We start from the raw sequence: 144179 nt of genomic DNA on the forward strand, positions 1-144179 counted from the left end.
GTTCTCATCCCTTGAGGTCTTATGAGCACACACTTTGGCCATTGGACATGCAAGAAATGCTGAAGGGAACCAGAAGCAGCATTTTCTCTAGGAGAGAAGTATGTCATCATGCTGGCAAGTCAGAGAGTTGCAAGATTGGTCTCTTCTCTGCATACAGAATGATGACACTTTTGCTGTGAATGGACAAGTGCTTATTGCATATATAAAGATTGTTCCTTGTAGGGAAATATCTTTGTGAGGTGCTCCAGTTGATGGGCATGCAGCACCAAAGCCTGGACTGTTTGATGCAAGGGATTTCTATGACCAGGCGACCTTGTTCAAGAAATAGCCATTCAGTGGTATGGCTTTGCTAAAACAGCTTAATATCAATGTTGTCAGGGCAGTTATACATGAAGGTCAACACCCCTTTAACAACAGTAAAGACTCAGAAGCTGCTAATTAGAAAAAAAAACAAAAAACTTTCTTTATTAACAAGTCTAAAGGAAAAAAAAAAAAAAAAAAAAGACACCAATAACAAATGTTCTATCAGTCTTTGTGCAACAAATCATCTTACTTCTGACAGATCACATTGCGAACTATGGATCAATCCTCACAACCAGCTCATTGAACAGTCTTGAAGAAAATATTTAGGCCGGAGAACCATTAGATAGGCATGAAGACCAAATTCTCCATCCACACGAAGTGTCACAAAACTGACACCAATGTCCTATCACAGAGTATTGCTCAGTTATCCACTTCCTCATCTTCTATCACTTCGTCCTCTTCCATCTTTTCCTCCTCATCTTCATTGTCATCCTCTCTGCTTTTGTCCTCCTCTCCGTCTGCTTTCTTATCTTTGTCCTTCTTCTTCAACTCTGAGGCTTCTTTCTTTTCCTTCTGTTCCCGCCTGTAAGCTGCAGAAAAAGTAGACATTACTCATTTTTAGCTCGATGTGATTAAAGCAGAACTTCAGTCTGTCAATCAACATTAACTATTTTTAATCTTTATTGCTGCTAGCATTAGTAAATAGATAGGAAAGTATATCATGTTTACTTGATTCAAACTTTTTTCTTCATTTACTTTCTGGTTGCCATGCCTAGGCAAGTGATGACATACATCCCAGGAGTCTTCAAGAGGGGTTTTCTCAGTGAAGCACAATCTCCTGCCTACATGCCTGAGCTAAGGGCAGATGGATTCCAGGAAATGAATGCTACATGCATCATCTGCCCTCACTCAAGATGGCCATGGCCAAAAATGCTAGGGGTGCTTTTCTAAGTGATTTCTCAGCAAATAAAGCATGGAGACATGGATGGATAAATGGATGGGGGAGTTTGCTTTGAATATTAACCACTTCCCATCCGGCCCATGTATATAAACGGCCAGATGGGAGCAGTGCAGGGGTGGGTGGCCATTTATAAACATCCTCCCCGCTCCCTGGGAGCACGTAGCACCACGATCCAGTGCCCGCTGTGTCCTCCGGACACAACGGAACACCAATCGTTGTACGGGACCTCTGTGTGAGGTCCCGATCATGTGATCACCGATTGGCCAATCAGTGGTCACATGAAGAGTAGTAAGCAAGATGTCACTTCTGACATCATTGCTTACTATGTGTGAAATCTGTGAATGATCACATGGTACAAGGCTATTCACAACAACCTTGTGCCATGTGACAAGCTGTGACCAATCACAGCTCACAGTGTTTCTCAATGGCTGCAAGAACGCAGAAAGACAGAAGGAGAAATGGATTGCTTTTACACCTATAAAGGCTATCAGTGTACAAAAAAAAAAAAAAATCTTCACCTCCCCCCACATGTAGTACAGTACTGTCACTGATAGGGAGACAGTATGTAAAAAAAGACCCCAAAATAATAATATAAAAAAAAAAATTAAAAAAAATGTTAAGAACTATAATTTTTGGTTATATACTAATTTGGGTTATTACTAAAAAGATAACTAAATACATTTTGGCCAATATTTATGAAGAAAGATTATTTGCAAAATTTTATAAGAAAATCATTTTTCAAAATTTTTGGACATTTTCATTTATATAGCAAAAAAATAAAAATTCCAGTGGTGAATACCACCAAAATAAAGTTTATCTCTCAAAAAAATTCTAAAAAATTCATATGGGTACAGTGTTGCATGACCGCGCAATTGTCATTCAAAGTGTGACAGCAATGAAAGCTGAAAACTGGCCTGGACAGGAAGGGGGTGAAAGTGTCCAGACTTGACATGGTTAAAAACAAATGAAATAGCATTTTTAGTTTGCGATGCTCAGGTGCAGCACAGTTCCACTATAAATTACCATCTTACATCCTTTCTGACACAGCCATAGCCATGAATCTGGATGCATTGTGTTGCAGTATCCCCCACAAGAGGGGGCTTAGAGAGAAACAGGCCAGTCAACACGGGCACAAAACTATTATGGTTTATAGCTTCTCAAACACATTTTAACAGGAAATGTATTTACATTTGGGGGCTCCCACTTCTTTCAGATGCAGGGAGTTGTGATGGGGACACAATGCGCCCGGCCATATGCTAACCTGTACCTGTGGAGAGGGAATGCTCCAAGGTCATGAATGAAGGAATTCTGGTGTGGCATAGGTACATTAATGACATGTTTTCTATCTGGACGGCTTTTGGATGAACTTGAGGAATTTGTTGTGAAACTTAAAATAAATCTATTAACACATTATTGTGTTCACGTGATATTCCTGGCGCCATGGCTGCAGCCATCAGCCATAACCCCAGTAATTTTCAGCCAGCAATTCCCTAACTTGTAAAAGTGATCTGCCACTGGATCACGTTTACAAGCAGCGGCACTCTCCTGCCACGCTCTGGTGCACGTACCTTGTTTTCCACGTTCCCCGTCGCAAGAGGGAACCCGGAATCCGACAGTTGTGGCCACTTACAATGGAGGTGATATCCCCGATCATCTCAGGACAGGGGTCTTCAAACGTTCTAAACAAAGGGCCAGTTTACAGTCATTCTGATGTTAGGGGGGCTGGACTTTGCCCAGTGGGAGTAAATAATGTTCTAGCTTTGCTATTAGGGGGAGGAATAGTGCCCGACTGTTGGTGTCAATAGGAGTAAACAAGGTCCTATCTTTGCTATTAGGGGGAGGAATGAATAGTACCCGATCGTTGGTGTCAGTAAAAGGAATTATGTCTCCTAGATTGTAAGCTCCAAGGAGCAGGGCCCTCTAATCTCTTTTGTATTGAACTGTATTGTGGCTGTATCATCTCCCACTATAATGTAAAGCACTGAGCAAACCGTTGGTGCTATATAAATCCTGTATAATAATAATGTCCCATTGTTGGTGTCAGTGGGAGGAATCATGCTCAACTGTTGGTGTCAGAGACAGAAATAAGGCCACAAGGACCGGATAAAGGCAAGCAAAAGGGCCACAGTTTGAAGACCACTAGTCTAGCAAACCGGAAGCGATGAGCCTTTAGTCACTTCAGGTTAGGAGAAAATGTAAATAGAACTTTTTTTTCTGGAAAGCATGAGATCAATGGTTTTTTTTTATCTCATGCTTTCAAGGGTAGAAGAAGAGATCTGCGGTTCTATAGACTCCGGATGTCTCCATAAAGAGGACCGGTCATGCTTTACTGCTGTCACAAGAGATGTTTACTCTTCTTGTGACAGCAATAAAAGTGAAAAAAGGCAAATGCATACATAGGTCACGCACACATATGTAAACGGTGTTCACCCCACACATGAGGTACTGTCGTGAACATTATAGCGAGAGTGACATGTTGGGTATCCATTTACTTGGAGTAACATCTTTTATATTTTACCAAAATTGGGTTATACATAGTGTTTTTTTGGATTAAAACTCATTAAAAAAGTGTATTTTTTTTTAAATTGCATTAAAAAAAAAACGCGCAAATAGCATGTGACATAAATTGCAATGACCACCGTTTTGTTCTCTAGGACTTCTGCAAAAAAAACTTGGGGGTTCCAAGTAGTTTTCAGCATAAAATACAGATTTTTACTGATTTTTTTCTGACACAAAAAGAGTCAGTAGAGGCCTGGTCTTCAAGCGGTTAAAGGAAAGAGAAAGCAGGTCACACATCACACAAAGTATCCCACATAGCCAGTATCTTCACATACTGTACGAGAAATTGTACTAAAGATTTGGATTTTGAATGCCAATCTAAAGCTCAGAGTGAAGGGTTATTGGCAAGAGGGTGCAGCAAAAACTGCCTGAAAACCATGACATGTTTAGCGTAAATACAAAGAAACAGGATCACACAATAAAAGGGATTACAAGGTACTCAATACCACAGCCTGTGTACAATCTTGCAGAGCTATTGGTACCCATCATTGGTTTTATCTATGATAGACTGGTACATAGTCACTATAAAGTGAGGGATTCAGGCTTTCATGAAAGCACCTCCAAATAATAATAGAAGGAAGGGTGATCAGGTTACCTAATGGAAACAGATTCTACCCAAAGCATTAAGTCACTTATGAGACACCGGTAATAATATATCTAGTGCTATGCACTGGTGGAGCCATGACTTTTACATAATTAAGTTTGAATAAAAATTAAAGTATTTATGAAACTATGTAGTTTTCATTGTAGCATCTAAAAAGTCCCCTAAAAAATTATTTGTGTGTTGTGATTCCTAAAATTTGAAGTAATTAACCTCAAGGCTGTGGATAAAGGGGTACCACCAGTCCTCCTGTACAGGGCCCCAGGACAGAAGAAAACCCAGGCACTGTATAGCTCTCTCTGCAGTTCTCCTCATCTCCAGCTTGCTGGATTTTAGCTGCTGCAGAGAGACATAAAGGGGATCGGTTCCAGTCATTAACCCCCCACCGTACTCATCACCCTCCATGTGCACCATACATTTCCCCCTGCTGCCCAGGCCCCCTTGTGCGCCACCAACCCCGCAGTGCTGCCAGCTTTCCTCCTCTCCTCCCCACCAGCAGCTGTAAGCTCACAATAGGATCTTTTTCTAAATGAAGTGATCGGTACCAATCCTTCAATGTGTTCATTCATAACTAAAGCATAGAAAACTTTTTTTTTGGGGGCTGTCAGGCAGGTTGTATAGGGCCCCGTGGTTTCCAACAGCAGCCTTGATCCAAATGATCTAAAAAGGTGCAGAGGACTATGAGCAGAAAAGCCATAGCTTTTCAAGACACAGGCCACTAGAATGGTAAGTATATGCAGTCTTCTATATGCAGATGTGTTTTCATACAAATGACAATGAAAGGGTCACTTTAAAGGGTTACTAAACCCACAACAGCAACATCAGTCTGTATATGCAGTAAAGCATGCTTGTTATACTCACTGTGGAACCTAAGGGGGTAATTCTCTGCATTGTTTAAAAAAGCTGTTTGATCTTGACTTCTCTGATCCTCCCCTTCTTCCAGTGTCCCCCCCACTTATCTCCTGATAAGACATATCGTATGGAGTCCCTCTGTATATGCTCAGTTTGGTGTGTATTACTAGAGAGGTTGTTTTTTTTCTTGGTAGAGTGCATGTGATCAGCACAGGGCCAATCAGCGCTGTCCAGACAGAGGTCAGGGGTTCTACATTCTCCTAGAGAAAAATAAAAACTTTTCCTACAAGCTTTAATATGTGCTCTGCTGGACACTGATAGAAGTCATAAGATTGCTATATACTGCTGATGAGAAAAGGTATTTAGAAGTTTATATCTACTAATATAATTGCACTTCCATGTTCTGTGTACTGTGGGAGACCAGATATAGTGAATGCCGAGTTTAGTAACACTTAAGGCTTTTTAAAAGAAACTGTCCTGTCACGCTTTCAAAAAAAATGTCACGTATGCTTGAAAATCTCCAATTAAAACAAAGCTCTTACCTTCTAGAGCCTCTTTCAGGGGACCCAGAAACCGCTGGAACTCCATCTCTTCCATAGCCGACATTACATCAGACACATTCAGCGTTTTCCTCTTCTGCTTCATTGCAAAACTGTTGGCGCTAAAAAAGGTATGGCGTTAATGTATCAGAGGGCTCATCATGTACTCCCTTTATCACGTTGATCATTGTGAAAGCAGCCAATCAATTCACTAGAGGTCCTGGTAACTTATTTTGTCACCACAACATGGCTGCCTCTACCAGATCTAGACAAAAGGAGCATTAGTACAGGACAGATTTGACACAACCGCGGAAGAGAACCTGCATGGTATTAAAAGTGGGGCCCATTACCCTGGCAGCCCAAACTGCATCCATAAAACTTCATAGAGGTTTGTTTCATTTAATCTGCTAATGCAGGTTTTTTGAACAGCAAATTTCCTTTGCTTGGAGGGGACAGGGAGCAGATTCATAGACAAATTATATGTAAAAACATTTCAACTCAAGTTGTAGAAATAGATGATCAGCAGTTTGTTTGCATCAAGCAGAGGACTCAAATGATCTCTGATCTCACCTTGTACAGATTGTCATAGCAGACATCACTCACAGTTGTGATCACCATTATCTGATTTGAAACCCAGGAAGAATTACAAGAAAATTCCCCAATTCTTTTTGTCTAAAACACACAAAATGCCTCCCCCTAAAATACAACATCATTAGCTCGGTAGACACTTACCAGGATGTTGCATAAAGGACAAAGACACTGGCTGCCCGTGAGATTGCACTGCGCGCTTCTTTAGATACATTTACTCCTTCTGGTAACTGCAAAAAAAAAAAAAAAAAAACACAAAAAAAGACCATCACCTACTTGTATTGGACAGGTGTAAGGGAGCTTTATATAGACACTGTCAATTTGCTCTACATGGGTAGTGGTAATGCTTACTTAACCACTTGCCTACAGGGCACTTATACCCCCATCCTTCCCAGGCCAGTTTTCAGCACTTTGAATGACAATTGTGCGGTCATGCAACATTGTACCCAAATGAAATTTTTATCATTATTTTGAGAAAGATAGAGCTTTCTTTTGGTGGTATTTAATCACCTCTTGGTTTTTATTTTTTGCTAAACAAACCAAAAAACTGAAATCTTTGAAAAAAAATAAAATAAAAAGATGTTTGTTTTTTTTCTTAGTTTTTGTTCTAAAATTTTGTAAATAAGTGATTTTTCTCCTTCACTGATGTGCGCTAATGAGGCTGCAGTGATGGGCACTGATAGGCTGCACTGATGGGCATTGACAGGCATCACTGATGGGCACTGATAGGCTGCACTGATGAGGAGGCACTAGTAGATGGCACTGATGAGGAGGCACTGATGGGCATTGACAGGCATCACTGATGGGCACTGAAAGGCAGCACTCATATATGGCATTGACAGACGGAACTGATAGGCGGCACTGAAAGGCAGCTCAGATGGGTACCGATATGTGGCATTGATGTGCACTGGTAGACACTGATAGGTGGCATTGATGAGGCACTGATGGGCACTGGCAGGTGGCATTGATGAGCACTGACAGCTGGCATTGATGGGCAGTGACAGGTGGCACTGCTGGGGCTACACTGATCATCAGGGCACACTGATCAACAGTGCACTGATGATCAGTGAACATGTCCCCTCCGAAGAATGGCAATTACCGGCTCTCCTCTCTTCTCAAGCGGTCAGCGGGACAGCTGGTGAGAAGAGAAATGCCGATAAGCGGCATTTCCCTTTTTGCACGTGATCAGCTGTGATTGGACACAGCTGATCACATGACCGAGCCAACATCTTCGGCTCTTTCTGTTGATCGGTGATCCGCTGTGTCCAAGGGACACAGCGCACCACCGAGTGCTGCGCACATGCGGTTAGAGTGGGCGGACGTCATAGGACATCCTCCCAGAACAAGAGAACCGCCTTGCGCCCGTCATTACCTTATATGGCGGGAGGGAGGCAGTTAAGAGATCATTCACACGGGCAGAGAGGTCTGTACAGTATGCAAGAGCCATTTGTTTATGTGTCTGAAGTTGTGTGCAGGCAGCCTGTGTTGGTCAATGGAGTTTACAGGCGTGCAGGGATGGGTTCACAGCCTCTAATGCAGTCAGTGGGCTTCTGGGGCTATGTGCCCATCCCTGCACATCTACCAAACTTGGATGTGCAGGTGAGTCTGTACAGCTGCTGCGTCTCCACTGATTAACACAGGCTGCCTGCATGCAGTTCCAGACTGCTCTAGATGCATGAACAATGGCTCTTGCACAGTGTACAGGCCTTTATACCTGTGCGAATGAGCCCCAAAGAAAAAAATAAAAATAAATAGTATAAAAGGTAAGCACTCCCTTTGTCATCAATGTGACACATTAACTACTGATATACAGCGGATATAGAAAAGAACCCCCCCCCCTTTAAAATTACCACATCTTGTTGCTTTGCAGCCTGAAATGAAGACAGACACAGTTTTTGTTTTATCCAGCTGTATTTACTCAGTGCAACTTATGACATCCAAGTGAAAGATATAACACCAACATGTTAGAAAAACAAAATTCAAAAATCATGACTCAGTTGGAAAAAGAATCACCCCCCCCCCCTCCTAAAAATGAAATGTAAACTCAGTCAGGTGTAGCTAATCACTTTCTCAATGGCACACAAAGCCATTTTACCTGCAACTGTGATCAGCTGTGGTCATTTTGATTAACTCAGCATGAAAAGAGCTTTACTGGAGCATTTCAGTCCCTGAAACTGAAGCAAACAATCAACTATGAGTGGCAAGGCATTGTCAAAAGATCTCCGGGATAAAGTTGTGGACAGGCACAAGTCAGGAGGTGGATCCCAAAAAATGTCAAAGGCTTTATCAATACCTAGAAGCACATGAAGTCTACTATTAAGAAGTGGAAGGTATTTGATTTGGTACAGCACAGACCCTCCCTGGACCAGGACGTCGCTCTAAACTGGATGAAAGAGCCAGGAGGAAACTGGTCAGAGGCTACCAAGAGGTCTACAGCAACTCTGAAGCAGCTGCAGGAATTTATGACAAAGAGTGGTCAACTGTGTACCTGTGACAACGATATCACACATTATCTACAAATGTGACTTGTATGGGAGGGTTGCAAGAAAAAAAAGCCATTTCCTGAAAAAGGCCACATGCAGTAATGACTAAGCTTTGCCAAAATGCACCTTGAAGATTCTGAGGCCACATGGAAAAAGGTGTTCTGGACAGACTAAAATGTACTTATTTGTCCTCAACACGAAACAATATGTCTGGTGGAAATCCAATACAGCTCATCAACCAAATAACACCATTCCTACAGTAAAGCATGGAGGTGGTAATATCCTGTTATGGGGGAGTTTCTCCGCAGCAGGGACTGGAGCACTTGTCAGGATAAAAGAAAAATGGATGGGGAAAAATATCGTCACATTCTGGAGGAAAATCTGTTGCCCTCTGCCAGAAAGTTGTCAATGGGAAGAAGGTTTACCTTCCAACATGACAATGAGAGATCAGAGAACTTCCGCTTCCGATCACCTAGGCGGTTGGAGCAGAAGTGGGAGCGGGTACCTGTCAAAATCAGGTACCCTCTGCCCCCCCCTCCTCCCCGAAAGCTCATTTTCACAAACAGGAGTGGGGGAGGCCTTAAAGCAGATCTTCCCCTTTTGGGTGAAGCTTTGCTTTAAATAAAAGCACAAGAAAAATTGTGTCCATCTGTTCAAATATGAAAAACAAAAACAAAAAAACAAAACAAAAAACAAAACACACACACACACACGAAGAACAATTTTCATGAGGATGAATGTTTTTCACTTGACTACTTGGAGGGGAGAACAGGATTTGCAATCACTGGTTAATGTCTCAACCTAAACTAGGGATTAGTCAGGCCTCCTATGAGGTTTTTTCTATTTATTTATTGCAGTCTGCATCCTCAAAGGAGATTTACTCCCTATATTTGACCCAATCATCATTTTCAATAGGAGAGAAACATTAAAAAAAACATTCTATTCTTTGCATATGCCTGTATGCCTGTATACACAGAGTACAGCCAATCATGTCTATGGGCCACCGTATGCTGCAGCTTTCCAGGCAGGTGAAATACACACGAATTTATGTTACACAGGCTCAGGCGCCCATGTGTAGGAAGTTTTTTTACTTTTTCCAAAGGGGGAATTTTCCTTCATTCTATCCCAGAGACAAAACAAGTAGAAAGTATTTATTCACTCCCTTGTTATCTCTCACCTTGACACAGGCTACCCCCTGCAGTCTATCATGAATGCTGTTGCCAGTCTCATCCACCTTACCAATCGCTCAGTGTCCGCTGCCCCTTCTCTGCCAATCCATCCACTGGCTTACATTTTCGCAATAAATAAAATTCAAAATACTAAACAACATGCAAAGCCATCCACAATTCTGCCCCAAACTACACCACCAATCTTGTCTCAAATATATCACCAAAACCATCCTCTCCACTCCTCCCAAGACCTCCTGCTCTCTAGCTCTCGTCACCTTCTGCCATGCTACTCTCCAGGACTTCTCCAGAGCCTCTCCCATCTCTTGGAACTCTCTATCCCAATCTGTCCAACTATCTCCGACTCTGTCCACTTTTAGAAATTCCCTGAAAACTCATCTCTTCAGGGAAGCCTTTACCTAACAACTGAACTTTTAATTCTCCCATCAGCTCATCTCTCACTGTTATTACCATTTCTACCACTTGCCTCACCCTATTAGAGCATAAGCTCTCATGAACTGTTGGAGCAACATAAATCCTGCAGAACAATAACTCTCCTCTTAACCAGTTGTTCCCACGGGGAGAGTTCTCCTCCATTTTGTTCCTGGTGACAACCATAAACTTTTATTTTTTTTGCGTACGCTATACGAGTGTTTACATGAGCACCATTGTATGGCTGAAGGCAGCTGTATGCAGCACCTGGGCTTTCCAGGCAGGAAAATAGGCTGGAATTTACCATACACAGGTTTAGGTGCCTGCATGCAGGAGGTCCTAAGAATATCGTTTAACCACTTGCTGACCTGCTCAGAGTAAATGTACTGTGAGTGGGCAGCAGGTGCAGGAACAGCAACGTACATGCACATTGCCGACTTTCTTCCAGGTTTGGGGGAGTTTGTCAGCAGGTTTTAGCTGAAGTCTAATGTCCAATCGCATTACAGAGTTCTGTGTTTACAAACACACAGAACTCTGTATAAACAGAACAGCAATCTCACCGTTTCTTCTCCCTGAAAAGCAGGGAGTTGATAACAGCCAGATCTGTGAGTAAAAGCAGCACACATTACACAATGTTAGGCACACAGTTAACCCCCTGGTTTCCCCTTGATATTAACCCCCTTTCCAGCTAGTGTCACTAGTACAGCATACAGTATTATATCTGATTACTGTATTGGTATTGTTAGCAATGACAGTGTCAGTTAGTGTCCCTCCCAGTCAGTGTCTATTAGTGCCACACTATAAGTCACTGATCATCATCATTACTAGTATAGCATCTATAGCTGCGTAAATTCCAGTATATACACACCATAGTTTGTAGACACTATAAAACTTTCACAAAACCAGTTAATATGCACTTATTGATTTTTTTACCCATGACTTGTAGCAGAATACATTTTGGCCTAAATTTACAAAGAAGATAGATTTTTATTGGATGTTTTTTAACCACTTCACCACGCTATAGCCGAAAGATAGCTACAGAGCAGCTCTATTGCTCTGGGAGGGCGTCCATGAACATCCTCCCGGAAGTACACCCCGTGACGTGATTCCATAATGCTCTGTGATCAGTCTCTTTTGGACACAGCTGATTACAGATCGCGGTAAAGGGCCAATCACAGCAGTCCTTTACTATGTGATCAGCTGTGTCCATTCACAGCTCGTTACAATGGAAACATGCTTGCCAGTTATCGACAGTACTTTCCTCACCTGCTGTCACAGGGTGAGGAGAGGAGAGCCAGTAACTGGCAAATGTGAAAGGGGTATTGATTATCAGTGCTGCCCCGTCAGCTCACATTAAAGGAAAAAAAATTACTTATTTCCAAAATTTTGGGTCTATTTTCGTTTGTTTAGCAACACATAAAAAGCCCAGTGTTGATTAAATACCACCACAAGAAAGATCCATTTGTGTGGAAAAAATGATAAAACTTTCATTCAAGTACAGTGTTGCATGACTGTGCAATTGTCATTCAACATGTGACAGCGCTGAAAGCGCTCAGCCGACCTCAAAATCTGCACCCCCGGCCTCACCACCCCTGCCCCACTCCTGGTCAGGAATGGGGTGAAAGTGCCTGGTATTGAAGTGGATAATAAAGTAAAGATATTTTTTTTTTTTGTTTATATAATAAAAAACCCAGTGGTGTTCAAATACCACCAAAAAAAGCTCTATTTGTGTGAAAAAATCATATAACATTTCATTTGGGTGCAGTGTTGCATGACCAAGCAATTGCCAGTAACTGTAGTACAGTTCTGAATAGCAAAAAAATGCCCTGGTCATGCAGGCGGTAAATCTTTCCAGAGGGCAAGCAGTTAAAGTGGTTCTAAAGGCTCAATGTTTTTGACCTTCATGTATTCTATGCATGAAGGTAAAAAAAATTTCTGTGTGCAGCGGCCCCCCAGCCCCCCCCCCCCAATCCTTACCTGAGCGCCCTCTGATCCAGCTATGTTCTTGACAGCCTCTGCTGTCTGAGGACTCTTCCTCTTCATTGGCTGAGACGGCAGCTTTCAATTACAGCCAGGTGAGCCGATGAGGAGTGAGTGAGGGGGATGGGGACAGTAGTGGCTCTATGTGTCTTATAAACACAGAGCAGTGGCTCGGGAATCAGCACGCAGCAGTGCCCCCAGGGCAAGCAGCTTTCTCTGGGGGCACTGCTTGAGGGGGAGGAGCTAGGTGCGCCAGCCTGAAAAGAAGAGGATCAGAGCTGCTCTGTGCAAAATCACTGCACAGAGCCGGTAAATTTAGACATGTTTGCTATTTTTAAAAAATGAAAAACGAAGCTTTAGCATTACTTTGACAACGTGAATTAGTGAGCAACCAACAGCAACAGCCTCTACTGCTGATATGTTGGACTCATATGGAGTGCAATCTTTCTCCAGGACACTATAACAATGCATACACCCCATAATTACAAAATAAAAAGACTTCTTACCGCCTCTTTAATAATCCTGGTGACAACAGCATTGGGTAAATTGAGATCCTCTGGTCTCTCTGCCATCTTGACCAGCTACAGAAGAGAAAGGAAAGGATTAGCAATTCTGCAGACACAAAGATAATCAAGTCACCTATACCACAAATAAAGGGATCATCTCCACCCTCTGCCTTCCATACTTTGAGTCTTTTCTCAGGCAAGTCAAAAGTTCTTCTCTGCAGGACTGTTCTTGTTTAATGACTCAAGACCCATCTCCAGCCAAAATGTATTACTTTATTTTGGATGGAGTATAGGAAGGTTAGAGCCTCAGTCAAGCTTTGGACCCAGAGTCAGCTTATGGCGGGGCATTGCCTGCTGTCAGCTGTTGTGGCAGAGCTGCTCCAGGGTTTAAAAGGATCCCGACCATATTGTCGGGATCTACCCTGCCCACATGGAAGAAAAGTACCGTATTTTTCGCTCCATAAGACGCACTTTTTTTCCCCCAAAAAAGGGGGGAAAATGTCAGTGCGTCTTATGGAGCGAATATAGAGCGGCCGGTCCGGTATTTCCACCGCCGCCGTGTCAGAATACCGGGCCGGCCGCTCAGCTCTGCAATGGGACCTTACCTGTCCCTCTATCCAGCGGCGCGCTGTCTTCCCGGCTTCTGTAGTGTGCGTGACAGCCGGGTCCCAAGTGCGCATGCGGAAGAAGCAGTGCTCTTTGTGAATGGTAAGGCGGTACCTGGGACACATGACAGATCCCAGAAGCCGCCGGACCAATCACAAAGCGCAGCGCTTCTCGCGCATGTGCACTGGGCATCCGGCTGTCCGACGAGCGCCCACACTACAGAAGCCGAGAAGACAGCGCGCGGCTGGATAGAGGAACAGGTAAGATTAAAAAAAAAACTCTGCGGAAGTAAGAGCAGGTACCTGTCAAATTCAGGTACCCGCTCCCCCTCCCTCCCCAAAGGTCAGCAGTCATCTTCTGTACTGTCCGCAGTCTCTGGTCATCTCCTGTACTGTGTCCGCAGTCTCTGGTCATCCCTGTACTGTCCGCAGTCTCTGGTCATCCCTGTACTGTCCGCAGTCTCTGGTCATCTCCTGTACTGTGTCTGCAGTCCATTAGTTCAGAATTTTTTTTTTCCTGTTTTCTGCCTCTAAAACCTAGGGTGCGTCTTATGGAGCGAAAAATACGGTATATTTGAAAAAATATTCTTCCCAAATATATTGCCATATATTTGAAATACTACAATTTTGGCCGTATTCAATATATTTCAAAATATATTCCTATATATATATATATATATATATATATATATATATATATAGATATATATAGATATATATATATATCATGTTGAAATGCGTTTTTTATATATTACAAAATATCTAAAAAATTATTTTAAAAATATGTATTTTTTAAAATATATTCTTCAAATATTTTCAACATAAAAAAGTCATTTTAACATATATTTTTACATATATTTGTAAATGCATTCCAAAAATGTAGATTAAATGTATTTTTAAAGACATACAATATATTTGAAAATGTATTTTTAACTAGTTGCTGACCGCAGATAGCCGAATGACAGCTGCACTGCGGCCGGCCAGTTCTGGGAGGGTGTCATATGATGTCCTCCCAGAACGCGCTCCTCTGCGTGCCCCCGGAGGCACGCACCCTGCAATCTCCGTGATCGCTGTGTCCTATGGACACAGCTGATCATGTGATGTGGTAAGAGGCCAATCACAGTGGCCTTTTACCATGTGATCAGCCATGTCCAATGACACGCTGATCACTGGGAAATGCAATTGCAGGTTCTCGGCTGCACTTTCCTCACACTGTCAGAGCGTGAGGAAAGTACTGCCGAGAACCGGCAGTTGTCAGAGCAGGGATCAGCACCGATCATCAGGGCACTGATGATCAGTGCCCTGATGATTGGTGCCCAGAAGTGCCACCCACCAGTGCCCAGCAGTGAAGCCTCATCAATGCACATCAGTGAAGGAGAAAAACTACCTGTTTGCAAAATTTTATAATAGAAACAAAGAATTTTTTTTTTCAAATTCTTTTTTTGTTTATACCAGAAAAAGTAAAACACCCAGCGGCGAGTAAATGCCACTAAAAGAAAGCTCTATTTGTGAGAAAAAAAATTATAAAAATTTCATATGGGTATAATGTTGCATGACTGCGCAACTGTCATTCAAAGTGCAACAGTGCTGAAAATTGGCCTGGTAAGGAAGGGGGTACGTCAAATAAAAATAGTATAGTAATAAAAGTGAGCGCTCTAAGATAAGCAGCTGAACACTCAAGGAAACCAAATAAAACCATGTCATAAACATGTAATAAAAAGTGCAGCGCTAAACAATAAAAATATTATTAATAATGTCCCCAATAATCAAGGCATATATCAGTGACAGTCTATATAGTGACGACAATGTGGTATAATGATCCAATCCAGTGGCAGTGCTCCCAGTGATAAGGTAAGAATTACGCACTCACCAGAAGCGTAATTCAACACGGATCTCCTTCACAGATAAAAGGTCCGGACTGGAACTCAGAGAGCCATATCTGAGTGAGCTGTGGATGAAAGTTTGCATTGCACAAGAGAGGAAAAGGCATCTGTACCCACCTATCCCTTAAAGGGACCTCTGGCCAGCTGGATCGTTCTACACCTCTGAGGGCTCATAACCTTACCACCCTGAGGGAGAATCACCCTGAGTTCCAGTCCGGACCTTTATCTGTGAAGGAGATCCGTGTTGATTTACACATTGCGTAATTGAATTACACTTCTGGTGAGTGCGTAGTTCTTACCTTATCACTGGGAGCACCGCCACTGGCTTGGATCATTATACCACATTGTCTTCACTATATAGACTGTCACTGATATATGCCTTGATTATTGGGGACATTACACCCTGTTCCAAATTATTATGCAAATTATATTTAAGTGTCACAAAGATTAAATATTCTGTTTTTCAGTTTAACTCATGGATGGCATTGTGTGTCAGGGCTCTTTTGATCACTGAAAACAATCTCGGACACCTATGATAATTAGATTGGCCAGTGAGCCCAATTTAAGGAAAAACTACTAAAAGAGGTTGTTCCACATTATTTAGCAGAGCACCATTTTCAAGCAATATGGGGAAGAAAAATGATCTCTCTGCTGTCGAAAAGAGTGAAATAGTTCAATGCCTTGGACGAGGTATGAAAACATTAGATATTTTACGAAAACGTAAGCATGATCATCGCACTATTAAGAGATTTGTGGCTGATTCAGAGCACAGACGGGTTTGTGCAGATAAAGGCACATTGAGGAAGATTTCTGCCAGATCCATGCATCAGATCAAGAGAGCAGCTGCTAAAATACCATTACATAGCAGCAAACAGATATTTGAAGCTGCTGGTACCTCTGGAGTCCCACGGACATCAAGGTGTAGAGTCCTCCAGAGTCTTGCAACTGTGCATAAACCTTCTATTCGGCCACCACTAACCAATACTCACAAGCAGAAACGGCTGCATTGGGCAGAAAAATACATGAAGACTAATTTTCAAACAGTCCTGTTCACTGATGAGTGCCGTGCAACCCTGAATGGTACAGATGGATGGAGTAGTGGATGGTTGGTGGACGGCCACCCTGTTCCAACAAAGCTGCGACATCAGCAAGGTGGTGGTGGAGTCATGTTTTGGGCCGGAGTAGTGGGAACAGAGCTGGTCTGCCCCTTTAGGGTCCCCAAAGGTGTAAAGATGACCTCTGCAAAGTATGTGGAGTTTATGACTGACCACTTTCTTCCCTGGTACAGAAGGAAGAACTATGCTTTCCGTAATAAAATCATCTTCATGCATGACAATGCACCATCTCATGCTGCAAAGAATACCTCTGCATCAATGGATGTTATGGGGATAAAAGGAGAGAAAGTCATGGTGGGGCCTCCATCCTCCCCTGACCTCAATCCTATTGAGAACCTTTGGAGCATCCTCAAGCAAAAGATCTATGAGGGTGGGAGGCAGTTTACATCCAAACAGCAGCTCTGGGAGGCTATTCTGACATCTTGCAAACAAATTCAAGCAGAAACTGTCCAAAAACTCACAAGTTCAATGGATGCAAGACTCGTGAAGCTTCTATCAAATAAGGGGTCCTATGTTACAATGTAATGTGACCTGTTCAAATGTTTAAAAAGTTCAAAACGTTGTTAAAAGTTTGACTGAACTAGCTTTTGATTAGAGTAAATATGCTGCAAACACAACAAATGACAATTTTCAGTTCTTTACAACCTATAAAGTGTTTTGAAACTTACTGTGCGTAATAATTTGGAACAGTGCATTGGAAGTGTTTTATGTTTAACAAAAATCCTGTTATCATTAGGAGGTTTGTTCAATAAAATGTGAATTGTACTCTTAATAGTTGATAACATGAGAATTATGCTGACTGTTATTTACATCAATTATTTAGGTACATGAGAAAAATATCATTTGCATAATAATTGGGAACAGAGTGCATTTATCATATTTTTATTGTTCAGCGCTGCACTTTTTTATTACAAGGAAGGGGGTATAAGTGCCCGGTAGGCAAGTGGTTACAAATATTTTTCATGTATTTTGTAATAAAAATGCATTTCAACATACAGTATGTAATACATATAGAATACGGACAAAATTGTAGTATTTCATACATATGTCAATAAATTTAGGAAGAATAATTTTTTAAATATATTTTTTTTCTATGTGGGTGCTGCCTGATTGACAGCTGGCCTTGCCTCTCAGCAGAGAGCCTGAGCCAGCTACTTCCACCCCCTCTCCAACCTGGTGCTCCAGTGAGTTCACAGTTCTCAGACTTTTTCACCTATTTTAACAGGCAAGTCTGCAGCATTATCAGTGATGCTGCAGCTGTCCCATGTCTGTTTAGAGCTGATTTGAGAGAGCTGCAGCACTGAACCGAATCCTCTATTATTATTATACAAATAGTAATAATAATAGAGGTGTGTATAAATGTTTGTTTTTTAACCACTTTCCCTCCAGAGGATTTATCCCCCTTCCTGACCAGAATATTTTTTTGCGATATGGCGTGTTACTTAACCTGGCAATTGCGCGGTCATGCAATGCTGTACATAAATGAAATTTGCCATTTTTTCCTACAAATAGAGCTTTCTTTTGGTGGTATTTGATCACCTGTTTTTTATTTTTTAGGCTATAAACAAAAAAAAAACAATAATTTTGGAAAAAAAAAAACAATATTTTGGACTTTTTGCTATAAAACATATCCAATAAAATTTATAAAAAAAAAAAATCAAATTTCGTCATAAGGCGACTTTCACACTGATTCCCAGCAACTATGCATTTGTGATGTTTTTTTTTTTTTTTTTACAAGGCACGTGGTTGCATCTTTGTCACGTTTCCCATTGCTTTCACAGAAGACGTGCTTTTTTTTTTTTTTTTAGTTACTGCTAAAGATATTTAGAAAACGCACCAGCCCTGTAATGGATCAGTGTGAAGAGGTCCATAGGAATACATGGTCATTTTCCTTCCGCTTTTTTTTAATGCAAAAACGGAAGACAAACGGCTCAGTGTGAAAGCAGCCGAAAACGTATTGTTACTTGGCATCACAGGATGAGGTGCCCCTTTATTAAGAATAGTGCCATATCATGTATGGATACACCTAGGGGGAGATTCACTAAAACTGTCACACTCAGAATTTGGTGCAGCTGTGCATGGTAGCCAATCAGCTTCTAGCTTCATCTTGCTAAGTTAAGCTTTGCCCATAAAACCTGGAAGCTGATTGGTTTCTATGCAGAGCTGCACCACATTGTGCACCATGCAGTTTTAGGACCCCTTCCCTGTGAGGGTGCACTGTGCCTGATACAGGATATGACTCTATTATTATCCCGAGAAGAATATATCGCCGTCTATTGGGTACCAGCTAACACATCCATACCCTCCAATACTTTCCAATCACCGATCACCAGGCTGCCAGCTTCCCACTTCCCGCCAGGAGTCCAGACTTCCACCATGTACCACGTGCTCTCCGTCTCCCGCCCCTTCAAGGTCTTTGCGTTCCACCGCTCAGCCGCCATCTCCCAGCCTTGCGTTCCACTGCTCGTCCGCCCATTACACGTGGGCGAGCGCAGCCAATCGGCTCAGGGAGATCGTGTAGGGCGGGACAGACGCGGGTGGGAGGCGGAAAAGCGTTCAATGTTGTCATGGCGACCTGTGCTGGGTAAGTGTGTTGAAGTTTAATCTAGGGTGCTCCATGGGAGAAGTGACAGAAACCCTTCAATTCAGGGCATGCGGAATATTCAGCCTTGCTTTATTCCTGCTTTACTGAATTTATTGGAGGCAGGAGCTCTATGTGGGGTTTCTGACAGTTACTGACCTGTCAACTACACACCCCTGTGTGAGCAAAGCATGTCAAACAACAATCCTCCTTAGAAGGCACTTGAGCAACTACTTTGGTCTGTTATGTGAAGTGATGCACACTCAGGAGCTGGGAGTCAGCATGTGCAGGCATATACTGTAAGTTGTGTCCATTCGACTGACATGTAAGCTGGATCTACAGTGACATTCGACTGACGTAAGCCGGATCCACAGCGACATTCGACTGACGTAGGCTGGATCTACAGTAACATTCGACTGATATGTAGGCTGGATCTACAGTGACATTCCACTGACATGTAGGCTGGATCTACAGTTAAAGTCATTCTAAAGGCTACACCTTTTTATCTCAAAGTGGAAATTCGGTTAGAAAATTAAGTCCTGACCGACCACTTCAGGCTGGCCCCTTTTACACGTATAGCTATGTAGAACACGAAAAATAAGTACCTGTATAGTTTAAAATCCAGTAATATACTGTTTCAGGCTAGGTTCACATCTATGCAGATTGCGGTTTTTCCGGCGCGTTTTGCGTTGCGATTTTGAAACACATTTTTGTTGCATTTTTCTTTTTTTTTCTTTGCCAGTATTATTATTATTATACAGTATTTATATAGCGCCGAAGGGTTTGCTCAGCGCTGTACAATAGCAAGGAGGACAGTAACAATACAATACACGAGGGGTTCGAGGGCCCTGCTCTTTTGAGCCCACAATCTAGGAGGGAAGTTTACAATCTAGGAGGGAAAATAGAAAAGTATGACAGTTCTATTCACGTAGTCGGACCTTGATGCGACTTTACACTCTCTGACATTGAAGTAGCATCAATTTGCATCAAAGTAGTACAGGAACCTTTACGTGACCAAAGTCACATGTTAGGGTTAGGGTTAAATGTTAGAGTTAGGATTATACAACAAATAAAATATAGAAGGATTGCGCCATAACCATGTTTTTGGTACTTATCTAATAACACCCTTTTGCAGAAACGCAGTACGGTTCATTTAACATGATTTCCTATGGGACAAGTTCTCATATCCACATTTTCACCCGGTGCATTTTTTTGGAAAGGGTCAGGGACTTTTTTTTAACACAAAAAGTTGTGTTTTTGAAACTTCAATGGAAATGCTGCTGAAAAGCATGTAGTGTGTTTTTGCTGCATTTTTTGTGTTCTGCATTTTAAATCTGCCTAGCAACAAGAAAATTTAAAACAATAAAAAAAAAAAAAGCAAAACGCATAAAAAACACAGCAATACAGTGTTAAAAATGCAGGTGCAAAAACGCAATACAGAAACAGCTAAAACGCAAACTGCATTGGTGTGAACCTAGCCTAAGTGTTGGTGACTTATACTCTACAATGTTCTAAAACAGGGGTCTCAAAACGTACTAAACAAAGGGCTAGTTTTCTATCCTTTGGACTTTAGGGGAGCCGGACTGTGACCATTGGGAGTAGAAAAGGTCCTGACATCTGTTGGGAAAAAAAAATGCTCCATTTTTGGTGTCTTAGGAGTGGATTTGTGGTGTCACTGGGAGAAATTGGGTGACTTTGTTGTTGTCAATGGGAGGAATTGTGTCCCATCATTAGTGTCATTGGCAGGACCTGTGTCCCTTCATTGGTGTCAGTGGAGGGAATTATGCCCCCTTGTTGGTATCAGTAAATTACATAGTGCCCCAAGGGCCGGATAAAAGCAAGCATCTAGCCCCCAGGCCGCAGTTTGGAGACCACTGTTCTAAAACATAATAAATAAATATATACATTAACAAAAAAAAAATATATATATATATATTAAATAGTGAGTGGCACTGCACCCTTCAATATAGTGTATTCTACTAATTTTAAATGTTCTAATTGTTTAAATTAGTTTTGTGCAATTGTGTAACCCTTCTATTATATCACATCCTGTGCAAAAGACATAAAAAACAAACCAGTGAGCATATATAAAAATAAACCACATACAATATGTTCACACTTTAAAACATCAATGAACATTAGATATTATTCAAAATAATTGGTGCTCTTCAAACGTCAAAATTCTTTCTGTGTTTCCATAAATAAAAGTCCCATAAAGAAACCAAATCAAATGTTCCAAGTGTACAAACACTTCTTCTTTTGCCTTCCTTATTAAACACCACTGTGAATCCACCACCAGAAGCACTAAATAAACTCACCAGAGGTGATTGCTGGTGAGTTACCAACCAGCTTGCAGCACATTCCCCTGTGGGAGCAATAATCTGCAGACTTATTCACTTCTCAGACAATCTCGGACACCAGTATCAACCCGATCATCCAATGAAGCGGAGGAGAGAGGACAGGAGCTCGAATAGCAAAAGATCTTTAAAACCATTAATTTATTGAAAGAAAACCATCAATCTCACATTGTTCTGTGTCTTGACTGACGCAAGTACACTAGCATAAAATATCCAATAAAATCAAATTGGCTCTGGTCAGCTCCAAGCTGACAAGCCGTTTTGTATGGTGGCATCAGACCTTCACTGCTTGTTAAGTAGCAGGAGCCCAGCCCTGACAGTACCCCCTTCTTAACGACCCCCCCCCCCCCTCAGGGGGACAACAGGCTTAAGGGGAAAACATAAATGGAAAGAACGGAGGAGGAAAGAAGCATGTACGTCTGAGGATAAGACTCAAGAGCGTTCCTCCAGACCGTAACCCCTCCAGTGAACTAGATAATGTATGCGCCCACTAAACCTACGGGGATCAATGATAGAATGTACAGTCAGGTCCATAAATATTGGAACATCGACACAATTCTAAAATTTTTGGCTCTATACACCACCACAATGGATTTGAACTGAAACGAACAAGATGTGCTTTAACTGCAGACTGTCAGCTTTAATGTAAAGGGTATTTACATCCAAATCAGGTGAACGGTGTAGAAACTACAACAGTTTGCATATGTGCCTCTTACTTGTTAAGGGACCAAAAGTAATGGGACAATTGGCTTCTCAGCTGTTCTATGGCCAGGTGTGTGTTATTCCCTCATTATCCCAATTACAATGAGCAGATAAAAGGTCCAGAGTTCATTTCAAGTGTGCTATTTGCATTTGGAATCTGTTGCTGTCAACTCTCAAGATGAGATCCAAAGAGCTGTCACTATCAGTGAAGCAAGCCATCATTAGGCTGAAAAAACAAAACAAACCCATAGCAAAAACGTTAGGTGTGGCCAAAACAACTGTTTGGAACATTCTTAAAAAGAAGGAACGGACCGGTGAGCTCAGCAACACCAAAAGACCTGGAAGACCACGGAAAACAACTGTGGTGGATGACCAAAGAATTCTTTCCCTGGTGAAGAAAACACTCTTCACAACAGTTGGCCAGATAAAGAACACTCTCCAGGAGGTAGGTGTATGTGTGTCAAAGTCAACAATCAAGAGAAGACTTCACCAGAGTGAATACAGAGGGTTCACCACAAGATGTAAACCATTGGTGAGTCTCAAAAACAGGAAGGCCAGATTAGAGTTTGCCAAACGACATCTAAAAAAGCCTTCACAGTTCCTGAACAACATCCTATGGACAGATGAGACCAAGATCAACTTGTACCAGAGTGATGGGGAGAGAAGAGTATGGAGAAGGAAAGGAACTGCTCATGATCCTAAGCATACCACCTCATCAGTGAAGCATGGTGGTGGTAGTGTCATGGCGTGGGCATGTATGGCTGCCAATGGAACTGGTTCTCTTGTATTTATTGATGATGTGACTGCTGACAAAATCAGCAGGATGAATTCTGAAGTGTTTCGGGCAATATTATCTGCTCATATTGAGGCAAATGCTTCAGAACTCATTGGACGCCGCTTCACAGTGCAGATGGACAATGACCCAAAGCATACTGCAAAAGCAACCAAAGAGTTTTTTAAGGGAAAGAAGTGGAATGTTATGCAATGGCCAAGTCAATCACCTGATCTGAATCCATTTGAGCATGCATTTCACTTGCTGAAGACAAAACTGAAGGGAAAATGCCCCAAGAACAAGCAGGAACTAAAGACAGTTGCAGTAGAGGCCTGGCAGAGCATCACCAGGGATGAAACCCAGCATCTGGTGATGTCTATGCGTTCCAGACTTCAGGCTGTAATTGACTGCAAAGGATTTGCATCCAAGTATTAAAAAGTGAAAGGTTGATTTATGACTATTATTCTGTCCCATTACTTTTGGTCCCTTAACAAGTGGGAGGCACATATGCAAACTGTTGTAATTTTTACAAGGTTCACCTGATTTGGATGCAAATACCCTCAAATTAAAGCTGACAGTCTGCAGTTAAAGCACATCTTGTTTGTTTCATTTCAAATCCATTGTGGTGGTGTATAGAGCCAACAATGTTAGAATTGTGTCGATGTCCCAATATTTATGGACCTAACTGTATCTCATATTCCTCATTGTTGTCAACCAGAACTGGGTGAGGGCGTGGTACCAAGGTGGTATAGGGATTACACATCAAAGGTAATAAGGAAACATGAAATACATTGGAAGGAAGATCCAATACGTATGCCACTGGGTTAACCCTACGTAGTATGCAGAAAGGCCCAATATACCGAGGCGCTAGTTTTAGGGAACACGGAGTTGAAGGTTATGGGAAGACAGCAAAACCCTCTCCCCAACTTGGTAGGAGAGTGCAGGGAGGTGTCAGTGGTCAGCATGGAGTTTATACCTCTCTCTGGAGCGTTGCAAGGATTTTCTGATCTGCACCCAAGTGGAACGGACTTCTTGAAGATATTCCTCAAATGCAGGACTTCCCTGTGGAACGAATGTATCAGGCAACATGGATGGCTGGAACCATAAACAGAGATAATCAGGAGGCGGCATTGATGACTTTATTGTGAGCAAACTCCTCCCAAGGTAACAGGTCCGTCCAGTTGTTATGGTGGTTTGAAATATAGCAACGTAGGAACTGTTTCAAGGCTTGCTTGGTCCGTTCTGCGTCCCCATTGGACTGTAGGTGATATGCCGAGGAGAAGGAAGCTGAATTCCCAACTGTGCACAAAAGGCTCGCCAAAACCTAGACACAAACTGGCTACCCCTGTCTGAGATGATAATTTTAGGTAATCCATGTAACCCAAAGATCTCCTGAGTGAATATTGATGCCAGTTCTTTGGATGTAGGCAACTTCTTTAGCAGAATGCAATGTGACATTTTCAAAATCCGGTCAACCACCATAAGAATAACTGTATTGCCCTGGGAGTTAGGTAAATCCACTATAAAATCAATAGACAAGTGGGTCCAAGGCCTCTCTCCACTGGGTATGGGTTGTAGAAAGCCTAATGGAAGGTGTCAGGTTTTTTTTATTCTGAGCACCCACGGGACAAGCAGCTACAAAGGCAGTTACATCAGCACGGAGACTAGGCCACCAGAATTGTTGAGACATAAACTATATGAGTTGATTTTTCCCTAGGTGACCAGCTGCTTTGGAAGAATGGTAGGTCTGGAGCAAAGCAGCGGTCATGAGGTTTTCCAGGAGGAGAATGGATTTGAGAAGCCAGAATTCCCTCAGGTGAAGTGAGACTTAAGCAAATAGTGGCCAAAATGTTGTCTGGAGGTATCACAGGAGTAGAAACAGATGCCATTTTGGAAGAGGAGGAAAACTGCTGCGATAATGCATCTGCCCTTATATTCTTTGTACCGGGTAAGAATGAGACTATGTAGTTGAAGCTGGACAGAAAAAGGGCCCCTTGAGCCCTTCTAGGAGATAAGCGTTTAGCCCAAGACAACAATGTGAGACCTCAATTCTTTAAGAGCTAGAATGATGGCTAATAATTCTCTGTCCCCAATTTTGTAATTGCATTCTGCTGGAGACATTTTTTTTTAGAAAAGAAGCCACAAGGATGCATAGGGCCCACAGGGGTAGGACATTGAGCCAGGAGAGCACCTACTCCAGTCTCAGACGCATCAACCTCAGGAATGAAGGGTAATGTAGGATCAGGATGTGCCAGCACTGGGCTGCAGCACAAGTGGCCTTGAGGCATTCAAAGGCTTTAATGGAATCTGGAGACCAATTCTGTGGGTTGCCCTCCTTTCTGGTCATATCAGTCAGGGGTTTGACCAGAGAAGAGAAATTACGAATACATTTCCGATAATAATTGGCGAAACAAAGAAAACGTTGCAGAGGATGTAGACCTATGGGTCGAGGCCACGGTAAGAGTGCAGATAGTTTCTCTGGGTCCATCGAAAACTCGGCAGCAGATATGACATAACCCAAAAATTTTACCTGTTCACGATGAAACTCGCACTTTTCCAACTTGCAATACAGGTTGTTCTCTCTCAACCTCTGTAGCACACAGGAGATGTCTATGTGGGGGTTCTCTAGGGATTTTGAATATATGAGAATATCATCAAGGTAAACCACCGCACATTGCTGCAGTATATCTTGGAGGACATCGTTAATAAATTCCTGGAAAACTGCAGGAGCATTGCAGAGACCAAAAGGACATTAGGTTGTATTCGAACTGTCCACTCCTAGTATTAAATGCAGTTTTCAATTCGTCATCCTCTTCAATCCTCACAAGATTGTATGCCCCTCTCAAATTGAACTTAGTGAAGACTGTTTCTCCCTTGAGGCAGTCAAATAATTTCTTTATCAATGGAATCGGATAAGTATTTTTAATAGTATTGCGATTGAGACATCTATTATTGATACAGGGTCTTGGTTCACCACTCTTCTTTTTTCACAAAAAAAAAAAACAGCACTAGCAGGAGAAGAGGATTTTGTGGATGAACCCCTAATATAATGAATCTGCAACGTACTCCTCCATAGCCTTACCTTCTGAGATTGACAGAGGGTAAACTCGGCCACAAGGAGGAATGGCACCAGGTTGAAGATCAATTATGCAGTCATAAGGCCGATGTGGCAGCAAAATACTGGCTGGATCTTTGTCAAAGACATCAGAGAATTCCCGGTACTCCTCTGGCAAAGAAGAGACTGAAGACGTGCACAAGACCCTGCTCACTTTATGAAAACAAGTATTAGTGTATTGTGGTGACCACGACAGAACCTCAGCTCTATGCCAATCAAATGAAGGATTGTGCTTCTGTAACCAAGGATAACCAATGACAACTGGGTAATGAGGTGAGGAAATGACTTGGAATTGGATTATCTCATGGTGAAGAGTCCCTACAGGCATGGTCAATGGAGCGGTTTCATGGGTCACATGGGCAGGATGTAGAGGTCTTCCATCAACAGCCTCAATGGCAAGTGGGGAGGCACGAGGCTGCAGCGGTATCGAGTGCTTCCACACGAAGGCACATCTATGAATAAACCTGCAGCCCCAGAATGGATCAGTGCCTGGGTGTCGATGCAGAACTCAGAACAGGAAAGGGTAAGCAGAACTAGAGGCTTATCTTTAAGGATAGCCGGCAACGCAAAGACATCACCTAAGGTCTGTCCCCTACAGCAGCGTTTTTCAACCACTGTGCCGCGGCACACTAGTGTGCCGTGAGATATTGTCTGGTGTGCCGTGGGAAAAATTCCAATTTCATCTGTAACATGTGGCTTCGGCTCACAAATAGACCAATCATTAGAATCTAATGATTCAGTGGTCGGCAAGCCGCGGCTCGCGAGCCACATGCGGCTCTTTACCCAGTCTAATGCGGCTCTTCTGTGTGCCGGGCGCCTGCTCCCCTCCCTCCTCTCGGTCGGCCGCTCCCCTGCCTCCTCTCGGTTGGCAGCCCCAAAAGTCCGCGCGGACCTTTTAATCCGGCTTGCGGATGTGGCTGTCAGGATGTGTGTAGGCGGGGCAGCGTGCCGAACGTGAGGGGAGGGGAGCTAGGCTCCTCTCACAGTCCGCCCTGAAGACCCGAACGGCGCGGGAAGACAGCGAGAGGAACGCAAAAGGTAAGTGAATTGACACGGGGGACTTGGCTTACTAGAAGGGGGGGGGGGGAATAGTACTGTGGGGGATGAAATACTATATGAGGGATGAATTACTTTATGAGGGATGAAATACTATATGGGGGGATGAAATACTATATGGGGGATGAATTACTATATCAGGGATGAATTACTATATGAGGGATGAAATACTATATGGGGGGATGAAATACTATATGGGGGGATGAAATACTATATGGGGGGATGAATTACTATATGAGGGATGAAATACTATATGGGGGGATGAAATACTATATGAGGGATGAAATACTATATGGGGGATGAATTACTATATGAGGGATGAATTACTGTATGAGGGATGAAATACTATATGGGGGGATGAAATACTATATGAGGGATGAAATACTATATGAGGGGATGAAATACTATATGGGGGGATGAAATACTATATGGGGGATGAAATACTATATGAGGGATGAAATACTATATGAGGGATGAAATACTATATGAGGGATGAATTACTATATGAGGGATGAAATACTATATGGGGGGATGAAATACTATATGGGGGGATGAAATACTATATGGGGGGATGAAATACTATATGAGGGATGAATTACTATATGAGGGATGAAATACTATATGGGGGGATGAAATACTATATGGGGGGATGAAATACTATATGAGGGATGAATTACTATATGGGGGGATGAAATACTATATGAGGGATGAATTACTATATGAGGGATGAAATACTATATGAGGGATGAAATACTATATGGGGGGATGAAATACTATATGAGGGATGAAATACTATATGGGGGGATGAAATACTATATGAGGGATGAAATACTATATGAGGGATGAATTACTATATGAGGGATGAAATACTATATGGGGGATGAAATACTATATGGGGGATGAAATACTATACGGGGGATGAAATACTATACGGGGGATGAAATACTATACGAGGGATGAAATACTATACGGGGGATGAATTGCTATGGGGGATGAATTACTATATGGGGGATGAATTACTATGGGGGATGAATTACTATATGGAGGATGAATTACTATATGGGGGATGAATTACTATATGGGGGATGAATTACTATGGGGGATGAATTACTATGGGGGATGAATTACACTATGGGGGATGAATTACACTATGGGGGATGAATTACTATATGGGGGATGAATTACTATGGGGGATGAATTACTATATGGGGGATGAATTACTATATGGGGGATTAATTACTATGGGGGATGAATTACTATATGGGGGATTAATTACTATGGGGGATGAATTACTATGGGGGATGAATTACTATATGGGGGATTAATTACTATGGGGGATGAATTACTATGGGGGATGAATTACTATATGGAGGATGAATTACTATGGGGGATGAATTACTATATGGGGGATTAATTACTATGGGGGATGAATTACTATATGGGGGATTAATTACTATGCTTACTATGGGGGAATATTACTATACTTACTATGGATGACACATACACATCATTCATCTACTCTTGGTCCGGCCCCCGGGTCCAATTATAAAATACTTTATTATTTCATAATAAAGTAATTATAAAATAATTTCTTTGTGTTTGATTCCTATTCAAGAGAATTACTTTATATATAGTCAATATAGGCACAGAGGTAAATTTTTTTAACATTTTCTAATGGTGGTGTGCCTCGTGATTTTTTTCATGAAAAAAGTGTGCCTTTGCACAAAAAAGGTTGAAAAACACTGCCCTACAGGACCTCAGGTGCGGGCTTTTCCCAGACGGATTGGACAAGACTGCAATAAGTGACCTGCTTGGCCACAGTAAAGGCACAATCTCTCCCTTTTTGTAAAGGCCCTCTCTTCTTCAGAGACGTGTAAAGTACAGCTGCATGGGCTCTACTTCACTGGAGGACTTGTGCCCAGGAGGCATGGGAGGTGAGGGAGGTATGGGTGGGAATGTAAAGCTCGGAGCCAAACATACAGGAGGCTTCCGCAAGTGCTCCTTAAAGGAAGGTCTCTCTCGGAGTCTGGTATCAATGAGAATGGCCAACAAGATCAACTCCTAAACATTCTTAGGTATATCTTGAGTTGCAGTTTCATCTTTAATGTTATCTGAGAGGCCATAGGAAAAAGCAGCCACGAGAGCCTCATTGTGCCAACCAACCTCTGCTGCCAGAGTGCGGAATTCAATAACGTAGTCGGCAACAGCTCTCGTACTCTGTTTAATGGACATGAGGCTCTTGGCATTAAAGGTGGAGCGACGGGAAATTCAAATACCCTTTTACAGGGTAACCAGACGGAGACAGAAAGTGCAGTTAAAATCACACCTTTTAATGAAAGAGCAAATATAGCATAAATCAGGAACGTAGTCAAAACAGAAGCTAGGGTTTGGATGTCAAAGCGGGTTATCAGACGAGCCAGAGTCAGGAAACCAGAAGTTATCGTAGTCAGGAGCCAAAAATCAGGAAAAGGAATCAGAAGAAAAGTCAGCCAGACTGAGTTGTACACGGAAACACAGACAGGAACACATTGGAGAGCATAGACCACGCAAGGGCAAGGAATAAATGAGCTTAGCTGCTAAAATAGTAAAAAGGGCTGGCTGTAGGCTGGATTAATGAGTCAGGTAATGGTATCCAGGTGAGTCACTGTGGAGATAACAAGTAGCTGGTAATTAACCAACAGCTAAGCACTGAGCACTAAAAGAAAAGAGCTACTTGTTAAGTAGCAGGAGCCAAGCCCTGACAGAAATCATGTTAAATGGACTGTAGTGCGTTTCTGCAAACTGGAAAACACACTGAAATCTGCATAAGTGTGAACCTAGGGTAACCCTGCACTCCACATGCTTATTTGCTCTCTATTGTTAGGCACTGTGCCGAATTTGTAAAGGCCGGTCTGTTGGCAGCCTAAAGATTTACTGCTGTTCAGGGTCTCTGGGCTTCAGTAAAATAGCAGACTCCAGTAAACCACAACAGGAGCAATGCTGTAGGCAATTTACTGAACACACAAATTTTGGTAGCATAATTATTATTGTGGAATGTATGTTCCTTGCTAAAGAACATTTTGTTAATTAAGTTGTTTTGGGCTGCTTTAAAGTGGTTGTAAAAGGTTCTGCTTTAAAGTGGTTGTAAAAAGTTCTGCTTTAAAGTGGTTGTAAAACTCAGACATGAAATATGAACATAGAATATCCCTCTATAGTGTTTAATTTTCTAAATCCAGGAACACTAAGTGTTAGCTGAAAATTTTGATAAGAATGGATTTACTTTAAAATTCCCTTGTCTCACTGTATATGTATTTCAGGTGCCCCATGCACATGGATGGGAGATAGCGGAGGGACTTTACCTGTCACACACCGAGAGTGGAATGGCCACCCTAAAGGAGCTGGATGAGACTTTGTGCAAGTCATCAGTGTGTCAGCATCCGCAGTGTTGGGTGACCTTCAGGAGGATCAAACTGGGTCACCCTCGATACCGTCCACTAGGTTCTATTACCAGGACTCCCCGAACGGATCCAGGTACTGCCTTGCTTTGAGGATCTTTAGCTTATTTCTTATCTTGTCATAGAAGAACACACAGGATGGCAAAAACGCCTAGTGTACTACCAAAATATTTTATTATACGCAAACACAAATGCCAATTCCATAGTCCAGGGGTGTGGAAATTTCAAAACAAAACTAAACTAAAAACCGTATTTAAATCTGAGGTGCTTGAAGAATGTCTAGGGCTTTTAAAACCGAAAGGGGCTTTAGGCCTGAAAATTACAAAAAATCTCCAAATATTGTATATTTTCTGAAAGCAGAATCCCTAGAGAATAAAATAGTGGTAGTTCCAATTTTTTATGTCACGCGATATTACCACAAATGTAAAAACAAAAAGTAAAAAGTACACTTAAGTTCATTTTATTGCACAAAAAAGCAATGCATTACCATTTTTGGTAAAATATAAAAGATGAGATTGCTCTGAGTAAATAGATATCCAAAATGTCAAACCTTAAATTTGCGTGCGCTCATGATATGGTGACAAACTTTAGTACCCTATATTTTATATAGGCAACATTTTAAAGGTCTTTATAGGTCATCAGTTTAGCGTTACAGAGGTATGATCTTAGAAGTATTGCTGTCATTCTGGCATGCGCGGCGATATGTAACGTATATGATATGTAACGTGTATTGCAATCAATGTTTTCATGTATAGGCGCCCCAGCTTGTGTACATGCATATATATACAGTGGGGATCGAAAGTTTGCGCACCTCAGCTAAAAATTTGTATTAATGTGCATAAAGAAGCCAAGGAAAGATGGAAAAATCTCCAAAAGGCATCAAATTACAGATTAGACATTTTTATAATATGTCAACAAAAGTTAGATTTTATTTCCATCATTTACACTTTCAAAATAACAGAAAACAAAAAAATGGCGTCTGCAAAAGTTTGGGCACCCTGCAGAATTTATAGCATGCACTGCCCCCTTTGCCAAGCTGAGACCTGCCAGTGTCATGGATTGTTCTCAATCATCATCTGGGAAGACCAGGTGATGTCAATCTCAAAGGTTTTAAATGCCCAGACTCATCTGACCTTGCCCCAACAATCAGCACCATGGGTTCTTCTAAGCAGTTGTCTAGAAAACTGAAACTGAAAATAGTTGACGCTCACAAAGCTGGAGAAGGCTATAAGAAGATAGCAAAGCGTTTTCAGTTGTCAATATCCTCTGTTCGGAATGTAATTAAGAAATGGCAGTCATCAGGAACAGTGGAAGTTAAAGCAAGATCTGGAAGACCAAGAAAAATATCAGACAGAACAGCTCGCAGGATTGTGAGAAAAACAATTCAAAACCCACGTTTGACGGCACGATCCCTCCAGAAAGATCTGGCAGACACTGGAGTTGTGGTACACTATTGCACTATAAAGAGATACTTGTACAAATATGGTCTTCATGGAAGAGTCATCAGAAGAAAACCTCTTCTACGTCCTCACCACAAAAATCATCGTTTGAACTTTGCAAATGAACATATAGACAAGCCTGATGCATTTTGGAAACAAGTTCTGTGGACCGATGAGGTTAAAATTGAACTTTCTGGCCGGAATGAGCAAAGGTACGTTTGGAGAAAAAGGGGCACAGAATTTAATGAAAAGAACCTCTGTCCAACTGTTAAGCATGGGGTTGGATCAATCATGCTTTGGGGTTGTGTTGCAGCCAGTGGCACAGGGAACATCTCATGAGTAGAAGGAAAAATGGATTCAATAAAATTTCAGCAAATTTTGGATGGTAACTTGATGCCATCTGTGAAAAAGCTGAAGTTAAAGAGAGGATGGCTTCTACAAATGGATAATGATCCTAAACACACCTCAAAATCCACGGGGGATTACATCAAGAGGCGTAAACTGAAGGTTTTGCCATGGCCTTCACAATCTCCTGACCTCAACATAATTGAAAATCTATGGATAGACCTTAAAAGAGCAGTGCGTGACAGACAGCCCAGAAATCTCAAAGAACTGGAAGACTTTTGTAAGGAAGAATGGGCAAAGATACCTCAAACAAGAATTGAAAGACTCTTGGCTGGCTACAAAAAGCGTTTACAAGCTGTGATACTTGCCAAAGGGGGCAGTACAAGATATTAACTCTGCAGGGTGCCCAAACTTTTGCAGACGCCATTTTTTTGTTTTCTGTTATTTTGAAAGTGTAAATGATGGAAATAAAATCTAACTTTTGTTGACATATTATAAGAATGTCTAATCTGTAATTTGATGCCTTTTGGAGATTTTTCCATCTTTCCTTGGCTTCTTTATGCACATTAATACACATTTTTAGCTGGGGTTCCCAAACTTTCGATCCCCACTGTATATATATGTGTGTATGTGTGTGTGTGTGTGTGTGTGGGGGGGGGGGGGTTATGTGCTTGGGTGTAACTTTAATTCTTTACAATTAAAAAAAAAAAAAAAAAAAAAAAGTGTTTTTTGCTTAACTTTTTTTTTATCACATAGGGGGAAAAAGTTCTCCTTATTGAGGCATCCTGGGTCTAAAAGACCTTGCATGTCTCCTCTGTTCTCCACTGGATGTAATGCAGTGCACATCACACTCCATTACATTCTTTCCCAGCCTCAATGGCCAGGAAATCTGACTACATCACTTCTGGGTCAGGACAAGAAGAGGAAGGGAGCGGACATGTCCACTCTTTTCCCTCCCTCCCCTATACCTACCAACACCCATTGAACCAGTCACGGGCCCGCAGATGGGCAAGTGGAGCCTAGGAGACATAGCAGACAAGGGTGCATAGGCTGGCACTATAGTGGGCTGTGTGGAAGCAAGCAGGCAGCAGCCCAGCCACTCAAATGCTTCCACCTGACAGGTGAGCCCTGCTGCTTTCCCACAGCAAGGATAAAGGTTAAAAATAACTACCTGTCCCGCTCCCGGAACTACATGTCCTGTGCGTCGGGCGATATGAATTGAACATCCCTGCATACTCACAAAGGAGACAGGGTACAAGCAATATATCACAACAAACTCAGACCAGTGCTAGTAAGATGTCACCTGGTCCCATACTCAATCAGCAGGCTGACAAGTTCCAAGTGTCACACCCCTTCCCTCAGAGCTATCTGATAGAAGAATAGGGTGCAACCTCCGAAACACGTCAGTCTGCCTACTGAGCATGGGACCAGGTGACATCTAATACCATTGGTCTAAGTTTGGTGTGATATACTGCTTGTATCCTCGCTTCTTGTGAGTATGGAATTGGCATTTGTGTTTATGTTTCATAAAATAATTCGACAATGTGCTAGGCAATTGCACCCTCCTGTTTGTTCTTTTTTCATTATATTGCTAAGTCTGAAGAGGGCTGCATTGGTGAAGCATTCCAGATGAAGATTTATGTGTGTTCCACACTTCACATACAATTGGGACTATGTAGATGCACAAATTCCGAGGGATGTCTTAGTATCTTTGGTGCTCAACTGGAGGCCCAAGGGTCATATGTGTCCCTTTGATTCTTATTGTACAACCCTCTAGCACCGGCAGGCAGTGGTGCTTACTCAAACTTAGTGAATGAAAGTGATTAATTACACTGGATTGCTAGTTAAATGGTTGTTTCTTTCAAACTCTTACTTTTTTCCGTGCTGTCTCTTTCCTTTTATCTCTTTTTTTTTATACATATTTTTTCTCTGACCTTTTATAATAGATCTTGCTGAGAAGAATATCTGATAGGGCTTTGGTGGTTTTTAAACAGTGGGTTTTAATCAGTGGTTTTTAAAAGGGACTAGAAGGAGAACAAATATGAGAGTGTTGATATGTAAAGGGCTGTAATGGCAGTAATCTCCAGCAGTCTTGTGTAACATATTCCCAGCTTCTGACAGTCTCCTGCATCAGGTTCTCAGTCTCCATCCACTGCAGTAGCATGTCTGCAGTCTATGACTGCCTTCTATAGCATGCTCCCGGTTGCTGTCTATACTTTGTAGTGTTTCCACAGTTTCTGAATTTTCTGTAACATTACATTACTCTGAAATGTACAAGCGGCACTTGGTAATGTCAGGGCCCGCACATAAAACCTCTAGTATCAAGTAAGTTGAACACTGCTCCTCTACATATTGGAAGCTCTTACAGCAGAATGCACCTTTCTAACATTGTGCTGATTTTAGTGCCTGTTCACACCAGTGGACACGTGTTATGGTGCTTATAATGAACATGCGCAACAAGACCTGCCTTGTTTAATGCCCTTGGAACTTTTTATTCATTTTCTGCATGTATTTATCATGAGCACCAACACTGCATGTGTGGTTTAGGTTTTATTTTTTTTGTTTCTCACAGAGAAAAAGGGTTCAGGGTTTTCAGCGATGTCATCTGGGGAATCTGTGGCCTTCAGGTCTTTTAACTTTTCCCATCGGGGGTATCACTTCAGGAGAGCCCCTCACCTACGGTTTCCACCTCATCCCTTTAAAACCCAACACATATTAATTACACAGGTTCTGTGGCTGATTAGGGTGGTAATTAAACTCACTTGGTGCCTTATCTGCATTAAATTAGCCTCAGAACCTGTGTAATTACCGTATTTTTCGCTCCATAAGATGCACCTGACCATAAGACGCGCCTAGGTTTTGGAGGCGGAAAACAAGAAAAAAAATATTCTGAACCAATGGACTGCAGACACAGTACAGGGGATGACCAGAGACTGCAGACATAGTACAGGGGATGATCAGAGACTGCAGACACAGTACAGGAGATGACCAGAGACTGCGGACACAGTACAGGAGATGACCAGAGACTGCGGACATAGTACAGGAGTTGACCAGAGACTGCGGACACAGTACAGGAGATGACCAGAGACTGCGGACATAGTACAGGGAATGACCAGAGACTGCAGACATAGCACAGGGGATGACCAGAGACTGCGGACATAGTACAGGAGATGACCAGAGACTGCGGACATAGTACAGGAGATGACCAGAGACTGCGGACACAGTACAGGGAATGACCAGAGACTGTGGACATAGTACAGATGACCAGAGACTGCAGACAGTACAGGGGATGACCAGAGACTGCAGACAGTAAAGGAGATTACCAGAGACTGCGGACCTTTGGGGTGGGAGGGGGAACGGGTACCTGAATTTGACAGGTACCCGCTCCCACTTCCACAGAGTTGTCCTTCTCTCTTCTTCCCACGGCGGCTTCTGTGACAGCCGGGTGCCCACTGCGCATGCGCGAGAATCACTGTGCTTTGTGAATGGCCCGGAGCCTTCTGGGACCTGTCATGTGTCCCAGAAGACACCGCACCATTCACAAAGCTCAGCGCTTCTCGCGCATGCGCAGTGGGCACCCGGCTGTCACAGAAGCCAGCGCCAGAAGACTGCAGCGCTGGAGCGAGGAACAGGTAAGGTCCTGCAGGAGAGAAGAGCTGAGCGGGCGGCCCGATATTCTGACATGGTGGCAGCAGAAATACCGGACCGGCCGCTTTACATTCGCTCCATAAGACGCACTGACATTTTTTCCCCTTTTTTGGGGGGAAAAAAGTGCTTCTTATGGAGCGAAAAATACGGAAATATGTGTTCTGTCTTAAAGGGATGAGGTGGCAACCCTACCCTCACCAAGTACTTAGAGGACCGGTTTTGCAGTTCTTCAAGGAGCAGGGTCAACTTGGCTTCAGCCTTGGTGGACCAGAGTACCTTGCCCCTGTCAGGATTCCTGCTCTCCAGGAGGTTCAGGAATTTCGGTCCTTCCTCTTCAGAGGTTGGTCCTCTCTAAAAAAAAAAAAAAAAAAAAGATTAGAAAAAAAAAAAAAGATACTGTACGTGCAATGGTGTACATTGTGCAGTTATGCACGCACTCTGTGATACCTTCTTACAATTCAACAAAGTGTTTATTTTTTTAACTTTATGTAAAGTTAAAAACATTATTTAACTCAATGCAAAACTGTGTGTTGTGCCGCACTGCCATATATCATAAGGCTTTTGTGTTTTGTGTTGCATAAATAGCAGCATTTTTATGCCATTCCCACCAGCATACTTGTATGGTGTAAACAGGGCACAGTGAGAACAGTTGTGTTCTCAGGAAATTGCTTTGAACCAGACTTGATCAATACACCAGGTGTTAACGCCATCTCGCTGGTTGTCGGGTAGCAGGATCTAATTAAGGGCTTTTTAAAGAGTCCTGACAACTAGCCAGTGAGATGGATGACCAGTGGGAAGCAGGCAAACTTTAGAAGGCAAGCAAAATGCACTTTCACCTGCAGCACAAACCAGCAGATTGTCCTGACACAACCGCAAAAATACCAAATCGTCTGACCTATAATGTACAGTATGTTTTCTCAGGTAATTTTCTGTCTTTTATATTGCATAGGGAAGAGGAAAAGTAGCATCCAATTTGCTGTTATTTTCAAGCCAAATTGTCTAACCAAATATTTTCATGTGCAATATTGTGCGGTGTCCTAAATGATGCCACCATCTTGCTCAGGGCTGCTGTTAGAAATCACGGGGCCCCATACAGCTCACCTGACAACTCCCAACTCCCCTCCGAAAATACCAACATTGGATAGCTGTCTGCTTGTACCTCGTATGTACAGGAGGTTACCTGAGAGCAGGAAGATCAATGGATTCATTGAGAACTAAAGTTGTCAGCTGCAATGGCTGGAGGTACTTGTAGACATTCATTCACAGGAAACTGTGAATGAATGATGTGGCTGTGTGGGAAGAGTCTGCAGATACTGAAACATAATACATGTTCCACCCTAAAAATGGGTGGCAGTGCTACTGGGGAGGGGGGCGCATAGGGTGGAAGAGCAGTAGGGAGTATCAGATATGGGCAAGGATGGTGATTAGTGTGGTTGGTGGAGGCATGTACTAGAACTGACAATTTGTATTTCCCTCCTGCAGCAGCTGAAAACTGGTGGGTGAGTGGAGGAAGGAAGCCGGCAGCGCTGCCAGGGACGGAGGCACATAGGGGACAGGGTGGGAATCAGAGTGTGGCTCTCTCTGCAGCAGCTGAAAGCCAGCTTCTCCTCCTCTCCCTCCTGCCGACTTTCAGCTGCTGCAGAGAGAGCCACACGGGATCAGTTCCAGTAATTGCACCAATACCCCCCCTCCACATGCCGCACTGGTCACCCTGATCACCGTCCCTGCCCACATCCGATTCCCCCTGCTGTCCTGGGCCCCAGACAGTAGGGCCGGTGGTATACCCTATTGGTAGCCCGATCTTGCTACCTAGCCCTCAATCCTTCTGGTTTTTTTTTGTAGCCTGTTTATATGACCAGGTTTCCCCTGTTGGTTTTGAGGTCACCTTTACCAGCAACCCACTGATCTTCTGTTTGTCTTCAGCTACTTCACTGGGTCTGAGAGTTTTTGTAGGGAGACAGGTGGCCTGTTTTGATACCAGGCGATGTGACACAATGAAAACACACACAAACACACACACACACACTCTCTCTCTCTCTCTCTCTCTCCCTCCCTCTCTCCCTCCCTCCCTTCCTCCCTCTCTCCCTCCCTCCCTCCCTCCCTCCCTCCCTCCCTCCCTCTCTCCCTCTCTCCCTCCCTCCCTCCCTCTCTCCCTCTCTCCCTCTCTCCCTCTCTCCCCCTCTCTCCCTCCCCTCCCCCCCTCTCTCCCTCCCCTCCCCCCCTCTCTCCCCCTCTCTCCCTCTCTCCCCCTCTCCCCCCTCCCTCTCTCTCTCTCTCCCTCCCTCTCTCCCCCTCCCTCTCTCTCCCTCTCTCTCCCTCTCTCCCTCTCTCGTCCCTAACTTACATTCATACATACACATACTGAGGCCAATTTAGACAGGATCCAATGAACCTACCAGCATGTCTTTGGAGTGTGGGAGGTAACTGGAGTACCCGGATGAAACCCACGCAGGCACAGGGAGAACATGCAAAGCCCAGGCAGGCAGGAGGTGCCGTGGCTGTAATTCAAAACCAACGATCCTAGTACTTCCAGGCAAAAGTGCTAACCATTTAGCCACTGTGCTTCCCATAAAGATATATATACATACATACATATATATGGGAAGTCGCAGGACCCAGAAAGGCGCTTATAGTGTAGTATTTTATTTAACCTCCCTAGCGGTCTGATTATGTCAGTATTTCTGTGCTCAATGTGGTAAATTATTTTTTTGCATGGAAATATGTATTTTTTTTATTGTAGGCCTGTCATTTTTAGGAATAACTCACTGAAATCTGTCCGAACAAGAGTCTAGTAAACATCCTGGGTATGTTAAAATTTGAAAAACAAAATAATAAATTATAATTTAATAAATAATCATAAAAAATAATAATAATATAATAATAAATTTAAGTCAATAATATAATCAAACCAAAAACACTGAAATTTGAAATATAGCGCCAAGTTCGCACATCACTGAGCAAAGTTGCAAAATCGTTTTCAGTGTCTGATGACGAATTTCCCCACGAATCATTATCACTCAATTCTGCAAGTGGTTCTGATTTACTATCGCTGTTCTCTAGCTGGTCTAAACCCGCTTTTGACCTAAAGGGACGCTTTTTGGATGCCATGGAGATTTCTCCAGTTTCCAGGCAGAAAGAACGGTAAAAATGCAGGCAGGGCACAGGACAAAGCACTCGGGACAAAATGTATGTGAAATGGTTTGATACAGTAATGTTTTACTATGTGATTTTAGTGAATGTCACTTTTTCACATTTTTAAATTTCCCACCAGTTCCGTCCCCCGTACATGCTGACGTCGCAGGAAACAGAACCCAGAAGACAGATGCTGGCATAGGCCGGAGGATATTGCTGGGGACACTGCAGGAGGGACATCGCGGGAGCGAAGGACAAGGTAAGTGAAGAAGAGATCCCGGAGCAGCACTGCAAGGTATTCCCGAGTGTAGCTCGGGGTTACTGCTTGTGGTGCTGAAACTTTACCCCGAGCTACACTCGGGAATACCACCAGGGAGGTTAAGGTAATAATAGCAAGTAACATAAAAACGTATCCACGTGGAGTAATAAAATAAATGAATAAAGTACCAAAATGGCCACCGCTCATCAGTAGCGGCAGCTAGAGGTCAGCAATAGGGCTCCACACAACGTGTTTTGTGTAATAACACGTCCTCAGCGGTACACCCACTATAAGCACCTTTCTGGCTCCTGTGACTGAGCTAAGTCACAGGACCACCAGCACCCACCCTGACGGATAGACGGATGACCCCGTAGCTGTCAGCATACTGCTGCACCCCCAGATGTGCGATGTATTACAATCAATGCGCATTATAAATTATGGTCTGGTGAGTGTACATCCGTACCAAGTGTGGATTTCCTTTTACAAGCTTTTGCACCGTTACTCTTCACAGATAACTTCACGTGCCAATCATAGGCATTTCTTCAGCTGATATCTTTGCACAAGAGACATTTTAAATTTACGAATGCTCTGATGAACTTATTTTATTGCATTTTATGTCATCTTGAACTAGTTATATTAATTTTGCACTTTCATCACTTTACTCACATATGCGTCTAAGTCACATGCGTTTATGGAATTTATGACATGCATTTTTTAGTGCTGCACTAATATTTTTGGTATAGCACATACATACTTCCATTGGTCCAAGCTGGACAAATGTAACTATGTAGAAATTGCTATATCTAAACTTCAGCTTTAAAGTCCTGTTATGTTTGATGGTCACTTCAATTTATAATATTGTTGTCACCTAGTCAGCATCTGTTCATTTCTAAGTTTGGAAAATTTGTTTTAGCCAAATGTACCTCACTTTTTATTTTACCTGTCCTTGTGGTGCGTTCAGTAAAACTATTATTTCTCAACAGATGGACTGCCAATGCTGAGTGTAACCACTTTGCCAAATAACCAGACGCTGCCGAATGAACAGAATTTCCAGGCTGCACCTTCTTTGGTTACCTTTGGTAGATTACCTTCTCCTTATATGTACAACCTCTACAACAGTGCCACCTTCAGGTAATATTTGAAAATGCATATCACAGTTCCTAAATTGTGTACCATATGGTGCAGCGCAACAATAATAATTAACCAATAAATATTATAATAATAAATAAATGAATAAATATAAATTGACAGTAATGGTGAGACTATAGGAGATCCTAATGGGATCTAAAATAAAGTGCAAAAAATAATGGTGCAAAATGGTGAAAGGATCCATTGGGTCACAAAATCAGACCCTAATGCAAAGTGAAAAACAATAAATACCCAATCCCAAAAATGGGATAATATAACACACAGCAAACGTGTCAACAAAGTGAATCCCAGTGCTGGGAAAATCATATAATAAATCACAAGGTGACAAGTGATTTATCACAATTCACACAGTGACAACAAGAAATCAATAAACGTAGGTCTATATCATGACATGCCTTACGGGGTTTTTGATCCACGGGTTACCCCACTGACCGATCTTGCACGTACCATATTCTAAGCCTTATTACTACCTTTCTGGCTTGGCTAATACTTAGGGAAGTGATCCAATTTTAACTTTTTATTACCTATACATTCTACTGTCACTTAACCCCTTACTCCCCCCCCCCCTCCCCAAATTATTATTTTTTTTTTCTTTCCCCCATATTCCCCCCAACATCTCATCCTACATTTCTTTTACTGTTCTTCTTTTTTTTTCACACCTGTTATACCATCTTATCATTCATTCTTCACCAACCAAATAGAGCATTTACTTCCACGCAGATATGACTATCTGCAACTATATCATTCACTCAAGTTATATATACATAAACCATGACTTTCACAGCATCCAATGCTTTCCCTACCCTAATCTTCATATCACCTCATCATTAAAAATTGCTGATATTCAAGACGTGACAACATATACATACATCGATCCGCTTTCCTCTGCGTATCCACTGGTTTACATTGTATGCCTGATGTAATGTTCTACCCCATTTTGACTTGTATTGCAGTTTACAATATGTCCTGTCTGCGAAACGGGAGGCAACATGTCATGTTTATGTTCTGACTGTGATCTATAGCTGTATATGCTTTATATGCTATTTTGTTTCTTCTTATATTAATAAAGTATTTTTGGAACAAAAAGAAATCAATAAAAAAATTGTGCAATAATATGAAATATAAAAGCAATATATATGTATAGTAAAAAAACAATAATAAATATATATGCTGAATAAAATCTAAGAACACGTATAATAAAGCAGCAAATGTAAAAGTTCCTGTTGACGCTTTGTGGGCATTAGGGGCCTGAGACTAAGCTGACCCTGTAAAGAGTGTCTTGGAGAAAAACACTGATCTAAATAAAAGGATATTTTAACAAAAGGAGCTTGTGTTAAAATGTTTGATTTTCCTCTATGGAAGAACATATCATTTGCAGTCTTGTACACAGATATACAAATATCACTGCAAATGCCAGTCTATAGTTGTTGTTTTTTTTAACATATACATGTACATGAAACCTACTTAAACTGAATTTGTGTTCCATGTTAAAGTTTCCTCTGCAAACTTTTGCCCAGGTTGGTGATCCTATTGCTGACAGCAACCTACCAGTGACAGGATCACTAGGGGAGCAGAAATACCACTCGCCTGCATTTATGGCACTTCTGATGAGTGTGATTCTGCCGCATTTTGGCCAGTGAGGGAGTAGTGTCATAGAAGCAGATAAGTGTTCTGGTGTTGATTATGAGTTATTGCCAATGACAAAATTACTAATTTCACATGGGCAATACTAAGCAAACAAGAGCATCTTGCAGATGTTGCCATGGTTGAACTAACATCAAGGTAACCTAAATACTGTCAACATTATTTTTTTTGAACAGCATGGACAAGATCCTCTTTCCAGGCATGAACTCCTACAGTGAAATCACAGAGGCAAAAAGGGGGGACTCATCCCTCTCTATTAAGAAACCTTGGAAGGTGAGTGATAAACAGTGTGTTGGTGGCATATACTGTACATACCAGCTTGGCAAAAAGCATATTTAGCAGGTTTACATGGAGAAGAAAACTGCTTTTTGAATTTTTGGGAACTCAATATGGAAATGTCCTCTTATGTCTGAACCAGTGGTTTATCAGATTCAAATGTTTCTCTACCATCTTCAAAATAAACAGATCTATTGAGTGGGGTTGGCTCCTAATATTTGCATCTAACTACCAGCCCATGGAAGCACTTGAACTTTTGATTCTGTGTTTGTGCCCCACGAGACACTAATACATGTGACAGGGCACTACCAGAGTTCCAGATATAGTTGTGCTCCAAAAAAATAAATATTCATTTATAGAAATTAGGTTTTTAAAGCAAAACTGTGCTTTGGCAACAAAGAGCAAACGTGCACCTTTGCTTTCATCCCTCAATCCTTCATTGCTCAGCCAGCAAGAGTTTAAAATAGTACTTCTGGGTTTGGAAGAGTTCACTTTAAAGAGAACTTGTCCCCACACCATTCATTTCAACTGAAATCTTCCAATAATGTTATATAGTTATTTAACATACAGTTGTGTTCAAAATAATAGCAGTCAGACATCACTAACCTGATCAATCACTGTTTTTGGTAGAAATGATATTTCTACATGGCAAATCATTTACTAGCAGGTGTAGTAGAGTAATAGAAATCCAACAGACCCAACAGTCATGACATCCATGCTGCTGATTCTGTGTAATTGAATCACTAATTGAAAGGGGCATGTTCAAAATAATAGCAGTGTGGAGTTCTATTAGTGAGGTCATTCATTCTTTGAAAAACAGGTGGCAATTATTACCCTTATTTAAGGAAGGAAGGCAGCAAATGTTGTAAATGCTGATTACAGTGCATTTCTCTCTGAAATTCGGAGGAAAATGGGTCGTTCCAGACATTGTTCAGAAGAACAGCGTGCCTTGATTAAAAAGTTGATTGGAGAGGGGAAAACATATAAAAGAAGTGCAGAAAATGATAGGCTGCTCAGTTAAAATGATCGCAAATGCTTTAAAATGGCAACCAAAACCTGAAAGACGTGGAAGAAAGCGAAAAACTACCATTTGAATGGATAGAAGAATAGCCAAAATGGCAAGGACTCAGCCAACAATCAGCTCCAGGAAGATCAAAGAAGGTGTAAAGTTACCTGTGAGTACTGTTACAATTAGAAGACGCCTATGTGAAGCCAAGCTATCTGCAAGAAGCCCCCGCAAAGTCTCACTGTTGAAAAAAAGACACGTGCTGAAGAGGTTACAATTTGCCAAAGAGCACATTGACTGGTCTAAAGAGAAATGGCGCAACATTTTGTGGACTGATGAAAGTAAGATTGTTCTTTTTGGGTCTAGTGGCCGGAGACAGTTTGTCAGACGACCCCCAAACACTGAATTCAAGCCACAGTACACTGTGAAGACAGTGAAGCATGGTTGCGCAAGCATCATGATATGGGGATGTTTCTCATACTACGGTGTTGGGCCTATTTATCGCATACCAGGGATCATGGATCAGTTTGAATACATCAGAATACTTGAAGAGGTCATGCTGCCTTATGCTGAAGAGGAAATGCCCTTAAAATGGGTGTTCCAACAAGACAATGACCCCAAACACACCAAACAGTAAACGCGCAACATCTTGGCTCCAGACCAACAAGATTGACGTTATGGAGCGGCCAGCCCAATCCCCGGATCTTAATCCAATAGAAAACTTGTGGGGTGACATCAAAAATGCAGTTTCTGAGGCAAAACCAAGAAATAGAGAAGAACTGTGGAATGTAGTCCAATCATCCTGGGCTGGAATACCTGTTCACAGGTGCCAGAAGCTGGTTGACTCCATGCAACACAGATGTACAGCAGTTCTCAGAAACAGTGCTTATACAACGAAATATTAATTAAGTGATTCAAAGGAAAGCAAAATCTTCAAACATTTTTCAGTTTATATAGTGAATGTTTGAGTTTGTAAAGAAGAATACAAACACTGCTATTTTTTTGAACAGTCTAATATTCACTTTTCTTCAATTTTTTTAGAGGAACAACACAAATTTGATCTATTTTTCTTCATGTTTTGATTTGGAATAGAATGTGTAGTGTTCCCAATGCATTTGTGTGTATGGAAATAAAAGCTATTAGAAGGATTTTGAGCTTTATTCACTTTTTTCAACACACTGCTATTATTTTGAACACAACTGTATGTATGTTTAATTTTGAATGCATGTTATATACCTGTGAGAACTTGTCTTCTGCAGACATCCAAAAGTTTCAACTGCTGCTGGATGCCACCAACATGAATGTGGTCAGCAGCCCCAGCAAGCTCAGAGCTGACTCTTAAGAGAATGTCTGTAGCAACCTTTCTCAACCTTTTTCATCTTAGACTAACCCTTGAAATAATTTTCAGGTCTCTGGGAACCCCTGCTAAAACAAATTCATTAGGTGTCAGTGGGAAAAATGTCTCTCACATTGGTGGTCAGTTGAGAGAATGCCCCCCTTAAATGGTGGTCAGAATGCCATCCTTACAGATAGCTAAAATAATTATTGGTGTCATGCAAAGTGGTGTTGGTCCTGGAACTATGCAGACACCATCAAATGGGATATCATTTAGCCACAGTTCAGGGAACCCTTAGCAAGCTGTGGAGGAACCTTGGTTGAGAATGGTTGGTCTATAGTATTCCTCTTTGCTCACCCTCAACTACATCAAAGGTAATGTAGGGAGGTAAAGGGGAATCAGAGGTGCGGGGCCAGCACAGAGAGTTAGAGGAAGAGAAAAGGAAAAGGGCTATGATGTGCAAGGAGGTAGGGGGCTGTGCTAGGAAATTAACTAGTTAATTTTCTCAGCAAGTTCAAAGGCAAATTGCAAGTCAATAAAAAAATAATATATGAAAAAGAAAAAAATGAAAATGAGTACTTGATAGCTTTTGTTTTTCTGTGCTTTTACCTGCAATCCAGTGACAAGGTATACTTAGAGTACATTAATCCAGTCATAAAAGTAGCAGGGCTTAATAGCCAACATACCAGATTTAGATACTTGTAAGATGTTTTCGTACAAAGCGTTGAATAAACCAGAACAAATCTGTATGCACAAAAAGGATCTGATATAATTTGGGTCATTTTATTTATTACAGGTACTTGTATTGTTCCGTCAATCTACGCGGCACTTTATACATATATTTTGTTGATTCACGTTAGTTCCTGCACTCAAGGAGCTTACAATATCAGGTCCCTAACTCTAATTCATACAACCACATACTAGGGCCAGTTTAGACAGGAGCCAATTTACCTACCAGCATGTCTTTGGACGGTTGGAAAAAACCCACACAAGCACAGGGAGAACATGTAAATTACTCTGGAAATGTAATACATATGGACTAAATAGAGAGTTTTTTATGGTTGCTTATACTGCTTTTTTAAATGCATTAGGTGGTAAAATAATGAGGTGTACCATCTGGGTTCTCATTTTGGTATACTTTACCCACAATGCACTGCTTTCCAGGTGGCAACAGTGGACCCATGTTTACAAGAGCTAAAGACCAAATGCACAACGATGGTTTGGGTGCCAAATTCCCAGCAGAAATCCCAGCAGCAAGAAAAGAGGTATATACTATGTGTGCAGGAAGCAGTGGTATAGTGTTTTTATTGTTCACTTCTCACCAAGGAATTTGTATGCTCTTCCAATGTTTACATGGGTTTCCTCTGAGGACTCTGGTTTCCTTTCAAAGTCCAAAATTATTCAGATTATTCTAGGGTTACAATACTGTACCTTTATAGATGGGTAATAACTATTTTAGTTGTTTACTATTTATTCTGGGTAACCCACCTAACTTTTTCTCTATAATAAAAAATGGCATCAAAGTCAGTAATCAGACATCATGTATATTTCTGCTTTTAGAGAGAAACCTTTGAAGGTTCAGATTAAAGAGCTGACATTTACAGATGTAGCTGCAAAGCCAAGAAGAGAAAACCGGAATCCAGATGTGGTGAGTCAGTTGCTTGAATAATTATACACAATCGGCCACTCAGGCATTCAGCACTGTCACTTGGTAATGGGGGAGAGAGCCCTTGGCCCTCTGTAAGCCCCAAACCATGACTTGATCACTTGTGGCGTTGGGCCACCTGACCAGCAGTCATTAGATCCCAGAGCAGTAGTTATTAGAATGGGTATTTTAGGGTCACTTTTATTATCTCTTATGTGAAAAGAGGGTCATTAAAGAGCATGTTGGTTAATACAGTATAGATCTGTATTAATGTAACTTCCTGGAGAGATCTGTTAGACTTTAAGGTTTTGCGTTTTGTTTTTTAATTAACCACATGCAAAAGTGTATGTCGCATAAATCTTAATAAACTTTTCATGTTATTTCATTAGCCAAAAATTCGGAAAGTGAATAAGCCACCTACAGGCGGGTGCCCTCAGAACTTGATTCTTGCCAAATCTCCAATACTAACACAGACGCATGGCAGAAAATGGATGACAGCAAGGTAGGACAACTCACTATTGCATCATATCTGTCTTGTACAAAGGCCACTAACAAATCATGGACACACCAGCTTTGGAGGATCTAAATATCTCTGAATGCCCTGCCATTCTTATATTAGCAGTCTCACTACTGAGGTAGTAAGTGTCTCAGAATGCCTTGTCAATGCAAAGTTAATTGGGGCATCTAGCTTAAAATTCAGAGTTCCAAGGGGTAACACTGTGCCATACGAAAAAAATGCAGTAATTCCAAGAATCCGTTCAAAAGTCATCTCTTAAAGCAAACCCCAGGTTTCTTTTTACTGTCCCCTTCCCCCCAGCGCCACATATTCATCTATCCTTCGCACCCTAATACTTTGTTCAGTCACTGGGAAGGAAGCCAGAAAGGAAACCCTGTGAAATCTCCAGTTCACTCTAGTTGAAGCTCTGCACAAGGTAGAGAACTCTTTCCGTGCCCTCATGTGACACCACTCAGCCATTTATCAATTACCAGAGCTGTCACATTAAAATAGGAGGTGAGTCACATGGTGCTCCATATCTGGATGTACTGGGCATTTTCCTTGCTTTGCAAGGGTAAAAGGAGTGGTGGGGTAATAAAAGAAAGGCATGTTCTGTTGGGAAAAGGGGCATGAAAGTTGGTTTTGGCTTGTGGTAGGATGTTTGGTATTATTGCACATTGTGACTACTACTTGAACTGCCTGTAAGCCTGTAGCTCTAATGTATTAGTTCCGGACAAAGTTAGAGTGCCAATTTCAGCTGCTTTTTTTCAGCTCTGTAAAGGAAAACCAAGAGGAGATCATAAGAATCAAGAGGAGATCTAATGAGCAACTTCCATATTCAGAATCACAGCTTGATCCTGGCCCAGACGGTCTGTTACTAGAGAACCGACGTGTGGTTTTGCATGATAGCAGAAGCAAACACCACAGTAGCCCAACCATCTCTCAGAGCAGCCCGATATACAAGCTGGATGAGCAGGTCAGTGGTTACTACTGACAAATTGCATTGAATGTTAGCCTATACATCCAACCAAAACTGAACATTCTGCAACACTCTGCCAGAAAAATATGTTTTTTGTTGACCATAAGTATTAAATTATGCCATTCATTATTCCCATGCAGTATGCATAAGAACAAATCTGACTGATTGTCATCTATAAGTACAACAAATCCAGCCAAAGCTTTCTCTTTAGTTTTGCACAAAACAGGAAAAGTTTTGAACTTCTGTCAGGTTTTTATTGTCATCTATATCTTGATTGGGGAGATTTAACATCACTTCCTGTCCTGGTAACAAATCATGACATCTCCTCTAAGCTTTAAAACTGGACTGTAGCCTTACCCTTCTCTGTGGTGGACTTATGTATAAGCCATACCAGTTATGGAAGTGTTGCTCTATATCTTTTGTGCCTCATCTCTACTGTTTGTTTCACCTGTCCAATGAACTCTAATGGCAGCCCCTCTATTCCTCTCTGCATCATGACCCAAGCTCCTCATTTGTGTCCAGGCTGTCATAGACAGATTCCCTGGTGCTCTGGACTATTAGAGATTGTGTTATTTGTGGGCAAATGAGTAAAGCTAAAAACATATATTGATGAGATTAACTGTCACTGGCTATGCTCACACTCCCTGACTTACCCTGCTTTCCCACTTTCATAACAGTGGCATTGTGAGGTCTGGGCTCCATGTTTCTTCTACCATCAGCTGACATCAACTGAGAACAAAATGATTTGCTGATCACATGACCTAAACCCTAACACAAAAGATTGCAGTCTGCATGCAAGGATAGCTGCCAAATGGAATGTCTTTATTATTGTTAAAGAATATCTGAAGTCAAAACTTTTTTTTTTTATATATATATATAACCTCTGTCGGTATTTAATTGCTATTTGTGCTCCTAACATGGAAATTCACCCTCTGTTTATCCCAAGAGAGGGTGATGAGAAATTCCAAATGTTACTACCAGAAACAGATACTTCAACAGGATTCATGCCAGGTATATCTACAAATATTAATATCCAAAGGCTCTTTAGCAATCTTCAGTCTTCAAATGCTTCCACAACTCCTCAAGCTGTTATGGATTTGGACACCCACAAAACATTTGATTCCATAGAATGACCCAACTTAATTGGGTTTTGCATATATTTAGCTTTGGTGACAATTTTATAAGTTGGATTGAACTAATATAGAACTAGAATCTTCCTATGGGAGTACTAACTAAAAAAGTATTTCTTCTCACTTCCTTTTGTGTCTCCAAGACAGAAACTGAATAGAAATCTCTCCAATTTGACACAAGCTACAGAAAGAAACCTGATGGTGGTTTTATTCCTAGTTCTGTGCAAAACTAAAGTTTTGGTTTTTAGGTATGCTTAAAAGATGGTATTGTTGTATGTGAACTGAAATCTTTTGAAATGCTACAAGTGGGTGGAGAAAGCCTTGACCAAGCTCCAGGATAAGCCCTTGATGGTGTCTGGATCCCAAGTGAAAAGGAATATCTATATTTGTGTAAAATGTTTGGAAGGAGGTCAGTAATGGTAACTTACAAATTTCCCTCAGCACTAGACTATTGTCAGGTAAGGGTTCTCTTACATACAAATCCGATCTTCCGGTGATACCCTGAGCATTTACAAATTTTCAGGTTACGCTTATGTGCAAATTATCCAACAGAAATGACAAAAACAGAAATGGAGGATGAAAGTGATGATTTTTTTTTTATTCCACATACAGTTCCTTGCCATCCACTATGTTCTCATTTGACCATGCACTAAAATCACAGTTAACTAAGCGCACACAAGATATGCAAGGACCATGAGCAATCAGTTGCAGTGAAGGAAATAAGTATTTTATCCCCTGCTGATTTTGAATGTTTGCCCACTTACAAAGCAACAAAAAATTCTAAATAAATGCAAGTCTAACAAATTATGCACTGATTTGCATGTTCATGATAGAAATAAGTATTTGATTGCATATCATTCAGCAGGATTTCTGGCTACCAAGTGTCTTTCATACAGGTAACCAGCTGAGATTAGAAGCAGTCTCTTAAAGGGAGTTCTGCTAATCTTATTTTGTTACCTGTTTAAAAGACTCCTGTCCACAGGAGCAATCAAACAATCAGATTCCAATCTCCCCACCATGGCAAAGACCAAAGAGCTGTCCAAGGATGTCAGGGACAAGATTGTAGACCTACACAAGGCTGGACTGGGCTACCAAACTGTCGCCAAGCAGCTTGGTGAGCAGGTGACAACAGTTGGTGCAATCATTCGCAAATGGAAGAAACACAAAACAACTGTCAGTCTCCCTAGGTCTGGTGCACCATGCAAGATCTCACCTCCTGGAGTGTCAATGATCATGAAAACAGTGAGGAATCATCCCAGAACTACACGTGAGGATCTTGTCAATGATCTCCAGGCAGCTGGGACCACAGTCACCAAGAAAACAATTGGTAACACACTACGCCGACAAGGATTGAAATCCTGCAGTGCCTGCAAGGTCCCTCTGCTCAAGAAAGCACATGTCCAGGCCCGTCTGAAGTTTGCCAGTGAACATCTGAATGATGCAGAGGAGGACTGGTTGAAAGTGTTGTGGTCAGATGAGACCAAAATCGAGCTCTTTGGCATCACTCAACTCACAGTGTTTGGAGGAGGAGGAATGCTGCCTATGACCCCAAGAACATCATCCCAACTGTCAAACATGGTGGTGGAAACATTCTGCTTTGGGGGTGTTTATCTGCTAAGGGGACAGGACAACTGCACCACATCAAAGGGACAATGGATGGGGCAATGTACCATCAAATCTTGGATGAGAAACTTTTTTCCCCCAGCCAGGGCATTGAAAATGGGTCGTGGATGGGTGTTCCAGCATGACAATGACCCAAAACACACGACCAGGGCAACAAAGGAGTGGCTCAAGAAAAAGCACATTAAGGTCCTGGAGCGGCCTAGCCAGTCTCCAGACCTTAATCCAATTGAAAATCTGTGGAGGGAGCTGAAAGTTCGAGTTGCCAAACGTCAGCCACTAAACCTTAATGACTTGGAGAGGATCTGCCAAGAGGAGTGGGCCAAAATCCCTCCTGAGATGTGTGAAAACCTGTTGGCCAACTACAGGAAACGTCTGACCTTTGTGATTGCCAACAAGGGATTTGCCACCAAGTAATAAGTCATGTTTTGTGAAGGGGATCAAATATTTATTTCCCTCATCAACATGCAATCAGTGCATCATTTGTTAGACATACATTTCTTTTGAATTTTTTGTTGCTATTCTGTCTCTCAGTGTTACAATATACCTAAGAATGCGCTAAATATCAGTAAATACAAAAATTATTAGTTTAAAATAAAACTCCGCCCCGTGAGGACGTCGGATGACGAAAACTAGTAGGGCGGGGCTTCTTTTGGATGTGACGTCTGGACGCTCCTCGTAGACTGTCGGCTGTGATATCGCGGTGAGCGAGGCTCGTCCCTGTTTTCTTGAGGCTGTCATTGCTGGTGTCGGCTAGACACCCTGTTTGTGAGTGCATTTCTGACGTTTTAATAAAACATTTTGGTTGTAAACGTACGGCACCATGATTTCCTTTTTTGATTCCCCGAACATGATCTATGGTATGGAGACGTGATGACTACCTGCTGTTAAAGGCTATTCCATATTGTGCTGACTGGCTGCTTGCAGTATATTGCTCCCGGTTTGGATTACTTCTGCTGATCATCGCTCCCAGAGCAAACAGTATCTTTGCTGATTTATAATCTGGTCAGCATGGAGCTCTGATCAGTGTACCCATTTCATTTTTTTTTTGCACGGTGTTTGATTTATACAAGATTTCAGAACTGTTTAATTACTTTGTTATGGTGGATGGACTTTTATATAATATTTTTTCTATCACGAACATCATTATTTTAAACTAATAATTTTTGTATTTACTGATATTTAGCACACTCTGATTTATTCACATTCTTACCTTTTTTTTGGTTAGGAGTGCAGCTTTTGTTTTATTTAGTTTGTGGCGCTTTTTTTTCTCTATTTCTCATATTACAATACACCTACCATTCGATTTTTAGACTGATCATTTCTTTGTGATTGGGCAAACATTCAAAATCAGCAGGGGATCAAATACTTATTTCCTTCACTGTAGATGTGTTGCAGAATCTCAAGGCTAGTATACTATCTCACTATATAACTGTATGCTTTGTGTTTTTAGAACCTTGATGCTCTTGACGATTTAGGAATAGATTTGAACCGCATCAGGAGCCAAACTTACTTGTGGAAGAAATATATTGGCTTAGCCGGACCCAGCAGCAGGATACAGCCGCCAGGTAAATGCAGCTCACATAACTACTAAAGGCAAGATCTAATGGTCATGTTTATGGAAGCTTTTTTATAAATAAAGGTAAATATTAGTATTATATTATTGTTTTTTATATGATAAACTGAAAGTGAAAATCCTTCCATAATGCATTTTTAGTTTTGGATAGAATAGGAAAGGTATAGCAGATCCTAGCTGTGGAATCTCCGCTATACCTAGAGGCAACCAAATGTTAAAACAACACTCACACTCACCTAATAAATTAGCAGACTGCATTCTGTGAACCTTATCAGCTTATGAAACTTAGGCCTTACTGTCTGTAGGTGACAGGTGCACTTTATGGCATTAAAGTGACCCTATCACTCCAGGGTCCCTTTAAGTCAATAGGTCACCTGTAATTGAAGCATGAATATACTTACTTCTTTGGCAGTCTGTGATCTCCTTTTCCTAGCCGCTGTAAGTGTTCAACTACGGAATGATACATATTATTCTCACCTCAATGTGGTTTGTGTTTCTGTCTCATACAATATGTCCTGTAGAGTGGGGATCTAGTATTCCAGTCACCCCGAAGTGGAGAATTCTTGTAGAGGCTGGGGAGCAGAGAAGTGGCAGCTGTTACAGGTGACCTTTTGCGTAAAAGTGACCCTATGGTGACAAAGTCACTTTAATTTGCTTTCACCCTAAAGCTGTGTCAGGTATGTGTATCTGTGTGATCGTGGTGGGAACCTTATATTTAAAGGCATCATAAACCTTTCCTGCATCTTGTGTTTTTAACTACATAAGATGTGATGTGTGTTGATCATGTAGGTTGATGATGTCATTTGTTTCTCTGTGCTTCCAGCCGATAGTGGTGTAAATGTTCACTTTCAATTTTCTGTTTGTGCTCAAACATCAGGCATGTTGCATGACACTGCACAGGTTAATGCATGACCTCTGTCTGTTGTCTAAAAACTGACACTTCCTATAAAGGAACAACATATCCCACAATCCCCAGGTTTCTAAGTCTAGCACAGGTACAGTAGTTAGATATGATATAGCCACAAACAGGCACAACATTCACAGAGAGATTACCATGCTGGAAGAGATGTGGTTTCATCACATTAGTGCTCTCACATTTGTGATGCAACACAGAGGAAATGGTAATTCATGGATTGTGACCCGGAGCAAGAAGTTATGTGTCCCTTTAGGGAATGGGGACAAGCTAAAGGAATGAAGACATGGGCCTAGGGAAATCAATCAGCTATGACTTGTCCCTAATATCACCAAAACCGTCCTTTCCGCTCCTCTAATCTTGTCTCCAAATATCACCCAAACCATCCTCTCCACTCCTCCCATGACTTCCCGCTCTCTAGCTCCCTTGTTTACTCCCCCCATGCTCATCTCCAGGACTTCTCCAGAGCCTCCCCCATCCTCTGAAACTCTCCACCCCAATCTATCAGACTATCGCCTGCTCTGCCCACTTTTAGGCGATCCCTGAAAACCTGTCTCTTCAGGGAAGCCTATCCTGCTTTCAGCTAGTAACGGAATCTTCTATTCCTCCTACCAGTGCATCCCCCACAGTTATTACCTTTTGTACCACCAGCCCCTTCCTCTTAGATTGTAAGCTCCAAGGAGCAGGGCGCTACAAACCCTCTTGTATTGAACTGTATTGTTGCTGTATTGTCTCCCTTTATATTGTAAAGTGCTGAGCAAACTGTTGGCGCTATATAAATCCTGTATTATAATAATAATGACACTAAAAACTGCATCCACAACGTGTGAGCCTTTCGTTACAAAGTAAGGCAAGTAAACAACACGGAATATAACTACGCTACTACCTAGTTAAGGCAGCAAAAGTGTATAATGCCTTCAGTTATTCCTGGAGCAAGTAATGTGATGGTTTTTGGGGCTTTGTAAAGTAGTTCAAACAATAACACCGCTTTCTGTCCTTCCCCACTTGGAATTCTCTTCGGGAGTCACGGGATGTCCCTCCGGTGGAATTTTTTCGTTACCTTCAATTGCGGCATTGACTGACCTCACTGCGGGGCACTTCCACTTTTCCGTACCAAATCTGCCTTTGAACTGCTTTGCCAACAGTGTCTGGGCGCCCCGGGTCTTATTTCCCTTCTTTATGCAGCTTTGAACAGACGCTCAACGTATACTTCTCTCTCATATATCGTTCAGTGGGAGCGCGACCTGGGGGCGGTCGTGGATCTGGAGGACTGGAATGGTGCCTGGTCGCTTATAGCTAAATGTTCATTTAATACGACCATGCTGGAGGAGGCATACAAAGTATTGCTTCGTTGGTATTGGGTTCCGGCTCGTTTGGCCCAAGCGAACCCTGCCTGCAGTGATCGATGCTTTCGGGGTTGTAGCCATCGTGGTGATGTATTGCATATCTGGTGGTCATGCCCGAGACTGTTTTGTTTTTGGTCTTGTGTGTTTGGCCTCCTTTTCACCTTGTTCCATCTCTCTATATGACGGGATGCTTGGTATGCTTTGCTTCATTGTCCCATACCGGGCCTCTTGGCTCACCAGCAGAAGCCAGCTTCCTATTTTTTTTTGTCGGCCACTATAACAATTGCTCAGGCATGGAAGAGCCCGTTTGTCCCTCTTCAGGGGGTACGGGACCGTATGACCACTATGATGCTCAATGAACAGATGTCGAGTATCTGTAACAACTCCCAACAGAATTTCTTGAAAATATGGGAGCCGTGGTTGCAATATGTCTTTCCCATGCTCCCCCCCAGCTAGTCTAGGGTTGTGATGTTGGTCGGTATTGGCATTCTCAGAACCCTGCTCTTGGTCTTGTCATCTTTTTCCTTTTGTACTCCTCCTTCCTTTTCTTTTTTTGTTTGTTTTTGGAGTGGCAGTGGATAGCCTTTGGTTTGAGTTACTGTCGGTGTTATTCCAATGTTTTTGTCATTTATGTGCAATTGATAGCCCCTGCGTGGGCGTGTTTTGTTGCTCCCGTCTTCTTAAACTGTTTATAAATTAATAAAAACATTGAAATACAAACAATAACACAACTAAGGGTTCAATTTATATAGCATCATTGCTGCACTGCAGACATACATGACAAAAAAACAACACATTTATAAAGTATTTCATAAGTGCTATTAAAAAGAATGCATTTCATAAAAAAAGCCAGAATGGTAACTAGCCGCATGATGTATCCTCCTATCATGTGTTAAGCACAGAAAACTCCATACAACACTGCAAGCTCCATGCCATGCTACATTTTTTTCCGTTTACAAACGATTTTATTGTACATGAGTAGACAGTAAAACAACAGCACATTTTAAAAGTGATATTGTCAGCAAAAACAAGGCACTTTTAAAAAGTACAATACATAAAAGTATATAAACATAACAAAGAAGATAAGAAAAAAAAAAGAGGAAGTTACGAATGCATGAAGTACGTAAACGACAAAGTAGGTTAAGTAATACATCCGTCAACAGTATATGCCAGCCAACCCCTACTGGGGATGTTATTAAGCATGTAATAAGTGTCTGCAATCTCTCCAAGACTCCCATTTTTTATCGTATAAGTGCATCTTATCTAGTAGGGTATAATGAATGCGTTCCATAAGCATTACAGCATCAATTCTGTGTAAAACGGAGTCCAAGGGTACAACATTGGACCTCCAATGTAGGGCAATAGACCATAAAGTGGCAATACATAATGTATGTATCAATCTCAGATTGGCATCAGAGACCCCTGGGATATGGGCCCCCAATAAACAGGTCTGCATGGACAATCGTATCGGGGTACCCGACAGTGAGGCAGCCACCTCAGAAATCCTACGCCAGATCAAGGATATAGTCGGGCAATCCCAAAATATATGAACCAAAGTACCTGTGCAGTCGCAGCCACGAAAACATAGAGGGGACGTTTGTGGAAACAATACATGTAGTCTTGACGGGGTATAATACCATCTGGTTAGAACTTTAAGGGCCGTCTCACAAACCGAAAGAGATCTAGAGCTCTTGCATATATTATCCACCATGGAATCCCAATCCTCATCTGAAAAAGTGATGCCACAATCCTCCTCCCATTTTCGTCTGTACAAAGGGGGAGCATGAAAAAGACAGATCAAAAATTGGTGATAAAGATCTGAGATAAGACCCCTACCCCTGGGAGAGTCACGGCTGATACGTTCAAAAAAGGAAATCGGAGAGGATGGGGTAAGGCCAAAGTGCGCATGAAAAAAGTGCCTAATCTGTCTATAACGAAGGTACTCACGAAGAGGAACATCAAACAACACGCGCAGCATATCAAAGGTAATGTAAGATCCTCCTCTTTGGAAATCAGATAATCTGATAAAAGATCGATCATACCACCAACGAAACGTGGGGGGTAGAAAAGGCTACAACAAAAGTAGGATCACCAAAAAATGACACACCTGGGGGAATAGGAGAGACTAAACCCAATTTAGATTTGTGTTTGGACCAAAGCGTCAGAAAATGGGTCACTATGGAGTTACGAAAAACAATCGATCGGGGGGAGATGTTAGACCATAAAATTCCCGGTAAATAAAAAGGACGTATCGACTGAGACTCAAACTTGATCTATGGGATTTGAGAGTTAATAGTAGCCCATTGTGATAATTGCGCAAAACGAGCCGAGAGGTAATATAGCCAAAAGTTAGGAAGACCGAGACCTCCCGTCCGTTGTGAGCGATACAAAATGGATGAGGCAAAACGTGGATGCTTATTTCCCCAAATAAACTTGTTAATAGTCCGCTGAAAGTGATCCAAAAACGTTTTTGAGACCGGAACTGGAAGTGCTCTAAAAAGATAAAGTAATTTGGGCAAAATATTCATTTTAACCGCCGTGACTCTACCCAGAAAGGAGATATGATAACCGTGCCAGATCTTCAGTAGAGTAGAGAGACGCGATACACATGGTGGATAGTTAGCTGCAAATATATCCGAGTATCTTTGAGTGAGGTTAATCCCCAGATAGGATATCCTGTCCTTGACCCAGCGAAATGGGAAAGAACTACGGAGAGATACACTTAGGGAGTCAGGAACATTGACAGGCATGATCACAGATTTGGTAAAATTAACGGTGAGACCTGACACTTTGGCAAAATCGTTCAATACAGCACACAAGTTAAGTAAAGAAGTCAACGGGTTAGTAATAAAAAGCATAACATCATCAGCATACATGCTCAGCTTAAAATGTGAAACTAATAATGAATAGCCAGAAATATCCGAATGTGATTTAATCGCCAATGCCAAGGGTTCCAACACCAGCGCAAATAAAAGGGGTGAAAGAGGACAACCCTGGCGGGTACCTCTACCCAATGTAAAGAAATCAGCCAGGAAGCCTAATTCTTGTTTTAGGAGAGTCGTACAGGGCATGTATGCCTGCCAAAAACCCATCACTGAAGCCCATTTTCTGTAGCAAGGAAAACAAGTAGGGCCAAAGAACACTATCAAAGGCCTTGTTTATATCTAAACTCATCAACAGAACCTCTTTGGAATGTAAATTGGCGTCTTGAATAACATTTAGAGTGAGACGAATGTTATCAGTAATAAATCTGTCGGGAATAAAACCCGACTGGTCTGGAGAAACCAAAGAGGAGATGATAGGGGCCAACCGGTCCGCCAAAATACGGCTAAATATCTTTAGATCATTATTCATGACCGAGATTGGTCTATAGTTTTGTGGCAAACAGTGGTCTTTCTGTGGCTTGGGTATTAAAGACATGTTAGCCAACAACATCTCCTCAGGGAACCTACCCCCCCTGCAAAACATCATTAAACAAAGTTATCAAGTATAGGAGCCAACGTAGAGGCAAAATGTTTATAATAGCTAGCAGTAAATCCGTCAGGACCCGGTGCAGTAGAGCGTTTAAGCGCGCTTATCGCACGTGTTATTTCCTCTAAAGTACAGGGGGCATTAAGAGAGACAATCTGAGAGGGTGTAAGGGCAGGGAGGGGTATAGAATCCAGCCATGAGTCTGACAGAGGAACAGAATCCGACTGCGGAGGAGCTAGTAGTTTAGAATAAAAATTTTTGAAAATACCCAAGACTTCCTGAGGTAGAGATGAGATAGTGCCCGAGTTTGTGCGTAATTTATACACGTGTGGCGGCGCAGAGAGTGGTTCAACTTCCTTGCGAACATGGTAGATGCCGAGTTACTATGTAATAGGAATGAGGCCTTCGACCAGCGAAGGGCCTTTTCAGTGTTTTGGGAAAGCAGGGCATTCAGTTCCAAGCGCTTTTGGGACAGTAGCTGTTTATTAAGTAGAGATGGATTAGCGACATGGCTTCTATAGTGTGTTTCTAATTCTCGGGTTAGAAGTAGTTTTTGCTGCCAACGTTTTCTATTTCTGGATGAGGCCATGGAGATAAGTCGGCCTCGTAGGACCGCCTTGTGGGCTACCCAGAGTGTGGCTGGGGAAATATCAGGGGTTGAATTAGATTGAAAATATTCCTGAAGAGATGTAATCACCTCCTGGCGAGAGTCAATTTCAGTTAGAATAGAGTCATTAAGTCTCCAAGAGAAGGGAGTAGGTGCCAATCCCACAAATGTGATAGATAAGGCCATAATACTATGATCCGACCAGGGGCTCAAATGAATGCAAGCTACCCTAGAATTAGCTAGTAAAATCGGGGTACAATATAGTCTAATCTAGCATAAAAGAGTTATGTGGGTGGGAATAAAATGTATAATCCCTGGCTCCTATGTTGTGCGCTCTCCAGGCATCCACCAACTGGAGGGCATCTAGTTTCTTAGTAACGGATTTTGGGAAAGCCTGGGAAGAGTGCGAGGGGGAACTACGGTCCAAAAAAGGATTTGCCACCAGATTAAAATCCACACCCACCAATAGATGGGGGGACAAAAATATATCCAGAGCACCAAAAAATTTAGAAAAAAAGGTAGCTTGTGCTGAATTCGGTGCATAGACATTAGCAATAGTAAGTTCTCGACCTGAAAGGGTGCCTTTAAGAATGATAAACCTACTGTCCAGATCACAATACACATGTTGAACCTCAAAGGGGAATGAGTTATGTAGAAAGATGGCCACTCCCCTACTCTTGGAGGAATGCAGGGTATAATACCCCTGCCTATAAGATCTATGAAAATATGTCGGGTGTTTTGCAGCTGCAAAATGTGTCTCCTGTAATAAGATAATCTTGGCTCCCAGTCGTTTATATTGAAGAAAGACCGTTTTGCGCTTGTTTGGTGAATTGAAACCCTGGACATTATGCGAAATACATTGAATTACCATAGTAAACAGAGCTTGTTACTATCATCATAAAAGTACACACAGCAGGGATATCCCTTTAAAAGTAATTGGCTAGACATAGAAATCCGCAGGTCTACAGCAGACAGACGTACAGATGGCAGAACCAGCCCAGGGGACCCCCCGGCCCCAACATGGGGGCCGTGACGTCCACAGACCGACACAACACCATCCTCGTGCACTAAAGTTTTGAAAAAAAAGACAAAAAACAATAGAGAGGAGGTTTGAACAGCTCCTACAATTAAGAGGGTAACTGAAGAACATGGATCAGGCTGAAAATTTGTCATACCTGATAAAACAAAAAGTTCAAATATTAAGGGGCCAAATGGGCCCAGACCCTGTCTCCCTAAAACATGGAAAACGGAACCGCCACCCCACGATCGGGCGGCGACACCACCGGCCATGTCAGGAGGCAGGGTGGGGTAACGTGTCGAAGAGTTGTAAAACCATAAACCAATGGGCGTAATTAAGAGGGACCGAAGACCCTTGTTATACCTTAACTCGTCCAGCTATCAATGCAAGGCACACATAATACTCAGAATTATAAAATTAACATAGCAGTAACCATAGAAATACACATCCTGACAGCGTAAGATATAAAGAGCAAAATCCCTGTGTCCCAATTCGTGGTAAAGTCATCAAAGACAATAGGCAGGACCAAGGACTGTCAAACAATAGGTAATAGGCAAGTGGGAATGGACCTGTCAACCCGGATCCTGTCTGACTCTCCGTCTATCTCTCCGTGGAGATGGGGTATGCCAAATGGGAGAGATACGAGGGGTGGAGGGTGGACGTTGAGGTGATGGGGTATCTGCTAGGCCTAATTTGGCCAAGATTGCTCTACCTTCAGAAGGGGATGTAGCTATATATGTGCTCCCATTATGTGGAACTATCAACTTAAAGGTAAAGCCCCATTTGTAGCGGATACGAGCTGAGAACAGGACCGTTGTGACTTCTTTCATTTTTCTACGCTTCTCCAACGTGGCCGGGGAAACATCCGGAAAGATTTGTAAGACCGAGCCTGCAAAGGAGATCGTTGGGGTATTGCGAGCAGCTCGGAGTATTTCTTCTTTGGTCAAAAAGTCCCTCATGCACAGGACAATATCCCTAGGCGGCTTGTCAGTAGGAGGTTTAGGGCGCAGGGCTCTATGGATGCGGTCACAGGCAAAAGACCCAGGGTCACGATCCGGGAGGAGTGATTGAAATAATTTGGTCACGGTTAAGGAGAGGTCAGACACAGACTCCGGGATTCCCCTGATTCGCAGATTATTCCTGCGATTGCGATTATCAAGGTCCTCAACCTGCGCCTGTAGTTGAAAAAAGGCTGTTTGTAAATGATCATGCTCTCTGGAAAGTTCACCATAGGCCAGGCTAAGTTCATCGTGTTTGGTTTCTAAGCGGTCTGTCCTGGAGCCCAGCGTGGCTATTTCCTGAGAGAGAACATTAATGCTTTTATGCAATTCTGATTGAAATTTGGCGGCCAGTTTGGCGTACATGGTTTCCAAGCAGGACTCCAAGTCTCCTTTTGTAAGTTGCTGTGTATTTTCATTGACCAAGGCTGATAAAGGCGCTGTGGTATCCTGTGTAGGATCGGACAGGGATGCTCGCTCTGTATTGACTGGAGACATGTTACAAAGCTCGTGTGCCTTAAGTAGGTATGTCGTGAGGGACTTCTGGGCTTGTCCCTTTTTTTTCTTTGTGGACGGCATACAGGGAGTCTCCTGGGGGTGATCAACTTAAAGTAGGATAATGAATGGAGATTATAACCCCAGGGGACCTATATCGCCCAAAATAGGTTTAGGGTTGTAGTTACATGAATGCGGTTAGATCCGTCTGCGAGGGCATTATATTGTAAAAATATTTAACAAGCCATGGAAAGGTAGAGAGGACATAGATCATAGCAACCCGCAGAGATATCACACCGGAGCAGGATGATGGCACCAGATCCCAACTTAGGACACAAGAGGGACAAGTGGGAAGCAGAGGACCTCCAGCACCGAGCACAGTGCCCTCCAGGGAGACACCCCACGGGGCAGTATCTAGACCATTTGTTAAAGGTAATTATTAAGAGGTTATAAAATAAATTACCGTATCACCCAGTAAATGGTCTCCATTCAGTAGCCAAAAAAGGCATGCAAAAAAAGGGGGGTTGTGAAAAGAGATTCACAGAGAAAGCGGCTACATTATGAATAGAATGTGATACTCAGAAAAATTTCCAAAAATTATGCTTTATTACATATACAAATTTGACATATGGGCAATCGCCCTGGTTTACCATCACCTCAGTATGAGACAATACACACAGACCTAAAACCATATAAAATGACACCAAGACCGGTCTAAATGCATGTGCAACAAAGACAATGACTACAAGAGTCTAAAGTCCCTGTAGCACTGGCGCATAGGTGAACACTTCCCAAAGGAGGTGTATACAAAAATTATACCATAGGTATACCATAAAACATGTTATAATTGTGTAGACTATGTTACTACCATAATGGTTATATCCAAAACAGGGAGTTTCAAAAAATTATACTATGGATATAAATATCACATGTATGCAATGCAGCAAGCACAGTATGCGTCAAGAAGAAAGGCATGCCTCTAGGCCTATATGAAACAAGACATGAATATCATAAATATGATGCAGTACATTCCTATGCCGGCACCAGTGGTTGGAGCCCATTCATCTGTGATATAACCAGCTGTTTCCTGGGGCTCTTGAATGAGAATATGCCCCATTTATTACCAGGATGAAAGGATAGATGCAAAAAGCAGCGCACTGCTTGAAATGGTTTCTTCACCACTACATGTGGACTACACACCACTTTCTGTAAGAAAAACAAGACACATCCCAATAGATCTTCTGCCTGTTGAAATACACGTGGTATATCTTGTTTCCTATATAAAGCACCATGATGTCCCCATCCTGTAGTGAAACAAACAATATGTGGAAAGTCACTGAAAGAGCTTTCACTCTATATAGGATGTATAGGTCATATAGATCACATAGGACCATATATCTAATGTCCTGTAACAGTCCACTCACCACCTGTGCAATGGATTGTAGGAGAGGAAAGGAAATCCTTCATAGGTATTGCCATACAAGGCCAGGGAGGCCAGGGAACCACCGCTGACATCCGCCGATATACCGCGGGTTCCAGCCTCTTCTTGGCGCCTGTGCTGCTTAAGCTTGCCTCATGGCATGTGAAGATGGCTTCCTCCTTGTAGGTCAGCGTGCGTTCCACCTAGTGCGCATGACCGGAAGTGACGTATCTGACGTATGACGTCAACGCGTTTCGCCGATGGGCGTATCTCACTCAGCTTCGTCAGGACCAATGAGACAACTGCATTTCAATTTCCTATTTATAGTGGGTTAAGACCCACCCATTTATGCAAAAACTAACTTGCAGTTTTTCCCAATGGAAAAAAAAGGGGGCTAAATACTTAGCACAGCTGCTGGTCATTATTGAATACAATTAAAAAGACAGGCGACTAGAAATATCAGAGAAAGGAAAGGCTTGGCAATTTTAACAATGCATATATAAATCAGAAGGCCATAGACTAAATATACTGATCAGTTGAAACATTACCACACTCTTACCAAAAGATGGCGATATTAATAAAAGAATTACCAGGCCTATTCATTAAGTCAAGTTCCTAAGAGTACAATATGAGTTGCCACAAAGCCACCACAAGATGGCAATATTGACTAAGGACTCTCACTATGGATTATTTTATCAAAGATATCCAGGTTTCAAATACCCATTTTATGGTATAGTTATTATTGAGGGAAAAGAGCATAATTAGCTCAATGGTCGATCCTTTTACGTTTTTGGAGCTATACTCAAGTTTATATCATGAGGTCATCAATATTATTCCCAAATACAAAAAAGGTTTACCTTAATTATTTAGCATATAATCCAACTATTAGTGAAGACAGAGAAATGCCATAAGTTAGCCAACATATGGCAATATAAGGGTACATAACTATGTAGATCTATTTATCCAAAAATACTTGGAGATCACATTCCACATTTAACCCCTTTGGGTACAATGTATCAAGTTTATATATTCAGTATTTCTCCTTTTTAAGCAGTTCTCTGTCAAAATCACCTCTCCTTTGTGGAAAGTGCAATGCATAGAAACCTTTCACTTTTGTACCATCCAGTTTACCTCCATGATATTTAGCATAATGTTGAGCAAGATTGCTTTCAGGATCATTTGATCTAATATCTCTAAGATGTTCACCTATTCGTACTTTAAGTTGTCTTTTGGTCTTGCCAATATACATCTTTTTACAGGGACAGGTTAAGATATATAACACTCTCACTGTAGAGCAATTTATGAGACTTTGAATTTTATAGTGAGTGTTGTTTCCTGAGTCATAAAAGGAATCCGTACGGTCCACATATTTACAGATTTGACATTTTCCACATTTAAACATCCCCTTAGTACGTGATTTTAACCATGTTGTTTGTTTTAACGGTTGATAATCAGAATGGATAAGGAGATCACCAAGATTTGGTGCTCTTCTTGCTACCATCTGGGGCGTTCACCTACAATCTTACTCAGTTTGGGACATTGAGTTAAAATCTTGCAATGTTTTTCTAATATTAATTTTACATCTTGCCATTGGGCTCCAAATTGGGTTATCATTCTGACAGGTTGATAACTTAATTTGACCTTCTCATCCTTTTTGGGAGATAATAGATCCTTGCGGTCAGTTTGATATGCCCGTCTCCGAGCATTTCTAATTTGAGAGTTTCAGTGACTTTCCACATATTGTTTGTTTCACTACAGGATGGGGACATCATGGTGCTTTATATAGGAAACAAAATATACCACGTGTATTTCAACAGGCAGAAGATCTATTGGGATGTGTCTTGTTTTTCTTACAGAAAGTGGTGTGTAGTCCACATGTAGTGGTGAAGAAACCATTTCAAGCAGTGCGCTGCTTTTTGCATCTATCCTTTCATCCTGGTAATAAATGGGGCATATTCTCATTCAAGAGCCCTAGGAAACAGCTGGTTATATCACAGATGAATGGGCCCCAACCACTGGTGCCGGCATAGGAATGTACTGCATCATATTTATGATATTCATGTCTTGTTTCATATAGGCCTTTCTTCTTGACGCATACTGTGCTTGCTGCATTGCATACATGTGATATTTATATCCATAGTATAATTTTTTGAAACTCCCTGTTTTGGATATAACCATTATGGTAGTAGCATAGTCTACACAATTATAACATGTTTTATGGTATACCTATGGTATCATTTTTGTATACACCTCCTTTGGGAAGTGTTCACCTATGCGCCAGTGCTACAGGGACTTTAGACTCTTGTAGTCATTGTCTTTGTTGCACATGCATTTAGACCGGTCTTGGTGTCATTTTATATGGTTTTAGGTCTGTGTGTATTGTCTCATACTGAGGTGATGGTAAACCAGGGCGATTGCCCATATGTCAAATTTGTATATGTAATAAAGCATAATTTTTGGAAATTTTTCTGAGTATCACATTCTATTCATAATGTAGCCGCTTTCTCTGTGAATCTCTTTTCACAACCCCCCTTTTTTTGCAGTATCTAGACCATGCCTACATTTTATTAATGAGGTGGGTAAAATTCAAGGCATGCTATGAAGCAATACTGTGAGTGTGTGTGTAATGACCATGGAATGCCTCTGTCTTAGCTACAGGCTCGGTGGTTTGTGATACAGAAAGATCACATGACTTAGACAGCAGAGACTCTCCTTCTTCAGCTGGATTTTCACAGACCTCCTGGACAGAAGTAGAACCATCTGACGCAGTGAGTTTTGTGTTCATTTATTTAGAATTTTCACTTGTCTGAGACCCCTGATGTCAGCAGCTGAATGCTATCGCTCAGGGGACCCAAATGTTCATTGTGTTCGTCTAAAGAATTAGAGGCTTTCACTTTGCTCCAGTGGGAAGCCAGAGGTTAGTTAACCATGTCACAAGACCCCTTGCCCATATCTTTTCCTTTGGTCTGGGTGTGCTGTTGCAAGGTCTCTACTTATATCAACTGCTGGCAGAAATAGGGACCTACAGCAGAGACATAATTTTTTTTTATAAATCTGTTTATTAAGGTTGTCACATACAACAAAAACATATAACGTACATACAAAACTATAAGGCGATGTCCCTTGCAGGCACATCAAAAAACACAATAGTGTAGAGTAGAGAGGGAAACACCGAAAATCAGTAAGGTGCGGCATAGAGTGGGTAAACAATCATGTAAACAAGATTTACAACAATTATAGGATGCTGCCATAGGTTAGGAGGTCCCATGGGTCTGCTAAGAGTTCAACCAGAGCCAGTTGGTGACATTGCAGAGGCGGTAGAAGGCTCCACCAGCCATTTACTCCAAACCCTATCATACTTCGTAGGGCAGTCTCTATTTATGTATGTATCTTTATATAGAGGTAGGCTTTTATTCACCAGACTCTTCCGGTGGGAGGCCTGTTTTTTTCAAATTTAGCGCTATGGCCTTCCTGGCATAAAAAAGAAGTAAGAAAACTAGGGTGCTTTCTGCTACTGTTGGGAATACATTTTACACTAACCCCAGTAGGCAAACACTGATGGAGGGTTGCAATGGAACAGATGTGATTCAGTTAATCAGGGTAAGCACCTCCTCCCAAAACCCCGCTATCACAGGACAGGTCCAAAATACACTATATTGCCAAAAGTACAAAAGTATTGGGACAGCCCTCAAAATCTTTGGAGTCAGGTGTTCCAATCACCTCCATGTCCACCGATGTATAAAATCAAGTACCTAGGCATGCAGACTGCTTCTACAAACATTTGTGAAAGAATGGGTCACTCTCAGTAGCTCATTGAATTCAAGCGTGGTACTGTGATAGGTTGCCACCTGTGCAATAAGTCCATCTTCTGGGAAATTTCCTTGCTGCTAAATATTCCACGGTAAGCTGTTAGTGGTATTATAACGAAGTGGAAGCAACTGGGAACAACAGCACTTCAGCCATGAAGTGGTAGGCCATGTAAAATGACAGAGTGGAGTCAGCGCATGCTGAAGCGCGCAGTGTGCAGAAGTCGCCAACTGTCTGCAGAGTCAATAGCTAAAGACTTCCAAACTTCATGTGGCCTTCAGATTAGCACGACAACAGTGCGTAGAGAACTTCATGGAATGGGTTTCCATGGCCGAGCAGCTGCATCCAAGCCATACATCACCAAGTGCAATGGAAAGCGTTGGATGCAGTGGTGTAAAGCACGCAGCCACTGGATACGTGTTCTCAGGAGTGACGAATCACGCTTTTCTGTCTGCTAATCAGATGGACATGTCTGGGTTTGGCGGTTGCCAGGAGAATGGTACGTGCCTGATTGTATTGTGTCAAGTGTAAAGTTTGGTGGAGGGGGATTATGGTGTGGGGTTGTTTTTCAGTGGTTGCGCTTGGCCCCTTAGTCCCAGTAAAAGGAACTCTTAAGGCATCAGCATACCAAGACATTTTGGACAATTTAACTCTGTGGGAACAGTTTGGGGATGGCTCCTTCCTGTTCCAACATGACTGCACACCAAAGCAAGGTCCATAAAGACATATTTGAGCGAGTTTGGGGGTTGAGAAACTTGACTGGCCTGCACAGAGTCCTGACCTCAACCTGATAGAACACCTTTAGGAGTATAGGTGGGACAGGGTGGGATTAAGCCACAAAGGTGCATTCGGTGACGCTACTAATTTCAGGTAATTCTCACAGGTCAAGCCCACTCTCCAGGCTGGCAAAGTGGTAAGCATAGAAGGAGTGAGGGAATATGGTGCCTGAGGACCTCTAAATAGAATAAATTTAAGCGCTTCCAGAGAGTAGACCACAGCCGCCTCTAGGAGCGTTGAACAGTTGGAGGTGTCTAGGTTTAACTACCAAGCTGCTGTCACCAATTGGGAGGCTAGAAAATATTTGTGGCAGTCAGGGAGGGCAAGCGACAGGGTGCATCAACATAGATAATTTATATCTAGGATTTTGAGGACCCCAAAGGAAGGAGGAAATAAGTTGATTGAGTTTAGCACAGACACCTGTTAATGTGCCTGTGACTTCACCAGGTGGCTTCACCAACGTTTGTTCTACATGACAGGTTAGCATGTTAAAATTCTCCAGCAATCCTCCATACTTTCCTGAAATATTTCATCTTCTAGCTTGTAGATTTGGACCCCAGAAAGGTAAATGAACAAGACCCGGGAGAACGGGCTGAAGAAGCAGATTTCAACCAACTGCAAGAAGAGAAGAACATTAAAGAAGAACCTCAAGGTCAGTCATTATAAACCAACAGCACATCCTTTTATAAACTGTAAGCAAAACACAGGTACATGTCTTCTTGTTTTTTCTGTATACAGACTTTGAAAGTGAACATCTCCTCAGGGAAGAGGAATCTCCGAGAGAATATGAACTGCCTATAAAATCAGAACCCATATGCCAAGATACAAAAGTGATTGATGGCCATGATTCCTCTGAGCAGAGAGTTCTCTCACCACAGCCCAATCCTCCCCCTCCCTCCCCAGCACAATTGAGCATAAACTGAATTTTGTATGTAAAAAAGCTCACAATAAAACTTGTGAATAAATATGTAATAAGATTGTTATAATATTGGATCAAAATATGGGTAATAACTGTATATTTAGAATATGCTTGCGTGTATCCAGGGAGTGTTTTTTTTCTGTCCTTTGACAGCTGTCATCAAGGGTCCACCAGTTTATATTTCTACTTACCTTTCAAACAAATTTCCATTTGTTTGTAAGCCCAAGTTATTACTGCACCTTACCTGTTCATTGATCCAGCCCTTCTCTCCCCTGCCTCCCCTGTCAGTGGTTGCTGTCCCTCTTCTGGGTTGAACAATTCCCAGTATCATCCAGACCCTTTCCCATGAGCCAATGCTGTTAATGACACACTCCTGGGTTTATGCCCTCATCCTTGGCTCACAGTGTAATGCTGCAGAGAACAATGCCCGCACATCACAAGAGAGGAGGAATAGGAAGACAAGTAAGGGATGGAGGGTACACTGCAATTTATTAAACAGGAATATCATTTATCTCTTTGTATTTTTGTAAGTGAACCAGCCTATGGGGTTGATTTACTAAAACTGGAGAGTGCAGAATCTGGTGCAGTTGTGCATGGCAGCTAAACATAGCCAATCATTGTATTTTTCTGAGTTAAGAATACACACTTGAATATAATTGTTTGTTTAGCCACTTGCCATCCAAGGACATCCCTGTATGTCCTTGAGTTGCAGTGGTAATACCAGGATGATGCTTGCAACTGCAGGCATCATCCCAGTATCCTTTTTTTTGGACGGCGATTCTCTTTTTTTGTAAAAGCAATCCTAGTGGCCAATTAGCCACTGGATCACTTTTACAGGCTTTTGCCGCTATGCCGGGCTCACCTGTCCCACTGGGGAAACGCAGGATTGCAGTAAGCGACTCCGCCGGCTGACCATAGAGATCATGGAGAACCGGATGGTCCACCGTGATCTTTATGGTCTAAGAAACCGGAAGTGACAAGTATTTTATCACTTTCGGTTTCAGCTTTGTGCTTACTGGCAGGTGCCAGCCAGTAAAGCTGCCATTCAGACTGATCTGTGTCAGATCGGGTGCTTTGGAGGCCAGAAGAGAGGTCTGGGGTCTAATAGAAAAAATTAAGAAAAAAAAAACTTAAACAGTGAAAAAAACTATATAAAAATATATATTAAACAAATATATACACTCTCTCTCTCTCTCTCTCTCTCTCTCTCTCTCTCTCTCTCTCTCTCTCTCTCTCTCTCTCTCTCTCTCTCTCTCTATATATATATATATACAGTTGTGTTCAAAATAATAGCAGTGTGTTGAAAAAAGTGAATAAGGCTCAAAATCCTTCTAATAGCTTTTATTTCCATACACACAAATGCATTGGGAACACTACACATTCTATTCCAAATCAAAACATGAAGAAAAATATATCAAATTTGTGTTGTTCCTCTAAAAAAAATTGAAGAAAAGTGATTAGACTGTTCAAAAAATAGCAGTGTTTGTATTCTTCTTTACAAACTCAAACATTCACTATATAAACTGAAAAATGTTTGAAGATTTTGCTTTCCTTTGAATCACTTAATGAATATTTAGTTGTATAAGCACTGTTTCTGAGAACTGCTGTACATCTGTGTTGCATGGAGTCAACCAACTGCTGGCACCTGTGAACAGGTATTCCAGCCCGGGATGATTGGACTACATTCCACAGTTCTTCTCTATTTCTTGGTTTTGCTTCAGAAACTGGATTTTTGATGTCACCCCACAAGTTTTCTATTGCATTAAGATCCGGGGATTGGGCTGGCCACTCCATAACGTCAATCTTGTTGGTCTGGATCCAAGATGTTGCACGTTTACTGGTGTGTTTGGGGTCGGTGTCTTGTTGGAACACCCATTTCAAGGGCATTTCCTCTTCAGCATAAGGCAGCATGACCTCTTCAAGTATTCTGATGTATTCAAACTGATCCATGATCCCTGGTATGCGATAAATAGGCCCAACACCGTAGTATGAGAAACATCCCCATATCATGATGCTTGTGCAACCATGCTTCACTGTGTTCACAGTGTACTGTGGCTTGAATTCAGTGTTTGGGGGTCATCTGACAAACTGTCTCCGGCCACTAGACCCAAAAAGAACAATCTTACTTTCATCAGTCCACAAAATGTTGCGCCATTTCTCTTTAGGCCAGTCAATGTGCTCTTTGGCAAATTGTAACCTCTTCAGCACATGTCTTTTTTTCAACAGTGGAACTTTGCGGGGGCTTCTTGTAGATAGCTTAGCTTCACATAGGCGTCTTCTAATTGTAACAGTACTCACAGGTAACTTTAGACCTTCTTTGATCTTCCGGGAGCTGATTGTTGGCTGAGTCCTTGCCATTTTGGCTATTCTTCTATCCATTTGAATGGTAGTTTTTCGCTTTCTTCCACGTCTTTCAGGTTTTGGTTGCCATTTTAAAGCATTTGCGATCATTTTAGCTGAGCAGCCTATCATTTTCTGCACTTCTTTATATGTTTTCCCCTCTCCGATCAACTTTTAATCAAGGTACGCTGTTCTTCTGAACAATGTCTGGAAGGACCCATTTTCCTCAGAATTTCACTATATTGCCAAAAGTACTGGGATGCTTGCCTTTACATTGCACATGAACTTTTTTTCAAGTCAGTTTTATTAAGGTTTTTCTGTATTGTTTGTAGAAAGAACAAAGCACAAAAAATGTGAGTTTACATAAGAGAAATTCTGGCATGTGAAGCAAACATCAATCCAAATAGCATGCTATAAAACGTACAGCATTGAGCTGTGACTTTAGAGATTGTGCGATTTTGCATTTTCTTGTAACTCAAGATTCACCTGACCAGCACTTGTATCCACATTATTTATCTATTATGCAGCACTTTATCATATTCTAAATTGTGAGGTGGTGTAATACAATCCTTACAGAGTCAGTATATCAACCATGATCCTACCCTACTGGTGTAACTAGTATCTAGCTTCCCTCAGCAGGTCCTGGGGATAGTGGTGGAAGTGTTAATTCCCTGGACTCCAGCCACAGAGACCTTTTTTTTTTTTTTTGGGCATCCCCTGTGTTTATAAGTTAGCTCCTCCCTCCTCAAATTAAAGTTAAGAGTGTTGCACCACTGATTATAAGTTGGAGATGTGGACGGGATCCATTTTTGAAGAGCAAGTCTACGCACCAAATATAGGGATTGGGTTCACAACATGTACATCTCAACAGGAATAGTTTAATCTTGGATTATACCCAAGAGAGCAAGTTTAGGATTCATCTACAACTTTGTGGAACAAAGTGAATTAAGGGTTACACACACATGAACTTTAATGACATCCCAGTCTTAGTCCGTAGGGTTCAATATTGAGTTGGCCCACCCTTTGCAGCTTTAACAGCTTCAACTCTTCTGGGAAGGCTGTCCACAAAGTTTAGGAGTGTGTCTATGAGAATGTTTGATCATTCTTCAAGCGCATTTGTGAGGTCAGGCACTGCTGTCGGATGAGAAGGCCTGACTCACAGTCTCCGCTCTAATTCATCCCAAAGGTGTTCTATCCGGTTGAGGTCAGGACTTTGTGCAGGCCAGTCAAGTTCCTCCACCCCAAACTCACTCATCCATGTCTTTATGGACCTTGCTTTGTGCACTGGTGTTCAGTCATGTTGGAACAGGAAGGGGCCATCCGCAAACTGTTCCCATAAAGTTGGGAGCATGAAATTGTCCAAAATGTCTTGGTATGCTGACGCCTTAAGAGTTCCCTTCACTGGAACTAAAGGGCCAAGCCCAACCCCTGAAACACAACTCCACATCATAATCATCTTCCACCAAAATTTACACTTGGCACAATTCAGTCAGGCAAGTACCGTTCTGGCAATCGCCATACCCAGATACGTCCATTGGATTGCCAGACAAGGAAGCAGGATTTTTCACTCCAGAGAACACATCTCCACTGCTATAGAGTCCAGTGGCAGCGTGCTTTACACCACTGCATCCGACGCTTTACATTGCACTTGGTGATGTAACCCTATGTTCACATCTGTGCGGGTGGTGCTGCTGTGGATCCGCACAAAAATCCATGCAGCCGCACCATCCGCACAGAGAAATGCGGACCCGCGGGTGGATGCTATTAGTTCTAATGGCACGCCACCTGCACTGGAAAATGCAACCATACTGGGAACTGAGGTTCTCGTGTGGGCTGCGTTTTCCAAAGAAGTGCATGTCAAATGAATGGGCTCTCGTGCCTGTGCAAAACACGGCCCGCACGGCCGCAGAGATGTGAACCGGGGGTAAGGCTTGGATGCCGCTGCTGGGACGTGGAAACCCATTACTCCATGAAGCTCTTTACATACTGTTGTTGTGCTAATCTGAAGGCCACACGAAGTTTGGAGGTCTTTAATTATTGACTCTGCAGACAGTTGACAACTTCTGGCACTGTGTGCTTCAGCATGCACTGACCCCGCTCTGTCATTTTACGCGGCCTACCACTTCGTGGCTGAGTTGCTGTTGTTCCCAGTTGCTTCCACTTTGCTATACCACTAACAGCTTACCGTGGAATATTTGGTAGGAAGGAAATTTCACTGATGGACTTATTGCACAGGTGGCAACCTATCACGGTACCACGCTTGAATTCACTGAGCTCCTGAGAGTGACCCATTCTTTCACAAATGTTTGTAGAAGCAGTCTGCATGCCTAGGTGCTTGATTGTATACACCTGTGGCCATGGAGGTGATTGGAACACCTCAATCCAATGATTTGGACAGGTGTCCCCAGTATGGACAATATACTGTATCTTCTTGCCCATACATCCTGCAGTGGGAAGCGGCTGCAGCATTGGGAACATGTCATGGAGTTTAGTGTCACTTTACATACAATAATGACCTTCTTCTGCTTTCCAATGTTTAGTGTAGTAAATGTTTTAGTAAAAAGACATTTTATAGCTTTCCTTGTTCTTGGTGGACTTAGGCTGCATTCACACTTGAGCGTTTTGTAGCTTGAAGCTCGAATCTCCAAAAATGCTCAAACTTAAAAAAACTGTTCTCTATGGTGCCTGTTAGCATGATCAGGTGTGAACAGGCACCATAGAGAACAATTGATGTTTTAAGTTTGAGCTTTTTTGGAGCTTCAAGCTACAAAACGTTCAAGTGTGAATGCAGCCTAAAGGGAACAAAGCATCCTTTCATATCAGCTATTTAGGAGGCAAATCCTAGCTTCATGCAGTTCGTTTGAGGACATTCAGACATATCTAACCAGTGAGATATCTGACTGTCTATAGCCACCCTTAGCTCACCATGACCAGCAGCATTTGTTTCTGTTGTGACCTGTCACCAACAACAAACTGAACTACTAAACGTAGGGTAGTAACATGTCATTAGACTTGTAACCACAAGGTGGAAGCATAGTATGTAACACCAAGAATAGCTGACTAGTACAGATGTACAAATGAACTTTTAGCAGACTGGACTAGATCTGTCTACACCAGTGGTTGTCAACTTAGGAGCTAAAGCGGGCCTCAGATGCCTCCCTGACATCACCAAAGGTCCTCATATATTATTCAATATAGCTGATGCTTGAGTGGACTGTCAGAATCTGCAGACCTAATGAGAAATTGAGGGTCAGAGAGAGTGGAAATGCTACATTTGTGGCTGGGGATATGCTGCGGAAGGCAATATGAAAACTGGTAACATGTTACATGAGGCTAGTAGAGATCAATGCTATTACCCTGATCAACGTTCCCACAACAGACTTGCTGAGGTCCAAGGGCTGGACATCATATACCGAAGGTTGCAGGTTGGGTCTACATGTTGAGTTCTATTAATTATTATACATGCTACTTTCCAGTCGCTGCTCCTGATCTATTAGGCAATGAGCTTGTGTCTCAATACAACACAAGAGATATTACACAAATCATCTGCTTTATAAAGAAGGTCAGTTACATTTACTGATAACACTTCAGAATTCATAAAATATATTTTAAGCGCATTTACTACTTGTTAATAAGTGTTGGAAAGTGTGGAAAAGCCCATTTGGACCAAATACATATTCTTTGACCAATTCTTATTTTTTAGAACACTGATATGAGCAACTAACTTTTTAAACCTTCTATAGATTACAGTTAACGTGTTGGTCAGAGAATGTGATGAAAACATACAGAAACCTGGTTCTCCCATTATTAACCTGCGTAACATGTATATGTGGCGGCAAAAGGATAGGCTTTAAATCCCACGTGTTGCACATATGCATCACTGGGAAGCCGATATTTCTTTGCTGAGAGCCCACTGCATGCTCCCAGCACAAAGACTGAGCTGTCAAAGACAGCTCTCAGTCCCCATTTACGATCAGTAGCTGTGACCGGCTCCTGAACATGTGATCACTGTCATAAGCCAATCACAGTGGTCACATGATTGCCGATCCTTCTTGCCCCCCAAGTGCACAGACCCTATTAAAGGGACACTGGGGCTGGGTGGGAAGGATTTAAAAATGTCCTTCATGAGGAACAAGAGGGCAAATTAAGAGGTGGGTTAGAGATGGCCAAGCTGAACTTTTTTCTGTATAAGCTGAGATTTGTGTGTATGTTTAAATATATACCTATGTGGTGATGTACTGTATATTGGTAGTGCAGTTGAGCAAGCGGGTAACCTGAAAATCTTCAGAGCATCTGGAGATCATGATGATATAAGACGGAGGTTTGGAGTACAAGAATGGCTGAACAAAATTATGCATTGTAAAATGGTACACTGAAATACTGTATATTTCAGCTATGTATTTAGGTATTTGGCTGAAGTTCAGCTTTAAAGAAGAACTGAACTCTGGAAGCTGTGCAGCAGTGCCTTGCTTTTTTACTGCAGATATAAAAGCTATGAGGCTGTAGGAAGTGCCTAGTTGCCCTCACATACCAGAGAGTGCTCTGCTATTTTATAGGAGGAAATGAAGACAAAGGGTACATTTTTCAGGGTTAAAAACCCATATAGATTGAGGCTTTAAAAGTAGTAGCTTAAAGTACAAAATATTGCCCAATAACCAAAAAAGCCTACAGAAAAATAATGTGAACAAAGAATTCACAAGAAAAAGCAGTTACATAAAGGACAATGCGATACTTGCATAAATGATCAAAAATTGCAATATTTATTTCAGGTACTTATATAGCGCCGTCAATTTACGCAACGCTTTACATATATATTGTACATTCACATCAGTCCCTAACCCTCAAGGGGTGTACAATCTAAAGATGAGACAATTGAGTAAAAACTGCTGGTAGCAATCACCTGTCACCAGCAGCCTTCACTCAATTGTCTCATATTGCAATTTTGCTAATAAAAGCATATTTTATCATTTATTTGAGTATCGCATTGACCTTTAACCACTTTTTCTTGTGAATTCTTTGTTCACATTATTTTTCTGTACATTTTTCAGGGTACTGTGTGAGCACAATTAACACTTATAAATTGTCACTTGTTCAGGCCCACTTTATAGTGGAACTTTAGATAAAAAATTGACGGAACTCCCGTACATGCGCGGGAGTGATGTCATCCCCTCCCGGCCAATGACAGTGGCTGGCATTCAGGGCCTGGAATCTGGCCACCCAAAAATGTAAGCGGCCAAGTGTAGAGCTCCGGGAAAGTGCATAGCTGCATCAGAGGTGAGTATATTTCCGCTGTAAGTAAACTGTGGTGCGCACATAGATTCACTGAGAATGTGTTAAAAGTAAGAGCTAAAGTGTCATGGAGAATGTGGTTATTCCAGTGTCTTCTTTACAATTCAACAATTTTTAGCGCTTGCAGCTCACAATACCTCATTTCATCCTGTGCTATTGTGGACATCTGAAATACGTATTACCTGAAAACATCGCAGGAATGTCTTTTCTCATACAATCACAATCTGTAAACGTGTACAGAATAAATACAAAAGGTTTCTAAAACATTGCTGGACGACTATGAGAAAGTTTCATGAAATTGTCTGAAAATATTTAATAACTAAAGAGTCAACTTGTAAACTGGCTGTATGTCCAAACTGCAGCCATAAAGCAGTTTCTCTAATAAAGCCCCCTTCAGTACATTTATCAAAGCATATTTAAACCCAAGAACAAATATTGGAATGGTCTTATTAGCTTTTTGACAGTTTCCTAGGATGACAACTGTACTGTAATTAGGAAGGGAATGTGATCGGACCAGGGGCAGACTGACAACTCATGGGGCCCCTGGGCAATAGGGGATCATGGAGCCCCTGTGTCCTCGCCCACACCCAAAAAAGCCTATGAAAAAGCCAATGAAAAGGTACCAGGGGCATCTCATGGGGCCCCCTACTGACCCCGGGCCCTTGGGCAGTGCCTGAGTGCTCGAATAGTCAGTCTGCCCCTGGTTAGGACTATATACTATATAACACCCCCCCGCCCTTCTCTCCATTACATAAGGGAAGGTGTTTTGTAGTCAAAAGAGATAGTTGGGAACAATGCTAACTGATATGTCTGCAGAGTTCACAGGAAGTTTTCACTCACTTATACCGAAAGCTTCAGGTGTTTCTCCAAAAAATCTCGAAACAATAAAAACAGTTATAACAACTTATTAGATCAATTCCAGATATGGATATTGTATACAAAAGTACATTGATCCAGCTTGGACCAATGTAACTATGTATATAACCAGGGGCGCCCCCGTCACCCGGTGTGGTAACACTTGGTATCACCCCTCCTCTGATCCCCGCAGGATGGATTGGATCTGCAGATTGAGCACAATGGATCAGAGTCCGATCCATTATACTCCCCAATCCGCAGATCCGATCCATCCTGCGGGGATTGTCGGCTTGCAGCCTATAGGGGGTTAACTGATCTCTCCACGAGCTCCACGAAAAGGTAAGTTTTAAAGCAACCCGACGATCCCCGCAAGATGGATCAGATCTGCGGATTGTGGAGCATAATGGATCAGACTCCGATCCATTATGTTCAATCCACAGATCCGATGTGTCACCCAATGTGGTGCGCACACCCCCCCCCCCCCCCGCACCTCCTTAGGGATGCTACAGCATATAACATACCTGGTCAATACCCCTGAAAATCACTGCTGCAGATACCGCTACTTTAGTAAGCTCCACTTGCTTCCTGATCCTGTGCCAAGCGGCTGTCCTGCTGAATTCTGAACACAGGAGGTCTTTTGCTCAGCACAGGCGCCATTCAGAGAATGCTTTGCATTTTTTAAATTACTGCAAAGCGTTCTCTGACTGGATGAGGTGGAGAGGCAGGGCAGTGCAAGGTCTTTTTTTCCCCTATAATATTGATTTTTTTTTTCTATTGTCACATGCATATATTTTAATACTGAGTATAATGTGCACTGTTTTATAATATAATGCTATAATAATGCCTGCATAATATTGTGGTTCCTTGTTCTTTAAAAAAGGAGTGAAGAAAAAATGAAGAACAACAGCAGATTGCTCCACACTTTCAAGTGTGTCTTTACTTTGCACAGTACAGGCAGTAAATTGAATGTAACATAATCCTCAGCATTGCAAGATGTAACAACCCATAGATAAGTAATTTAATTCACCCAATTCAGATTGTAGATCCTTAGGGCTCTGGGATCCATTGGGAACAGTAGAGATATATGCCAGTTGACCTGGAGGCCAGTGACTTTTGAGAAGCATGTTAGCACCTGCAGCGCATGCTGTAGAGAAGGCCTCACATCATTCGGAAACAGCAGGAGGTCATCAGTGTACAGGTCCACCCTCTTCTCCAACCACACAGTCTGAAGACCTTTAATATCAGGAGAGACCTGAAGGGCCTCTGTGATAGGTCTCATAGCCAGAGCAAATCACTATGGAGAGAAAGGCCAATCCTGCCATGTGCCTCCAACCACACAGTTTGAAGACCTTTAATATCAGAAGAGACCTGAAGGGCCTCTGTGATAGGTCTCATAGCCAGAGCAAATCACTATGGAGAGAAATACCAATCCTGCCATGTGCCTCCAACCACACAGTCTGAAGACCTTTAATATCAAAAGAGACCTGAAGGGCCTCTGTGATAGGTCTCATAGCCAGAGCAAATCACGTTGGAGAGAAATACCAATCCTGCCATGTGCCTCGATGCGGCTGAAAATAGGGTAGAAAGTTTACCTCCAAGTTGTATGGACACCACTGGATCAATGTATACACTTGGAACCAGGTGATAAAGCGAAGTGGAAGCCCCATTCTTCTCAGGACCTCCTACAGATAGGGCCATTCTATGGTTTCAAAATCCTTCTCAATGTCTAACGAGGCTATAGTCCTAGTTCCCGTGTTCCTGTATTGACCATAGATTTTCGTAAACAGTCTACAGTTAGTTATATCAGTAGATTTATTCAGTATGAATCCTGTTTGGTCCGAATATATCAAGGTGTGGAGCACCCAACTAAGCCTGAAGATGAGAAGTTTTGTAAGAATTTTAAGGTCACAATTCATTGGTTCTATGGGCCTATAGCAGACACAAAGAAAGGGGTCCTTGGAGCACTTATGTATATGGATAATGTGTGCTTCATGCGCTGAGGGAGGCAGGGAGTCACCAGCTAAACATTTAATAAATGTGAGTATGGGGGCTAACATTGTGGCAAGCGCCTTGTAGAACGTCATCCGTCGGGTCCTGGAGGCTTGCCATTTGGAAAGGATTTATATGCTGAGAGGATTTCAACATCTGTTGTGGACTGTATGAGGGACGTCCTTTCAGCATCAGAGAGCCAACCCAATGCTATAGGGTCCATGGGGGAGATAAGATCAGAGAGTCAAAGTCAGTTTGCATACACTGTAATGACTGCTGTGTTATTTACAATGCAGCAGGCTTCATTTTTTGTATCGTAGCAACAGGGTCCACTCATTTTCATGTGTGTTGAAGTGCACGTGGTAGTGCACACATGTAGGTGTGAATGTGCCCTAATAGTTTCCCTAAATTGCACTGCATGAACCAGTATCTTAAGAAATATGGGGTTTCTATGTGAAATGCGTTTTAATGCAGTAAAAAAAGTGTGAAGGTTCCAAAGCTCATCATACATGTTACAATCATCTGTACAATCAACTTTAGATCTAGTATCAATCACACAGCACACATTAACACTTTGATTGCCCCACATGTTAATCCCCTCCTGACCAGTGCCATTAGTATAGTGCCAGTGCTTTTTATTAGCACTGGTCACTGTATTGGTGTCACTGGGGATGTCAGTGACACAAAGTCAGTTCCTCCCCAGTGTCAGAATGCCCGCTGCAGTCCCGCTATAAGTCGCTGATCGCTGCCGTTACTAGTAAAAAAAAAAAAAATCTAGTATATATACCACCATTTGTAAACGCTATAACTTTCACGTAAACCAATTAATTTACACGTATTGGGATATTTTGTAGCAGAATACATTTTGGCCTTAATTTATGACAAAATTTGATATAGCGCAAAAAATTAAAAACGCATAGGCGATCAAATACTACCAAAATAAAGCTCAATTCGCAGGAAAAAAAGGATGTAGATTTTGTTTGGGTGCAGCGTTTGCATGACCTCGCAATTGTCAGTTAAAGTAACGCAGCGCCGTAACACAACAAAATGGCCTGGTCAGGAAGGGGGGTAAATCCTCGGGAGGGCAAGTGGTTAAAAAGTCTTTTACAGTGTTAAACCTTTAATCCAATTTCTAAATTGTTACATCTGTACATTTTAAAGGCCAACATAAAGGAATAGTAGTGGTAAAAAAGAACTTGTGGGTTGAACCAATCATTTTTTTGTGCATTAATTTTCCTTTTATGGGGGCGTGGCAGGGGTGTGTTGTATGAATACATACTTTTTTTTCATTATACAGTTGCAAGAAAAAGTATGTGAACCCCTTGGAATTACGTGGAGTTTTGCATGAATTGGGCATAAAATGTGCTCTGAACGTCATCTAAGTCACAACAATAGAAGAACACAGTCTGCTGAACATAATACTACACAAACATTAGATGTTGCCATGGTTTAATTGCACATAACATGTAAACATTTACAGTGCAGGGAGGAAAAAGTATGTGAACCTTTGGACTTAATAACTGGTTTAACCTCCTTTGGCAGCAATAACCTCAACCAAACATTTCCTGTAGTTGCAGATCAGACCTGCACAACGATCTGGAGTAATTTTGGACCACTCCTCTTCACAAAACTGTTTCAGTGTAGCAATATTCTTGGGATGTCTGGTGTGAATTGCTCTCTTAAGGTCATGCCACAGCATTTCAATCGGGTTGAGGTCAGGACTCTGACTGGGCCACTCCAGAAGGTGTATTCTGTGCTGTTGCAGCCATTGTTTTGTTGAATTACTTGTATGCTTTGGGTCATTGTCCTGTTGCATCACCCATCCTCTGCGGAGCTTCAGTTGGCGGACAGATGGTCGTACGTTTTCCTGCAAAATGTCTTGATAAACTCTGGAATTCATTTTCCCATCAATGACCACAATCCGTCCAGGCCCTGAGGCAGCAAAGCAGCCCCAAACCATGATGCTCCCTCCGCCATGTTTTACAGTGGGGATGAGGTTTTGATGTTGGTGTGCTGGGCCTTTTTTTCTCCACACATAGTGTTGTGTGTTCTTCCCAAACAACTCAATCTTGGTTTCATCTGTCCACAGTATATTTTGCCAGTAGTGCTGTGGAACATCCAGGTGCTCTTTTGCAAACTTCAAACGTGCTGCAATATTCTTTTTGGACAGCAATGGCTTTCTCCGTGGTGTCCTCCCATGTACTCCATTCTTGTGTAATGTTTTCCTTATTGTAGATGTGTCAACAAAAATGTTAGCATGTGCCAGAGATTTCTGTAGGTCTTTAGCTGACACTCTGGGATTCTTCTTTACCTCATGCAGCATTCTGCGCTGTGCTCTTACAGTCATTTTTACAGGACGACCATGCCTAGGGAGAGTAGCAACAGTGCTAAACTTTCTCCATTTGTAGACAGTCTATCTTACCGTGGACACATGAACATCAAGGCTTTTGGAGAAACTTTTGTAACCCTTTCCAGCTTCATGCAATTCAACAATTCTTGATCGTAGGTCTTCTGAGAGCTCTTTTCTGCGAGGCATGGTTCACATCAGACAGTGCTTCTTGAAACCAGTAAACCCAAAACAGGTGTGTGTTTTTTAAGGGCAGGACAGCTGTCAGCAACACATCCAATATCATCACACTGATTGGAGTCAAGGTTGGCTCACTCCTGGCTCCAATTAGCTCTGGGAGAAGTCATTAAGCTAGGGCCTCACATACTTTTTCCTCCATGCACTGTGAATGTTTCCATGTTATGTGCAATTAAACCATGGCAACATCTAATATTTGTGTAGTATTATGTTCAGCAGACTGTGTTCTATTGTTGTGACTTAGATGACGTTCAGAGCACATTTTATGCCCAATTCATGCAAAACTCCACGTAATCCCAAGGGGTTCACATACTTTTTCTTGCAACTGTAGGTGTCCCTCATTCCCATCTCAGAAAATTCGGATTAACTATGCAAATAATTTTTATCCAATCAAGCAAGCCCTTGCCCTACATACTTGTTGGTAGAGCTAAAGGAGATTGTCCATTTGGATGAACCCAAGACTTGCACCTTATGTAAAGAATAAAGGAAGCATTTCAAGGAAGTATTGCCTTCAGCAAACAATTGGATTCTCCCTGTCATGTATACTAGGAACTAGGGAAATTCCTGCAGACATCTGCACACAGACAGCAAGTTGTATTTTTCAAGGGCCGTCTTCCAGTAGAGTGCCATGTTGCTTCACGTTTCAAACAGCAAATAGGCTGCTGACTCAAAGGATAAGACAGGATTTCACCAGCAGATGTCCAGGGTCATCTTACCTGCCGCAAAAGAGATGCAAACAATTAAATTGTAATTAGGTAACAAGAGGATGAGCATGTAACAGGATAGTGGATGCTTCAATGATATCATGGATAATTAATAACAGTATACTGTAATGACCACCAAGCACTCAGCAGTAATTCTTCACGCAAATACTGATTGTCTTTTACTACGTACCATGTTTGCATTGTTGATGAGAGCTATCTTAAAGGTCAACTGCACCCAAAGCAAATATTTCAATTTGATGCAGTTGCTGGTAGGTATCCCTTGGTGACTCCCTGTGACATATTTCCACCACTATTCCTAGCACCGTAGTGGTCATTCAAAGTATCGGGGCACCTAATATGCACATACTGGTTTCATTTCAGTAAGGGGTGTATACAGCATGGACATAATTACAGTGATAATTGCAGTGTTTATTTTAATATAATTTTTTACTTGACTTTTACTTGACTTTCACATTAGATTTTGATAGTGTATTAAAATAGAAATTTGTCTATTAGTCCCCTGAGTTTCCAATTACTATGCCTTCCTTCCTAAGCCCAAGTCTAGAAAAAGTAAACATCTGCAAGGGTTAAAGGCTCAATGAGGTCTAAGGGATGGGAAAAAAGTAGTTTTATTTCCAGCAGATGTTGCTCCCTGTGCTCCAACTTGTGGACTGTTCCTCTGCATCCTCATCTCCAATACAGGGCTATGGGCAGGGGTGTATCATGAAATCAGTGGGCCCATGTGCAAGATCAAAAGTGGGCCCGTGTGCAAGATCAAAAGTGGGCCCGTGTGCAAGATCAAAAGTGGGCCCGTGTGCAAGATCAAAAGTGGGCCCGAGGCAGTGATAAAGGAAAAAATTTGGCTTGCCGCAGCAGAAAGTGGGTGTGGTTTAAATTGTGCTTTAAAATGGCCGTGGCTTAAAGGGGTGTGGTTAAATAGTGTCTGAGATTACTTACATAGTTCAGAATGTGGTAATGTTAAATAGGGAATCTACAGTGTGGAGCGCATGGCAGTGGGTAGTATGTACAGGGAGATGAGTGAGGTGTGTATGGCGGTGGGTAGTATGTACAGGAAGAGGGGTGAGGAGTGTATGGCGGTGGGTAGTATGTACAGGGAGAGGAGTGAGGAGTGTATGGCGGTGAGTAGTATGTACAGGGAGAGGAGTGAGGAGTGTATGGCGGTGAGTAGTATGTACAGGGAGAGGAGTGAGGAGTGTATGGCGGTGAGTAGTATGTACAGGGAGAGGAGTGAGGAGTGTATGGCGGTGAGTAGTATGTACAGGGAGAGGAGTGAGGAGTGTATGGCGGTAGGTAGTATGTACAGGGAGAGGAGTGAGGAGTGTATGGCGGTGAGTAGTATGTACAGGGAGAGGAGTGTATGGCGGTGAGTAGTATGTACAGGGAGAGGAGTGAGGAGTGTATGGCGGTGGGTAGTATGTACAGGGAGAGGAGTGAGGAGTGTATGGCGGTGAGTAGTATGTACAGGGAGAGGAGTGAGGAGTGTATGGCGGTGGGTAGTATGTACAGGGAGAGGAGTGAGGAGTGTATGGCGGTGAGTAATATGTACAGGGAGAGGAGTGAGATGTGTATGGCGGTGGGTAGCATGTACAGGGAAAGGAGTGAGGAGTGTATGGCGGTGAGTAGCATGTACAGGGAGAGGAGTGAGGAGTGTATGGTGGTGGGTAGCATGTACAGGGAGAGGAGTGAGGAGTGTATGGCGGTGGGTAGCATGTACAGGGAAAGGAGTGAGGAGTGTATGGCGGTGGGTTGTATGTACAGGGAAAGAACTGAGGAGTGTATGGCGGTAGGTAGTATGCACAGGGAGAGGAGTGAGCAGTGTATGGCGGTGGGTAGTATGTACAGAGAGAGGAGTGTATGGCGGTGGGTAATATGTACAGGGAGAGGTGTGAGGAGTGTATGGTGGTGGGTAGTATGTACAGGGAGAGGAGTGAGGAGTGTATGGCGGTGGGTAGTATGTACAGGGAGAGGAGTGTATGGCGGTGGGTAGTATGTACAGGGAGAGGAGTGAGGAGTGTATGGCGGTGGGTAGTATGTAGAGGGCGAGGAGTGAGGCGTGTATGGCGGTGGGTAGCATGTACAGGGAAAGGAGTGAGGAGTGTATGGCGGTGGGTAGTATGCATAGGGAGAGGCGTGAGGAAAGTATGGCGGTGGGTAGTATGTACAGGGAGAGGAGTGAGGAGTGTATGGCTTTGGGTAGTATGTACAGCAAGAGGCGTGAGGAGTGTATGGCGGTGGGTAGTATGTACAGGGAGAGGAGTGTATGGCGGTGGGTAGTATGTACAGGGAGAGGAGTGAGGAGTGTATGGCGGTGGGTAGTATGTACAGGGAGAGGAGTGAGGAGTGTATGGCGGTGGGTAGTATGTACAGGGAGAGGAGTGAGGAGTGTATGGCGGTGGGTAGTATGTACAAGGCGAGGAGTGAGGAGTGTATGGCGGTGGGTAGTATGTACAGGGAGAGGAGTGTATGGCGGTGGGTAGTATGTACAGGGAGAGGAGTGTATGGCGGTGGGTAGCATGTACAGGGAAAGGAGTGAGGAGTGTATGGCGGTGGGTAGTATGTACAGGGAGAGGAGTGAGGAGTGTATGGCGGTGGGTAGTATGTACAGGGAGAGGAGTAAGGAGTGTATGGCGGTGGGTAGTATGTACAGGGAGAGGACTGAAGAGTGTATGGCGGTGGGTAGTATGTACAAGGCGAGGAGTGAGGAGTGTATGGCGGTGGGTAGTATGTACAGGGAGAGGAGTGTATGGCGGTGGGTAGCATGTACAGGGACAGGAGTGAGGAGTGTATGGCCGTGGGTAGCATGTACAGGGAAAGGAGTGAGGAGTGTATGGCGGTGGGTAGCATGTACAGGGAGAGGAGTGAGGAGTGTATGGCGGTGGGTAGTATGTACAGGGAGAGGAGTGAGGAGTGTATGGCGGTGGGTAGTATGTACAGGGAGAGGAGTAAGGAGTGTATGGCGGTGGGTAGTATGTACAGGGAGAGGAGTGAGGAGTGTATGGCGGTGGGTAATATGTACAGGGAGAGGAGTGAGCAGTGTATGGAGGTGGGTAGTATGTACAGGGAGAGGAGTGAGGAGTGTATAGCGGTGGGTAATATGTACAGGGAGAGGAGTGAGGAGTGTATGGTGGTAGGTAGTATGTACAGGGAGAGGAGTGTATGGTGGTAGGTAGTATGTACAGGGAGAGGAGTGTATGGTGGTAGGTAGTATGTACAGGGAGAGGAGTGAGGAGTGTATGGCGGTGGGTAGTATGTACAGGGAGAGGAGTGTATGGTGGTAGGTAGTATGTACAGGGAGAGGAGTGTATGGAGGTGGGTAATATGTACAGGGAGAGGAGTGAGGAGTGTATGGCGGTGGGTAGTATGTACAGGGAGAGGAGTGAGGAGTGTATGGCAGTGGGTAGTATGTACAGGGAGAGGAGTGAGGAGTGTATGGCAGTGGGTAGTATGTACAGGGAGAGGAGTGAGGAGTGTATGGCAGTGGGTAGTATGTACAGGGAGAGGAGTGAGGAGTGTATGGCAGTGGGTAGTATGTACAGGGAGAGGAGTGAGGAGTGTATGGCAGTGGGTAATATGTACAGGGAGAGGAGTGAGGAGTGTATGGTGGTAGGTAGTATGTGCAGGATGGTGTTAGTAGAGCAGTGGATGGTTTCATTTCAGTAGTTCTTTATTTTTCTTTATTTATTTTACAATTTTATTTTATTTTTTACAATTTAATGTTTTATTATTTGTATAATTTTTTTCCAAATGCCAGTGGATGGTGTCAGTAGAGCAATGGAGTGGGTGTTAGAAGTTTTTTATTTTAATTATTGAATTAAAAGAAAATTTACAATTTATTTTTGTATTATTTTTTTCACAATGATTTTGTGGGGACAGTGGACAGTGTCAGTAGGGAGTGAATTGGGAGCACTAGTAAATATTTGGCTGTCATTAGATTGGGATGAATAAACGTAACCTGTACCCCCTTACATCAGATGTCCCCACATGGGACCAACTACTGCCATTGGCTGATGACACAAAACTAAATTTTTTTTGCTGCATTCATGAATGCTATTGCTGGAGGACAAAATAAGAAAGAGGAGGGAGAGAGATTTGGGGGAAGCAAGGAAGGAAAGAAATAGAGGAAGTAAATGGATGGAGGAAGGGAGGCAAGGGAAGGAAGGGGATGGATAATAGAAGAAAGAAAGGGAGGAAGTTGGAGGATGGAAGGAAGGGGATGGGGGATGAAAGAAGGAAGGAAGGAAATGGAGGAAGGAAGGGAGGCAAGGAAGGAAGGAAGGAGGAGGTGGAGGAAGGGAAGGAAGAAAGGGGATGGATGAAGAAGAGAAGGAAGGGAAGGAAGGAAGAAAAGAGAGGAATGGAGTGGATGGAGGAAAGAAGAAAGTAAGGAAGGAAAGAAGGGAATGGATGGAGGATGGAAGGAAAGGAGGGGAGGGAGGGAGGAAGGAAGGGAGGGGATAGAGGAAGGAAGAAAGGAAAAAATGAAGGAAGGAAATGAGGGGAGAGAGGAAAGAAGGAAGGAAGGAAAAAAGGAAGGAAGAAAAGGTAGGGAATGGATGGAGGAAGGAAGGAGAAAAGGAAGGAAGAAAACAGAAGGAAGGGAGGGAAGAAGGCAGGGAATGGATGCAGGAAGGAAGGAAGGGGAGGGAATGGATGAAGGAAGAAAGGAAGGGAGGAAAGAAGGGAGAAAGGAAAGGAGGGAATGGATGGAGAAAGGATGTAAAGAAGGGAGGGAATGGATGGTGGAAGGAAGAAAAGGGAGGGAGGAAAATGGAAAGGGAGGGAGTGGATGGACGAAGAAAGAAAAGGAAAGGAAAATAATGGAAGGAGGGAATGGATGGAGGAAGGAAGAAAGGGATGGAGGAAGGAAGGAAGGGAAAGGATGGAGGAAGGGAGGATGGGAAGGAAGGGGATGAAGAAAGAAAGGGGATAGAGGAAGGGATGGAAGAAAAGCAGGGAAGGAAGAAAAACAAGGAAGGAAGGAAAGGGAGGGAGGGAGGGAATGGATGGATGGAGGAAGTAAGAAAGAAAAGGAGGAAGCAGGGAGGGGAGGAAGGAAAGAGGAAGGGGAGGAAGGAAATAAAGAAGGAAGGAGAGTGAGGGAGCAGATTAAGGAAGGAAGGGAGGGGGGACAGGAGGAGAGTGGAGGAAGGAAGGGCAGTGGAGGAAGGAAAGAGGGGAGGAAGGTTGGACTTACATGGCTGGCCCCCAGCTCACTGGCTCAGCCAGAGTTGATGGCTGCTCTGTATACAATTTCCCGCTCACACATTCTCTTCTGCATGGCACGGACTGGAGTGTGGATGGGCACAGGGAGAGACAGAGCAATACTAGGGTCATTGGTTTGAATCCCAACCACCGCACCACCTGCCTGGAGTTTGCATGTTCTCCCTGTGCCTGCGTGGGTTTCCTCTGGGTACTCCAGTTTCCTTCCACACTCCAAAGACAAGCTGGTAGGTTAATTGGCTCCTGTTTAAATTGTCCCTAGTATGTGTATGTATGAATGCGAGTTAGGGACCTTAGAATGTAAGCTCCTTAAGGGATAGGGACTGATGTGAATGTACAATATATGTATGTAAAGCGCTGCATAAATTGATGGCACTATATAAGTACCTGTAACAAATAAATAATAAAATAAAATAAATAAATCCAGCCTCTCTCTCTCCTATTGGTGCGGAGGATGGGGGGAGGGGCTGGGCACTGAGGAGCACACAGGTGGAGCCTACAAAGAGAAATCCAGTGGACAGCAGGAGATGATCGTTGCAGCCGTGGGGCAGTGACAAGCACTGATCTCTCTGTATAGCTTTCAATGAAGCAGCTGGAAGCCACAGGAGAGAGAGGAGGAGAAGTGGTTTCCAGCTGCTTCCTTGAGAGCCATACAGGGAGATCGTTTCTTGTCACTGCCCCCACCGCTGCACCGATCATCCCCGACTTTACTCCTGATACATCTCATCCATGGGTGCAGGGTGTTCACAGCACAGTGCCCCCCCCCTCAGGGCCCGTGTGCAGTGAACACCCTGCACCCTGCACCCATGGATGATATCAGGGACAACTTACTGCTAGAGTATAGGAAAGAAAAGGCTCCGGGGACTGGGCTTGCAGCACAGAAGAGACTGCAGGAGTGGAGGATCAGGTAAGTAAAATTGCTTTTACCAGTCCCCTAGATATGAACAAGCATTTAACCCCTGCAATGTGGGGGCAGCCCCATTGCAAGGGAGGATTTTTACTTCCACCAGAGTTCAGCTTTAGCATTTGAGATATAAGCCACACGAGGAGCACATTGTTTTCAGTGAGATGGCCAACTGATAGACTTACATTGTGAGATGGAGCAGTAAAGCACAACCATTGGCAATAGTGCTGCAAAGCAGGAAGCAGAGCCTGCAAATGTAATTATCAAATATGACTGCCTTCATGTATATAGATAATTACAAACTACAGATGTTGTTTAAACTCTTGTTTACCTAAACAATTATTGAAAAGACTAGAGGCTTTGTATTAAGAGGGCTACAGCAAGTGCAATGGTTACAACTCTCATGAGGTTCCCCAAAGCAGTTTCAAGTCCCATGAAGTTTCCCAAAGGTGTTCCAACTCCCATGAAGTTCACCAAAGTGGTTCCAACTCTCGCGAAGTTCACCAAAGTGGTTCCAACTCTCGCGAAGTTCACCAAAGTGGTTCCAACTCCTATGAAGTGCCTCAAGGAGTTCCAGAAAGTGCACCAAGCAGTTCCAACTCCCATAAACTGCACCAAGCAGTTCCAACTCCCATAAACTGCACCAAGCAGTTCCAACTCCCATAAACTGCCCCAGGCAGTTCCAGCTCCCATGAACTACCCTAGCAGTTTTGATTCCCATGAACTGCCCAAGGCAGTTCTAACTCCCATAAACTGCCCCCAGAGAATCTGCCTACCATGATGTTTGAGAATAGCTTAGTACACATGTAGACATTCAGCAGGTGTGGCCTCTTTTGAAGTTTGGCCTAAGACTTTCCCTACCCCAGCAACAGGTCCCTAATGGCCATTTAATGTGATATGTATTTACAATTTTCTATCACTGAGTAATGCAAAGACACATGAAGCCGCAGTAAGGTAGCATGAGAGGTTTGTAGCACACATGGCGTTTTGTGGGTTTATATGTCTCACCACTGAGTGTTTTACAAAAGACCGCGGAAAGATGCTATAATTACACAAGGATGTGTAGGCTGGCAGTGTCTGAGCTGTAATGTACACTGGTAGTTCACATTCCCACCTGTTACCAGTCCGCACACACAGAATGAGCCTGTACCAGAGCCAGCCAGCTGTGCCATACACCCACCACATGGGACTAGTTCAGTTCTTATGTATTAAACCACCCTTTATTTTTTTTAAAGTACACCTGTCATGAGAAAAGAATGGGACCTGGTTTCCTTCTGAAAATGCTATTTCCCTGGATGTGTCTGGCATTCAGGAAAGTAACTAGCTAGGCTGAAATGATTGGATATGCAAGGATTCATCTAAAAAGATGAAAACATGCAGTATCCAGATTTAATTTATTTAGATTTTTATATCATAAAAACCTAAAGCATTTCAGGGTTTTAAAGGGTCTCCCTTCCCCAGGGTAATCCGTATACACTATTGACAGTATACACCAGTCAGCTTGTTGAACAGTACTAAGGTATCGTTTCAGTATACAATTCACTGCACAAAGTCTCCTCTTTACAATGCTCCACTTATGTGTATTACATTAAGAAATTACTTCACATCATACTTTTTGGTGTTCCGTTCTAAATATACCCCATGACTGTCCTATGCATGACCCATGATTTTAAATAGGACCTTCATTTTTGGCGTGTGCTTAATAATTGTATGTTTGACACTTTATTAATTTAATCATATACAAGTATATGACATGAATATGCCCATCCTGGTTTTATCCATACCTCTTATATATGTGCAAGATTTTTAATTATTTTTAATTCTATCTACTGGTACTAAATTTGATGTATATTTTACTTCTATATTATATAATTTACTTTTATTTTATAGCTCTATTTTTATATCATCTTCCCTTATTTCCTACCAGTCTTGACATCCTAATATTGCATAATCTATCCCTAAATATTAGGTAACATATTATACCATTTTCACACCAGTCAATTCTTTGTACTGATCATTATATTTTATGTGCTATTTGTAGCCCTGATGAAGAGGGGACTTTTTGAACTCTTGAAACAGGTTAACTCTGAATTTTAGACGGAGAATTAAAGTGGTTCTAAAGGCAGAATCTATCTATGAAGGTAAAAAATCTTTTGTGTGTTGCTCCCCCCCCTTCCAAAAACTCACCTGAGTCCCTTCTTGATCCAGCGTTGTGCACAAGAGCCTCGGCTGTCTTGGGACTCCCTCTACTCATTGGCTTAAACAGCAGCAGGAGCCATTGTCAATCACAGTTAGTGAGCCAATGAGGAGAGAGCGGGGGGCTGGGCCGAGTCGCAGCTCTATGTGTCTTCTGCACACATAAAGACAGACTCGTGATCGAGCATGCACCAGTGCCCCATAGCAAGCGGCTGGCTATTGGGAGCACTGGTCAAGAAGGGAGGAGCCACGAGTACCCAAGAAGAAGAGGATCGGGGCTGATCTGTGCCAAACCACTGAACAGAGCAAGTAAGTATGACATGTTTGTTTTTGGTTTTTTTTTTTAAAGCAGAACCTTTAATACCATTTTAAGTCCTGATAGATTACTTCAGACTGACCCCTTTTGCAGGTAGAACAATGTAAAACATTTGAAAATAAGTGCCTATACTGTTTAAGATCCAATAATACAATGTCTTACCCTGTTCTGCACATGCTCAGTTGCTCTCTATTTTTCAGCACTGTGCTGAAAATGTAGAGGCCGTTCTGCTGAAAGCCTAAAGATTTACTGCTGCTCAGGGGCTCTGGGCTTCAGCAAAATGGCAGCCTGCAGCAAGAAGAAACACGAACAATGCTTGAGACAATTTACAGCACATACTAATTCTGGTAGCATAAATAATAATGTGAAATGTATGTCCTTTACTATTTTTTTAATTAAGTTGTTATGGGTAAAGTTCCACTTTTAAATATTTATGATATATTAATTTGAACAAAATTCGGGATTTTAAACATTCTGGTTTTGGTATTTTTCCTCTTGCACAACTACTCCCTGCTCAAGTCAATAGCCAACCTTTGGCCAATGTGTTTGAATATCAGCCTTAGAACCACAGAGATGCTGCATGCACTTTAGCTTTGCTGCAGTCTGAGCTTATACAGAATAAAAGAATGGGGACAGTCAGAGATTTTTGCGACGTGTCTTCATTACTTGAACTACATAGCTTATAGTTATCCATGGACCATTTTTGACTGTTACAAGTCCACCATCTCATGGAAAAGAAAGTTTTTAACGTAGGCCAAGAAAATGTTCCCTTCTATTAACATAGGAAAATATTAGGCCAAACAGCAGCAGGTGGAACCTCACTCTTTGAGCCTGTGCTTCATAGTAAACTCTGTTTAGCCATCTTTTTATGAAGCAGAATGAATCACACTATTCTGGTGATATCATCATCAGCCAACCAGATGGCTTGAATCACAATGAAGTCACACAGTCATTGTAAGTCATAATTTCTAAGATTCTGTTAGTATGTCTCAAGCCAAATCTTTTTCTTGTATAAGTTATGGATAAAGTAGAGAAGAGTTAGAGCTCCTGTCCATTTTTTTTAAAAAATTTTTATCTTTGTGCTGTTGGAAAGACTTATCTTCCAACAGGAAGTCAAAGGTAATTCAAAGGTGAAGGAAAATTCCCCCAAAATTCCCCCAAAATTCCCTTCCTCACCATCTGTTCTGGTAACAACTGTAAAGTTTTGGGCTTTCCATCACTTTCTGTCCTAGTGAAAATGGTCATCAGGCCAAATAAAGAGGGCGAATCTCCCCAGTGGAGGTAGAGAAGTCAGGGAGCTTAAACTTTTTCTACTCCTTCTAAAACTATGAGAAAAAAGTTTTTGGCTTTGAAAGAGTTTAACTCCAAAAGGTTTAACTAAAATATTTTGAGCGGTAATTAACTTTGTCTACATATGCCATATTTTCAAAATACTAATTGCAGCTGAGAGAACAGAAGAAGGTTTAAATTGTATGCTCACAACCCATAAAATATCATGAACATTTGAGTTAGAAGAGCTGCAAGTCCCAGCACGGCCGTTCTACAGCAGATGCAAGGCTGCATTACACATTCTCTAGATGAAAAATGGTGCTTGTCGTAGCTTTCCAGTGGACCTGCATTGAGGTCTGTGGAGTCTGGGCTTTCAGCCAGTGCTTAGTGAGCTGAGGTCATACATTTCTCAGCCTGGCAGGGATTGGAAGGGTGTGCCTCACTGCAGCACCTACTCGGCTGCATAAACTCCACAGACCTAATCTGGGTCAGCACAAGTACAGTATTATCTCAATTGGAAATCGAAAAGCTACAAACTTTAACATGTTAAAAAGATCAGCCTTTGGTACTGTGGGTAGGCCACTATGCTCTTACTGGCCCATTACCTTTTATATTACACTGTTGTTGAAATTAAATAACAAATGTAGCGTTTACCCCCAAAGGTCCCCTGATCCCAGTGCCTATGGCTTTGCAAGCGGCACCATGCTCTCCGACACACCCGGGCTGAAGAGTGGACATTTATTGTAACAATATTCCAATCACTAAATAAATGGAAACAGCATTACTTGTTCAAATAAGTATGTGAATCAATCCAAACATGGTAGACGCCGCTCAAGATTAGTGAACACAACGTCCATGCAACACGTCCCCTGCAGAGGTGCTCACCTCCGGAAACAGCAAAGAATGAAGTGGATGGCCGCACACTTTATAGGGCGCCAATATTTTATTAATCCATGTCAGAAAAACAAAGTAAAAACATCACAGCACTAAGAACATAGAGAACAGATGAGCAAGATGTTAATGAGTTTCATGCTAAACAGCGCTTATTCATATGTTAAGAATAAGCGCTGTTTACCATGAAACACGTTAACATCTTGCTCTATGTTCTTAGTGCTGTGATGTTTTTACTTTGTTTTTTGACAAGTATGTGAAACAGTGGCAAAATAAAATATACAATTGGTAATAAGCAAGCAGACCAGAGAATGATCCCTAAACCCTATACTGGGGAAGGTCCTTTCTAAGCGGAAATGCAATGACAATGGTCCAGCAGTCTTTATAAACCCCTTCTTTACTTGTCAGAATATAGGGGCCCAAATCCAGCTTTGGAGTGCTCAAAAAATCAACTCCATCCTAACCTGGGTGTCAGAACGATATTGCACTAGGCAATACTGTTTCTTAAACCGGACGTAAACTTGAGGGAAAGAAAAAACCTTTCCCCACGTATCTATAAAATTCTTACCGCAATAACAGGGTCTATTTCTCAATTGTATATGGAAAAATGGGAAATGGAACTTGGAATATCATTTAACGACCAACAAAAAAAGAAAATATTTACATTAATGCATAGGGCTATATATATGAAGGTGGTGGAAATTAATTACAAATGCCTAACTAGGTGCTATAATACGCCAAGAAGGGCACACATCCAATACGCTGAGAAATCAGCTATGGGTTGGAGGGGATGTGGGATTAACCACTTCTTGTCCGGACACTTTTACCCCCTTCCTGCCCAGGGCAATTTTCAGCTTTCAGCGCTATCACACTTTGAATGACAATTGCGCGGTCATGCAACACTGTACCCATATGAATTTTTTGAGACAGATAAAACTTTATTTTGGTGGTATTTATTCACCGCTGGGATTTTTATTTTTTTTGCTATGTAAATGAAAAAGTCCAAAAATTGTGAAAAAAGTGTTTTTCTTATAAAATTTTGCAAATAAATAATATTTCATCATAAATCCTGGCCCAAATTTATTCCGTTATCTTTTTAGTAAAAAAAAAATAGGCCAAATTAGTTTATAACCAAAAATTATAATTTGTAAACATTTTTTTTTACATTTTTATATTTTTTTAATATAATTATTTTATTATTTTTTTTTTTTATATACTGTCACCCTAGCAATACAGTGTCACCATGGTGACACTGTACTACTTGTGGGGGGTGATGAAGATTTTTTTTTTTTTTTTTACACTGATTGCTTTTACATCCTTTATGGGTGTAAAAGCAATCATTTCTCTTTCTCTTTGTCTGCATTCTGGCAGCCATTGAGAACTACTGAGTGAGCTGTGATTGGTCACAGCTTGTCATATGGTACAAGGCTGTTGTGAATAGCCTTGTACCATGTGACCTCTGTGATCATTCACAGATTTCACACGTAGTAAGCAATGATGTCAGAAGTGACATCTTGTTACTACTTTGCATGTGATCACTGATTGGCCAATCAGCGATCACATGATCGGGACCTCGTACAGGGGTCCCATCCAACGATCGGTGTTTCACTGTGTCTGGAGGACACAGCAGGCACCGGATCGCATTGCTGCGCACTCCCAGGAAGCGCGCACAAGCAGGGTGCAGGGAGGCCGTTTATAAACGGCCACCCGCACCTGCACTACCACCGTCCGGCCGTTTATATACAACGGCCGGACGGGAGGTAGTTAAGGGAACAATGTCACATATATGGTGGGAATGCCCCAAGATACAGGTATATTGGAAGGATATAATTCACTTAATGCAAGAGATTTTGGGGACTACTATCTTAAAAGATCCGGGCATATGTTTATTCCATATAACTGAGGTTACTGTAGAAAAATATAAAAATCTGATGATATTCCACCTAATAAATGCACCAACGTGATAGACACCCAAATACTGGCAGGAGCAGGAGGTACTGAAAATAAAAGATTGGATAAAAAGGGTAAATTATATTTATAGTATGAAGGAACTGTATCATATTGAAGAAGAGAGATTGGAGAGATTTAAAAAAAGATGGGGAAAGTGGGATAGGTGTAAAAGATCAAATAAATATGCTGAATTGGTAGGATTAGAGAATGATGAAAAGAGAGGTCATGTATAAAAAGAAGAATAGGAGGGGAAGGTAAAAGGAAGGAGGAAGAGAGAAGAAAGGGGAAGAAGAAAGACAAAGAAGAAAAAGATGAGAAAGGTAGGAAGATAAGGAAGGCGAGAGGGAGATTCTGAGATTAATAGAGGAAGGGAATTGGGTTTCCGGCCCGTTTGGCCAAGGCTAACCCTGTCTGTAGTGATCGATGCTTTCGGGGTTGTGGCCATCGTGGTGATGTATTGCATATCTGGTGGTCATGCCCGAGACTGTTTCATTTTTGGTCTCGTGTGTTTGGCCTCCTTTTCACCTTGTTCCATCTCTCCATACACCGGGATGCTCGGTATGTCTTGCTTCATTGCCCCATACCGGGCCTCTTGGCTCACCAGCAGAAGTTGGCTTCCTATTTGTTTTTATTGGCCACTAGAACAATTGCTCAGGCCTGGAAGAGTCCGTTTGTCCCTCTTAAGGGGGTACGGGATCATATGACCACTATGATGCTCAACGAGTCGAGTATCTGCAACAACTCCCAACGTAAATTTTTGAAAATGTGGGAGCCGTGGTTGCAATATGCCTTTCCCACGCTCCCCCTGGCTAGTCTGGGGATGTAATGGCGTTCGGTATTGGCACTCTTGGACCCCCGCTCTTTTTTTTTTTTTTCCTTTTTCTTCCTTTCTCTTTTTCTCTGTTTGTTTTTGGTGAGACAGTGGACAGCTGCCTTTATTTGTTATAGTCAGAGTTACATTAATGGTATTGTAACTTATATGCCATTGATAGCCCCTGCGTGGGCATACCTTTTGCCCTGTTGGCGTTAGAGCACTGTGTTTTCTATTTTGCATTTTTTATCTGTGCAATTGATAGCCCCTGCGGGGGCGTGTTTTGTTGCCTCTGTTTTTTACTGTTTAAAAATTAATAAAAACCATTGAAATATAAAATAGAGGAAGGGAGGGAACTGGGAAAAATAGGGGTAGAAATGGGTGAGTGTGTACAATTAGGATTGGGTAGGGGGACTTTGGGTGCAATGAGAAAAAAGAAACATTTTTCTTTGTATGTTTTGTTGAATGATAATTGAATTTTGTAATATTGAGATTGTAACTAATAAAAACGTAATAAAAAAACAAGTGATAATAATAACTAATAATATTACATAGCCCCACTACAATATCAGTAAACCACCAGGCCTTCCCTAACTCTCCCTATAGTTACACCATGGCTGCAGTTGTGAGATCAGTAGTTGTATGAACTGGGATTGTCTGGAAGAGAGAAATGGAGAACTGGTGAAGTTGGCAAATGTCTAACTGGCTGATTTGCAAATGCGAAACCTGTATTTGCACACATGTTCTTGCCATATGCAAATATACTAGATGTACAACGATATCTGGATTCTCAGGAACAGTAGTTATAGTTCTAGGGATGATACATAACAGACTCTGCATTGTTATCTTTTTTCCTGTTATCTGCAACTAAATGACACATAAACTGCAGAACTGAACCTCCCCATCCATTACACAGCCATGGAAGCCGCCATGTTAGCCTCTGTTTGAGCTGCACTTGTCATGCTGCTGCATATGTGATCAGTTAGAACACCAGCCCTTTGATGGATTGACAGTTCAGTTTAAATCACAAGCAACTGTGACAGTTATCATTCACAGTATGCCTTGAATGTAACTGTTTTGGGAAACTGCTGGTTCGATGGGTTTAGTTCTGCTTTACAGGGCTAGTTCACCCCAAAAAAACTGCCTATACAAAGGAGGGGTATATATAGGTAAAAACAAACTGTTCAGCTTTGACTAAAGTTGAATAAAGCCCTTATTTAGGTGTAGGCCATTTACATAACGCATGAAGCCTGACTGGAAAACTCCTAGGATGTTGCTAAAAAGATGCATTGCTCTTACCATTCACCTTCATCATCATAGAAGCAAGCTCTCAAATGCTGAGCTCAGAGCTGGGGAGGGAAAACACATGAGATGGGGTTTGAATCAGAGACAGAGCTCACTCCTGTGATGTGATGTGAACAATAACAGCTAGGCAGCCCTTAGAAACATCCTTAGCAACGTCCTAGGAGTTCTCCAGTCAGGCTTCATGAGGTACGTAATTGGCCTACTCCTATAGCAAGGGCATTATTTAAATTTGGTCAAAGCTGCACAGCTTGTTTTTCGCTACGGACGTCCCTTATATGCATAGGCAGTTTTTAGTAAAGGTGAACTATGACTTTAAAGCACAAATGTGGCCAAAACTTATATAATTGTGTATCAAGTGAGGAATGTTGAGGACCACACACAGCTTTTCATTGCCATCTGTGTCCCTATTGGAGCAATCAGTCAGGACAGGAAGTGATTGGAAATCTCTCCACCAGGAACACAAGCAATATTCAGCCTGTGTTCACACTGATGAGGTGTGGAATTCGCAGAGGTTTCTGTGCGAAATCCGCACCGCATTACAATCACACCCCGCTCATGTGAACCGATGCGGGTAGTATGTTAAGTTAACAACACCCCGAAATCGGTCCGCAAAACACAGTGCGATGTGCAGAATCGGATCGCATGGGTGTGAATACCAATGCGATCTGATCCGATTCTAGTGCAGACCAAAAAAAGGGTCCTGCACCTTTTTGGTGTGGATGCGGTACATTTTGAGCCATGCAAAATCTATGGCTCAAATCGCACCGCACAGAATTCGCATGTGATTTGCACAGGAATGCGGTGCGGTTCCTGTGCGAATCACATGTGATAAGCCGCACCACACAAGTGTGAACCCAGGCCTATAGAACACAGATAAAGCATATATTGTAGGTAGAAAGGGATATGCAACATTTTTATTTCTGTCTGTGTCATTATATCTCAATGACAACTGCTCCCTCAGTTTTTGTATGACAGGAAGTGATGGATAATCTCCCCGGGGGGGGTTACAGGCAGAAATATTAACTCTTTTTTTATAACAATCTAAATGCTTTCCCACTTCAGCATAGACCTGAAGTGTGAGTGTAACCTAGCCCTGATTTGAGAAAGTTAAGCTCCTCATGAAATGAGTGTTACAGAAGCCCACAGAAGGATTTTCTAACTAACCAAAGCAAAAATAAAATAACAGCAGTTATATTATCAAACTGTAAAATAATGGATTTTTTAAAAATACTTACCATAATTTTCCATGGCGGCACACATGGAAAATTTGGTAAAATGTTCCCCCATTAATGATATTTTTGCCATGTATGAACACCAAGAAAAAATGGAGAGATATCCCCCTGGGACTTTGGCAAAAAACACAAGGTATACAAATATATAAAACAATAAATGTTTATTATAAAGTAGGTTATGATAAAAATGAATCAAAAGATTCAATAGAGTTGAACTGCAGTACAATGATTCCTAATTCACATTTAACAAAATATACAATGTGCATGAGACCTGACCGTCTGTGTTACATCAATTGACAATAGGGCTGAAAACCCAAAAAAGCTTGAACAATGATATCGTCCAAACAAACCGAACGCGTTTCGGAACTCATGTTTCCTTCTTCAGGAAATCAATATGTTAGGTCTAAAACATAGCAATTTTGATATTTGCTATATTTTAGGCCTGACATATTTATTCCCTGAAAGAAACTGTTTTATATTTTTGTATTCTTTATGTGTTTTTTGTGTCAATCATTGATACAATAATGCGATATACCACTACCTGGATGCCTGTTAATTTTGGTCAAATCCTGCTGTACCATGTTCCAACCATGTGAATTGGACATGGTTGCTTTGCATTAATGGTGGGATCCCATTCACTTGAATGGGGCATGTTTGGCGACAGTTCCACCTGCCAAATGTGACTGTGGCATTGTATATAGACGTGTTCACCAACAATGTTAACTTGCCAATAGGCAGTAAAACATGAATCAAATGCCTGTTTTTACCACCCCTCTGCTGCCTGTTATTTTAACTACTGCTTCTCTTCTATACTGACTTTATAGATTAAATTATTTAATGGTTGGATACAAGGGTGAGTGTAGAAAGTCTTTCAGTTGTTAAATAGAACATTTTTATAGCTGTCTGTATATTCAGCCTCAAAAGAGGGACAGAAGGATTTTTTTTTTTCCAAAAGTGGACAGTTCCCCCAAATAAGTATAATTTCAGAGCTATGTCTGATATCTGTAGAATTTGCACTAAAGACAAAACACGTATTAAAAAAAAAGTCTGGAAAGCCCGGGCAGTTTTAAACAGCCGTTTCTCAGCCTTGTGACTGGCTGCAGATGTTTCTCAGGTTTTGGAAGGCAGGAGGGAGTGTCTGGATATAATACATATACTGTAATCATGTTTACAGAGGTAACCGCCTGCTCACTCCTACCGGTGTAGTGACATTCCACAAATCAAAGACTTCATTCAAAGCTGGCCAGGGAGGGGTTACTGCACAGAGCTTGCTGATCTCATTGCCTAATATAAAAGCAACCATATGGGCTCTGGTTAGTAATGCAATCCACAGGACAAAAAGGTCTATTAACCCATAGTGACCAATCACAGATGAGCAATAGGAGATTGGATAAGTAGTGAATGCAGCTGATTTCCTACTGGTTGCTATGGGTTATTGCACATTTCTTCTCTTTGTACCATGTTCTTTACTGTTGTACAGTCAACTGTATCCCTACGTACACTCCAGACATGCACTGCCAAGATCTGTCACAATTATTTCTTAATTAGCTGGCCATCTGAGTGAGGCATATGCCTGTTAACAGGACTGGCCCTTGGTGTTCATACAATTTCCCTTGTAGAATTGCCACCTCATCCCTTTAAAACCAAACACATTAATTACACAGATTCTGAGGCTAATTTAATTCAGATAAGACATTAAATGAGTTTAATGACCACCTTAATCAGACACAGAACCTCTGTAACTAATATGTGTTTGGTTTTAAAGGGATGTGGTGGCAACCTTATTCCCTTGGCCTGCTACATACTATTTATTTATTATAGGTACTTATATAGTGCTGTCAATTTGCATAGTGCTTTACATATATATTGTACATTCACATGAAATTTGTTCGTTTGGGAAAATTTTTCTATCCGGTTCCTTCGAATTTTCTCATCATTGCAGTCAAAAACGAACGTCATTTTGACCGCACTAATGATTAGAAAAATGAACAAACTTTTCTTAGAACCTTCTTTTCTCAAGAATTTTCAACTGAAATTCTACCCATCTATGGCCAGCTTTAAATTGCTAACCACCAGAGATTGCAAGGGTTCATTTGGCTTTTGGATGGCAGGTGTTAAAAACATGCGGCTAAGCTACGTTTTTAGCAGCCTCTCAACTGTCTCTCTTAGGTTGCAAAGATAGTACACAGGGGGGTGATCACATGCCATGGTCAGGATGTTTGTATTAGGTCCAAAATGTATAGCTACACATGCTGTGGTTTAGGTAAACAGTTCTATTAAGATGCACTGTTTGTTGCCGACTGTGGTAGGGGCCAGAGTGGTGTGCTATTCAGCTCATCACATTTATTTATTTATTTCAGGTACTTATATAGAGTCGACAATTTACGCAACGCTTTTATATATATTGTACATTCACATCAGTCCCTAACCCTCAAGGGGTGTACAATCTAAGGTCCCTAACTAACATTCATACATACACATACTAGGGGCAATTTAGACAGGAGCCAATTAACCTACCAGCATGCCTTTGGAGTGTGGGAGGAAACTGGAGTACCCGGAGGAAACCCAAGCACGCACAGGGAGAACATGCTAACTCCAGGCAGGTGGTGCCATGGTTGGAATTTGAACCAAGGACCCTAGTACTGCCAGGCGGAAGTGCTAACCATTTACATACTACTAGTATTGTAGGAGCGGGTGGTCGTACTTTGCCTCTGGGTAATGGCAGCTTATTCTGGCTTGGTTTACACTGTTGTGCTTTGTTAAGGTATTCTTATTGTCACCCCAATTCAATGGTCATGTGTTGCAGCATGCCTTGTTACAAAAAAATAGTACATCCACCTTTTTTTAGGGGGGGGGGGGAACAGGCTGCTTTAACACAACACAAGTCAATGTGCAGGCTTCAACACTCTGCAATAGTGTGAGCTGAGCCTATAGGACATTGTAAGTGTGTAGACAGAGGGTGCCAATGTTTAGGGCTGAATTCACTCTATGTGTGGTGACAGGTGTTTTACTGTATTGTAAAATGCTTGTCACTGCAAGGACACACAGAAAACAACTGTTTCCTGTGTATCCCATTCACACTGCAACGCAGACATGCAGTTTTTTTGCCAAATTGCCTGGCACTGTACAGCACCACAGCGTATCGCACTGCTGTACATTGCCATGAATGAAGTATACATTTTGCACATAAAGTTAATACAAAAAAAGAAAAAAAGGAACCATGTGATTAGGGCAGCACAGTGGCTAAATGGTTAGCACTTCCGCCTGGCAGTACTACGGTCGCTGGTTCGAATCCCAACCATGGCACCACCTGCTTGGAGTTTGCATGTTCTCACTGTGCCTGCGTGGGTTTCCTCCGGGTACTCCGGTATCCTCCCACACTCCAAAGACATGCTGGTAGGTGAATTGGATCTTGTCTAAATTGGCCCTAGTATGTGTATGAATGTGAGTTAGTGACCTTAGATTGTACGCCCCTTGAGGGTTAGGGACTGATGTGAATGTACAATATATATGTAAAAGTGTTGTGTAAATTGTCGGCGCTATATAAGTACCTGAAATAAATAAATGTGATGAGCTGAATAGCACACCACACTGGCCCCTACCACAGCCGGCAACAAACAGTGCATCTTAATAGAACTGTTTACCTAAACCACAGCATGTGTAGCTATACATTTTGGACCTAATACAAACATCCTGACCATGGCATGTGATCACCCCCCTGTGTACTATCTTTGCAACCTAAGAGAGACAGTTGAGAGGCTGCTAAAAACGTAGTTCAGCCGCATGTTTTTAACACCTCCCATCCAAAAGTCAAATGAACCCCTGGTGGTTAGCAATTTAAAGCTGGCCATAGATGGGTAGAATTGCAGTTGAAAATTCTTGGGAAAAGAAGGTTCTAAGAAAGTTTGTTAATTTTTCTAATCATTAGTGCGGTCAAAATGACGTTCGTTTTTGACTGCAATGATGAGAAAATTTGAAGGAACCGGATAGAAAATTTTTCCCAAACGAACAAATTTCCAACAGTATATGTGGTTCATTTCAAAATCAAATGTTAAAAGCGAATAAAATTCTTCAAACGCCAAACAAAAGTTCTGAGAATTTTCATACAAATTTTCCTAAGAATTTTAATTTGAAATTCTTTCCATCCATGGCCAGATTAATTCTTTTTTCAGTTTTGGGAGTGGCCCAACAAGGAAATAAAAGCTAGCAGGGGGCTGTTTGCTGAGGGCAATGAATGATCTGGAGTGTCAGCAGTTGAAGATTGTTTCTCAGGAGACTTGCTATCAGTAGTCCATCATGGTGCTAGGTTACAAGCATTTCCTCTACAGAAAACTATGCGCCCTTGAGCAATGTGAGAGCTAGGTGAGGTCCACGGGTGTGACATTACCAAGTTGTTCTTCACAAACACAGCTCAATGTGTCTGAGTCTATTCCTCTGTGACTGCTGTCACATTCCTCTGCTCTGTACAGCAGTACAAGTGTTCACACATCATCAGAGTCTCTGCTGGAGGCCTAATCACCTCATAACTAGCAGCATACACTTGTAGTGGAATCTGCTTTCTTCTCTAGGGACATACTGGCTGGCTAAAGAACCTAAGTACCTAACCTAGAACATCTCCTACTTCTGTGGGTCTCAGGCAAGAAGACATTTGTTCGTGTTCAGTGTTGTTCATGCTTGGTCACCACAACAGTGCTTGGCTACTGTGCTACATGGCTGCCAGCCAACTGCTATGTCAATCGTCAGTCCTAAATTTGACCCAAACCCCAGAGTCTCTCATATCTCCATAACCATGTATTGTCACATATAGTTTGTAGGCCTATTAGACAAAACAAAAATTTAATTTGTACTGTTGAGAAGAGCCACTGAGAAGATAAATGTTTAGATAGTTTAGCTTTTGGTAAAAGCCGGAGCGTTAAATCATCACAAAATTATTTCTATCTCTTGGGAACCCTGTTGGTGAGTTCTCTGAACTTGTGTTCCCATTTCTTAACACCTATAGTAGCACCCTTTAGGGGGTTCCATTTTATTTGTTGAGTCAAAGGCATTGGTGTAGCCCTAGTAGACCATGCAACTGCTAAGTGGTCCAACACCAGAGGGGGCCCAGCATTGCCTGATATATGTTATTGGCAATTGCATTTGGAAAATTAGTTTGGCTTAACTGAATGTACATATTTTGGGATCCCCTATGGAGGTTGTAGAAGCAGATTATATTTTTTGGGGGGAAACATCACATGTAGTTATCCCCCGGTTGGCATTTAGATTTACATTATGTAGAATGCAACTGGAGCAGTAGGACTGCCCCAAGATAGTGCTTCTGTAGCATGAAGAGTGATCACACTAAAGCTTCCAACAAACATTAGGCAGCAAGCACCTATGCACAAAAGACCTGTCGGCTGAATAGTCAGATCCTGAAATGGGCTGTATTTTCTTAAAGGAGAAATATAGCCAAACCTCTTTTGGCCTTACTTGTCCTGTGGGTCATAGGAGTGCACTTAGTTCTGCACTCCTGTTACCCAGATTCAGTCAACAGTGGGCTAAATTCTGCAGTTGGGTGATGTCGCAGAGCCAGTCCAGGCTCTGCAGGGATCCCGCAATAATGTTGGAATCCACCCAGATGCCTTACCGGGAGCTGGTTCAGCCTCTCTGGTACTGAGAGCCTGAGCCAGCTGCTCCCACCCCTCCACTGTCCAGTGCTCAAGTGAGCACTGGAGGGGCAGAGCAGAGAACTGGTGACTGACAGTCACAGCTCTGTGCAAAGAGCAGACCTGAGAACTGAGTGATCAGTGGACTTTGCTTGCTCTGTTCTCAGTGAGCAGCTGGCATGGGACAGCTGCTGCATTAGATCGATGCTGCAGCCATCTAGGTGAGTATGTAGGTTTTGTTTTTTTCATTCCCACACTTCTCTTTTAAAAGGGAAGCTTTGGGTATATAAAAAACAAACCTTCATACTCATCTCTATGCTGTAGCATCGGTGCAATGCTGCAGCTGTCCCACATCAGCTCTAAGTCGATGTGGGACAGCTACAGCATCATGCCGAAAATCCTGCAGACTTGCCTTTTCAAATATGTGAAAAAGCCTGAAAACAAAGTGATAATATGACCACTGATTGCTCAGTTCTTGGTCTGCTCAGAGCGGAGAGCAGTGACTGTCAATCTCCACTCTGTTCTCCAGGGCTCACTGGAGCGCTGGGCAGGAGAGGGCTGATAGGCAGAACCAGCTGTTAATCAGGCAGTCTAATGGATCCCCACAATATTGTCAGGATCCTTACAGAAGCTGGAGCTGCTCGTGTGACATCATCTGATAGGCTAGTACTGGATCACAGGAAAGCAAACATAAGTGCACTCCTGTGACCCACAAGAGAGGTATGACCAAAAAAGCTCTGGCTGTATTTTTCTTGTAAATTTTAAGTGTAGTCAATTTTTTTTAAATAGGTTCAAGGGATGGTACTTGTGCTGGTGGCTGCTCTGTTCAGTGAAATCTTCATTCCTCTGCCTCCTGATTACCCTCATACCCTGACACTGTGGATGTTAATACAACCTGCTGGACCTGTCATAAGCATTCATGAAAAGTGCAAACTATGCCCATCCTTTTCATCCCCGCTCTATTCATAAAAGCAATACTATCGCTTCTCACAATGAAAATTGCTCTATAAACTGAGTATAGGCGGATAGATTAAAGGTCCATGTCCTCCGTTCATAAAGTGCTTTTCATTGTGGGGAATTCCATGGCCACAGCTGATTTCGATGGTGACCTGCTGCCATAAGACAGTTTCCTGCTGATTTGGGAAACATTAGTTCATCCATAGTGCTGTCTTATACTGACACTGGTATTGGTGTGGCTAATGTTTAGGAGACTGGTGCTGCCTTACACTGGTACTAGGTTACACTGGTATTGGTGTGGCTGGTGATCAGAACATTGTTGCTGGGTTGCATTGGTACCTAGTAACACCGGTAGTGGTGGTGCTGCCAATCAGGATGTAAACCTCTCCATTTCCTCTTGGAGTCAATCAATATTTGAAAGCAAAGAGAGCCAGCTGCAAATTACAGCCTTTGTTTACATTTTGTGATGCTGTGATTTTTCACAGCAATCATGTGGTACAGAGCCAGGTTCATTGGATCTGTACCCTCTTTGTGTGATCCGCTGTATGCAATGGACATAGTAATCACAGTGTAGTGCTTGTGCACACAAGCAAGTAAAAACAAAAAAGGACTTTTATAAATGACCTCCCACCTGCAGAAGTGCCTTGCCTATCCGTTTATATACAACAGGCGGATGGCAAATACTTAAAGCAATTCTAAAGGTTCATTTATTTTATTTTTTAATAACAAACATGTCTATACTTACCTGCTGTGTGCAGTGGTTTTGCACAGAGAAGCCTGGATCCTCCTCTTCTCGGGTCCCCCACAGGCTCTCCTGGTCCCTCCCTCCTGTTGGGTGCCCCCACAGCAAGCAGCTTGCTCTGGGGGCACCCGCTGCTCCGTGTGTCCATTCACACACGGAGCCGCGGTCTTTCTCAGCCAATGAAGAAGCAGAGACCTGGGACAGGTGAGGCTGTCATTCACATCGCTGGATAGCAACTGGGCTCAGGTAAGTATAAATTGGGCTAGGGGCACTGCTGCACACAGAAGGTTTTTTACCTTCATGCATAAAGTTAAAAAAAACTTCAGCCTTTACAACCACTTTAAGCTGGCCATACACCAAAAGTATTTTGTGCAAAAAAATATGTTTTGGAATGTTTGTTTCATTGTCACTGAATGGGGTCAAACTGATGATTGTTTTTGACCATAGTAACAAGGAATAATGAAGGAGACGGATGGAACATTTTTCTTTAACAAATTAACTTCTAACTGTGTATGTGGTATTTGTTCGGAAAAAAAAATCATACTTATTATCATGCGCATGTGTACCCTGAAATCAAATGTAAAATTGGAAACGCTGACATTGCAATAGAACAGAAATTTTCATGATTTTCATATGAAATTAGTTGAGTCCATAATGGAAATATTGAATGCTCTGATAAATAATTTTTCAGGACTGGGAGAAATTGCTGTGGTCAGATGAGACCAAAATTGAACTCTTTGTCATTAACTTGACTCACCGTGTTTGAAGGAAGAAAAATGCTGACTATGACCCTAAGAACACCATCCCTACAGTCAAGCGTGAAGGCGGAAACATTATGCTTTTTGGGCTGTTTCTGTGCTAAAGGTACAGGCAAACTTTTCCGCATTGAGGGGCCAATGAACGGGGCCATGTATTGAAAACCCTTGGATGAGAACCTTCTTCCCTCAGCCAGAACACTGAAGATGGGTCTTGGAAGGGTCTTCCTGCATGACAATGACACAAAACATACCACCAAGGCAACAAAGGAGTGGCTCAAGGAGAAGCACATTAGGGTAATAGAGTGGCCTAGCCAGTTCCTAGACCTTAATCCTATAGAACATTTATAAAGGGAGCTGAAACTTCAAGTTGCCAAGCGACAGCCAAGAAACCTTGAGGATTTAGAGAAGATCTGTAAAGAAGAGTGGACCAAAATCCATCCTGAGATGTGTGCAAATCTGGTAACCAACTACAAGAAATATCTTACCTCTGTGCTTGTCAACAAGGGTTTCTCCACCAAGTACCAAGTCATGTTAAGCTTGGGGATCAAATATTTATTTTACTCACTGAAGTACAACTCAATTTATGACATTTGTATGATGTGTTCTTTCTGGATTTTTGATTGATATTCTATCTATCATTTAAAATACACCTATGATAAAAAGTATAGACCCTTCATTTCTTTGTAATTGGGCAAACTTACAAAATCTGCAGGAGTTCAAATAATTATTTTCCTCACTGTAGGTACACCTTGCTAGTGCCAAGAAAATATCCCCCACACCATTACACCACCACCACCAGCCTGAACCATTGATACAAGGCAGGATGGATCCATGCTTTCATGTTGTTTAAGCCAAATTCTGACCCTGCCATCTGAATGTCACAGCAACCAGTCTGCCCATTCTTCTCTGACTTCGACAAGGTATTTCGTCCACACAACTGCCGCTCACTGAATATTTTCTCTTTTTCAGACCATTCTCTGTAAACCCTAGAGATGGTTGTGCATGAAAATCCCAGTAGATCAGCAGTTTTTGAAATACTTAGATCAGCCCATCTGGCACCAACAACCATGCCACGTTCAAAGTCACTTAAATCCTCTTTCTTCCCCATTCTGATGTTCGGTTTGAACTTCAGCCAGTCGTCTTCACCATGTCTACATTTCTAAATGGATTGAGTTGCTGCCATGTGATTGGCTAATTAGCAATTTGTGTTACCAAGCAATTGAACAGGTGTACCTAATAAAGTGGCCCGTCAGTGTATATACACACACATGCATAATTGAGCTTTGGGGAGCACACCTCAGTCGCTCATGACATCAGTTCCTCATGGAGATAAGAATAAAAACTCTAGTTTGTTTGCAAACATTGTATCCACCTAGTACTGGCAGGCCTTTAACATGACCTGACTGTGCTAATGTGTAACCCTAACCGGTACTCTGAGCTGGATCACATTACACTGGCCATTGTATATATAGTGTTCACAGCTTAACCCCTTGGTTCATTTTACTTGTCAGAATTAAAAGTACACTCCAATCAACCCTGAAAAATTTTGATTAATCTCATCCAGGAGACACAGCCTTACTTACTACATATACTTCATTTTCACCCAGATAGTCAGGCTGGCTGGTTCTGTTACTTTCCTTCCTCAACCCGTATGCTATGGATGGCCTTGAATCTAAGCTGGTAAAATGCAGTAGCTTCCTACACTAGGTTCTGAAAGAGGAAGATTGACCAGCACAGAATTAGGCTAGGGTCACTATTTTGTGGTTTCCCTGCAGCTGCATTTGTACGGACACATAATAAATGGGCTGTGTACCTACGAAAAATGCAGTCCTTGCACCTTTTGCAAAACTGCAGCCGCAGGGAAAACTGCATAGTGCTAGGTGGTTCCCAGAATGGGAAAATACGCTTTGGTTTCCAATGCATGGAGGTGCCATTAAGAATTAAAAGCAATATGTTTTTGCTGCAGGTACGATTTAGGCTACTTTCCCACTGATCCGTTTTTCTTCTGCTTTTGCATTAAAAAAAGCGGAGGAAAAACATGTGAACATGTTACATAGTCTGGCTGAAAAAAGACAAAAGTCCAGTTTAACCATTAAAAAAATGTATTCCTATGGAACTCTTCACACTGATCCGTTGGGGATCAGGTGCATTTTTCAAAGTCCTGCTTGCTGCATTTTTAGTGCGGGTTTGGTGCAGTAAAAAAAAAACGCACCAAAAACGGACCTCCCTATTGAAATCAATGAAAAACTGTACAAACATGCATCAAAAATGCACCTGCGTTTTTTGAGTCACATGTCATGATAAAAATGCCCTGCAAACGCGGTAAAAAAGGCTGCAGGCCTTTACAGAAGCATTGATGAATCTGGCTGCTGTGGCCGATATTTAATTAGAGTAGAACTAAAGACAAAACGTTTTAGATAGTATAAGGCTAGGTTCACACCTATGCAGGTTGCGTTTTGCACCTGCGTTTTTTAATGCACTTTTGATGCATCTTGCGGTTTTCTTTTTTCATTTTTCTTATTGCTAGGCAGATTTAAAATACAAAATGCATCAAAAACACAGCAACAACGTAGCAAAAATGCACTACATGCTCTTCTGTAGCATTTCCATTGAAGTCTATAGATCCAAAAATGCAACTTTTTGTGTTCAAAAAAGCCCCTGACCCTTTCCAAAAAACGCACCGGGTGAAACCACGGAGATGTGAACATGTCCCATAGGAATTCATATTAAATGGACGGTACTGTGTTTCTGCAAAACGCTGCGGAAAATGCTTAGTTGTGAACCTAGGGTAAGGAAGAGCTCCCTGTGAGTTTCACCAGAACTGGTATCCCCCTTGGAAGATTTCCCCTCTATTCCTTTTCTGATGACAACACAAAGTTTGGGATTTTCTTTCACTTTTAATAACCTTTCCTAACGATCATTCCTAACGGGACACAGATAGCAAAAAAAAAAGAAAACCTGACAGGTGTTCTAATCCCCTTCCACTCTATCCAAAATTTTTAAAAAGATTTCCCTTTAGTTCTACTTTGGGGGTCACACCGTGTGTCACAGGCTTGCAGTGCCATTCCTTGTTGATGGCACCCCAAAACCAGCAAGCAGACAAACGTGTCAAAATGTGCAGAGCTAAATGCTCAAAAAGTTACCTGACCTACCTTAGTGATTAATTGAAATTAAAGCAGAACTAAACCCTTCCTTCCTTTACAGCCAAGAAAGCTGCCATTTTAGCCTGATCTGTGACTTCTATGGTGCTGCACATGCGGTCAGTTATGACACCAGACATTTGATGGTTGACAGTTTGGTTCGGAGCACAAGCAAATGTGACAGTTAGCATTCCGGGCATGCTGGGAATGTAACTGTTTTTTTAAACTGTTACCCTAGGTTCATATCTGTGCAGGTGGTGCCGCTGCGGATCCGCACGAAAATCAGTGCAGCACCACCCCGCACAGAGAAATGCGGACCCGCGGGCAGGTGCCATTTGTTTTAATGGCACACCGCCCACACTGGAAAACGCAACTGTACTGGGAACCGAGGTTCCCATGAGGGCTGCGTTTTCCAAAGAAGTGCAGGGACTTCTTCCCTGCATTTCAAATGAATGGGCTCTGGTGCCCGTTCAAAACCCGACCGCATAGATGTGAACTGGGGGATAATGCCTAGTACACATGAGGAGAAAATCAGATGAATGTTTGGTTGGGGTTTTTGCATTCTACTCTCATATCAAATAGGAGTGCGCTGCTAAGCATACTAAATAATTAACAAATTGTAGCAAAAAAATGATTTCTCCTTTATTGCTATTATACATATTTCTATCCTGAAAACTAGATTTTTTTCTGTATTTAGGAGTATTTTTGTTGTAAATGAAAATTGTTTTCATTGCCCTTTCTCCTTCCGGGTTATTCATGTTTCATGCGCAATCTTGGTTACTCGATTTTTTACAGACAAATAATGTAATGATTAAACGAAAATTGTTTGTTCCGTTAACTTGCGGGAAAGATTTCCATGCTTGTCCCTTCGGATAATTTCACATGAACTGTCATGATTGGCTTTTGAAATGATTGGCTTTTGAAAGCTGTATACTAACTAACTGATTAGCGGACGATAGCTCTAAAAGCATTTTTTTTCATCCAAGTTTCTCATCATGTATACTAGGCATGAATTGCTGGGTTTAGTTCTGCTTTAATGGGCTGCCCTATGCATGTAGTGACAAACACACATAAACGTGACACCCAACATTGTACATCATAGTATAAATGGGGCCTAAGACTAGGTTCACGCTTGTGCAAGTCAGGAAAGCTTGCAAAATTGTGCACATTCTTGACCTGCAGGCAAAACATGCTGCTCTTAAAGTGTTCCTAAACCCAGGACCCTGCATTCACTATATCTGGTCCCCCACAGTACACAGAACATGGAAGCACAATTATTTTAGTAAATGTAAACTGCTAAATACCTTTTCTCATCAGCAGTTAGAGCAGTCTTGTGACTTCTGTCAGTGTCCAGAGTACATGTTAAAGCTTGTAGGAGGAATTTTATTTGTGCTCTAGGAGGATGCAAAACCCCTTACCTCTGTTCAGGGGCGTCCCTAGGGTTGATGTCACCCGGTGCAGTAACATTTGGTGTCTCCCCTCCGACGATCCCCGCAGGATCAACCTATACGGGGTTAACTGATCTTTCAGCACCGGTCCGGTCTGCACATGCTCAAGAAGTGATGTCAGATGGAGGAGGTTCCTGCTATCGTGGGAAATTTCCTGGTTACAGACAAGTCCCAGATCTTGCACAGCCTTACCTAGATCAGTTAACCCCGTATAGGTTGCAAGCCAACGATCCCGCAAGATGGATCGGATCTGCAGATTGGGGAGCATAATGGATCTGACTCTGATCCATTTTGCTCAATCCGCAGATCCGATCCATCTTGTGGGGATCGTCGGCTTGCTTTAAAACTTTTCTTTTTATAGAGAGGGTCACCCCGTGCGATAGGTGTCACCCGGTGCAGCGCGCACCCCCTGCACCCGCCTAGGGGCGCCACTGCCTCTGTTTGGACAGTACTGATCGGCCCTGTGCTGATCACATGCACTCTCCCAAGAAAAAAAAAAACCCTCTCTAGCAATACACACTAAACTGAGCATGTGCAGAATGGCTACGGTTCAGTCTGTCTTATCAGGAGATAAGAGGTGGACATTTATACAAGAGGAGGAGCAGAGAAGACAGGATCAAACGGTCTTTTTACACAATTACACAATTAACCCCTTAGGTTCCACAGTGAGTATAACAAGCATGCTTTAGTGCATATACAGACTTATTTTACTGTTGTGGGTTTAGTAACACTGAAATGGCAGAGTCTTAATGACATCCCCAGACAGTGGCAAAACGCCTGTGTTTTTGTTCACACAAAATCGCATGGTGCTGCAATACCATGTGATTCTGTGCAGTGTGATTTTAAAAAAAAAGCGTCTGGGACTTCTTTGCCTGCATTTTTGCAGGTAAGGCAGCCCATTGAAATGAGTGGGCTCACCTACCCACAGAACCCGAGCTGCACAAGTGTGAACCTAGCCTAAGTGGTGGCAGAGAGGGTCACAAAAGACACTATGTGAGTTTCTGTACACTTGGATTTGTTTGCAAACAGTGAGGGCACAGTAACTGAGCTGGAAACTGAACAATGGTGTGCAGGTGTGATTAGTCATTAATCCTGAACTGGCAACAAATGCTGGTATAACTTACTCATATGGCCTTATGAAATGTGTTCATTGCAACAGAACCAAACTGTATCAAAGTAGTAAAATACATGAATGTACTTGAGATGTCCAGAATTAGGCCTAAAGTAGTTGTCAAACCTAAAGGTTTTTCTACCTTCATGCATTCTATCATAGCCCCGTGGGGAGGTGCAGCGTGGTGTGGCTGCAGTAAAGGCACAGAGTCCAGTTGCAAAGAAACTTGTAGCTCGTATTGAAGAGAATGTCAAACTACAAACACCCCAGCATGAGAGCACCACTTAGGGAAAACACTCACAGTTCAATTCAAAGGCAGAGATGCGCCGACAGTGTCTGTTTCAGAGGGTGAAGTGCGGCCTGACCAGTCCAGTCCCCGAAAGGGAAGGCTTCCTTGAGGGTAGTGAATCCCTAGCCTGCCCCTCCTTGTCAGGAACATTTCCCTTCCACTAGTCACTTTCCCTTTCAGGAGGGGTCTCTCTCCCTACTCTACCCACTTCGCAAAATGCGTGCCAAAAGCCTGGGGCAAGGTCTTATAAAGGCCCTGCTGACCCAAGATGGCCACAAGGGGTCACATGGATGCAACCGCAGCACTGCTCCATGATCCATAAAACCATAGAGAAACCAAGTTTCCCTTGCCTTCCTCTCCAGACTGTGGTGTCACTTGGTTGAGCGCCACCTACAGTGGAAAAAACAGACTGCACCTGGCTACAGCCCCCTTTGCCATATTACATGCATACATACTGGACATGTTTGTGCTCGGCTCTGCTCCCATTGCTGCTGGTATTATATTTCTAAACTCCTCGCTACACTTTCAAGCTGACATGGGTGGGTGGATACACATGAGGTAGTCAACTTTTTCTAAACCAGCATTACATTTTTATAACAGAGTCAATGAATAGAGCAGGGAATGAGTTTCTGTTTTTCTTTAGGGTACTTGCACATGGTCAGGATGTAATGTAAGGATAGGCAGTATATGGGCATAAACACTCTTTTAGCTTTTATTGGGATATTGTACACGCATAAGGCCTGTTATACACAGACAGGGTTGTGGATAAGGGGGTACCGCCAGTGTTCCTGTATGGGGCCCAGTCCAGCAGGGGGGCCAATGCAGATGGGTACATCGGAAGTGGGCAGGGATGGTGATCAGCTTGTGGGGGGGAGGGGGGCAGTTACTGGAACCAATCCCCTGTGTGGCTCTCTCTGCAACAGCTGAAAGAGAGAACCATACAGGAGATTGTTTCCAGTAATTGCCCTTCCCCTTGCACCCATCGCTGGCTAGGCCCCCCTGTGTGCCCCCACCCCTGCAGTGCTGCCGTCTTCTCTCTTCTCCTTCCCACTGGCAGCTGCAAGCACACAATCGGATCCTGCAGGATGTAGAGTGTGGGAAGGGTCTGGTAAACATGTCACATGTAAATAGGTTCATTTACTATTTACTGCTCATCCTCATGCTTTTTTGCAGGAATTTTCTACCAGGAATCTGATGTTCATACATCAGTACCTTGTGCCAGTACCCTTACAATACTTTGACAGCTCCAAAAAGTACCCCCCTCCACCCTATTACTCCCAAGCTGCACTGACTGCTCTATAGTAATGCCCTTGATACAAATGAGCTATCATTCACTTAGAAGCTTTGTTTCTGTGGGATCTTATTTCCCCTCTTTTAGTGAAAACATTTTTTTCTTGGCAGATATTGACAAAAGAAAAATCTGGGGTTTCTATTACCAATATTGAATAATTACTGCCTTTCTCAACTGCTAGAAGTCATTTCTGTGTCTAGACTAGCCATGAATTCAGTAAATGAAGGCATGTCAGACTCTACTAAACTTCAGGGCCAAATTAAATAATAAAACTGTATAATGGACTACATCATTTCTACAGATGGCTGCACTGTTCAAAATGTTTAAATATTTAGTGAATGACTTTATATTATAAAATGAAGTTCATTCGGAGCAGGGACCAGTCACTGGTGGTGTACCACAAGGCTCTGTGCTAGGTCTTGTTCTATGGAATCTGCTTGTAAGCAGGGGCGGACTGACCATTTGGAAACTCGGGCACTGCCCGAGGGCCCGGGGTCAGTAGGGGGCCCCATGAGATGCCCCTGGTACCTTTTTCATAGTTTTTTTTTAGTTTGGGCAAGGACACAGGGGCCCCATGATCCCCTATTGCCCGGGGGCCCCATGAGTTGTCAGTCCGCCCCTGCTTGTAAGTGATATAACTGAAAGTTTGGTGGGTAAGGTATATCTTTTTCCTGATAACACAAGGCTGTGCAATAGGGTTGATATTCCTGGAGGTGTTTGTAACGTCGAACATGATTTGGCATTGTTAGAAGACTGGTCAAGCAATCGAAACTATAGTTCAATGTATCTAAACAGAAAACAATGCACTTAGGGAAAAAGAATCCTCTGACAGCATACAATATTGGGGGGTGTAGTGTTGGCCAGGTCCTGATTCCACTATTTAGATCTTTAGTTATCATAAGAAGGATCACCAGCAAGAAGAAGGAGGTCCTGATTACTCTCTATAGATCCTAAGTTATCACTGCAGGGATCACCAGCAGGAGGACGGAGGTCCTGATTCCCATGTGTAGATCCTTTAGTGATTAGAGAGATTGCCAGCAGGAGGAAGGAGGTCCTGATTACCTTCTATAGATCCTAAGTTATAAGTAGAGGGATCACCAGCAGGACAAAGGAGGTCATGATTCATCTATATAGATCATTAGTTATCACGAGAGGGAACACCAGCAGAAGGAAGCAGGTCTGGATTCCCCTATATAGATCCTCTTGGTATCACTATAGGGATCACCAGCAGGAGGAAGGAGGTCCTAATTCTCTTATATAGGTCTTTAGTTATCATTAGCAGGATCGCAGCTAGGAGGAAGGAGGTGCTGATTCCGCTATATAGAGCTTTAATTGTCACCAGCAGGAGGAGGAAGGTTATCACTACAGGGAGGAAGGAGGACCTGATTCTCTTCAGGGCTACAGAGATCACCAGCAAGAGGAAGGTGGTCTTGATTCCCCTATATAGATCCTTTAGTTAGCACTAAAGGGATCACCAGCAGGAGGAAGGAGGTCCTGATGTGTCTATATAGACCTTTAGCTGTCACTAGAGGGGTCACCAGCAGGAGAAAGGAGGTACTGATTCCCTTATATAGATCTTTAATTTTCACTAGAGGAATCACCAACAGGAGGAAGGAGGTCCTGATTCCCCTATAAAAATCTTACGTCATCACTACAGGGCTACAGAGATCACCAACAAGAGGAAGCAAGTCTGGATTCCCCTATATAGAGCTTTAGTTATCATTACAGGGATCACCAGCAGGAGGAAAGAGGACCTAATTCTCTTCTATAGATCTTTAGTTATCATTAGAAGTATCACCAGCAGGAGGAAGGACATCTTGATTCCTCTATATAGACCTTTAGTTGTCACTACGAGGCTACAGATATCACCAGCGAGAGGAAGGTGGTCTTGATTCCCCTATATAGATTCTTTAGTTAGCACTAAAGGGATCACCAGCAGGAGGAAGGAGTACCTGATTCTCTTCTATAGATCTTTAGTTATCATTGGAAGTACCACCAGCAGGAGGAAGGACATCCTGATTCCTCTACATAGACCTTTAGTTGTCACTACAGGGCTACAGAGATCACCAGCAAGAGGAAGGTGGTCTTGATTCCCCTATATAGATCCTTTAGTTAGCACTAGAGGGATCACCAGCAGGAGGAAGGAGTACCTGATTCTCTTCTATAGATCTTTAGTTATCATTGGAAGTACCACCAGCAGGAGGAAGGACATCCTGATTCCTCTACATAGACCTTTAGTTGTCACTACAGGGCTACAGAGATCACCAGCAAGAGGAAGGTGGTCTTGATTCCCCTATATAGATCCTTTAGTTAGCACTAGAGTGGTCACCAGCAGGAGGAAGGAGGTCCTGATTCCTCTGTATAGACCTTTAGTTTTCACTAGAGGGGTCATCAGCAGGACGAAGGAGGTACTGATTCCCCTATATAGATCTTTAATTGTCACTAGAGGGATCACCAGCAGAAGGAAGGAGGTCCTGATTCCCCTATAAAGATCTTACGTCATCACTACAGGACTACAGAGATCACTAACAAGAGGAAGCAAGTCTGGATTCTCCATATCAGTCCTGGTTGCTCTATATAGATCTAGGCAGCCCATACATTATTCATTTTTTATTTATTCAACCGAGTTGATGAAAAAATGAAAAAAAAAATTACCTTGAATATGTCCTGAGTTATTGTATTTTGACAGTGGGGACCTTTCCCAGCTATCAGAAGACACTGATCAGCTATAGCCAGTGGTATTGATTGATCCGGAAAAACCCGACAGGGTGGTTTACAGATGTCGATTGGTAGATCAAATTCTGTACAAGCTATCCCATACATGGATCAAAATGTGGCTGTTCCCTGCTGAACCAGTCAAATTTTAATCGATGTATGGCTACCTTTAGTTAGACTTTATTTGGAATAACAGCTCTGGAGAACTCAGTTAGAAAAAGATATTGATAAGATAGAACAAGTCCAGTGATGGGCAGCAAAAATGGTGAAAGGTCTCAACTGGAAAAAAAAATTATGAAAGGTCTGAGGAATAAAAAATATCAAACCATGATCCTCAGGACATATCAAGAGAGACTGCAGGAACCTAATATGTACAGTCTTCAGGAAAGAAGGAAAAGGGGGTCATGATTAAGACCTTTAAATACATTTCATATATGGCGATTTGGGATAGCGACCGGAATTGCTGCAACCGTGTCCGCTTTGAGCGATGCTGTTTGCCACGGGATAATCACGGCAAAGCTGCACTGCACTTGAGGTGCCATTAAAAATAAATGGCACACAAACACTTGCCACGTTTTGCCATGATTGCAGTGTGATTTGGAATCGTGGCAATTTCGCCTGATCTGAATGGGGCCTAAGTGTTTGAATAAGGCTTAGGAGAACAGTATGATCAATTTGAAGCTAAGCTCGAGAACTTGGGGACATGACCTCAAACTAGCAGGAGGAAAGTTCAAAAGTAATCTCAGAAAATATTATTTTACTGAAAGAGTAGTTGATACTTAGTGATATTGAAGGCTGGCCCCTCCTTCCTGCCGAAAGCCCCCATAGCATGCTGCTTGCTTCTGAGCTGCTGTTCTGTCTGTCCATCGAGACACAGAGTGTGGCTCAGCCCCGCCCCCGCTCTCCCCTTATTGGCTGTGATTGACAGTAGCGGGAGCGAATGGCCAATGCGGAGGCAGAGACCCCGGAGAGCTGCTGCTCTTGTGCACATCACTGGATCGAGATGGAGCTCAGGTAAGTATTGGGGGGCTGCTGCTTGTTCATAGAATGCAAGAAGGTAAAAAACCTTCAGCCTTTACAACCACTTTAACCACATCCTTACCGCACCGCTACAGCGCGGTTACCCAGTTCTGGGAGTGCGTCATATGACGTCATCCCAGAACGCGCGCCCCCAGCGGTGCACACCCGGCGATCTCTGTGATCGTTGTGTCCTACGGACACAGCTGATCACATGATGATGTAAAAAGCCAATCGCAGTGGCCTTTTACCATGTGATCAGCTGTGTCCAATGAGTATATACAGTTGCCAGTTATCAGCAGCACTGTCACAGCGCGAGGAAAGTACTGCCGATAACTGGCAGCTGTCACAGAGCAGGTCAACACTGATCGTCAGGGCACTGATGATCAGTGCCCTGCAATGCAGCAGTGCCACTCACTAGTGCCACCCACCAGTGCCCAGCTATCAGTGTTGCCCAGCATTTGCACCAGTCAGTGCCGTCAGTGCTGGCACCCATGAGTGCTGTCCAGCAGTTGCACTCATCAGTGCCCAGCAGTGCCACCCACCAGTGCCCATCTGTGCCCATCAGTGCCACTCATCAGTGCCTAGCAGTGCCACCCATTAGTGCCACCTATCAGTGCCCCTCATTGCTGCATATCAGTGCAGCATCACCAGTGCCTCCTCATCAATTTCCATCAGTGCCACCTCATCAGTGCAGCCTATTGGTGCATATCAGTGCTGCCAATCCCTGCCACCTCATCAGTGCTGCCTATCCGTGCCCATCAGTGCTGCCTCTCAGTGCAGCCTCATCAACGCACATCAATGAAGGAGAAAAATTACCTGTTTGCAAAATTTTAAAACAAGAAACAAAGCAAAACTTTTTTTTTTTTTGCTCTTTTTTCATTTGCAGCGCAGAAAATAAAACACCCAGCGGTGATTAAATACCACCAAATGAAAGCTCTATTTCTGTGAAAAAAGTTTTTAAAAATTTAATATGGGTACAATGTTGCATGACCGTGCAATTGTCATTCAAAATGTGACAGCGCTGAAAGCTGAAAGTTGGCCTGGGCACGAAGGGGGTAAAGGTGCCTGGTAGGCAAGTGGTTAAAACAGGTGTCCAGCAGTGGTGAGTTGGTGAACAGTAAGTGAATTTAGGGCTCATGTGTGCTAGGTGCTTTGACAGCATTGATCAACGCAGACGCAATGCATGGGCAAGTACAAAACAATAGTTTTCTATGTGTCATCACACTATACATGCGGAATGGTGCGCATTGCAGCAAGTTAATAACAACATGTAACGCATGTCCTTACATGTCAATGCACTGCAACACGTTGGAGCTTGCTGCCATGCATAAAGTTGAATGAAATGTCGTTTTGTAAAATTTCAATAAATTAAAAAAAATAAACCATGCTTATTCATTGTAAGAACACATTGCACCTTACACAACAAGCATGCATTATACCATGGGTGTCAAACTGGCGGCCCTCCAGCTGTTGCCAAACTACAAGTCCCATGAGGCTTTGCAAGATTGACAGATACAAGCATGACTCCCAAAGGCAGAGGCATGATGGGACTCATAGTTTGGCAACAGTTGGTGGGCCGCCAGTTTGACACCCCTGCGTTCTGGACCATAATACATACCTGATGGTGTGCTTGGGAAAAACACAAATCTATACTGAGACAAAAAGGTTAAAAAAAAAATGAAAATAAGAACAGAAAAAGATAAACAAGGGGGCAGATTCAATGGACCACTTGGACTTTTTCTACCGTCACTTCCTTCGTTCATGCCACATCTGGCAGCTAAGTTTTGATAGACCATTAAGGAGACTGGGCCCTCCATCAGCTAAAGGCTGTATAGACAGAAAGCATGATTATCCTAGAACAGCAGTTTGCTACACCTGGTCTACATCTATATAAATCTCAATAATGATCTACCACGTCCTCCCCAGGAGATTAGGAGTTAATTTGTACGTGCCTCGGGGCCCTTTATACTGCAGATAAAATCCCAAGCAACATGGATTAAAATGAAGCTTGTTATATCAGCATTATAAAAGACACGTCAGAGCTTGTACTCCTGGGCTGTGCATTCCTGCAGTGATTATATATATATAAATAATGAGTGCGCTGTACAGTGAATAATCAAACAATAATCAAATAAATGCTGCTAGATGAAAAATTTGCATAAATTCATTGAAATTATATAAATCCACATTCATATAATTAAAAGTCCCAAAATCCAATAACACAGTGCTGTGTGCTAAAGAAATCCTCCAATGGAAAGTCCATGGGTGTCCACAAATGCTTGACACAAAAGAAAAAAAATCAGCCTCTTACCAGACACTTACTGACACCCTAGTTAGCCGTATCAAGGAGATGAATAGGAGATGAATGGACAACTGCAGGTTCACTTGAACGAATCCATCACATCAGACAGCTCTCCACATCATGCAAGGAAAGGTTTAAAACAGAATAAGAAAACTTCATAGTGCAACACGATAAACCAGCAAAGAATGTATTAAAGTATTGCACTTACATAGATAAGGTGCATAAAGGCAGTATTCCCGTGGTGTCAGACCACGAGGTGACGTCACAGAAAGCTCCACAGACTATTTGCTTGCCATGAGTAAAATACCAACTGCTTTTGGGTTTTCTCTTGTCTAGGTAGCCTTGCCAACATGCTCTGCTGCTTAAAAGAAGCATTGTGGGTGTTTCAGGTTATGAGAGACTGCAAAGAGTCTGTTTGTAATCAGACAAGAACAAAAGTATAATATATTGCAGCTTACCAGTCCTTAGCTGTGATCAGGGGCGGACTGACCATTCGGGATCTTGGGCAGTGCCCGAGGGCCCAAGGTCAGTAGGGGGCCCCATGAGATGCCCCTGGTACCTTTCATAGGCTTTTTTGGGTGTGGTTTGAGTGTGGGTGAGGACACAGGGGCCCCATGATCCCCTATTGCCCGGGGGCCCCATGAGTTGTCAGTCCGCCCCTGGCTGTGATGGTTGCATTAGTTTCTTTTTTGTAAACTTTATTTGCACCTGGTGATCCTGTTGGTAACACACTCCCTGCCAGTGTTGCCAAGCCCCCCGAAGTAAAATTTACTGACAAGGACATCCAAAATTTACAAACAGCACCAATTTTTTTACTGAAAAAAATCACAAAATTTAGTGACAGAGCCACAATTTTTACAGACACTTCGAAATTGGGACTGTTTCAGCAGGGACTTACAGTGCTATGAAAAAGTATTTGCCACCTTCCTAATTTTTTTTTCTTTTTGTTTGCTTATTTGTCACACTTAAATGATTTGGATCATCAAACAAATGTTGATGTTACACAAAGATAACCAGAGTAAAGACAAAATGCAGTTTGTAAATGATTATATCTAGAGATGAGCGAATCGAAGTATCCGAAGTGGAATTCGAGTTGAATATCTGAAAAATTTCGATTCGTGCCGAATCCGAAAAATAGCCTAATTCGGACGCGCGAATCGAAATTTTTCAGAAAATGGCGGCTGACATGTGCGGCGACGGAGCGGGGATGTCTGGGAAGGCGCGCAGACAAGGCGCGCTGCCCCATAATGCATTCCTCAACGACATGTGATCGCATCAGCCAATCAGCAGCCAGCCAGCACTGTGTAATGGTCGAGGTATATATAGCGGCCATTTTGGAATTCTTCATTTGCCTGCAGTCATTGAACAGAGGCAGACCGCTCTGTACTAGGGACAGGGACAGAGTTAGGGCCACAGAAACGAGAATTGGGGACAGAGAAAAGTTACTTAGGGACAGAGAACCATTACTCAGGGACACAGACTTGTTAATGAGGGCCACAGAATCGTTATTTAGGGACAAAGAAACGCTAGTTAGGGCCACAGAATTCATACTCAGGGACAGACAGAATTGTTACTCAGTGCCAGAGAATTGTTACTTAGGGCCACAGAAACGTTATTAGGGCCACAGAATTTTTACTCAGGGACAGACAGAATTGTTACTGAGTGCCAGAGAATTGTTACTCAGGGCCACAGAATTCATACTCAGGGACAGACAGAATTGTTACTCAGGGACAGACAGAATTGTTACTGAGTGCCAGAGAATTGTTACTCAGGGACAGACAGAATTGTTACTGAGTGCCAGAGAATTGTTACTCGCACAGACACAAAATTGTTACTCGCACAGACACAGAATTGTTACTCGCACAGACACAGAATTGTTACTCGCACAGACACAGAATTGTTACTCAGGGCCACAGAATTCATACTCAGGGACAGACAGAATTGTTACTCAGGGACAGACAGAATTGTTACTGAGTGCCAGAGAATTGTTACTCAGGGACAGACAGAATTGTTACTGAGTGCCAGAGAATTGTTACTCGCACAGACACAAAATTGTTACTCGCACAGACACAGAATTGTTGCACAGACACAGAATTGTTACTCGCACAGACACAGAATTGTTACTCAGGGCCACAGAATTCATACTCAGGGACAGACAGAATTGTTACTCAGGGACAGACAGAATTGTTACTGAGTGCCAGAGAATTGTTACTCAGGGACAGACAGAATTGTTACTGAGTGCCAGAGAATTGTTACTCGCACAGACACAAAATTGTTACTCGCACAGACACAGAATTGTTACTCAGGGCCACAGAATTCATACTCAGGGACAGACAGAATTGTTACTCAGGGACAGACAGAATTGTTACTGAGTGCCAGAGAATTGTTACTCAGGGACAGACAGAATTGTTACTGAGTGCCAGAGAATTGTTACTCAGGGACAGACAGAATTGTTACTGAGTGCCAGAGAATTGTTACTCAGGGACAGACAGAATTGTTACTGAGTGCCAGAGAATTGTTACTCAGGGACAGACAGAATTGTTACTGAGTGCCAGAGAATTGTTACTCGCACAGACACAAAATTGTTACTCGCACAGACACAGAATTGTTACTCGCACAGACACAGAATTGTTACTCGCACAGACACAGAATTGTTACTCGCACAGACACAGAATTGTTACTCAGGGCCACAGAATTCATACTCAGGGACAGACAGAATTGTTACTCAGGGACAGACAGAATTGTTACTGAGTGCCAGAGAATTGTTACTCAGGGACAGACAGAATTGTTACTGAGTGCCAGAGAATTGTTACTCAGGGACAGACAGAATTGTTACTGAGTGCCAGAGAATTGTTACTCGCACAGACACAGAATTGTTACTCGCACAGACACAGAATTGTTACTCGCACAGACACAGAATTGTTACTCGCACAGACACAGAATTGTTACTCAGGGCCACAGAATTCATACTCAGGGACAGACAGAATTGTTACTCAGGGACAGACAGAATTGTTACTGAGTGCCAGAGAATTGTTACTCAGGGACAGACAGAATTGTTACTGAGTGCCAGAGAATTGTTACTCAGGGACAGACAGAATTGTTACTGAGTGCCAGAGAATTGTTACTCGCACAGACACAAAATTGTTACTCGCACAGACACAGAATTGTTACTCGCACAGACACAGAATTGTTACTGAAGGCCACAGAACTGTTACTTAGGGCCACAGAATTGTTACTCGCACAGACACAGAATTGTTACTCAGGGCCACAGAATTCATGCTCAGGGACAGACAGAATTGTTACTCAGGGACAGACAGAATTGTTACTGAGTGCCAGAGAATTGTTACTCAGGGACAGACAGAATTGTTACTGAGTGCCAGAGAATTGTTACTCGCACAGACACAGAATTGTTACTCGCACATACACAGAATTGTTACTCGCACAGACACAGAATTGTTACTCGCACAGACACAGAATTGTTACTCAGGGCCACAGAATTCATACTCAGGGACAGACAGAATTGTTACTCAGGGACAGACAGAATTGTTACTGAGTGCCAGAGAATTGTTACTCAGGGACAGACAGAATTGTTACTGAGTGCCAGAGAATTGTTACTCAGGGACAGACAGAATTGTTACTGAGTGCCAGAGAATTGTTACTCGCACAGACACAAAATTGTTACTCGCACAGACACAGAATTGTTACTCGCACAGACACAGAATTGTTACTGAAGGCCACAGAACTGTTACTTAGGGCCACAGAATTGTTACTCGCACAGACACAGAATTGTTACTCGCACAGACACAGAACTGTTACTGAGGGCCACAGAACTGTTACTTAGGGCCACAGAATTGTTACTCGCACAGACACAGAATTGTTACTCAGGGACACAGAATTGTTACTCAGGGACACCTAATCGTTGAATTAAAGAGTATGTCAGACAACATGCAGAGGAGTGGCAGAGGAGGCAATGTTTTAGGAGCGAGCAGACGTGGCAGCAGAGGAAGGGGTCGAGGCAGCAGTATTCGCAGCCAGAGGCCAGTGCTCCCGGTGTCATCCAGCGGTCGTGTCTCCACCGACAACCCTGCCGTCATTGATTGGTTGGCTCGGTCGTCTTCCTCTTCCCAGGTCACCTCTGACACCTACAGCCAACGGTCGGTGGGTACGTCAGACACAACCGTTAGTTGGCATGGCCCGGGAGCAAGCCCACTGAAATCACGTGTCCTCTACCTGCCCCTGTCCTTTGCTGTTCCCTCACCAAGCGAAGTATCGCATGCTGTGGGCTCAGCCCCACTGTACAGTGAGGAAGAGCTAACAGAGGGCGGTCAGGAACGGGGGGAGACATCGGCCTTTTCAGCAGCCAAGCGAACAAGTACTGGCGAGGAGAGTGGCTCGGTAACCGGTCTAGAGACAGGTCTGTCTCCTGACCCAGACGCAGCCGAGGGGGCTAGTAGTGAGGCGGAGACCGTACTTGATGATGAGGAGGTTGATCGCACTTGGCTGCCTCGTCGTCATCAGGCAATTTCTTCCGCATCATCAGGAGAAGAGGGTGCCAGCTTGGCAGCGAGCGAAACAGTCGGTGGGTTGCCCAGGAGGCAGCAGGGTCGCATCAGTGTCAGTGGAGCCAAACGTCCACGGAGTAGAGCACCAGCTCCACTGCAGCCTACCACCACGGCCAGTAGTGGTGCCGGTGCGCACGGAGGAAGTAGCAGTCAGCCAGTGAAGAGTAGCGGGGGCAAAGTTTCCTACTCGGTGGTGTGGCAATTTTTCGTCAAGCCGTCCGAGGAAGTAAACGTAGCCGTATGTCGACTATGTGGCCAGAAATGCAAGCGTGGCCAGGGGGCCCATGTTGGGACTACAGCGTTGCGTCAGCATATGCAGCGTCACCATTCGGTGGCCTGGGAAAACCGTGATAAAGATACGGCGGTTCTGCCTGCCCCAGCCCCCGCTCCATCACCCGCTCCGTTACTTGCTCCGTCACCCGACGTCGTCAATCGCCCTCTATCAGCCAGTCAAGGCTCCAACACCTCTGCTGAGGGGAGTTGTCGCTCGTTGGCATCTTCCGCTCGTTCAGATGCTCCTTCTCCTGCTACTCCTCTTCTCGGATTCCGTCAACAGTCTTTCTTGGAATCCGTATCCAAGAGACAACAGTTTGCGAGCACGCACCCGACGGTGCAAAAGCTGAACGTCCTCCTGTCCAAGTTGCTGGTGCTGCAGTCCCTCCCTTTCCAACTGGTGGACTCAGCACCTTTCCGAGAAATGATGGCTTGTGCCGCGCCGCGGTGGAGAGTGCCAAGCCGTCATTTCTTTGCCCAAAAGGCAGTGCCAGCCCTGCATTCACATGTAGAAGAGATGGTGGGCCAGTCTTTGAGCATGTCGGTCTCTGCCAAAGTGCACGGCAGCGCCGACGTGTGGAGCTGTAACTACGGTCAGGGACAGTACATGTCATTTACGGCCCACTGGGTGAACGTGGTGCCGGCACAGCCGCACCAGCAACTTGGACAGGTCGCGACGCTTTTGCCTCCACGTTTGCACGTCCTTGGTCCAGCAAGCATGTCCGCCTCTACCACCTCTTTTTCCGCCATGTCCTCAGCCGCCACCCCCGTGCCAAGTCCCATTACCCGACCGGCATATCACATGTGCAGGGCGCAACGGTGTCACGCTGTGCTGCACCTGGTATGCCTTGGCGAACGTAGTCACACAGGGGAGGAACGTCTGAGTGTAATGAACAGAGAAATCGACAGATGGCTGTCTCCGCGCAAACTGAAAATCGGAACCATGTTGACCGACAACGGAAAGAACATGGTGTCTGCTCTGCGTCAAGGAAGGTTGTGCCATGCGCCATGCATGGCTCACGTGTTCAATCTGGTTGTCAAGCGGTTCCTAAAATCCACCATCCCACTGCAAGACATCCTTAAAATGTCACGTAAACTGTGCATGCATTTCAGCCATTCCTACACCGCAAAGGACACCCTCATTGAGCTGCAGCGGCAGAACGGAATTCCACAGCATCGCCTGATCTGCGACGTTGCAACAAGGTGGAATTCAACCCTACACATGTTAGACCGCCTTTACGAGCAGCGAAAGGCCATCACCGATTTCCTGATGTTACAAGCGGATAAAGGTACTCCCCTGTGTAACTTAGATGTCAGCCATTGGCAGCTCATGCGTGACACCTGCCGCTTGCTCAGGCCCTTTGAGGAGGCCACGCTATTCGTGAGTCGGCAGGACTATGGGATGAACGACGTCATTCCTCTGTTGCACGTCCTGGAACAAATGCTGTTAACAATGGCTGGTCAGGGTGCGGTAGACGTGGCGCACAGATCTCAACGCCACATGACCCCTGTGGGGGCAGGACAGGAAGAAGAGGAGGAGGTAGAGGAGGACATTTGTGCTCAGGAATTATTGAGTGAAATGGGTGGTTTTTCCACTCAGCGGACAGGAGTGGAGGAGCAGGAGCATCTGGGAGAGGAGGAGGAGGAGGAGACAGAGGACCCAGACGCACCGTGGCAGTATGCTGTGGAGATGGAGGCAGGGAGTCCCTCGCATTCCTTGGCACAAATGGCCCATAGCATGCTCGGTTGCTTGCGTAGCGACAGCCGAATAATAACCATCAGACAGAGGGATGACTTTTGGCTGTCCACCTTGTTGGACCCTCGCTACCGGTCCAAAATGGTGGCCTTTTTCACACCTGCTGAGAGGGAGGCCAAAATTACGTACTATAAAAACCACCTATGTAGTCAGTTGGTCTCTGCCTTTGTGCGCCAACGTCCATCCTCAGACACTGTGGGCCCTGTGCGCTCGCGTTCCGCTGGCATGGCAGCAGGGGAGGGGTGGGGTGGTAGGAGCAGTGGCAGCTCCACCAGCAGCGGCTGCCTCAGTCTGCAGTCGATGATGAGTAGCTTTCTTCACCAGCGCAGTGAGGAAACTACTAACCAGCCGCAGCAGCAGCAGCAGCATCAGGTGGACCTGGAGCAGGAGCTCAAACAACAGGCTTGGGCCTACTTGGACAGCACCCTGCCAACCGAGGTAGACAATCCCCTTGACTACTGGGCAACGAAACTTGACCTTTGGCCCCAACTAGCTGAATTTGCCCTTGAAAGGCTGTCATGCCCGGCCAGTAGCGTGGCATCGGAGCGCGTGTTTAGTGCGGCAGGAGGTATTGTAACTCCGCGGAGGACACGACTGTCCACCCAAAGTGTGGAGAGACTCACGTTTGTGAAAATGAATCAGGCGTGGATTAGTCTGGATTTCAAACCACCAGTTCCTGACACAACTGACTAAATCCGCCATGAATCATGCCTCAAACATGTGCCACTTTCAGGTCTCCTCACACTGCTGGTGTGTTGAATTTTTTGACATAGGGTGCTGGCAGATTACGGGCCTCCTATAGCTGCTGCCAGGCCCCTAATCTGCCATAGGCCCCTATATACCACCTCCTCCTGCTGCTGCCAGGTCCAGAGTCTCTCAGGGGTCCCTGTACGGCCTCCCATTGCTGCTGTCTCCATCGCCACACTCTGCTGCCATGTGCCACTTTCAGGTCTCCTCACACTGCTGTTGTGTTTAATTTTTTTAAAATAGGGTGCTGCAAGATAACGGGCCTCCTATAGCTGCTGCCAGGCCCCTTATCTGCCATGGGCCCCTATATACCGCCTCCTCATGCTGCTGCTAGGTCCAGAGTCTCTCATGGGTCCCTGTACGGCCTCCCATTGCTGCTGTCTCCATCGCCACACTCTGCTGCCATGTGCCACTTTCAGGTCTCTTCACACTGCTGGTGTGTTTAATTTTTTTAAATAGGGTGCTGCAAGATAATGGGCCTCACATAGCTGCTGCCAGGCCCCTAATCTGCCATGGGCCCCTATATACCGCCTCCTCATGCTGCTGCCAAGTCTAGAGTCTCTCATGGGTCCCTGTACGGCCTCCCATTGCTGCTGTCTCCATCGCCACACTCTGCTGCCATGTGCCACTTTCAGGTCTCTTCACACTTTAGTTGTGTTGAATTTTTTGACATAGGGTGCTGGCAGATTACGGGCCTCACATAGCTGCTGCCAGGCCCCTAATCTGCCATGGGCCCCTATATACCGCCTCCTCATGCTGCTGCCAAGTCTAGAGTCTCTCATGGGTCCCTGTACGGCCTCCCATTGCTGCTGTCTCCATCGCCACACTCTGCTGCCATGTGCCACTTTCAGGTCTCTTCACACTGCTGGTGTGTTTAATTTTTTGACATAGGGTGCAGGCAGATTATGGGCCTCACATAGCTGCTGCCAGGCCCCTAATCTGCCATGGGCCCCTATATACCGCCTCCTCATGCTGCTGCCAAGTCTAGAGTCTCTCATGGGTCCCTGTACGGCCTCCCATTGCTGTCTCCATCGCCACACTCTGCTGCCATGTGCCACTTTCAGGTCTCTTCACACTTTAGTTGTGTTGAATTTTTTGACATAGGGTGCTGGCAGATTACGGGCCTCACATAGCTGCTGCCAGGCCCCTAATCTGCCATGGGCCCCTATATACCGCCTCTTCATGCTGCTGCCAGGTCCAGAGTGTCTCATGGGTCCCTGTACGGTCTCCCATTTCTGCTGCCAGGAGGCAGCAGGGTCGCAGCAGTGTCAGTGGAGGCAAACGGCCACGGAGTAGAGCAGCAGCTCCACTGCAGCCTACCACCACGGCCAGTAGTGGTGCCGGTGTGCACGGAGGAAGTAGCAGTCAGCCAGTGAGGAGTAGCGGGTGCAAAGTTTCCTACTCGGCGGTGTGGCAAGTTTTCGTCAAGCCGCCCGAGGAAGTAAACGTAGCCTAATGTCGACTATGTGGCCAGAAAGTCAAGCGTGGCCAGGGGGCCCATGTTGGGACTACAGCGTTGCGTCAGCATATGCAGCGTCGCCATTCGGTGGCCTGTGAAAAACGTGATAAAGATACGGCGGTTCTGCCTGCCCCAGCCCAGGGTTCCATTTTGTCATAGGTTGCTGGCAGATTAGCGGCCTCCCATAGGTGCCGCCAGGCCCCATATCGGCCATGGGCCCCCGTACCTCCTGGTCACGCTGCTGCTGAGCCCACAGTGTGACCTGGGTCCCTGTACGTCCTCCCATTGCTTCCACTCTGCCATGTGCCACTTTGAAATCTCCTCACACTCCTGCGGTTGTCCATTTTGTCATAGGTTGCTGGCAGATTACAGGCCTTCCATAGGTGCCACCAAGCCCCATATCGGCCATGGGCCCCCGTACCTCCTGGTCACGCTGCTGCTGGGCCCACAGTGTGACCTGGGTCCCTGTACGGCCTCCCATTGCTTCCACTTTGCCATGTGCCACTTTGAAATCTCCTCACACTCCTGCGGTTGTCCATTTTGTCATAGGTTGCTGGCAGATTAGCGGCCTCCCATAGGTGCCGCCAGGCCCCATATCGGCCATGGGCCCCCGTACCTCCTGGTCACGCTGCTGCTGAGCCCACAGTGTGACCTGGGTCCCTGTACGTCCTCCCATTGCTTCCACTCTGCCATGTGCCACTTTGAAATCTCCTCACACTCCTGCGGTTGTCCATTTTGTCATAGGTTGCTGGCAGATTACAGGCCTTCCATAGGTTCCGCCAGGCCCCAAATCGGCCATGGGCCCCCGTACCTCCTGCTCACGCTGCTGCTGAGCCCACAGTGTGACCTGGGTCCCTGTACGGCCTCCCATTGCTTCCACTCTGCCATGTGCCACTTTGAAATCTCCTCACACTCCTGCGGTTGTCCATTTTGTCATAGGTTGCTGGCAGATTACAGGCCTTCCATAGGTGCCACCAAGCCCCAAATCGGCCATGGGCCCCCGTACCTCCTTGTCACGCTGCTGCTGAGCCCACAGTGTGACCTGGGTCCCTGTACGGCCTCCCATTGCTTACACTCTGCCATGTGCCACTTTGAGGTCTCCTCACACTACTGTGCTTGTCCATTTTGACATAGGTTGCTGGCAGATTAGAGGACTTCCATAGGTTCCGCCAGGCCCCATATCGGCCATGGGCCCCCGTACCTCCTGGTCACGCTGCTGCTGAGCCCACAGTGTGACCTGGGTCCCTGTACGGCCTCCCATTGCTTACACTCTGCCATGTGCCACTTTGAGGTCTCCTTACACTACTGCGCTTGTCCATTTTGACATAGGTTGCTGGCAGATTCCAGGACTTCCATAGGTTCCGCCAGGCCCCATATTGGCCATGGGCCCCCGTACCGCCTGGTCACGCTGCTGCTGAGCCCACAGTGTGACCTGGGTCCCTGTACGGCCTCCCATTGCTGCTGCCAGGAGGCAGCAGGGTCGCAGCTTTGTCAGTGGAGGCAAACGGCCACGGAGTAGAGCAGCAGCTCCACTGCAGCCTACCACCACAGCCAGTAGTGGTGCCGGTGTGCACGGAGGAAGTAGCAGTCAGCCAGTGAGGAGTAGCGGGTGCAAAGTTTCCTACTCGGCGGTGTGGCAAGTTTTCGTCAAGCCGCCCGAGGAAGTAAACGTAGCCTAATGTCGACTATGTGGCCAGAAAGTCAAGCGTGGCCAGGGGGCCCATGTTGGGACTACAGCGTTGCGTCAGCATATGCAGCGTCGCCATTCGGTGGCCTGTGAAAAACGTGATAAAGATACGGCGGTTCTGCCTGCCCCAGCCCAGGGTTCCATTTTGTCATAGGTTGCTGGCAGATTAGCGGCCTCCCATAGGTGCCGCCAGGCCCCATATCGGCCATGGGCCCCCGTACCTCCTGGTCACGCTGCTGCTGAGCCCACAGTGTGACCTGGGTCCCTGTACGGCCTCCCATTGCTTCCACTCTGCCATGTGCCACTTTGAAATCTCCTCACACTCCTGCGGTTGTCCATTTTGTCATAGGTTGCTGGCAGATTACAGGCCTTCCATAGGTGCCACCAAGCCCCATATCGGCCATGGGCCCCCGTACCTCCTGGTCACGCTGCTGCTGGGCCCACAGTGTGACCTGGGTCCCTGTACGGCCTCCCATTGCTTCCACTTTGCCATGTGCCACTTTGAAATCTCCTCACACTCCTGCGGTTGTCCATTTTGTCATAGGTTGCTGGCAGATTAGCGGCCTCCCATAGGTGCCGCCAGGCCCCATATCGGCCATGGGCCCCCATACCTCCTGGTCACGCTGCTGCTGAGCCCACAGTGTGACCTGGGTCCCTGTACGGCCTCCCATTGCTTCCACTCTGCCATGTGCCACTTTGAAATCTCCTCACACTCCTGCGGTTGTCCATTTTGTCATAGGTTGCTGGCAGATTACAGGCCTTCCATAGGTGCCACCAAGCCCCATATCGGCCATGGGCCCCCGTACCGCCTGGTCACGCTGCTGCTGGGCCCACAGTGTGACCTGGGTCCCTGTACGGCCTCCCATTGCTCCCACTCTGCCATGTGCCATTTTCAGGTCTCCTCACGCTCCTGCTGGTTTCCATTTTGTCATAGGTTGCTGTATGGCCTCCCATTGCTGCTGGCTCCACCGCCACACTGTGGCTCCAAACACTGGTTTTGGCCCCGTGACTGGCCAAAGGAGTAAAGTGTGCAGTGATTCTAAGATCGACGGCACTCATCTGCATGTCATACTGACTGACAGTATTATTTCTCTTCCCCAGCAGACTCCAAGGGCATTTAAATTAAAGGTACAGTGTTCTGCACTAATATTAAGTCTCTCTGAAGCCTAGAAACACCCTTTTTTAAGTTAAATTCACAGCGAATTTATTCGACTCGAATCGAATATTGTCCACGAATTCGCCGAATCAGTCGAATCGAATTTTTCATTTCTTCGCTCATCTCTAATTATATCATTTATTAACCACTTGCCCTCCAGAGGATTTACCCCCTTTTCTGACCAGGCCATTTTTTGCATTATGGTACTGCCTTATTTTAACTGATAATTGCGAATTCATGCAATGCTGCACCCAAATGAAATTTACGTCCTTTTTTCCCCACAAATAGAGCTTTCTTTCGGTGGTATTTGATCGCCTGTGCATTTTTAATTTTGTGCGCTACCAAAAAAAAACAAAAAAACATCAATTTTGAGAAAAAAAACTATATTTTTGACTTTGTGCTATTAAACATGTCCAGTAAAAAAAAAATTTTAAAAATTAAATTTCGTCATAAAATTAGGCCAACATGTATTCTGCAACATGCCTTTGCTAAACAAAAATAACAATATATGTAAATTAATTGGTTATAGCATTTACAAATGGCGGTGTATATACTGGGATTTTAAATTTTTTTTAATTCTTACTAGTAATGGCGGCGATCAGCGACTTATAGCAGAAGTGGGCATTCTGACGCTGGGGGGAACTGACTTGGTGTCACTGACATCCCCAGTGACACCAATACAGTGATCAGTGCTAATAAACAGCATTGACACTGTACTAATGGTACTGGGCAGGAAGGGGTTAACATGTGGGGCGATCAAAGGGTTAACTGTGTGCTGTGCGCTGTTTTACTGTACTGTGTGTGTGTGCTTCACTGGAAGCACACTGCTTTGCATGGCTCTGTATTACTGCTACAGGGCAGACGGGAAGCGGTTAAGGAAAAAAAGCTGTCCAAACCTGCCTGGCCCTATGTGAAAAAGTAATTCCCTCCCCTCTCCCCCCCCCCCCCCAAAGCTGCATTAAATTTCACTTACCACACCCAGGTCTGATTACTGCCAGACCTGTTGAATCAAGAAATCACTTAAATTGAAGCTGTCTGAAAAAGTGAGGCACGCTAAAAGATCTCAAAAAGCAACAAATCATGGCGCGTTCTAAAGACATTCAAGAACAGATGAGATACAAAGTAATTGATGTATCAGTCTAGAAAAGGTTACAAAGCCATTTCTAAGGTTTTGGGACTCCAGTAAACCATGGTGAGAGCCATTATCCATAAATGGAGAAAGCTTGTAATAGCAGTGAACCGTCCCAGGAGTGGTTGGGCTACCAAAATTATTCCTAGAACACAATGACGACTCATCCAGGAGGTCATAAAAGAAGACAGAACAACATCTAAATAAGTGCATACCTTACTTGCGTCAGTTAAGGTCAGTGTTCATGATTCAACAATAAGAAAGAGACAGGGCAAAAATGGCGTCAATGGGAGGGTACCACTGCTGACCAGAAAGAACACAAAGGCTCGTGTCACATTTACCAAAAAACATTTTGATTACCCCCCAAGATTTTTGGGCAAATATTCTGTGGACTGATGAGAAAATAGTTGAACTTGGTGTGTGTCCCGTTACATCTGGCGTAAAACTAACACAGCATTTCATAAAAAGAACATCATATCAACAGTCAGACATAGTGGTAGTAGTGTGATGGTCTGGGGCTGGACAACTTGCCATAATTGATGGAACCATGAATTCTGCGCTCTACCAGAAAATCCTAAAGGGGAATGTCCGGCCATCAGTTTGTGACCTCAAACTCAAGCGCACTTGGGTTATGCAGCAGGAGAATGATCTGAAACACACCAGCAAGTCCACCTATGAATGGCTAAAAAAAAAACCAAAATTAAGGTTTTGGTGTGTCCTAGTCAAAGTCCGGACTTAAATCTGATTGAGATGCTGTGGCATGACCTTATACAGGCCATTCATGCTGAAATATCCTCCAACATTCTCCCATATTATAAAATATGGGAACTGGCTCTTCTTAAGACAAAAGCCATACCCCTATATGCTCTTATATACCTTTGGGAAAACTCTTGTCTACCAGAACTGCTCACTATAACTGAACATAAGCTGTGGATTGATAAGGGAGTTATATACCAATCCCATCTGGTCACTACTAGTAGTGTCAAGTCATTTCATGATCTTAAGTCTGAATTTGAATTACCCAACTTCATGTTCTTTCGTTATCTCCTGCTCCGCCATGCACTACATACCCAATTTGGAGACTCATTACCAACTCTTGAGTCTCTTTATTGAATGTGTGTTTGGGTGATGACCCCAAAAAGTTGACATCTACTTTTTATAGTCCTCTTCTTCAACCGGCAGCAACTGATTTAGCTTACCAGTTGAAAACTAAATGGGTAGCGGATGTGGGGGAGCTGAAAGATAATTAATTGGAGGATGTTTTAGAATGTAGCAAATTGGTCTCCCCAAAATTTTCTGACCACTTCGCCCACACAGAGCATATTTAACTCCTAGCCGCCTAGCAAGGTATCAACCACAACACAGCCCCTCTTGTCCCAGATGTGGGAATCCTAGTGGTTCTTTCTCTCATCTTCTATGGTCATGCCCGGTTATACAAGGTTACTGGACTTGGTTTGGTTTCTGCTCTACATACCCAATTTAGAGACTCATTACCAACTCTTGAGTCTCTTTATTGAATGTGTGTTTGGGTGATGACCCCAAAAAATTGACATCTACCTTTCTTTAATTCTCTTCTTCAACCGGCAGCAGCTGATTTAGCTTACCAATTGAAAACTAAATGGGTAGCGGATGTGGGGGAGCTGGAAGATAATGAATTGGAGGATGTTTTAGACTGTAGCAAATTGGTCTCCCCAAAATTTTCTGACCGCTTCGCCCACCTTTATATCTTACACAGATCATATTTAACTCCTAGCCGCTTAGCAAGGTATCGACCACAACACAGTCTCTCTTGTCCCAGATGTGGGGATCCTAGTGGTTCTTTTTCTCATCTTCTATGGTCATGCCCGATTATACAAGGTTACTGGACTTGGTGGTTTGGTTTCTGCTCTACATACCCAATTTGGAGACTCATTACCAACTCTTGAGTCTCTTTATTGAATGTGTGTTTGGGTGATGACCCCAAAAAGTTGACATCTACCATTCTTTAATTCTCTTCTTCAACCGGCAGCAGCTGATTTAGCTTACCAGTTGAAAACTAAATGGGTAGCGGATGTGGGGGAGCTGGAAGATAATGAATGGGAGGATGTTTTAGAATGTAGCAAATTGGTCTCCCCAAAATTTTCTGACCGCCTCGCCCAACTTTATATCTTACACAGAGCATATTTAACTCCTAGCCGCCTAGCAAGGTATCAACCACAACACAGCCCCTCTTGTCCCAGATGTGGGGATCCTAGTGGTTCTTTCTCTCATCTTCTATGGTCATGCCCGGTTATACAAGGTTACTGGACTTGGTGGTTCAGTTTCTGCATGATCACATGGGCTCTCCACTAACTCTATGCCCCAAACAATGCTTCCTGGGTCTCCTTCCTAATTGAGACAGTGATAAACAATTACATGTTTTTCTACAAGAAACACTTTTTGTTGCTAGAATGTTAATTGCAAGGTTCTAGTTTAGGGCTTCACCCCCAACAATTCAGCATTGGATTGTCGCTATTAATCTCACTCTACCTTCCAAAAAAGTTATTTATATTCATAGAAGGTGTCCAGCCAAATATAATAAGGTTTGGGACAGATAATTAGAACAACCCTTTACATGTTATCTGGATGAGTCTGAAGATTGTTATATTTTTCTTGTACGCTGCATTTTCTTATATATGCACTTCATATGTAAACAGTCACTTCTCCTATCATTTATCAATAAACTCCAAACATCTGCCTTTATATGAGCCATTACAGAAGTATATTTGTCTTTAGGATTTGCATATTCTACGTCTTGTTTTCTCTGACCTGATGGAAGAGCAATTCACTAGCTCATGAATGGATGTTCTGCTACATTGACACGGGTATTGTCTTCTTTCCTATTATACTATGGTATGGTGTCTTTTGTATTGCTCCTTTGTACTTTATACATGTGTATCTTTTTCAATAAGGAGCCTCTTTGACCAAACAAAAAAAAAAAACCCTTCAATGTAGCTGAATTAAAACAATTCTGCAAAGAAGAATGGGCCAAAATTCCTCCACAAAGACTCATTGCCAGTTATCACAAACGCTTGATTGCAGTTATTCCTGCTAAGGGTGGCACAACCAGTTATTAGGTTTAGGGGGCAATCACTTTTTCACATAGGGCCAGGCATTTTTATTCAGCCTTTTTCCCTTAATAAATGAAATAATCATTTAAAAACTGCATTTTGTCTTTACTCGGATTATATTTGTTTAATAATAAAATGTGTTTGGTGATCTGAATCATTTAAGTTTGACAAATATGCAAAAAAAAATCAGGAAGGGGGCTAATACTTTTTTACAGCACTGTATGTGAATGGTCTGTGTACTCTGTAATGACAGGCTGTCGGTGGCTGCAGCTATTTGTGATGGTTCGTACTTGTGTGCTTCCAGCCGTGATCACCAGCTGATAATCGCTGCTTGCATGAGCAGTCATGAAAGGCTGTGGCTGCTGAGCCTGTGCAGTGCAATGACAGCATGATGGCAGTGGCAGCTATCCGCACGCAGCTGTCAATCGCAGGCGCAGAAAGCAGTAGATTCTTGTTGCCCAGATTTGCAGCGTAGCTAAACACTCATGTGCATTGAGCCTAAAGTGCTGTGGAGTTGGTTGGTACAATATAAATGAATCCAGTAAATAAATGTGTATTTTAAATCAGGCCTTGAAATTTCCACTCGCCTGCTCGCCAATGGCGAGTGGATATTATGTTGGGGGCGAGTATGTCCCCCAGGGCAGTCTTGCTGAGCAGGCTCGGAGCTCAGGCCAGATCTGTCATTGGCACTGGAAGCCGTCAGACTGCTCAATAGCTGAGCGCAGTGAAAGCAAAGGAAAGAGTGTGTGCTGTGCTCTCTGTCTCCCCCTAGAGTACAGTACCTGGCTCTGTGAGTGAACAACGAAGTACTGCAACTTATTATAGGAGCTGTGTGTGTGTATGCATGTACATGTGTCTGTGTGTATGTACATGTGTGTATCTGTACATGTGTCTGCGTGTATGTACATGCGTCTGTGTGTGTTTGTGTGTATGTACGTACATGTGTATGTATGTACACGTGTCTGTGTATGTATGTACATGTGTGTGTGCGTGTGTATTTCTGTGTATGTACATGTATCTCTGTGTATGCGTGTCTGTACGTGCCTGTGTGTGTATATATGTGTCTGTATGTGTGTGTGTGTGTGTGCATGTGTCTCTGTGCGTGTGTGTACATGTTTCTATGTGTGTATGTACATATCTGTGTGTGTGTACAAGTGTCTCTGTTTGTGTGTGTTTGTTGGTGGCGAGTAACTTTTAAGGCCTGGCTAGTAGCTCAGGACTTGAAATTTTAAGCCCTGTTTTAAATCAAGTGTATATTTGACCAAAAAGTAATGGCTCAAGGTTTGGAATGAAATCTTATCATTCAGGAATTGTAGCATTCATAGTAATTAGTACTTGCTTTGTTTTATGAATGAGTTGTGGATGCTCCTGTTGTGTTACCATAGCAGGTAAACTGTTTATACAAACGTCACTGTGTGTGTGTGTGTTGTGTCTCTATGTATACAGTGCTGGGTACAGATCCTCTCTCTTCAATTCCCTATAGCACCCTTCGTCCATCCATACTACGTGTAGCCTGATTTCAGAAATAGAAGTGTTCATAGTTTATTTTTATCAGTTCTCAAAATGGAAGCTAAATAAACAGAAGAGAACTCCAAATTGATTCAACATTTGGTGTGACCACCCTTTGCCTTCAAAACAGCATCAAATCTTCTAGGTACACTTGAACACAGTTTTTGAATGAACCTGGCAGCCCATTTAGAAGAAAAATGTATTTTAAATATATTTTAAAAATACATTCTTAATATATTCTTCCCAAATATATTGACATACAGTATATTTCAAATACTACAATTTTGGTAGTATTTGTGGAAAATACTTTTGGTAGTATTTGTGTGAAATATATTTCAAAGTGTATTTTGGAATGCATTTACAAATATATGTAAAAATATATGTTGAAATTACTTTATCTGTTAAAAAAACCTGAAGAATATATTTTAAAAATATATTTTCAAATATATGTCTTTGTAAAATACATTTAAATTACATTTTTAGAATGCAGTTACAAGTATATTTAAAAATATATGTTTAACCCCTTGGTGCCAGCGCTTCCCGGAATATTAAGGGTTCCAAGAAGCCGGGAGGCAGGGTTTTAGGGTCATGTGACCTCCATGATTCGCTGTCACATGATCGGGAAAGGTCCCGATCGAAAGAGGAGATTGGGACCTTTCCATGCGCAGGGCGCACGCTCTCAGCACACTTTTTTTTTTATAGAACGCAAATGTGTGGCTGCTCGGCGTCTAGGCCCAGACGCCTGGAAGCCGCACATTTGTGTTCGGCCAGCGCCAAGAGGTTAAATGCATTTTTTTAGATGTTCAAAAATATCTGAAAATATATTTAAAAAAATATATTTTGAAATATATGCCTTTGGAAAATATATTTTAATTTACATTTTTGAAATACAAGTTAAAATATATTTGCATAAGCCAAGATATTGTAAATATATGTCGCATGTATACATTTTTTTTCTAAATATATTGAAAATATATTTCTCTTCCATATGGGAGGTAGATTGTTCCAAACATCTGGGAAAACTAACCACAGATCTTCTGTGGATGTAGTCTGCCTCAAATCCTTCTATCTCTTCATGTAATTCCAGACGGACTCCATGATGCTGAGATCAGGGCTCTGTGGGGGCCAAACCATCACTTTCAGGACTCCTTCTTTATGCCGCAGATAGTTCTTAATGACATTGGCTGTATGTTTGGGGTTGTTGTCCTGCTGCAAAATAACTTTGAGGGCAATTACATACTTCCCTGATGGTATGGCATGATCGGGGCAGACTGACCATTTGGAAACTTGGGCACTGCCCGAGGGCCCAGGGTCAGTAGGGGGCCCCATGAGATGCCCCTGGTACCTTTTTCATAGGCTTTTTTGAGTTTGGGCAAGGACACAGGGGCCCCATGATCCCCTATTGCCCAGGGGCCCCATAAGTTGTCAGTCCGCCCCTGGGCAGGATGAATACATATTTGTCTGTATTTCTCAGCATTGAGGACATCATTGATCCTGACCAAATCTCCAACTCTATTTGCAGAAATGCAGCCCCAAACTTGCAAGCAACCTCCACTGTGCTTCAATGTTCCTGCAGACACTCGTTATTGTACCGTTCTCTGGACGTTCAAGTGAACATACTGACTCCTGCTACATTCAAATATTTCAGATTTTGGCTCATCAGTCCAGAGCATCTGCTGCCATTTTTCTGCACCCCAGTTCCTTTGTTTTCATGCATAGTTAAGCCGCTTAACTTTGTTTCCACGTCAGAGGTATGGCTTTCTGGCCACTCTTCTTCCATGAAGACCACTTCTAACCATACTTTTCCAGACAGTAGATGGGTGTACCTGGGTCCCATTGGTTTCCTCCAGTTCTGCTGATGGCACTGCTGGACACCTTCTGATGTTGAAGGGAAGTAAGCGTGATGTGTCTTTCATCTGCTGCATTAAGTTCCTTGGTCGACCACTGCATCTACAGTCCGCAACATTGCCCATTTCTTTGTGCTTCTTCAAAAAAGCTTCATAAGTTGAATTGATGCTGGCTTGAAGCCAAAGGATGATCACACCAAATATTGATTTGATTTCGATTTTTCTTCTGTTTGCTCACTTTGCATTTTGTAAATTGAGTAAAATAAACAATTAAAATATATGTTTTTGTGTAAATCATGCGTTTCAGCCTGAATAGACTTCAATGGGAGCACCTAAAAAACACACCAAATTGTGCACATTTTCTTGTCTAGTACATTGCAAAAAAAAATCTCAAGCCTGAAACGTGCATAAAAACACCTGTAAAAATGCAGAAAAATGCACAAAAGTGACCAAAGATGCTTAGCTGAAGTGTGATTGAAGCCCCAAGATTACCATGTATTGTACAAATCTACATGTCTGTAAATAAAAACAAACTGTGCAGCTTTGACCAAAGTGCCTTGTTATAGCTTTAGGCCATTATGCACCTTGTGAAGCCTGACTGGAATACTCCCAGGACATTGCTAAGGACGTTGCTAAGAGAGGCCTAGTCATCACTATTCACCGTCACCATCACAGGAGCGAGGTCTTTCTCTGATTCAAACCGCTCACATGTGCTTTCTCTCCTCTGATGCAGCATGCAGCTCAGAGCTCACTACTGCTGTGTTGGTGGAGTTGAACAGTAAGCCCTGGTTCACACTGAATGAAACTTTGAAATTGTGCTACTTCACTTGAAACAGTACGATTTCAAAGCCGCAGATCAGTGCGATTTGTACCTTCGATTTCACTGTGGCTTGCAACTTCATTTAATCGGAGTCAATGCAAGTTGCAATGAAATCGCAAAAAAGTAGTATAGGAACTATTTTTGAAATTGCTCTACTTCAAATCTGATAGATTAAGACAGTGCCATAGAAATACATTAGATGCAGCTTTAGCTGCGATTTGTAAATCTTATGTCTCAAATGAAGTCACACCAGTGTGAACCAGGGCTAAGAGCTAGAATCTCTTAGCAACATCCTAGCAATATCCTGGGAGGTTTACAGTCAGGTTTTGGTACTTAAGCCCCCATTCACATCAAGCCTGACTTTGACATCATGCGACTTACAGTGAAGTCGCACGGTTTCAAAGTCGAGGGACATGCTGATTTCAAGTGCGATTTGCAAGACATCTGACACAGATGTCTATGCAAATTGCACAGAAAGTAGTGCATGCACAACTTTAGAAATCAAGTCGGAACCGCACAGATTTGACCGCTGTATTTATGGACAATAGGATGCGACTTGGCGTACGATTTGCAAGTCGCCTGGCATGCAAATCGCATGCCAGATTGCACCCAATGTGACCAGGGGCTTAATGGCCTACACCTATAGCAAGGGCATTATTCAACTTTAGTCCTCATGCACACTGAACGTTTTTATGCTGTTTTTGGCTTTTGCCATTTTTTTCTACAGCCAGTAAACTCCCCAGCATGTTATCCTGTGTGTCCATACACACATAGGCTGGAATCAACGTTTTTTTTTGGCTGGAAAAACCCCCCAGAACTAGTTGGTTTCTAGAGGAGGTTTTTAGCTGTAAAAATGCTCTAACGCAGAAAAATGCGGCAAAACGTGGTAAAATGCGGCAAACCAGTGTTTTTGAACTTTCTTTGAGCACTAAATGAGAAATTGGGGGATGAAAAAAACGCTGAAAAATGCAAAGCGTTGGTTAAACAAACGTGCTAATGAAAAAAGCTAAACAAACACTGAAAAACTTGTGTTTTTAACCACCTCCCGCCCGCCATATAGTACAATGACAGGTGCAAGGTGGGTCTCTCGTTCTGGGAGGACGTCATATGATGTCGTCCCATTCTAACCGCGCATGCGCAGCTCCGAGAGCGCGCAGCGCAGCGATCTGTGGTGTGCTGTGTCCCTCGGACACAGCGGATCACCGATCAATGGAAAGAGTCGAAGATGTCGGCTTGGTCATGTGATCAGCTGTGTGTAGGGAAGATGAACCGGAGAGTGCGCACGGGGTGGAGATCTAGCGTTACTAAGTTGCTGTGGAGTTTACACCGAGGAGCTGTCCTTTTTGCTGTGAGGGTCCCACGGAGAGGTCTGAAGTCCGGTTAAGGGTGTAGTGAGTACCTGAGAAGTACCATTTCCCCATCGGTTCCTAGATGACCACCAGTGCCCTACAGAAATACCTTTACATGCACAATTTGGTTGTGCGTCCGGTGAGTGCAAGCACACCTCTTTTTCCTTACTCACAAGGAGTCACGAGCACCATATTTATCTGAATCTGTGAAGGAGCTACTAATTATCCGCCCACACTGGATGATATAAGCACATATCTAAGGAAGAATCTATGTGGACTACTATATGTTTATACTGTGCGTTTATGTCACTGGTTTTTGTCCATATAGGGTGACACACTATTTTCACTTTGCTGCGCTCTTTGATAGAGCTGTTTCACTTATCACTATATATTGCTATTTGATATTATTATTATTTTAGCGCTGCAATTTCGATATAATTGTGTCCAATCACAGCTGATCTCATGTAAATAGGGAAATGCCGGTTATCGGCATTTCTCTCCTCACGAGCTGTCACGCTGACACAGGGGCCCCATGATCCCCTATTGCCCGGGGGGCCCATGAGTTGTCAGTCAGCCCCTGATCCTGGTGGATAGATTCTGGCGGCAAGAATCGCAGAAAGGGAGTCTCTAGTTTGATAAGACAGCTGCTGATAATAGAGAATGCAGCGGCAGGGGCGAGACTCCCTTTTTTGCAACAGGCTTCATAAATCTCTCTAGAGGACAGGTCTCCCTGATGCAGGGGCGGACTGACAACTCATGGGGCCTCCGGGCAATAGGGGAACATGGGGCCCCTGTGTCCTCACCTACACTCAAACCATACCCAAAAAAGCCTATGAAAGGTACCAGGGGCATCTCATGGGGCACCTTACTGACCCGTCAGTGCCCGAGTTTCCGAATGGTCAGTCTCACTGCCTGTGGGCCCCATGAGATGCCCCTGGTACCTTTTTCATAGGCTTTTTTGAGTTTGGCCAAGGACACAGGGGCCCCATGATCCCCTATTGCCCGGGGGCCCCATGAGTTGTCAGTCCGCCCCTGCTGTTGTGGGTTTAGTAACACTAAGCTTAAATGTCAGACCGGGCTATATAAATGGCGGAATGCTCTGCTTCACGCCATGACAAAATAATCCCTCCTGTTGCGTTTCGTGGGCAGCTCTGTCACTGTGGACAACCCATTCATGTAAATGCAGTCACACTGCAACCGTTGTTTGGTGATCTGTACAGTTAAAAGGTACCTCTACATAAAAAGCCTGGTACTTCCAATAGCTCATTATGGTAGTGCCAAAATATTCAAATGACAAGGGGCGGAGTTTGTATAAAGGGGCATCACCATTCCAGTATGCTTAGGGCAGCATGACATCTAAATACACCCTGGGAATAGGAGCTGGTTCACACCAGATGTAATCCAGTGCATATCTATTCTGTGTCAGAAATGCATGGACAGTGTTTACCATGGATTCCAGTGGCCCTAGTTCACACCAGTACAGTGTGTTCCAGTACAGCCAAGAAAAGTAGAACATGTTGCATTTTTTTCTGTAAGGAAAGCAGCAAAACGCATAAAAAAATGCATCAGAACGCACATATCCTCAACTGAGATGAAGAAAAAAAAAATTAAAGAGGGGAAAAACACTGGAACTCATCAAAAACGCACTAAAAATGCGCATGCAGAAACACATCTGGAACGCAGAAATTGTGGCGTGAACTGGCCCCGAGGGCAGAAACATTTGAATGGCTATACACCATGTCCTTCGTAACAAGGGATTCCATGGAGCTCATGTTTTAGAACATGTGAATTACACCAAACATTAGGCCATGTGTCACGAAGAGCTGACATCACCTGGGTCTTTATTCATTACCATTCTACAGAAATCGCTACCTTAGCTGCTTCCCATATTGACTGAATGGATCTAGATTTTTGAGTTTAGATTAGCTTTACAATTACAATATTTCTTTGCAATCACAAAATTTTACACAAATTCATCTGGAACGGGTTGATCATATAGCTCCTATATGGGCGTACCCCTGAGTACGTGCATGCGAACGAAACACGTCGGGTGGAGCCACATTGCTGACGCCACACCGCCACTGCCAAAAGGACGGAGTGGCAGCCATTTTGGCACCTGTCATTTTTACCTTTATCACTCCACGTGGATTTTTAACTCTGCTTTGTGAATTTAATAAATGACTACACTATATACGAATTTGTGGCTCTTGTGGTTGAGCTATCTTCCCTAGGACAAGGGTTCCTCCTTCCACCTATGCCTTTGATGGAGCAGTACATTTAACCCCCTGGCTGCCTCTTCACCTCCAGATGTGATATACCATATGCCTGTTCTCATATACCTTCTGATGAGTGTACATCCATCCGAGGTGGTGGATTTCCCTGTGTGATTGATCGCACGTTCACATCCTGCACTTTCCAACATTGCACTTTATTAATATAAGGACATTATTTGAACGCAGTTGTTTGATGGATTTTTGATTATAATATTGCACAAATCAATTAAGTGCAACTATGAGTATCATTTACAATACTTTTGATTCATTTATTTTATAGCCCTTTAGTGCACTTATTATCACATTATTTAACAAACTATATTTTCCTACCATTTGCTGATTTTATGTTTATTATATATCCGCAAGTTTTATATACATTCATATGTTGCACTTTATTGTTCCACTTGATACATTTATTTTGTGTTTTCAGCGCTGCACCTTTTTATACATATATAGCTCCTACTGTATACCATGATTGTACAATAAAGGAGCATTATAAAAATAAAGCAAATGTGTGTTGATGAATTTCTTAAGAAATTGAATCAGATATTTACTATCTGTTCTTTGAAATGTTCTTAGTCAAGAGAAGATTGGCTCTTACCATGAACTTATTATTAGAATGACATTGGAATGTTTGCAACAAAAAGTATCAATTCTGGATTAGAATGATACATCAAGAGCACAGTATTCAGACATCGGATCACAAGGTCCCTTAATAACATTCGACATACTGTATCAATTCACAAGCCAAACTTCAACCTTCCTTTCAGATTTGTACAGACTCCTCTCTTGTACTGAATTTGCTTAGTCTCATTTCACTGCACACTGTGAGCTTCTCATGGTGCGCATTGGAAGCTGCAGCAAGTTATATAGAGCCCGTCTCATTTCCATTACGAAGACGTCCAACTTCATCTAGCACTTTCCTTTCCATTTTGATTGTACCTGACCTGCCCCTTTTATTTATTGAATTTCAGTTCTTTCAATCATGAAAGCTTACTTTTGAATTTTGGCAGAACCTTGGGCAGTTTGCATGCAAATATAGCCTGCCTATAGCTCCCACTCCTCTAGACTGAAAACCCATGAACACTTTTTGATATTTGCATATCTCCTTCCATGAGCCAGCATACTGTTTGCATTAGGACTTGCATCAGGGGGAGCACAGTGGCAGCACAGTGGCTAAATGGTTAGCAC

General features: G+C 43.1%; 2 protein-coding genes across 2 annotated transcripts; one reads left to right on the top strand and one right to left on the bottom strand.

Moving 5' to 3' along the window:
- Positions 1-438: 438 nt before the first annotated feature.
- Positions 439-19014, bottom strand: POLE3 (DNA polymerase epsilon 3, accessory subunit). The gene is made up of 5 exons (XM_089675376.1): positions 18876-19014; positions 12971-13045; positions 6548-6633; positions 5819-5937; positions 439-893 (listed from the first exon to the last, which is right to left on the bottom strand). Exons 2-5 carry the CDS (start codon positions 13034-13036, stop codon positions 724-726), a joined length of 441 nt encoding a protein of 146 aa, XP_089531502.1. The 5' UTR covers positions 13037-13045; positions 18876-19014; the 3' UTR covers positions 439-723.
- An 87-nt stretch (positions 19015-19101) lies between these two features.
- Positions 19102-68087, top strand: CUNH9orf43 (chromosome unknown C9orf43 homolog). The gene is made up of 12 exons (XM_089675205.1): positions 19102-19157; positions 30453-30666; positions 40397-40544; positions 42383-42479; positions 45989-46089; positions 46385-46472; positions 46859-46971; positions 47737-47941; positions 52148-52262; positions 65191-65306; positions 67663-67774; positions 67861-68087. The coding sequence occupies exons 2-12, from the start codon at positions 30516-30518 to the stop codon at positions 68043-68045; spliced, it is 1431 nt and encodes a 476-aa protein (XP_089531331.1). The 5' UTR covers positions 19102-19157; positions 30453-30515; the 3' UTR covers positions 68046-68087.
- The last annotated feature ends 76092 nt before the right edge of the window (positions 68088-144179 follow it).

The sequence above is a fragment of the Staurois parvus genome, unplaced genomic scaffold (assembly GCF_062004578.1).
Source record: "Staurois parvus isolate SC_StPar_1 unplaced genomic scaffold, SC_StPar_1.0 ptg000154l, whole genome shotgun sequence".
Taxonomy (NCBI): Eukaryota; Metazoa; Chordata; class Amphibia; order Anura; family Ranidae; genus Staurois; species Staurois parvus.

Bases quoted from the DNA above. Each gene is read 5' to 3' on its own strand.
- POLE3 (XM_089675376.1), bottom strand. From the start codon at position 13,036: ATGGCAGAGAGACCAGAGGATCTCAATTTACCCAATGCTGTTGTCACC. The intron at 6,634-12,970 runs GTAAGAAGTCTT...TTTTTTTTGCAG, and splicing joins CCAGGATTATTAAAGAGGCG to TTACCAGAAGGAGTAAATGT. The intron at 5,938-6,547 runs GTAAGTGTCTAC...TACCTTTTTTAG, and splicing joins GTCCTTTATGCAACATCCTG to CGCCAACAGTTTTGCAATGA.
- CUNH9orf43 (XM_089675205.1), top strand. From the start codon at position 30,516: ATGGCCACCCTAAAGGAGCTGGATGAGACTTTGTGCAAGTCATCAGTG. The intron at 40,545-42,382 runs GTAATATTTGAA...TTTTTTGAACAG, and splicing joins TACAACAGTGCCACCTTCAG to CATGGACAAGATCCTCTTTC. The intron at 52,263-65,190 runs GTAAATGCAGCT...CCTCTGTCTTAG, and splicing joins CAGCAGGATACAGCCGCCAG to CTACAGGCTCGGTGGTTTGT.